The following is a 137,043-nucleotide window of genomic DNA, read 5'->3' as shown; positions in this document are numbered from 1 at the left end:
CAGGTCCAGAGGTATCATTAAGTTTGTATTTGTATTACTCATTTTACAGATCCAGATAGATGATGAAACTCTGGGAAGTTAAGTGACATACCGAAGGAAGGACAATTAGTAAGTGATAGAATGAACACTAGAACACAGCATTTTTGGCTCCTAACTCAGCATTTTCCACAACACCATACTGTGCCCCTATTTAAAACAAAACAAATTTCTTGTTGGTCTATGCTGATAATTTCTATTTGTATAAACATTTCTGTTAAGTATGCCTAAAGTATACAAATTTTGAATATACACCTTGATGAATTTTTTCAAATAAATATACAGCCACCCAGTTGAAATTTACAACATTGCCACCTCCCAGAAGCCCCCCTCATGCCTTCTCAGTCATTACCCTCCCAAAGTTAAATGACTCCTCCAGTTTTCTCTCACTGTACATTACTTATTTTGTGATTTTGAACTTTATTCAAATGGAGTGACTCATTATGTACACAACTCAGTCTTGCTTCTCTCAACATTATATTGGTAAACTTTGTCCATTGTAATGCATTAGAAGGATAGAATTCTATTGGGCAAATTGACCATAATTTAATTATCCATTATTTTATTGATGAGTATTTAGGTTGTTGTCCGACAATCTTTTTCTTATTCTGTACTTATACCATTTGCATGTAATGAAACTGCAGATACATTTTTGTTTAAATCTATCAAACTACTATTTGTTTGCTATTTTTCATCTTTTATTTTTTCCTGATTTTTGTATTTTTTATTGCTTTCTTTTGAGTTAATCTTTTTTTGTTTTAGTTTGTTGGGTTTTTTTGTTTTGCTTGTTCTTTTCCAAAATTTCCCTTCTCTATGAGTTTGGGGTCATACATACTTTTTCTATTCCTTTAATGTTTGTCTTAGAGATTACAGCATTCCTTAATAGGCTTTAGACTAGGATTTTATCACTTTTTTGGTCCTCATGATATTTTTACTCTTCTTTCTCATTCCTACCTTTTTTGCTATTGTTGTCAGGTGCCTGCCGTATGTACTCAAAATACATCTAACAATTAGAAATATGTCAACTGTTTTTAAGTAACCCCTCCTATTTTGACTTATAGCAAATTCTTCCATACTGTTTCTTCTTTGGGAGAGCCAGATATTATACCTTTTTTCCCATACAAAGGTTTTCATAATGGTATGAGTTGGGATTTCAATGGAAATTCACCCTACTACCTTTATTATTTTATTTTGATATTATGTTATGGTAATACTAGTAACTGATAATATCAAATAATATTAGATAATATTACATAATATTGGAGTACAAAAAGTCATTGACTCCATTATTACCTGCATACACTATAAAACTAAGATGTTCCAATACCACATCTCAAAGCTAAATCTTCTACATTTCTGGTGCTCATGACTTGTAAATAACTCTGTCATAATTCAACTGAAACTATCTCCCAGTTTGAGAATTAATTAAATATTTTATGCTCCTATGATGCTTCCTAAATATAAAAGATGTTCAGTAAACATTAATTTGTTCTCACTTCTGCGTGTATCTCTACTTGATTGAACATAAAAATATTATCCACTTTACTTAGAACCTAGTAAGCTACAATATTTGTCTTAGAGAGATGCCAGTGCTATTTATGTGAAGACTGAAAAGCAGATATGTGGTCGACAGCAAACACTGAAGACAGATTTAGTTTTTGTAAAACTTTTAGGTACTTGGAAAATAAGGACAAACTACCTTTCCTTTAATTTTCCCTGACTGTATGAATACCGAACAGTAAGGAGGAACAACTAATGAGTACTATTGTTGTTTGTTTTTGTTTGTTTCTGTTTTAACTGCACTGTATATTAGCTATGTTTTCTTTGCCTAGATTAAAGGAGTTGAGGGCAGGAGGGTCTTCCTTCAATAGGTATCTAATTTACAGTAGCAAAAGGGATTGTAACAGAATCAGTTACTGATTATCATCTTTATTTATTTAATTTTTTATTTTTATTAAATACTTTTGAATTTTATTGTTGTTCAGGTACAGTTTTCTGCCTTTTCCCCCCACCCCTTCCCACCAACCCAGCCATCCCCACCTCCCTCCCCTGTTTCCACCCCCTCCTTGTTTTTGTCCATGTGTCCTTTATACTTGTTCCTGTAAACCCTTCACCCTTTCCCCCCCCATTATCCCCTCCCCTCTCCCCTCTGGTTACTGTCAGTTTGTTCTTAATTTCAATGTCTCTGGTTATATTTTGCTTGCTTGTTTGCTTTGTTGATTAGGTTCCAGTTAAAGGTGAGATCATGTGGTATTTGTCTTTCACCACTTGGCTTATTTCACTTAGCATAATGTTCTCCAGATACATCCATGCTGTTGCAAAGGGTAGAAGCTCCTTCTTTCTTTCTGCTGAGTAGAATTCCATTGTATAAATGTACTGTAGTTTTTTGGTCCATTCATTTACTGATGGGCACTTAGATTATCCTTTTTGCTAATTACAATTTCCTTGCTGTTAGGCTGACTGGCAGGATCTAGCAGAAGTTTCTTAGAGACTGTTAAAGGGACTCTAAGGATCAGCATGTCAGCAAAAAACATGATTTCAGGGAGGAGGCAACAACTGCCAGCATGAAAACAACTAAAACCACTGGAAGCAAAGTGATGTTGTAAAGGCAGGAGGAGCCAGGTGAGGTGGCCTTGGATCAGGGCCAATCATCACATCCAGATACAAAGATGCCCAGCCACACTCCTCCTGTCATCTGAGTCAGAGCTTCTCACCTCCACACCAGGGGGCGTCCCTGCCCCTTACTCGCCAGCCCCCTGGGTCTCCGACCTTGCACTTGGCCACAGGCATCTGCAGCGCCAGCGCCTTGGCTCCTGCAGTCACACTACAGCAGCGGGCAGGAGTCCAGGCGTCTCAGAGGTCAGGCAGCTGGGGACAGGGAGAATCAGGCTATCCCCGCACTTCTCTGTACCCTTTCGGCTGGCTGCGCGTCCTCGCTCTGGCTCAGCCAGCCCTTTTCGTGGACAGCGATGTAGGCTAATACGCTGCTCCGTCTTGACTCCTCCCTGAGACCTGGGAGTCCTGCCAGCGCCCCCTTGCCGCCGGCCCCTTTCCCAGCACGGGCGTGAGCTTGCCGGCGCACCGAGGATTCCCGTAGCTCCGCGTAGTCAGCATTCTCATAGGTCCCGTCTCTACCCACTACTGCATGAAGTTCCCATTCCCCATCCGTCTACCCCACCAAACTGCGAGGTCCTTGAAAAGGGAAGACTTGTCTGGACCAACATGTTATCCACGGAGTGTGACTGAGACACTGATGACACTCAAAAAGTGCTTGCCAGATTAAATCGAATATAGTAAAAGTTCGAATTATGCTGATAAGCAAAGGTAGGTCAAGGGTCACAGTGCGCAGTTATTCAGTAGGTTCCTGAGAGAGTTAGGAATACGGCCCATTATTGGTCTCAAAAGACAGAGTTGCTTCCACAACCCCAGCAGAGAACTGGCTTCAGTACAGGAGAACACCAAATAACCTACTTCCAAACAACTGCTCTGTCCTCTGATTCCCCCTCACTATTGAAAACACAAAATACAGAACTAAAGTTCATGTGCAGTCACTACCAATTGGCTCCGATTGCCTCTCAGATCAACAAAACACTCAGTTTATTACCCATATGCTCAAGAATCTGTCTAGCATCGTTCATCAGGTCACAGTACAGTCCATTCGCTCCAGTCACACTTGCACAGCAGGACGCAGCTCGGTGGCACTGTACAGCATCTTGTATTTGGATTAGGAAATTGATGGATTCACACCCCTTTCTGTAACTGCATGGCATTCCACCGTAACATCAAAATGTACCAGATGTGGCACACTACCATATCCTTGTTCACACTGTTTCCTTTGCCTGCACTGCCTGTCCCAATACTCCTGACTGGAATGCTCCGTGTCATGATTCAGCTGCAATACATCCCATGGTAAAGGAGTTATAAATCCCGTGCCAAGAAAAGTCAGTCACCTCCAGAGGGTCACGTTCATTGCTCTCTGCGCCCCCTCATTTCTGCACCCATTAATCTTCATTTACACCTGCAGAGTAATTGTCAAGCTATTTAACAAACTTTATACGTCTCTCCCCAGTGTTAAATATGCCTTATTTCTTGTAAATAAGTGACATTGGCAGGCTGTATCTGGAAAACAAAATGTTGCTGAACAGGCAGTACTAGAGCTGTCAAGCAAATAGGGCATTTTTATAAGAATCACTCTCGGTTGCACTCTGATACATGAAAGTAACAAACTTACGCGGCTACTAACTGTATCATTCCACTTATATGTCATTGTTGCTAGGCAATACTCTGGTCAGAGAGCAGAGAAGTAGTTGCCAGGGACTGCGGGTAGAGACAGTCGTTGACTTCAAATGGACAAGGAGGGATATTTGGGGGGAGATTTCTGTTCTATATCTTGCTTATAGAGGTAGGTGCACACTAATTATATTTATGAAAACTCTCAGAACTGTACACAAAGAGGGTACATTCAGTGTATGGAAATTATGTTATTTTAAAAGGAGAAAGCAAAAAGAATTAGGAAGCAGCCACGTGGGTGATTCATACCCATAAACCAAAATCTTAGCAGTGGCTAAGCTTCCAGCTCCGCCAGGGGTGAGGAGTTTGAGGAGGATTCCTGCCAGTCCTCTTTCTCTTGACCAGGGTGCTGGACAGATTACTTTGTACTCATGCGTCCCTGTATACTTCTGCTTTACTTACTATTATGTACTGCCATTAAAAATTCACAAACTTAAAAAAATCTAACCCACAAATAACCTCATTCCTGAATATCAACCTATGACAAGTACATCCCAAATTTAGTAAAATGTAGAGCAAATAAATGGCAAATTCCAAGATAATACACATAACTGTAAAATTTGAATAACTCACAGAATTCAGTAAAAGTAAAGAACAGCAAGTGGAGGGTCGATGTATTACTCTTCCCTGAAATAACAAAGTGAGAGATGTGGCACCATGCCTAGTTTCTAATAAGTCACCCAGTAATGGGGCTTGGGGGGCAGCAGGGCTAAATGAACACATGTCTGTCCCTATGGCAAAATGGCTATCGGTGTGTGCGTGTGGGGGGGTGACGTAGGGGTTCTTTAGAAGCCAGCAGAGTGCTCGTGTTTCTGTGGGTGGAATGCTTTGGTGTTGTCAGGTAGTGGGGTCCTACACTATGACGAGGCTTTGTCAGGGCGGGGGCTCTGCTCTCCTGCTTACCCCCTGCAGGAGACATGGCCTCGGTCACCATGGACTGAGGCTTTCTCAGCTTGCTGCTGCTCCACGGCCATTTGGGAACTGTCTTCAGGGGTGATCTTAGTCTTTCTTCAGGGACGTGCCCTGAGCCACGCTGTGAAAGACTCTCCCCCATCTGTCCCCCTTTCCCCTTTCCCAGATCTAGAGGGGCCTGGTTGGGGTACACCCATGTGTCTTTGTGTCTGTGTGGGGTGACAGGTGACGGGGAACATGCTGCCTTTGTCATTTTTCTCCCAAAGGTAGTTATTCACTCTCCAAATACTCTCTCTCACCTTAGACTTTGAGAGGCTTATTAAAGGAAAGAAAGGAGGGAAAAAGAAAGAAAACAAAGATTAACATCTCAAAAATGTATTTTCATAGTTAGTGACAAGGTAGATAGCTTAAAAACAAGTCTAAAAATAAATATGCAGCGTGAGGATGAAGGAAACTAGTGGCCATGTTAAAAAAGGCCTAATTAAGTATGCATGTATGCTTTTCTGTGGATATGGAAGAACATTAAAAAATCAACTCTCCTAACTGTCTGTAACATTATTACTAAATCAATACAAATCTTACTGAGGTCAGGGGGAATTCAACTGAATTATATTGGACTCATCTATAAAAGATTAAGCGTATTTTAAAAATGAGAAAAATTATTAAAGAAAATGAAGAATAAAACACTGATAACTTTTGTCGTTTTTTGTGTTTTTCTATTATTTTTAAGACCAATCATCAGTTATTAAAGTAAATATTAGGTTACTTTTATAGATTTTAGTACATTTGATAGCATGTAGAAATAGGCTGTAATTTTTCAAATATCTCTAGCTAGTCCTGTCAAACTTCTATTATGGCCAAAGTAATCATGTCACAATTTATTCATTTAAAATACAATACTTACACAACCTAATTCTAGGAGGGCCACTAAAATGGAAATAAGGTATTAATAAGATTTATGTTTCAACCATCTATATTCTGGCATCGCTGCTAGGAGTTATAATACATAAAATGTTGATAAGAGAAAATGCATCATCAGTTAAAGAGCAACAGTTAGCCTAGAAAGAGATCAATCGAAATTATATTAAAGAGAGAAACACACATCAGTTGTCTTGCTGTTCATGTGGATGTTTGGGAGGTGGCTTCTCTAAACCTAAATGAAGCCTGCACATCACCCTGGATCTCTGTACCTTCCCCCTGGATCTCTGTACCTTCACATGACCCTGGATCTCTGTACTCTGCACCATCATCCCGGATCTCTGTATCCTCCCCTGGGATCTGAGCATGCAGGGAATGCTCTGTGGGCTGCAGGTGGAACAACAAGTGTGAAAGGGCACCTTGGCAAAAGCCAGATTCAGAGCTCTGATTTAGCACCCCCCTTTCTTTGCCTGTTTCGATAATTTTCTTTCCTTAGTTCAGCAATTTTCAACCAGTGTGCCAAAATAATTTTTAAAACATGCAATACCTGACTGTTTAGTCAGGGGCACCGACCTCTTTTCCCTTAGGTTGTCAAATTTAAAAAATGACGACAAGTAACACAACAATAGACATCTAGTGTGAATGAATCAAAATTGTACCTATTTTTGTCAGAATGGCAAAAACTATATTTTTTTGGTGTGCCACAGAATTTTAGTAATTAGCTTATGTGTGCTGTAAGATTAAAAAGGTTGAAAATCACTGCCTTAGTTCATTGAGGTTTCTCAGTCAACAGAGCCAGCAAGTAACTTTTTTTCAGGTTTTTATCATAGGAGAAAATCCACCTGTGATAGAAGTGGTGCTTTACCATTCTTTCTTTAGGTTGTGGATGTCGAGTTTTCAAAGTGTAAGACTGATGTTTTTATAAACTTCATAGTATTTCTACTCTATTTTTCTTCTTCCTTTTTTAAACAAGTTTCTCCCACAGTTTTGGAAACCAGAAGTCAGAAATCAATTCTCTACTGAAGTTATGTTTCTACATCCATCTCACCTATTTGACTACAAGCTCCATGAAGATCAAAGCCTTGCTTATTTACCTCCAACTGCCCAGTGCCTAACTCAGTGTTTAGTATTGATAGTAAGTATTGTTTGAACTGAATCAAACTGATCTAAAATGTGTGAAACTGTAGCTACTGCTGACATTCTCTACTAAATAACTCACTGGTATAGATTGGTGTTGATGAAAACTGTAATGCTCTAGTCTTACCCATAGGTGGCAGCAAGGCCCTAAAATTAGCAGGAAAATGGTCTGTGCATTGATATAATTAATCACAAAGGTTAAAATGAAATATTCTAATTTATATTTGGCCTTTATATTAAAAATGACTACATAAGCTTTCACTTTCTAGAATGCTAAGGATAATACAACACAGCCTGCTAAACTGGGAGCTCCTTGATGTGACTGCTTTTCTGCCTTGAATACTCAAGACTTCCAGAGTCACCTGCAAAGCCTCATTGCTTCATTCTTTCCAGCCTGTTCTGTGCAAAGGCTGTCATTTGGGCCTCTACATTTTTTTCATGGTTGCTAAGTAAAACTATAGCTGGTTAAATTTGTTTGGGGTAACATTTCTTTTCCTTTGACAAAAGACCTTTCCCCAGCTATTCCACAAGTTTTTATCACTCATTTCGTATTGGTTTTCCTGAAGTGTTTTTCAATTAATTTCTAATAAAATATTAGTTAAATCTTCTGAAGGATTTGTACCATCATACAAGGTAAGCTTTAATTTAGTAACAGGAATTACCAAAGGCTTTCTACCTTCTCATTTTCTAGGTAAACAATTATTACCACAGGGGGTGTATCCTTTTTCATATTTATACTCATAGAAAGCATCACTAGCCATCAGAGAGATGCAAATTAAAACCACAATGAGATACCACTTCACACTGGTCAGAATGGCCATCATAAACAAATCAACAAACAACAAGTGCTGGCGAGGTTGTGGAGAAAAGGGAACCCTAGTGCACAGTTGGTGGGATTGCAGACTGGTGCAGCCACTGCAGAAAACAGCATGGAATTTCCTCAAAAAGCTAAAAAGGAACTGCCTTTTGGCCCAGCAATTTCCACTGCTAGGATTATATCCTAAGAACCCTGAAACACCTATCCAAAAGAACCTATGCACGCCAATGTTCATAACAGCACAATTTACAATAGCCAAGTATTGGAAGCAACCTAAGTGCCCATCAGTAAGTGAGTGGATAAAAAACTGTGGTGCATTTACACAATGGAATTCTATGCAGCAGAAAAAAAGAAGGAGCTCCTAGCCTTTGTGACAGCATGGATGGAACTGGAGAGCATTATGCTAAGTGAAATAAGCCAGGCGGTGAGGGACAAATACCGTGTGATCTCACCTGTAAGTGGAACCTAATCAACAAAACAAACAAGCAAGCAAAATATAACCAGAGACATTGAAATTAAGAACAAACTGACAGTAGCCAGAGGGGAAGTTGGAGGGGATAATGGGGGAAAAGGCAGAAAGAGTCATCAAGGAACAAGATAAAGGACACACAGACAAAGCCAAATCAGGTCAGGATAGAGAGCGGGAGGTGGGGATGGCTGGGGTAGGGTAGTAGTGGGGAATAATGGAGACAACCGTACTTGAACAACAGTAAAAAAATTATTATGAGCTTTAATAAGAAAAAACACACATACCCACAAAAAATTGGTGGTATGGTTTTGTTTTTATAAAAATGTTTATGTTGTATTAATGTACATGAAATATTTTTCTACTTCAAAATAGATGCTGTACACTCCTCTAGGTCAATATGTATAGATCTAACTTATTATTCTAAAATATACATTAAAAATACAAAATATTTCACAGTGTGGACAGATCAAAATCTAGTTAATATTCTACTCTTCATGGATAAACAAGTTGATATCAGCTTTTGAAAGTCCCTTCTCTCCAAGTATAGCCATATAGATATTTTACAATTTACCCTTAGCAATGGTCCTTCTGTCTCTCTGAGAATCATATACACAAATCCCCACTGTTAACTTTATTGATATAGCTGAAAAGCAATAATTAATATTTTCACTAACACAATAGAGGGCATTTTTGAAAAACCCACAACTAACATTATACTCAATGGTGAAAGATTTTTTTCTCTAAGATCAAGACAGGACAACATGTCTACTTTCACAGCTGCTGTTCACTATTTTACTGGTAGTTCTAGCCAGAACAACTAGACAAGAAAAAGAAATAAAAGATGTCCAAACTGGAAAGGAAGAAGTAAAGCTATCTCTATTTGGAGATGGCATAATCCTGTATATGGAAAATCCCAAAGACTTCTGTTAGAGAAAGCTACTCAAGCTAATAAATGAATTCAGCAACTTTGCAGGATACAAGCTTATCATATAAAAAACAACTGTGTTTCTAAAATATCTGCAGTGAACAATTCAAAAGGAAGTTAATAAAACAATTCTATTTACAATAACATCTAAAAGAATAAAATACCTAGGAATACATTTTACCAATGGAGTGAAAAACTTGTACAATGAAAATTTAAAAAACGCTGCTGAAAGAAATTAAAGAGGACCTAAATAATAGAAATGCATTCCATGCTCGTGGGGAAAGACTTAATATTGTTAAGATGTCGGAAATACCCAAAGTGACCTATAGATTCAATGCAATCCCTATCAAAACTTCAGCAGCCCTTTTGCAAAACTTCCTATCAGTAGCCAAAAAAATCTGAAAATGAAGGACAAAGTTGTAAGACTTACAACTAAATTACAAAACTTACTATGATGTTATGATGATCAAAACAGTATATTCTGGCACTAGGATAGACATATAGACAAATTTTTGACAAGGTTATGAAGCCCACTTAAAAGGGAAAGAGGGATCTTGTCAAGAATTGGTGCTGGGACTACTGGATTTCCACATACAGAGGAATGAACTTGGACCCCTGCCTTACACCATATATAAAAATCACCTCAAAATGGCTCAAAAACTAAATATAAAATCTAAAACTATAAAACTCTTGGAAGCAAATGTAAGGGTATCTTTATGAGCTTGAATTTGGCAATCAATTCCTAGGTATAAAACCAAAAGCGTGAGCAACAAAATTTTCAAAAATGGGCATATTGAATTTTACAAATATTAAGAACATTTCCCCTGACTGGTGTGGCTTTGTGGGTTGGGTGTCACCCACAAATGAGAGGGCCACTGGTTTGATTCCTGGTCGGGGCTCTGCTCAGGCCCCCAGTTGATCCAATGTCTCTCTCACCCGTTAATGTTTCCAATGGCCATTATCAAAAAAGTGAAAAAAAAAACCTAAAGAATGGGAGAAAATATTTGTATATATCTAATAAGGGTTTAACATCCAAACTATATAGAAAATTTTCTACAACTCAACAACATAAAGACCACTCAATGAGAAGGCAACTGATTTGAATAGATGTCATTCCAAAGAAGATATGCAAATGACCAATAAGCATATAAACAGATTTAAATATTATCAATCATTAGGAAAACACAAAACAAAAGCACTTCCTACCAGTTTGGTGGCTCCTCAAAAAGTTAAACATAGAATTACCATATGACCTAACAATTCTACTTTTAGGCATACATCCAAAAGAGTTGAAATCAAGAATTTGAAAACATACTTGGAAGCCACTGTTCATTGTAGCATTATTCACAATAGCCAGAAGAGGTAAACCATCCAAATGTCCATTGACAGATGAATGGATAAACAAAATGTACACTATATATACAGTGGAATATTATTTAGCAAAAAAGTAATAGTGTTTTGATACATACTACAACATGAATGAACCTTAAAAATATTATGTTAAGTGCAATAAGCCAGACACAAAAGGACAATTATATGATTCCACTCATAAGAAATATCCAGTATAGGCATATTCATAGAGAGAACGTAGGTTAGAAGTTACCAGGAGTAGATGAAGGGGTAAACAGGATTTCTTGCTTAACGACTGCAGTTTCTCTTTGGGGTGATAACAATTTTGGAAATAGTGGTGGTTTGCACAACATTTTGAATGTAATGAATTGTCCACTTAAAATTGGCATTAAAAATACACTACTGCCAACAACAACACGTTTCCCCTCTTCACATTCTGAAAAACTGAATAGGCAAACTCTTATTAACTCTTGCCAGTCTGATGGGTAAATAAATATATTGCTTCAATTTGCATTTCTCCAATCACTGGTGAAGTAAAATATTTTTTTTTATTTTTACTGACCATGTGGGTTTCCTTGTCTGTGAGTTTTAATATTTTTGTCCATTTTCACATTTATTTTCTTATCAGTTTATAAGAACTCTTGGAATATTACGAGTATCAAGATAATCTCCTATATGTATCACAATTTTTTCTTATTCACTCATTTGTCTTTGGAAACACAGAGCTTCAAATACCAAAGGATATTTACTCCATATAGCTATAGATAGAAGTTAAGAACATTTTTAATACTAGTTTCAAAAAAGAAAACATTAGATAGATAGATAGATAGACAGATGATAGACATCAATATAAACAGATGGTATCATATAGTTGATATATAAATGGGTGGGTATAGGCATATTTTTAGTGCAATGGAAAAAGAAGGAGCTTATAGTATCAACAGCCCATTTCCCTAATCTTACATTCCTTTCACTGCTGTTAATGCAATTTTGTGGTCCAGGCTGTCTTTTGGATTTGACTGGTGACAAAAACAGTATTATTTGTTGGGAACCGCCCTGCCTGGTTTCAGAGGCTGTAACCCCTCATGGTTAAGGCTGAGTCAGAGTTGGGACCATAAGCCATGAAGGAGATAAAGCTTGTCTCCCTGGCAGGGGTGCCACCTCTGCCCACTTCACCCTGCTTGGCACTGAGCTTGGCCAGTTAGCCAATGATGGGTAAGAATCCTCAAGGGAGGATCAACCTAAGACAGGCTCTGGTCACGGAAGAGGCCCGCAGGGAAGGACTCGGGGGCTGTGGAAAAAGGGGATGATGGACCCTTGCCCCTCAGCTTTGAAATAGCCTGAGTCCTCATTCTGTCTGCAAGAAGTCTCCTAATCTCTTGGCTGCCTTACTTCCCTTGCCTGACTTAAGCCTGAAGCAATAACAGAGGGCAGTGCAGTCCTGTGCTGGGAGGGGTGGATTCCCTGGGGAATCAGGCCTAACAAAAATACATACATTCCTGTGAAACCTACTTAATTTGTACCCTCAGTTTAAAAGATAAGGGTCCAGACCTGAGATGAGTCTGGCGCCTAAAGTTTTATGGCCCTCTAACTAATTGGCTGTAACTCAGAATAAGCCCTCAGAGTTCTCTGTAAATCTTGTATTGTTTAACCCTTACTGCCTGACAATGATTGATGAGCTTTATCCGTATTCCTGTGCGAATGAACCTAATAAAAGCCCCTGGAGAGAGAGGCTCTGGGCCCTTCTCCCCTTGAGAGAAACGGCCACCTTTCCTCCCCAAGCAGATCATGTCTTGGTAGTCTTTTTCTTCATCCGTGGCGGACGGGGGGAGGGGGGGGCTGCGTTAAAGCCCGCCCCCCCCCCCCGACATCTGGCACTCGGAACAGGGACCTGAGGATTATCAAGACCTGCACGGACCAGAGGCTTCGAGCTACCATCGCCACGGCTTCATCCATGGCGGACCCGGGGGACTGCGTTAAAGCCCCCCGACAATTATTGGCCTCTCCTTGATCAAATCTTTGAGTACTTCAAGGCATCTTGCTTTACTTCATAGTTAATAGTGGAAAGCCAAAATTTTAAGTTAGGTCTTTATGTATAAACCAAATAAATGTCATGTTCAGGGCAACTGTCTCACTCAGTTCCTGAGGATTATTCTTTTCTCCCTCGTCCCAAGATCTGTCCCCACCACCAGAAGCAGGAGGCTACTCCCATTGGGACATATTCCACAGAATTATTATTCCAAAAGTCAGATAATTAATTCAATAGCATTGTTGTTGGCCAAGGTCCTTGTTAGTAATTTGTGGAATTAAATTTTTGTTTAATCAGGTTACACAAGCAGCCCTATCGTTTGTCACTTTTGCTATATTTCCATGATGTGTACAGTCCAGAAAGAAACTTGATGCTTATCCTTTTTCTTAAGACCCAAAAGAAATCACAAATACAAAAAAGTTCCCATAATAAACAATCTACACAAACTAGAGAGTGAAAAACCTATGGAGAAAAATAAATAGTTTACTAAAGACAAAGGTCAGAGGTAATGATGAAGGTTGAGGACACCCGCAATCAGATGGCGATAAGCATCCTTTTCTTCTAATGGAAGACAGGGGCAAAAGTTTTAGGCAGTTAAAATCCCATGTATAGTGTTTGTTTGGTTTCAATAGAAATGGTTTATATCTGCTACAGTGTCTATATTCATAGTGAGCACATCCTGTATACTTATATTTGTCAAATTATTGATTTTAATCATTTCTTCAGTAAATGAACTGAATTTGGCCAGCTTTCTTACTCCTAAGGCTTTTTCCCCCAATATCAACATACTCCATGAATTTAGGAAATTTTATCACCCATAAAATTATTTTACAAGTTTCTTTCAACTCCTTTTACACGGGAAGCAGCAAGGAAACTCTGTAATAACTCAGTACTGACATTATCAGCAATAGCAACACTGCAGCAAATACACAAAATAATTCTCACCGGGGACTTTTTCCTTTTTTAGTGCTGTTTGTAAGAACAAAGTAGTGACATTATTTGATTTGGTTAAATCAGCATTAGACTCTTGTCTCTGATATGAGTTAATGCTACCAATCATTTTATTAAGAAATACCTAATGCAGTAATATAATCTTACACTGGTTTGCATATACAATTTGAATAGTCATCATTTTATTTCATTATTTAATAGCATGATTGCATTATTATTGTTTAAATCACAAAATAAAGTAGATTATTTAAAGTAGATTATAAGTAAATTATTCCTGAAGAAGATATACAATGAAGGCTGAGAACATTTCAGTTAGACGGAACAGAGTCAGAAGAAAATAGGTTCATGTTTGTGTGTGCAGCTGTCCATTTACACCTGTAAATACTTTGTAAGAAGGTGAGACACGTTAACCCATAGACCTGGTAGCTGACCCCTCTAGGACCTCTTCTGATTTACTTTATACCAGAAGCTCATTTTACCATACTTTCAATCCTGACCTGCTGTGAGTCACCTTTGTTTATTCTATTACTTGTAGATAAGCAACCCCTCTTTCATTTTAAAAAATTCCAGATACTATTATTTACTTATCTTTATGCCCAAATGCTTTTATTTTATGCTTGTATTCTATTTACACCCAAGTACTATTACTTATTTTCTCCTTGTTCCATTGGTTTATTACACATAGCATTACTTTTCTCATATTCTATTGGTGGAGTCAATCGTCCACTTGCCCAGATTCAAGAGAGGGCCACAGACCCCCAGATCGCAGTGGGAAGAGAGTCAAAGAATTTTGGTCTAAGTGTTGAGACCACCACTATACAGTTAAGGTAAAACTAAAGTTCAAAGTGATATCTGGCATTACTTCAATACAAGAACCTATGAACATTTGTACACTGGAAATGTCTGAGCTGCTTCTCATCACATTCCACTAAAGGAATCATACGACACCTTTTTTACGTTTAATACATGAGGAACTTTAGAAATTTTTATGATCTTTATGTGATATCTGTACTAGGTCAGAAGAGGCCATATGGCTTCTACCTGGTTCTCTTGGAATACTCGCTAGCCACTGCGTAAGAAGTCTACCTACTTCTCCAAATTAAATTGAGTGTCATAGTAGGAATGCTGAAGTGGAGACAGATTCTGAGACACGTTAGAGGTAAAATTTTGAAATGTTGTTCCTTATGCTATTCTGACTAACAGCTGAAATTACTGAGATAATTGTTCTAGATAATTTGTTCTAGATAATTAATTGCAACTATAGCTATATATCTTATCTCACGTAAGTTTCATAGGATATTTGAGAATGTTATTGGGAAGCCATGCTATGGAATATTCTCTAATGGAATGGCTTAGATCTAATATGTTGACATTAGAGATGACCTTCACAGTTAAATATATAGTTATATATAGTTATATATATGGATATAGATATATCTCAGTTGTTGCAAATGAAAATGTTTTTGTCTGCATTAGCTTAAAAATATCTGCCAGGATACTTATCAAAATGTTATAATTGATACCTTAAGGTGTTAGAATTGGATTAGGGAAGGACATTTTAATTTTTTCAGAGACCTCAAACTAGTAGAGCACACATATATTGTTTGTGTATTAATAAAACAAATTAATGTCATAATATTTTTGAGGGAAAGAATTGGGTCAAAGGAAAATTGAGAATTAGAAATGTAAACAAAGCCAGGAGTCTAATTAGGAAGACGTGCAAGACTTGCGAGCCAGAGTAATACATACTGTGGGAGCCTGAAGGGAGGAATGCCAGATCCTGCCTGTGGAGTTGGGGAAAGTTACTCTGTGCTTTCAGAAGGAGTCTTCTGGACAGAAGCAAGATGAAGGAGCCCACAGGCAGAGGACACTACTCATGCAAAGACATGGAGGAGGAAGAAGCCTGGGGACTAATAAAACTGGCCAAGCTCATTGTTTAGCAGAGAAGTGTTGCTGGGCAAGAGAATGGCAAGGGAAGACACTGAATAGGCTGGAATGAACCCAGTTGTAAAAGGTTTTGCACTTGGGCAGATAATATTTTGAAATAATATTCTTTTTTTCTCTTTCTTCACTATTTTGCCTTTGACCTGCTCTGATTTTTAGTATAGTCTTCTCTCTTTATTGCCTTAAGAAGAGACAGAAAGCTGGACTATATTGAGAATCTTCCAGCTTTTGCTTGAATTATGCAAGTTCATAGGAGAATTCAGTAGATTATTGAACAGAAGAAAATATCTGCACTCTGTGGACAGAATGGCACCCTTGCACTTCTGTACTCCACACACACACACACACACACACACACGTTCCCTGACCAGTTAGTGGAAAAGGAGGGTGTTGATGCAGGCCCACGGGTGAGAGAGCGGGAGGGCCTGCTCTCTGCTCGTGCCAACAGTAAGGCTGGAGCAGAGAAGCAAATATTTCACAACTGATTATTATTTTGCATTAACACCTCTTTTTATCTTACCAAACCACAAATTTATTTCAATTAGAGTGACATCCTCTTTTGCCCACGATGGCTCTCTTGTTCTGATGTGATTATTATAGATTCTCCATTTTACTCTCAAAAAGTGCTAAGGTTTGGGTGATAAATACAGTCACTCACATTACAGTCAATGTATATCAAAGGGATTCTCCTCCTCTTTGTGTTCTTCTGCTCTTCCTTCTTCACCTTTCTCATTTTCAAAGAAAGTTCAAAATTTCTTTTACATTTATAGCTCACTATTAGGGCTATTTTGTAAAGTTTTAGGGTTGTTGTTTTCTTCATTTGTAAGCTATAAGGTTAGGATAAATTTCCATGGCTTTAGAACATATATATTTCAAGGCCAATTTTTTCTCCATTTCTCCATTTCTAGTGTCAGATGGTTGTTGGACTTGTTCATAGAGTAATACGCCTTTCACCTGGGTGCTTAACATCCTTGGGACATGACACCAGCTGGATTGGCACAATGGATGGATAGAAAGCCATTCCTACAGGGAGACAGCTAGCAACGATGTAACTATTTATACAAGAGACTATGGACCACATAACTACATTATGTTAAACTCAGTCTCAATGTATCCCCGACTCAACCTCCTTCAGACAGACCTCAGAAACCTTCGCAAGCCCTTCAATCCCATTTACCACGAGGAAAGAATAAAGAAGGCAAAGTGAAGAGAGGAAAATCTTAGCTGATTTCCAATAAAATATTTAACTTTTACAGATGTCACAAACATGTGTGCTCACAGGCATTGCTGGGGCCCCTTCCAAGGCCTTAGAAGTGAATGTCCATGGGTAGTAAGCATCTCTGAAACTTGTGCTTGATTAGCTTCCTGGGAAATTCTCCTCAGTTTCAGTTTTATTTTGTTTTTGGCAAAAGCTAGTTTCCTGGAATTTCTCCCTCACCCAAAGTGGGTAAGTCTTCACAGACACGGAGAGAGCTGTGTGGTGCGAGCGTCCATACCACTTCCTGCACATCTGCTCAGCTGCGTAGGTCTCTTTCCAAACCAGAGATGATTTCAGTGTTCCAGTGTCTTGGACTAGTAAGTTTAATAATGCATTTGAATTATGATCATATGAGGAAAGGAATAAATAATTAACTCACCTATAATAGTGAGTCCCTCTTTTTATATGGTGGTTTTAACTTTTCAATGTACATTTCCATAGAGTGTTCTAGCTATTAACTGGATTCACTGCCACCAGTTAAAATGCAGGTAATACATGTAAATGTGGATTAGTAAAAAGACCAATAATCTCACTTATTTACATAGAAGAAAACCCGCATTTACCTACAGTAGGATGATTTAAAGTGTAAGTAGACACAGCAGGAACTTCAACGTTCCTCATGTAAATATGTGTCATCTTGTACACACAACGTGCCTCTCTAGCAAAATGAAGTCTAGAAAAACAAAATTAAAAACCATAGTGCATAATTTTATCTTTATAAATATGCCATTTCAGCAATTTCAAGTATTATTTTGAGATGTAAAATTTACTAATCTCTTGTATTATATCACAGATTCATGATCTAGTTACTAATAAAATTAGGGCTTACATTCTTAGAACTAGGACTAACCTTGACTAAAAAACTGAGTTTTCATTCGGGATACTGTCAGTTAGAAAAAGAGAAAACATTCTCTTAACCCAAATACGAAGATTTATTTATAAATCATTTGTCAATGTCAGTGATCATTGAGGAGACACAGCAGCATAGAAGGGAATGTGATTTGGACTCAGAAAGCAGTAGAACATCTCATACCAGTTCACATGCTGATACCTGCTGACCTCCATAAAGGATATAACCAGGTTTAGATGCTTATTTTCCAAGTTAATGTGGTGCTAACCTTAATTCAAAATGTGATGATTAGATGCAGACCTTTGCAAAACTACAACGTGACCACAGGGATGAAATTTAAAATACTGATAGCCATAATACTAATAGAAATGACAGAAAGAGACACTAGCTATAAACGTTGCTTTCACTTTTGTGGAAGAATCTATATAATAGAGTCCATGGTTATACCGAGTTGCCTTTTTAACACATTCTTTTTATTTTTTCAATATAAAGTACAGACTTTGGTTAATGATAATGTATAATATTGGTTCATTTATTATGATGAATGTACCATAGTAATAGAAGATGAGAGACAGACTCATAGATAGAGAGCAGGCTGACAGCTGTGGGGAGGGGAGGGGTGCTTGTTAGGCTATGGGGGAGAGGGATTAAGCGAAAAAGAAAGAAAAGGTCAAAAATAAAAAACATTTTAAGCTTATGATAATTTTAATTAAAAATATATAATATATATTCTTAAACTTAGAAAAAGTAGGGCCACTTCTTAAATTTAGTCATGTTTGTTTGCCCGACGACTATTGAGTGATTTGATACAACAGTTTTAGGTATGGAAGAGGAAACACTTTAGTCACTAGATTTTAGATGTCACAGTCATAAATATTCTAGCTTGACACTTCAGGTTCAGAAGAAATATGTCTCCCAGAAGTGCTGGCATTTTTATATGTGGGTACCTTTTGAGAAAGCTTAATTTACAGACCCTTCTGTGAACATAATCTTTTTTCCTCCAGGTTAACACAGAAGGCCCGCCTGACCACATCCATATGTAAATCAAGGGAGGGTTGTCCTGCTGTGCTTCCACTTGTAGATGAATTGCGTCAGGCGACCTTCTGAAAGGCTCACGTGTTGCTGCTCAGTTCAACAGGGTTTCTTCTGAAATGTCAGTATCACTGAAACTGGGCAGAGAGCTTTTTACTTTCTACAAATGTTGTCTCAAGGTAACCGCAGCTAAATCTCAGACAAGGGAAAAATACCATTTAATTAAGCTTTTGAAATATCTCAGAAACAGAGAACATGGGGGGGAAACCAAAGGATGAAAATCGATCTTGAATTACAGGCAGCCCAAACTACCATACTAAAGCTAAAGAAGATAAACGATGATGCTGGAGTTTGAAATGCTTGCTGATTGGTTTCTAGCTGCTACAAATCTTTTGTTTTAAAAATTTTGTCTTTGAGCAGATCAGGAAAATAGTATGCATGTATCATTCTCTATCAAATTGCTCTTTTTTCATTTTGAGCTCAGAGCACTGATAGAAATATAAAGGGTCTTACACTGGAATTTGGTCACTTCATATATGAAATGCATATTGCAAAAATGAATATAAAAAAACACACTGAAGAAGGGACAGATCACTGGCAAAATATCTAAACATTGTATGTTTATTCAAATTCATTGAAACACTTTGGTCTTCCAAATGGGCCAAAAATAGTAGCAACTTTTCCTGATTTTTTCATTATGTGTGTTTTGAACCATGATTTGGAGTCGAATTTGTTTTCTATTTCAGCATAGTAAATAGATCAACTATGGAGAAACTGTGACTTAGTGTACATAAAAATGATCAATTTATATATATGGATTTCTAAGCTTATTTCTACTTTCGTCATGGATTCTCTGGTTAAATTCAGGTAAGTTATCCAACATCTCAAGACTACAGTTTTCTACCTCGACAGTGGAGATAACTCATACACATACTAGAAAAATTTCTAGTAAAAGTTAAATGAGATTTTTGCACTCCGTATTTTGGTAAAGAATGTATCATGTAGTCATACCCCATTCACTTGTCATCTTAGAAGTTACTTTATAAAGTCCTAGTTGGGGGAGTACATCTCTGCTACCAACTTGTCTTGTGGTGTCAGCTGCTCTTCCTGCTCGAGCACGCTCCAAGGGAGTGCTGGACGTCTGGAGGCAGCTGCAGTCCATTTCAATGTAGCAGTATAACACGTACAATGTATATTGTACTTTTGTTACTGCACCATTCTAAATACTTCTCTCTGACTTTTGGACAAAGCCTTTATTCTTTTGTCTGCTTCTCTTATGCTATTTAATACTTAGTCAATTTTATGAAAGAAAATATTCTTCCTCCAAATTTTCCTCTCTTGTATTACCTTAGATACCCAGCTGTCAGATTTTAGCCAGTTCATAGCAACAATTTACATTTTGCATCTCTGCAACTTTCAAAAGTATTGCATCCTTAATTTCCTATGTGTTTAAATTGTCCCATGGAATAATGAAAGTTGAATTTTAGTGATGTGGTAAGGAGATAATGAAGACCCTAATTAAAGTCTCTGAGACTTTAAATTGAGCTCTTTTCCACTCCCTCACTCACTAATTGTCTGAAAAACAAATTAAAATTTGCACATAGGAAGGCCATCTAAGTAGAATTACAATAGCCATTAGGATATCAGCTTGGGAGAAGGGAGTTGAGGAAAGTAGGCCATAAGCAGGACAGGAAGCCAGTACATGAATTAATGGGTCATGAAGTGATGGGGCATAGCTCATGCAAAGGCAGCTCAGCTGCTTGAAGGTTTTGGCAGAAAATTAGTCTGAAAATGTTGACGAAATCAAAATTGTAAACATATTTTCCCCTGTATACTTGTTTTGCCTAGGAAGACGTGTAAGCCCAGAAAAGTGAAATGACCTGCACAAGTTCTACCCATTTTTACTCATTTGTACCTTGAATCAGCCACTTAATCTTTAGAATTCTAAAATATCTTTAAAAAATTGGGATGATTGAAGTAGAATCTAATACATTTCCTCCACCAATAAGGTTTTCATGAATCCTATGAACTGAGTTATGTCTCATTTTCCACAGAAAATTCAATAACTGAATACTTACTATTAGGTTTACTTGCTGCATTGGTTCCCTGGCATCCCGATGCAGACAGACATGCTAATAACACAGGGTCTCCACGGCTTCACCACTGCACTGACGTGCTCCTCAACACATGGGCTACATTTAATTTTTTCCTATTGATGTCCATAGAGAAGGAAAGTATTATGGTCATTAAAATGTGATTCTCCAGTTGATATTACAGGGGCTTTCTAACAGTTTTGATGAAGCAAAGTATTATAATCTGAATATACTGTAGTGTTTTGGTCAAAAATGTGTGCTCCAGACAGAGTCAGACTGGATTCAAATCCTTATTGACACTATTCTGAAGCTTTAGTCTCTGAACTTCATTATGTTCATCAAATGAGATAATTTCATAGTTTTTCATTAAGTATTAAATGATTATATGTAGCACATGCTTAAAATGTATTTTAAAACAAAAAATTGCTAATATTATAGCCAGTTAACTGATATATTATTGTCAAATCTGAATATGATTAGCAAATTTCCTTAATTTCTGTTATTTGAATTTGATGTCTACTTCATTTTCAGAAAATAACTCATGAATGCAATATAACACATGTGGGAATAGTTTTGACCTCCAGGATTCTGAACCTGCTGCTCACTCTATTGGGATTCTCCATCACTTACCTCTTAATATTCTAGAAACTTGGGGAGGAAACTCAGAAACTAAATTGAAAAGTTTGTCTTCAAGCTCAAAATCCACACAGACAACCTATTCAAACACTAAAATCGAAATCCAACACAGAAGAAGAACGGTGCTGGATGTGGAAAGACATGAAGACAGATTGCATACACCGTTTTAAAGTCTATGCAATGGACTCCAGTGACTGGAGCCTGGTCGTGGACAGAATGGCCCTCATGCTGCCGATGTGTGAAAATAGATTTTTAAAAGCCACATAGACTCCTCTTTATGCCTCCAATGACCATGTAATGACAAGACAGATCCTAAGTGAAATTTTGAGTCAGATCTTTACAGAAAACCAAAAAATGAAAAACCATTTTGAGTGTTTTTCATAGAAATAAACTAACTCAATGGATTAATTTGGCCCCAAAATGGATCCACTCTTTAGAGCCAATTCTCTCTTCAAAACTTCAATAGCAAAGCCAGGGTAGTGGAAAAATTGAAAAAATATATATTTTCAACTAAAGAATGAAAAGAAGCTTCAATCTGCATGATTCACAAAGCACCAAAGCACTGGAAAGTAGTAACAATTCAATGTGCTTGTTTTAAAAATTCAGATATTTGTGTAGTTATATATAACCAATGAGAACTAAATAAGTTAATCGCTGTGCACAGGAAACACCTGGACATAATATCAATATTTAAAACTCATCCTAATTTTTGGAGCAATTTATGAACATCATCTTCGAATTAGGTGGCTCTTACCATGTTATTCAAAACAAACAAGCACAAACCTCCACTGGAAGGATGCCTGTTTTCAAAGTTCACGTGAGCATTTAGAAGAACCTATGTTGACGTCTAAACTGAAATTTGCTTACTGGGTTATAAATATCCATTGTCTCTTGGTAGATATTATTATTTCTTTTTTAAAAGTATTTATTTTTTGTAAAGCTTTTAGAGATTGTTTAATTTGGAAAAAAATCTCTCTGTTTGGCTGGCGCCTTTCCAGATCTAAAAAGAAGCTTATGAATTATTAACTTCAAGACTGTCTTACTCTCAATTAACTTTTCCCAGATCTGAGAAAGAACTCTTCCCTAAAATGCTTTTTCCAAAATGAGATTCGAGAAGGGCAAATGCAAAACAGTCCACATATGACAGGAAAATCACAAATGCAAATACAAACCAGCTAAATTGTGGCTGAACATCAATTACATGTTTAGAATAGCTCTTGGAAAGCTCAAGCTTTCTCTTCAATGAACTGATGTGTTTAGGGAGGCAACTGAAAGCTGAAATGCAGGATTTCAGAATAAAGTCAGTTCTGGATAAATTCAAATCCCAGCAGAATTGTATGCTCCTGGCCCACGCTGGCAGCTGCAGCTGTGACTGTGACAAATGCAAGGTTGCTTTAAACTGACTCAGTGACAAATTTCAAAGCACTTGGACAATCAGTGAGTATAGTTTCCCCAGTACAAATTAATTTTTAATCTAAGAAATGAGATTCAAACTGTTTATAAAAAGTTTTGTATGATTTCATATTTTTCAGGATTTGTGTATCATAGCATATGTGCATTCTGAGGTAGCTGTTAAAATACTCAATTTTTTAAACTTGCTTTTTATGAAATATAATTTTCATAGAAATTCATATTGATTACAATCAATTTGTTAACTTCCTTCTTTTTTTTGGCTATCAAGAGTATCCATATATTGGTCTATCTTTTATTGCCCTAGTTTACTATGGAAAATTGAGAGAAAGGACCATAGAAAGGAATTAATGGGAAATGAAGAAATAATATGATTATTGTCTCCCCAAATACTGGTTATCATGGGCAAGATTTGAAATTTTTAAAAATCCATATTGCTATCCTAGAAAAAGATATATATATATTTTGGACATATTCATATATTCTTTGCAACAGCATAGGCCTAAGCAGTGAACATCTATCATAATAAAAACAATTACCCTGATGGTCAGCATACATTCTCAGATTTTAGTCTAACATCACACAATAATAAGGTGTCATGCAAATATGAACTGGCTGGTTATGTGTATGCCAATTATTGTTCATCATTTATTCAAGCATCTTTAATTCAACAAGCTCATTCAGAGAAACATATTCATAACAAAGTATTAATTACAACAGAATTTTTGAAAAATAAAACACTGTGATTAATTGAAATTTTGTTTTAAGAACCAGCTTCTGGTCTACAGTATCTGAAAATTCAGTTATCATTTCCTTTTACATGCCATCATTCATTTTAAATATAACCCAGTCCCAGAGAGGTGACTGGAAATACTAAGCTATAAACTGCCCAAATCCCCTTTTCTTCCCCTTCACCTCAGGAACATGACATTGGCCTGCAGAGTTTGCAGCTGGGCCGAAGCTTCTTCACCTACACACAGAATGGGAACAGCTTCCTGCAGACCCGTGGGGCAAGGTCCGCTCAGTGGGCAAAGTCACATGTTCTGGACTAGGAAGGTTCAAAGTCCAAAAACCAAAGGCAAAATAGATGTGCAGCTCTGAAAACCAGCATTTTAGAAGAGCTGGAGAGGAGACAAACCTAGCTGCATTTTGGATAGGTGTGATGTTTAGAAGATGAGTGGGAGAGTGATAAAACTGGCCGGGAACGTCACACAGGTAGCCCTGACATTGGCTTTCATGGGCTAGTGAATACACATTCCATGGATGACTCTGGAAGGCGTTAAATACCGTGAGTGATGTTGGCAGTGGGTGGCAAGTCTAGTTCTTGGCTTTTTTTCTATTTTCAATGCTTTTACAATCTTAATTCTAGTGGAAAATGTTTAAACTATTGAAAATATTTCTAAATAGTCATTATTTTCTTGCTGGGGTAAACACAGTATGAAGGCAGACATATAGCAATAATAATAGTTAACATTGTTGAGTATTTAGCATGACCCAACCACTGAGCTAAGCGCTTTGAGCACTATACCTTCTTCATGAAGTAGTAATGATTTATTGACATTTTCCCTGTGATGTGACTAAAGTTCAGCAAGGTTAGGGGAACATTTCTTAGAAATGAAGAGCCTAAGCTGGTTTTAACACATAGGTAATTATGCCCTCTGCTGGTGGTTGGAAGTTTCTCTACCATCTACCTTTGGCATGATGCTCTTCAGCATGAAGATAGGATGATGTCAGATGTGGAATAATTATGCACTAGTTTTATCACTGGTTTGCTGACCCTCAGAATAGAATTGGACCAAGAAGGCTTTAAAAATATAAAAGGTTACTTAGGGGAATGCAGGATTCGTATACAGAATTAGTTCCCAGGAAATGATTATCACGTGTGGAGAAGAAATTGTCTTTGGTGGGGCTTGGGGTGGAGGGTGGAAAATGTATTAAAGTATCTTGGAATTATTATCAGGAAAAAAAGTATACTGAGCTTGGATAGTTGGGGAAATAATAGGAAATAGTTGGCTGGCCCAAGGATGTTGCATTTGCTCTTAGAAAAAAGAAGACAAAAAAGAAATGATTAACCTAAGTAAAACTTCTATAATCATATTTTTGGCAAAACTGAGTAAGAGTGAGAACTGAATGATGCCACTATGGCAATTTTTCCTAGGATATACTTGGAAGACCAGACCATCATTCAAATCTTTGAATTTGCATACCCACAGTTTCATTAAGGGCATCAGATTCAAAAAGTAGTCTCTCTGCTTTTCTTCTTCAGGGGAAAAGTCTAGTGTAAGACTCTACTTATGATCCAGGAGTGGGCAGAGAATCCGAGTGTTCAGAGTATGTTCCCATCTGCAAGGTCAACCGGAGGAGGTATTTAACACCATCCGCAAGGAAGAGCTAAGATTTGTGGTAGGAGACATGACCTCCTTGTTATCAGCTATTCCTCATGTTATTATCATGTCAGCAGAATTTTTTATCGGGATTACAGTAAATGGATTCCTTATAATCATCAGCTGCAATGAACTGATCAAAAGCAGAAAGCTAACACCAATTGAACTCCTTTTAATGTGTATAGGGGGGTCTAGATTTGGTCTGCAGATGGTGTTAATGGTACAGAGTTTTTTCTCTGTGTTCTTTCCGCTCTTTTATCAGGAAAAAATTTTTGGTGCAACGCTGATGTTCTTTTGGATGTTCTTTAGCTCTGTCAGTCTCTGGTTTGCCACCTGCCTCTCTATATTTTACTGCTTCAAGTTAATAGGCTTCACACAGTCCTATTTGCTTTGGCTGAAATTCAGGATCCCTACGTTAATGCCTTGGCTGCTTCTGGGAAGCCTGCTGGCCTCCGTGGGCACTGCAGTTCTGTGTATTGAGGTGGATTACCCTCGAAGCATACCGGATGGTGCCCTCGGGAATGTCACGCTCACTGGGTTCAAGTTCACGCTGACGAATCAAGTGCTTCTTGTCAACTTGGCACTCATATTTCCTCTAGCTGTATTTGTGATGTGCACTTGCATGTTAGTCATTTCCCTCTGGAAGCACACTCATCGGATGCAAAACGGATCTCGCAGGTTCAGAGGTGTGAGCACAGAAGTCCACATAAATGCCTTAAGGACAGTGCTAACATTCTTTCTCTTCTTTATTTCTTATTTTGGCGCCTTCATGGCAAACATGACCTTCACCATTCCTTACAGAACGCAGCACTTCTTTGTGCTAAAAGACATAATGGCGGCATATCCCTCTGGCCATTCAGTTATAATCATCTTGAGTAATTCCAAGTTCCAGCAACAATTCAGGAGACTTCTCTGCCTCAGAAGGAATTAGCGAAAAGGAGGACCAGTGCACACATTTCATTATTTTCTTGGCATGGAGCCAGTGGACGTGTGTTCTGCTTTGTTTACTTTAGATGGGTTCTGTGTGCTGTCTCTGGCGGTTCCCTGTCAGTCTCCCTCCCCCAGGGCATGATGATGGATGGGATATCTCTTTTTCTAGGGCTTGCATACTTAAAAATATTATGATAGTAGCACATTTTCAAACAACTAGTGCTTGTGTTGGAGTGCCAGAAATCAGAATAAAATACTTAGGCTTTGTTTGGCTGCCCAGTATAGTTCTGTTATGTCTTCCCAGGTTATTGAGAATCTTTTGTATCTTTTGTTTTAGATGAGGAAAATCACATTGTTTTAATCCAAGACTGGGAACAATATAATGATTTGGCTATTTGGTTACACGTAACAATTTTTCAAAGATAGTCATGACTGTGATTATTATTAAAATGAAAATTATATGTTGAAAGGGTATGTCAAGGCGATGTACCCCAATATACAGCTTAATGTATTTTGCTTTTGATTTGCCAATAGTTTAGGTTGGTAAATGCTAAAGTGCAAATGCAACTGTGTCCATGCTTGTATGTGTAACGGGGTAGGTCAGACTAGAGATTACCGGAGAACACGAGAGATCCCAGGCCCAGGGAAACCCCCCAGCCTAAATCCAGCAAAAAGGCAGGGGGCCTGGCAGGGTGCCACCAGAGCTGGAGCTTAATAGCACACAGCCTTGAGACTACTAGCTCGTGACACAGACCTGTGACCGTGCCTGTGATCTGTGAGGCCTAGACGCCCCACCCAGGGTGACTGGAGACTCCTGCCCTTGACTGGAAAAAGAGCAAAGACAAACACAACAAACACGGCCATAGGTTAAAAAGCTGGACACTCCCACTGGCTTCCTGTGCATGTGGTGTTTTGGGAAGGCCCTATTTAAAGCAAAGTTGTGGAGACGCTGCTCTACTGGTTCGGGGCTTTCTCACTTTTCAGCTTTGTGCAGGCTCCCTCTTGTCTGTTGGTACGTGGATCTTGCGCTTGGAACTTTTGGTCACAGGTGCACATGGATGCGCTGGGTCTCTGGCCCTTGCTCCCTGTGTGGAAGGGAGTGCTCCTCGGACCATGCCAGGTGCACCTGGGGCTTAGGCCCCGCACTGTTGGAAGCCCACTCCTGGGTGCAGGGTCCCATGTTGAGACACGTGCCTTCCTGGGCTCCAGCCCCCATAGTACTATGATCCAGTGCAGCGAGGCACACGGGTCCTGGACCGCTACGTGGGGACAGAGAACAGTGCACCCCAGATCCTGAAAGAGAGAGCTGCTTGCTTCAAGAAGATGGGGACTCTGACAGCCACGAGTGCACGTCCCAGAGAGGATGGAGATCTGCTTGCATCACTGGCTTAAGGACAGATAAGGAAATGGGGACTTCAGAGTGTAGTGACTTTTGGCTTATAGCTTTTGGAGGAGCAAGAGGAACTCTGGGTCTTGTGGGAGAGGAGGGCTCCGAGCAGGAGCGCCCTCAGCCCCCCCCAGAATTGGAGCCCTGTTAATAAAAACCTGTTTCCTTCAACACACATCTTTGGGTCATGTGAATTGAGGGTGACAGGCATCCGAACCCCATGCTGCACAGTTACACTTACACACATAACTCAGCGTCTCCCTTTTTTACAAGATGCAGAAATATTTTTCAACCCTCCACAGTGATGAGCTCATGCCCAGAGAGAACTGACGGAAGTTGCTGATGATGACGTCTCAGCCCGAAAACCTTCAACTGGTGTCTGAATTCCCTCCAGCGAAGAATGTCTCCACGGTATGGCAGCAGCAAATGACTTAAATTTTGAAATCTGTTGCTAAATTTGAATGTATTCTTCTCTTTAAGGATCTTGAATAGTCTTGCTTTGGGGAAGAAAAAATTTTTACAACACCTTACCTCTCAGGATATCTATTTGAATCTGTGACATCTCATTGGCTCTTAAGAAAACAAAAGATGTGTAGTTATTTTAATTGTAAATAAATTGTAATTAAAGTAGATAAGATGTTGCCAGGATGAATAAAACAAACTAGGTGTATGTATGTGTGTATGTACATGTATGTGTGATTTTCTTTTTAATTTACAAAATATTTTCACATACAATTGTTTACTTCATTCTCAGAACACTCTGTAAAGTAGGCAGTGGAATTATCTCAATTCTACACTTGAGAAAAATCTGGTTTGCAGAAGGTCACTCAACTACGCCTAGTGGTATAATTAGAACTCAAACCTGACCCTTCTGTCTCTAGTGCCAGTACCCTCTCTGTTCGGGTTTCTTTTTTATTATTTTTATAGTAACTTTGGACTCCCAGAGCCATAGCAAGAAACGACATTTCTCATGACCTGTGACATCCTGTAACATTTTCCCTACATATCCCTAGGAAGTAAATTGAGAAATATTTCACAAATCTTTGAACTATTTATTATTTGGTCAAAGTATTTATATTCTATTTTATTTCATTTAATATTTGGTTTACTAATAGTCTGAAGAGACTTAAACATAGGTGCCCCAGCTTACAACTTGACTGGTATGGCAGGAAATTGCTATGCCAACCTCCCTTGTTATAGATAGGGGGAGGGGGGCAGGACAAAACTCTCTGCTGGGGAGAACTGGTATTCACTCTTTTCCACCCTGAGATGTGGGTAATTGTGCAACTGGCACTTACTCCTTCAATTATAGAGCAAACCTGTAAGCTTTTACATCACCCTGGGAGAGCGCATGACTGCTGGGGCCCCAGGTCCAAGCTGAGGGTCCTTTCCGTGCTAGTTCCTGAATCACACAGGCAGTCATGGGAGACATTTCATACTGAGGTCTGTGTCATTGGGCCACTTACATCCTCTAATATATTAATTTATTTTTAATTTTAAAAATAATTTTAATGGGTATTGTTAAATTGTAAAATGATACATAGTTGATGCAGAAAATTTGGAAAATACAGAAATACAAGAAGTAAGCGTAATATAATCACTGGTAAAATTTTCATATGCATTCTTTCAGGATCCGAAATACTGTGTCTGTACATGTCAGTACATGTGTGTGGGGGTGTGATTTATTACATATGGGCATCACGCTGTGTACATATTCCTTATGCTGCCTTTTCATTGAAATTGCATGAGAGAAATTTTGCATTTTTAATGGCTTTGTAATATTTCCTTTTATAGATGTAAGTTGGTCCTTAATTATTTCTGTTATTAACTTCTGTATCTCCAATAATAAAAAGAACTGTAGAGTTAAAAAGTGTTTGTTTTATTGGAGAAAAAAAGAAATGCACCCAAAGAAAACAAAGTAAATCCCCGAAAATAAAACAGGAGTCTCAAATAAAGAAAAAAGAGAATCTTTCATTATTATTACTATTTGTACACAACTAACCAAACTAGTCCTAATTCCTTGAAAGACTTGGGTGTGGGGACCCTTAGAACGGTCCTGTCGGCATGGGGACCTTTTGTGATGATGCTGTGGCCTGGGAGTTCCTGGACGGGGATTGTGGCCTAGCAGGCAATCTACGATTTCGTCGAGTCTGCATAAAGAAACACCAACGCCTTAAGGAACTTCAATAATCAGATAATTCATTTTCTATTCCACCGTTGCTTTACTTTTCATGTATGTTATCTCACTGATCTTCAAAACCCCTGGTAGAGGATATTGTTATCTATATTAAAGATGAAAAAATCTAAACTTGGAAAGACAAAATAATGAGTAACTTATCTAGGCCTGAATCTTACCTTCACAACTAAATTCCTTATTTTTTTCTAAATGCAACTGTGCATCAAAGTCACCTGGGAAATATTTTTAAATTGTAGTTTCCCAGGCTTATCCTAGGCATGGTGCGTATAGGCCCTGTGGATGGAACCCAAGAATCTGTGTCATAAAGCTCCGTGGGCAATTCTGATGCAGCAAGTTTATGGAGCAGGGTGTGTGGCCTACCACAGTACAGCGTGAAAGGAGCCTGAAAAATATATTCACGTCAGTATGAAGTCTTTGTTAGGAGAAACTTCCAAAAGCATTTAAAAGATTAAAGTTACAACTCACTCTTTTATTTATACTCTTTTCGTCGAAAGGCACTGATTCACATCCTAGTCACCTCATATAACAGGGGACACATGAAATGGATAAGAAGAAACCCTGTCGTGGAAATCCAGGAATAGAAGCTGAGACTGGCTGAGTCAAAAGCAACTCTTTAGAGCTCAACAGGCACAATTTTTAGAACCTTCTCTAGAGCTCATCCCATGCTGTGAGTGAAGCTCTCTCTGCACATCTACTTCCCTCCCCTCACTACAGACGTGGGTTCTGTGCCTCCTGTGTATATCTTTTCTCTATCATATTTTTGTCCTTAGTGCTTCTGCTTATACACAATTGCTACTTCATTATATATGCAGTGTGCTCCGGGCCTTGACATTAGCTCACGACTTCTCTCGAGCTATCCATTATGCTTTAATTCCTATTAGTGCCTGTGATTTGCTATGTTTGTCTCAATTCAGGTTATTCTAGAGTAAATCTGATTACATTTTGTTGTTGTTATCAGGTTATCTGCTAGAATCAGTGCTAAGCATTGGTACCACTATCCTCGGCTCAGGGTCCAAGTCTGAACCAGCCAAGTTGAATCTGGAAGGTGGTGCTGCTGGTCTAGCCAGGACTGTCCCTGCCCTTTCCACTGGGCTGTGAGCAGAAAAGTTTCTCTGAAAGCATCTTGGAGTGGCAGGCACATGATTATCATGGATCTGTATGCTTCTGCGATGCCTTGTTTTTTCAGGGCTCAGAAGAGGCAAAGGATACACACAAATTTCACGAAGACTTTCCACGTCATTAAAAGTTTAAAATCAACAAATAGGAGTTTGACTCATCATCCCCTTATTTTCTAGATAATATTTTTACTAAAGAAGACTTGTAATTAATGAAAGTGAGGTCTTCTACTGTGGAAGACCATATATAACTATTTCAAAAATAAGTAAATGCTGAGAGTCAACATCTGGTCACACTGAGAGGTGTACATGTTTATAGGTTTAATTGGGCACATCGCTGCGGATCTAAACCTAAGAATGAGCTTGAGGACGTCTATAGGTACTCTGTGTCTTCTGGCTCTCTCCTCAGTAGGCACAGCACTCTCTCACTCATCTCAACACTAGAAAATTTATATTTAATTAATCAGTAAAGGGCTTTTGTTTTAGTTACTGGAGTTAAGTTATTCCAGAGAAGGCCTTTCCAATTGAAGCCTGAAATCGTATCCTCTTCTGGGTGAAACTTCTTAAATAGTAGATCTTTAAAAAGATTTACAAGTCTTCTCTCCACATACACACCTATCTAGCCTAACTTCTAAAAAATTAAGAATTACAAGATCTTACTGCTTAAGAAATTCTTCCCCTTTTTTAAAGCAAGCTTCCTGGATTTTACCGAAGGGATGGATAGGAAAATGACCAATAAGTTTCACATAAGTAATTTCAGGATGAGAAGAGATTGTATAAATTTCTCAAGACTGAGGTTCTGAGTGGGCCAGGCACTCTACCGTGTCACCAAACGTTGGTGTGCTGTTGGCAGAAGGAGGAGCTCCCATTACAGCATGGATTAGCTTTGCATTGGTTACCGGACCCCCGATTCCACTGAGTAAAGAGACAAGGTCGACCTCAACGAGAGTGTGCTGGCTGGAAAACTGTAAAAGCTCTCTGAGTGCTGGATGTGGATGGGGCAACTCTCAGTGTGAGAACCAGCAGGGGGCGGGATAAGAAAAAGGATGGTGGGAAATAAAGGAATACGGTATTAGCTTTGTAATTTTTGTCTGTGGTTCTGCTCTGTATCACAGACGGCATGGGGCAGAGGCCCCCTGACACGTGGAAATAATCCCGAGATCCCATGCTTCGAGCCGATGGGAATGAGTCCTAAATGGGTTTCTCTTATGACGCTGCACCCCAAGCCCATGCTCTATATAAAAAAGACAAGTGAAAGAATATATTTAAATGTCATAACACAGAGGTGCTGAAGACAGGCACTCCCTGGAAAATCGTGAGAATTAGAGACGAGAGCGCTTTATGAACCCAGTTTTCTATGTTACAATTTTTAACTTTCAAATTTAGGTTTTCATTTTTGGAGACCCTTCATTGTTGGGGTATGTCTCAGCAATTGACTTAAAATTGCTGTCTATGCTCATGTCCCTTTTTAAAAACTTTGCTTCCCTGTTATGGTCTACTGCAGGTTTTCCAATACCTAGTTTCACAAAAGTATAATAACATGGGCATTTTTCCTTTAAATTATCTTAAAATCATTCATAGATTTTTATTTTTGTTTTTCAAATATATATTAAGTTTTCTAAGGAATTTCTGTAGCTCTACCGTATTCCCAAGTTTCTAACATGCAGTGTGTGTTATAGCTTCTGTAAAAAAAAAAAGTTACATAAAGAAAAAGCAACGATTTGTTACCAGATCAAACAACCTTGCCCTCTCAACAAGTTTCCAGAAGGCAACACCTCATTTCCCACTGCCTGTTCTCTCATTGTTCTATGAGGTATTATGAGCCTGAATGCATATAAGTTACTGTTATTTTATTATCTTCACATTTATCACAAGCTTCAAATCATTCCTATTTATATTTGTTATTTTCACCTTGGCAATTGTTCCTTTTCATTAAGGAGATAAAATGGAAGGTAAACTGTTTAGCTACATTACAGTATCTGCTAATATTACTCCTTCTATCTAAGCAAGGAAACTTCTTATTTTTATATTTTTATTTTGGCATAATGTAAAACCAACTTTACTTCACTATTAATATGTAGAGCATTTCAAACTGCAGGTACTGGTTATATGATGGAAGTATTAATACAATGAATTTTAAGTTAACTCATTTGTATACACATATCTTACTCAGGTAACTTTTTCAAAAGTCTGAAATTCGTTAGTACCTGGAACCATAAAAGTCAATGTTGAGGTTTTAATTTCCCACAACATGTTACCTTCCCAAATTTGGGGAAACTGAGCAACAGATCTCTGTACATCCCCCAGATACTCATGTGCAGTGAAATTTTATTATATGCTCAAAATTATCTACCTGAGAGTAGATTTTTTGGATGATTGTATACATAACTTGAGTCCCTTAACCATGAAATAATATTTTCCTATCAGAAAATTCTGGAAGGACATTCATGAAAGCATTAAAGGGAATTCCAATAGTTTTTATACTCCTTACCCATCCAAAACCAACACCTTCCTCTCTTTTTATTAAGAACTCTGCTGTCATCAGGGATGAGAACGGCTCTTAGTTGCTCTGAGAAATCTGCAGAGGTATTCTCCAACTTCTAGGGATCTTTAATTTCCCATAAGAGGAACCATTATGACTGATCACTTGGTGTTTAGTACCATATTCTTACAGGTCTGTATCTTTTCTAGCCAATTATTTGTGATTTTCTTGAAATCTGGGGCTATGTTGTATGTACTTTGGCATCCCAAACAACTAATGTTAATGAACTCAACATATGTAGACACTTGAACATAGGCTTTTGAGAAAGAATCATATGCATCTCTATGGAGAGAGAGAGAGAGAGGTAGGTATCAGCATAAAGATACGTTAACTTCATTTCTAAAACTGTAAGAAGTTGAGTAAGCACAATTCTGCTGTGACTTCCATGAGAAAAAAACATGATCAAACTGACCGCTGGTGGAACCACTACCCCAAAATGTATCTTTGTGTCTCAGTTCATAAACTGGGATAAAATCACAAGTAATGCACTGCCACCCAGTGGCAAACTTTCACTTTAAATAAAATAATGGTTAAAGTAGTCAAGACTGCAGATACTAGGGATCTTCAGAAACTTTTATATCCCATTAGAAAAAATGTGAGGGGGGAAAAAAAGAAGTCAACACTCAGGTCGTGGGAAATTTGGGGCCAAATGAGAATAAGCCCAAATCAAATAAACAAATTGTAAAGAAAAACCCAAATTATTTGTGACTTTAGGAGGTAACTGGAAAATTTGAATTTTGCTTGGATACTCAATATCAACGAATTTGTGTTCATTTTTTAGATGTCATAGTGGTGCTGTGCTTATGCTTTAAAAATAAAAGCACTTTTACCTTTTAGGGGAACCGAACATAATTACTGATTAAAAGATGTGCAACATCAAAGTACTAGGAATGAAGGGAGATACGCTGAAGGTACATGTAAAGAATTTGAGCTAGAAATTGATCCTTTTTTAAGCTGGGTGATAGTTACATGGAGACTCACTACCTGATTCTGAATGAATATAACCTATACTTAGTCTTGCAATTCAACATGTAACTATGACTCTTATTTAAATAAAGAGAAAGGCAATAGGACTGACAATACAAAAATAGCTAGAAAAAAGAATAAATATATTCCAGTAGGAAAATACAGAAAACCAGGTAAGAGCGTGGCCTCTGGGATCGGATTATCCCTGTTCTCTTACTCTTTAATAATTCTGGGCAAGTTATTGAGCCTTTTTCCTTCTTTATAACATGCGATAGCAATGCTATATTTTGTGGTTATTTTAACTAATGAAGGAGCCAATTACATACAAAGTGCTTACAACAGGGTCTGGAATAACAAGGTATTCAATAAATGTTAACTCATGAGCTATTAGGATAAAAATTGCAGTCCTAAAAATTGAAAGCCTTAGTCCATAATCCTCTTTACTTACTCAGGGCATCTAATCACTTCTATTCATAGTAAAGGAGACTTGCCTTTGGAGATGTCATCAGCTGTCATTTGTTTAGTTAAATGTATCTCTAGTTACAGTTAGAATTACAGGCTTGAGTTGAATTCTCTTGGAGGGAGCATAATATAAATTGTACTACCACCAGGTGTCAGTATTGTTACATTTTGTACTTCAGCTGAAGACTTTTTAAAACTTGGCCTCACATTTTACTTAATTAGAGTGAAAAACCTTATTTAGAGAGTTTCCTTCTTTGTAACTTCTAACATTTTTCTGGCTTGTGACAGGACCTAGAGTCTCTTCCTAACAAGAGAACCCCATTTAGCTTTGGCTTGACGCCCCAAGGAACTCTTTCAAGCAGACATTTGTGTTTTATTTGATTCATTTCTGAAAGAGCACAGATTCTCTTTCAGTTCAAACTGGTGCATTTAAACCATTTTAAAAACCGACTTTCTTTTATAGCTTACTGAAAACTATCAACAGTTACTCAGTTCGAGGCTCAGAAAATTAGTTTAGCTTTGTTTAATATTTTGTAGTGTCCCTGAAATAAGTTCAGCTCCAGAAATATAATATGTAACTCTATGTGTGTTTAAGTTGCCAACTTTTGAATAGATTCCCTTATTTTCACCCTGTTTAAAATACCATTCTGATTTATTTACACAAGAATAAAAGAAGTATTGTTTTTCACCAAAAAGTGAATTGTTTGTACAGTATCTTGAATCTTAGATTACCTGTTTTTAAATTTTCATGTGTAAGTTTTAAGTAGTACAACAAAATCCTCAAAGTTACATTTTGCCAATGAAATATTTGTTACTTGGAAAAATCATATTCCATATACAGTGAGAAACAGTATTTATTAGTAATAGTACAATCTTCTCCTTACATGTCTAGTGTCGATGTAATTTACCAAATTTTGTGACAACTATAGAGAGAACTTTTGGGTTAAAATTTAAGTCATGACCCTAAGTGCGGGTAAGTCATTATCATCAAATTATTAAGAAGGCAGAAAATAAACTTTTGCATTATATATTAATAGTAATACTTACAATGGCATATAGCTAAAAATGTGGGTTTTTATTTACCACTTTTAATGATATGGTAACCTTTTAAATGCTCAGTTAGTTAACGGCAACAATCCCTTTACTTTGTCACCCACACTTGTAATTTATTATTGAAAGTTAAGTATGTAATTCGATGCAGAGAGCAGTGATAGAGTTTGCCTGTAAGGGCAGAGACTCTGGAAGCAAGCTGGGGAGCTTTGCAGTTTGGCTTCACTGCCCCACATTGTCTGTCTATCCCTTGCTTTCCCCATCGGTAAGTGGGGGTGATAATAATTGAATCTATATCATAGAGTTACTGTAAGCATTAAATCTGTTCTACCATATGTAGTTAATTATGTATGTAAAGCACATGTCATCTGGCACATGGTAAATACTGACACACCATTGTTGTTATTATGGTGCCATTTGCACAGTATTTACCTGGAGTTAATTTGTTTTATCCAGCATTCTTTGTTTGGATGAGGGTGAATAATACATGCATGATATATTTACATATTTTAATTATTTGCATATAATTTATAAACAAAACAATAAGATGTCAACAATGGTTGTCCCTGGATATTGGGATAAGGTTGAATTTTATTCTCTCCTTTCCAAAATGAGAAGCAAATAATTTTGTGATTTTAAAATTAAGATAATATATTTTCAAATGAGGTACACATTTCAGCATGGTTTATATTTATGAAAGTCTTGTCTTAAGTGTGTAATAAAATGGATCACATCAACTTCCCTTAAACACAGTATGTGCAAGTCAGTATGGAAGATAATGCCAAGGATATTTTATAAGACCCAGCCTCTCATCTCAAGGAATATCCAAGTAAATATATAAAATATGCTATTCAAGTCTCAAGGCACTAATGAGAAATTTTAAAAAGGTTTACAGGGAAATAAAAGAAGGTGGGATTTGACACGGAGTTTGAAGAAGGAGAACATTTATTCCAGCAGCAATAGCACAAAGAATAGGCCAACTTTATCTAGATTTGCATTCATAACTTGTCCACCAATTTACTACTCCTGGGTCCTGATCTTCAAAACGATGCCATATTCTGGGACACATCAGGAGCAAAGACTCGTGTAATTGCTAAGTTTCTCATTTGTCTTTACGCCTCCACTACATGGGTGTTAGTTGCCGAAAGACAATGAACAGAAGAACATGACAGAAAGATTTATCACTTACAAGCCTCGTGAATGCACTTGGGATTCAAAAGTAATGTTACCGAAAGCCTGGCGGCCCATTAACTCTGCTCATACACAGTGAGTTTGATTCTTTTCCTACAGCTGTTGGGAAAGGTCCCTAGCAAGACATTTAACAAATGTCTTCCTATTGGCTTGTGGCAGGGTGCTTGTCAATGACTGCTTTAAGGCAGGAGTTTTTAATTTGTTGATAGTGTATACAAGGAAAGATACCCCTGCCATTAAAAGTAAAGCGTGCAGTTCTCTGCTTTTTCTTAAAATGCACATGTGGTAGATTATCTAGAATTTTGGCTTTCCTTTGTTTATTAAGATAGTTGCAATGATGGATTGAGGCCTGCGTGTTGTGAGGAGCCGTCCCCAAATTGACTCCCACTGCATTTGGGGCAACCCACTCTGAGTGAATTGCACTCCAGTAAGAAGGCCTGAGAGGAAGACTCTGCCGTACGCTCATAGAAATATATTGAAAACAGGCTTTGACCACGGCTCCAATGCTACCATGGACAAATAAGGCTGCATGGTAGCCCTGTGTGTCCAACCAGAACAAAATGTGCATTTGGCATCCAGGGCAACCTTCTAAAGCAAAGATTATTAAATAGCAATTTTAAGAAGATAAATAAAAATGAAAGCCAATGCAGGTTTGCTGTCACTGACTTCCCTGTGCTGTCTTCCTCAGGAGACACAGAAGGCCCGGAGGTGTCTATAGAGAAGGGGGAACGTCTACCCAACATGCCAGAACAGGTGGGCAAAATTTTGAGGTTTGCCGTTGAACACTTATGTTAACTCTTTATAATTATTACTGAAACGAGTGTTCTCAATAACATGTACTTTACCCTAGAAGCTCTGCTACCATAGGAACTGTAAACAGTATTTGCATGGTGCGTAAGCCATTTTTAGTGGCGCCAGGAAGAATCCAGACCCTTGATTAGATAATTCTTTTTTTTTCCCCCTGGTTTTCAGTGGAATTCTGGGAAATTACAGTGACACGCAGCAATTCCAGCTTTGGCAGACACTGTTGTTGCTGCCTGTGCCCCCTCAGTGTTCATCTTGCCAGAGCATTTCTGCCTAACTTCCTCTCCACGCTGGGAGCGTTCTCTGGCTGCTGGAGCGGCCCACAGGTCAGCAGTGCTGAGGTTTAATATCACCAGCGACAGTCCCGAAGCAATAATTGAGGTGATTGTTTTACAGCTCCCCCAGGGCTTCCCCAGAGGGTTAAGCTCCAGTTGCCGAGATTCATTGGCTTCTCTCCTTTTCCTGTCTCTCTTACTCAAATTCTTACCTCCGTTTTGGGGATCACCTTTGGTTTTGCCAGAACCCCTCAGTGTCTCCTTCTGGAGAAACCGAATTAAGGCACCAGGAGGCAGTATTACCATCTTAGAAGGCAGAAAGCCTGGCTTTGCGTGTCAGCCTCGCCTCGTGATCGTGGGTAGATTACTTAACCACTCTTGTCTGTAAAATAGGAATAATGGGTACTATCCTAGACACAGATGGGGCTGGGCGGAGTCTGAGTCCCAACATGCCTTATAACTTCTCTTACCTGTCTTCAGTCACTTGTCAATGTCACCTACGGGAAGGGGGTGTCAGGGCAGATTATTATTTTGGATGGAGTTTGCCCTTTGGGTTGGGTGGAAATGGATTCAAATTCCTACCAAACTGTCCCTAACTGTATAATCTTGGATGGTCTGCTTAAGTTTTCTAAGTCAATCTTTCTCAGGTTTTAAAAGAATTAAATGCATTGGCATGTATAAATTGCTGCAAAGTCCCTTATATCTTCTGGATTCACTTATTATTATTATTATTATTATTACTAATAATGATAATATTAATAATATAGAGATATGGCTTTGCGTGATAATGAAGTTACTTAATTTTCTATGGCTCAGTTCTCACATCTGTCAAATGACAATAATTATAGTACCAACTTCATAGAATTGTTAAGAAAAGTCAAAAGTTTATATTTGTAAGACACTTGGAACATAGCACATCACATTTAGTTATTGTTATATTTTATGACAAAATATTCAGAATATAGCACATGGAACTTAGTATTTGCTATATTTTATGAATAAAAATTCAAAAGCTATGCATTTTCTGTGTTCAGAATAAAATTCATACAATGTCCAGGGACTAGCCAAGTTAAGAGTTGACTGAAAGGGGTGTGTGTGTGTGTGTGTGAGAGAGAGAGAGAGAGAGAGAGAGAGAGAGAGAATCATGTTAGTGTGGTAGGATTCATCTGGATTTGTATAAATGAGGTGAATCCAGAAAGTGAACCTTCAGCAGACCGCTCTCTAAGAGGACCAGATTACACATAACTACATGAAGAGATAGATGGGCAGAAATTTGTTGTATATTTATAAGTAGTAGGTAGAAATCAGTCCACCAATGATTGAGGGTGTAGGCTTGGCCTTACAAAGTTTACAGCGTGGTTATTTTAAATTGCAGGATCCTGTCGTACATAGGAGAAAATGGTGATTGCTACCATAAGAGCAGGGGCTTCTCCTCTACAGAAGACATTGCACTTGAGCTCAGTAATTATGGACGCGATGCTAACCACTATCTTGTGGCCGAATACAAGCTCTGACCACAAAGGAAATGACATGGTAGTCCATCACCGAGTTTCTCAAAGGCAGTTTCAGAAAATCATAGACTAGTGCTGATGATAGCACAGTGAATTCATGGCCTCCAGCCTCTGCCTGAACCTCGCCCTTCCCAGATGTCACGGGGAAGCATCTTCTTCTGCTACCTTCAAGAGCAATCTACCTTTATGTCCCATGGGCTTTTTAATCTAAAGTCACAGTTTCCCCTTATTTTTCTCCTTTTTAAAAATATTTGATATACAACTTAGCAAACTGAACCCTGTGAGGTTCAAACAAAATGACTTTATTTTTTTGTCAAATGCACTGCGTTGAAGCTCTCTTCCCTCAACTTGATCTCCCTTCCCTCCATTCCCTTATTTTTTTTGGATAATGACTTTCAAATACACTGTGTTGTATCTCACTCCCCTCCACTCTCCTCCCTCCCTGAGAGATCCCATAGCTTCTCTGCCACTGTGCTTCTGATACTAACAGTGTCATTTCGGCCATTTAAATCCATGTTCTGCCGTGAAATAGCTCAGGAGAGAGTAAAAACTATGTATGAGTCCTACCTTAACACCGTGTGTAAAGAAAATCAATTTACATGGATCATAGATCTAAATATGAAAAAAATAAAACTTCCAGAATAAATCTGAGATATTAAATGAGATCTTAAGACCCATAAAAGGCAGTATCCATAAAATGTGCCAATTAAGCATTAGAATTCCAATCGTCTGTTTATCAAAATACACTATTAAAAAAACCCCACCATGAACAGAATGAAAAGGCTGTCACAGAGATCAGAAAAGATATTTGCTACTCATGTAACCAAAAAAAGTTTGTATTAATAATAAAGGGTGGGGGCAAAAGTAGGTTTACAGCTTGTATGTGAAACAGAGTTTATTCTTATATTATTAATTATTGTATTGTTTTCAGTACAAACACCTGTAAACCTATTTTTACCCTACCTTGAATGGATTACTGTACAGAAAAAATAAAGAACAAAGTGTTGCTACATGCAACAATGTGGATGAAAGAGAAAGAGAGAGATGGAAGGATGGAGGGAGAAATAAAAATAGAAAGGAAGTCTCACCTACTGTAATTAGAACGTGCATCTCACAACTCCTTTGCTCTCCTCAACAAAAGCCTGCCCTGCCACTCAGGATGTTACAGCAGGGACAAGAACACCCTCTCCCGTTCTTCCCTTTCTGCACAATTGGACACAAAGCGGTGCATTGAGATACTTCGAAGCACTCTTCAACCCTCCGGTTGCTGGTGAGGGAGATGTGTAACTGTGTGAAACACAATGTATCTAGGAGTTCTTGACTTTTGTATCCTCTAGTTGTCTTTTACCAATCAAACTCAGCACTGTGCAATCATTTCACAGGCACCACTTCGCTCAGTTCTGGCCAGAGCACACGGTGTTTGAGTTGGGCATTATTATTATTGTCATCACGATTGCTATTTTTACAGTTTTATGATCTGGGAAACTCAAGTTCTCATCAGGAATTTAATGTTCACAGCAGAGCACTTATTCAAGATAACAATCCCAAGCTCAATACGCTGCATATCACAGTGGCACATGCATATTTTCTGATGAATAACCCCCCAATAAAACCAATTTGTTTGGCTAACATTTGGTTAGTCCTCTTTCCATTCCATAGTTGTCATCCTGTTCCACTATTCCTCTTTGTTTTCATGCAGTTATGCGCTTGGTTTGGGATGGACATCACTATGATGAGACAAGAGGACTGAGCAGATGCCACCCAGCCTTTGCAGTCAAGTTTCCGGTTCCGGGAGTGACATATCAAGTAAGCCTCACCCACTGCAGAAGTTGATTCAGGAAATTCTGGTCTCATATTTCTCTCTCTTGTTCATTAATATAGCTGACGGGCCAAAACAGCATAGGGCTTCCTGAAATCTGCCTTGGATATTTATCTTCTTTGCATTTCCTTATGAAAACAGATGGATTTTGGCACCATCCTGGATTCAGCAGAAATATGCACTCTCCCAGAGGCACAAAAGTGTTCTGAAATAACAAACTTTTCAAACTAAAGTTGCCTAAATTGAAATTACTTTGTTGTAACAGTGATAAAAATACTCTCTGCCGGGTTATGATTTAGTTTGTGAGAGTTAGCTCTTTCAACTGCGGTGGAAATGCTGATGATACTTGTACTTTCTGTGAATGCTGAGTTAAAGCGGCTCTAGCCTCAGGTCAAACTCAGCAGATAAGAATAATACTCATTTTGACCACCAAGCTTGTCTACAGCAGGCATTGCAAATCGCACTTGTTTGCATCCTTCCCAGTAGCAAGAGAATTCCTTATATATAGCCATATATTCCCTTAGGGGATAAATATCCTATTGGGGGGGGGGGGTATAGCTGGTGAAAAGTAAAAAAAAAATTGACCTCAAAAAGATGAAGAACAATGTAGCAATCAGAGTTGAAGGATACAAATAAGACACTTTTCCAGGAGGATATTCCAAAGACAAAAAGGAGCAGTTTAATCTGTGGTACAGCACCGTTTCTTAAGGATTAAATTGTTCCCACAAGTAGATTCTTTTTCAGAAATATTATGATATATATTTCTATTTACTTCTCAAAAATATTCAAGGTATATGTATGAACTTTATGTTCATATTTAAAAGGTGATGTGGGCTAAAACAATCACAATGTATTTTGTATGTGTTATGGCATATTGAATCAAAATCTGAATCTTTATTTTTCATTTTTTAATATGTGTTTTGAAGTTTATTTGAGACCCTCAAACATGTTAAAACAGAGACCTCCAAGTGAGACAAAGCATGTCCTTGAAGTTTAGGCTTGGAGAATTTATAGTCCCAGAGAAGGAAAGAGTCCTTTCCTTTAATATGTTAATTAAAATCATTTTCTAAAATTTTGTTCAAAAATCTTGTGGGAAAGCAAACAAGTGACTTGAAATTTCTTTGTTTTTAATCAATATTTGATCATTGTTTTAAGTAATAAACAAATGGGGAGTACATACTCATATCACTGACATTTTTATCACATGAATTATCTTGTCTTTTTTCCAATTTCACTATGAAAACTAATTGGAATAAAGTCAAATGAGGATTTAATATCTCTGTTTACGTAGCAACATTAAGTGGAAAGATGAGGCAATGAATTGTATCATTTCCCAAAGGATGTTCTACATGATTAAAATTCCTTGGAATTTTAACAGTTGAGCCATGTAAGGGAACTGTATTCTAAAACAATAAATTTAAAAAAAGAAAAAGAAGTGTAGCAAATACTGATTAAACACTTCAGACAGGTGAGCTTACTCAGGAAGTGTGAGTAGCAGGTTGAAATGCCCTGGGGCTCCCGTCTAGCTCTTGTCTGTTTCTGTCCATTTACAGACCTTCATCATTGCATTCGTTCTTGTCACTTCAGCTTTCATCTGCATGACGAAGCCTTCCTAACGTGAATTCCTAGTCCTGGCGTTTCTCCTGAACTCTAGACCCTTACACTCTTACATAGGACAACCTACTTGGTGTCTCCCATGATATCTACCAGTCCTCGAAAACTTGACCAATCCAAAACTTAGCCCGGATCTTCTCCTCCAACCCTCTCACAGCCTTGCCTCTCTCGTTGAAGAGCAACTCCATTCTTTCATTTCCTCAGGCAAAAAAACTGGAGCCATCCTTGTTTCTATTCTTTATTCTACACACCTATGTCGGCAAGTTTGGTGCTTTGTACTTTACATTATACCATAAACTCAACTACTTTTTTCTTCTAGTAAATATGCTGGACCAAATTCCCATCATCTCTTGCCTGAATTATTGCAATAGCTTCTGATCTGGAGGTCCCCTGGAGGCCCATCCCCTACTCTGCCTGTTTTCAACAAACAGCAGAGTGGTTTGTCTCTTGTAGAATGCAGTTCCAATCATGACATTCTTCTGCTCAAAACCCTCCAGTGTCTTTACATCTTAAGCCTAAATTCCTTCAATATCCTACATGGTCTCCTTTGCTATCTGGTCCTGATTACTTTTCTGTGCTCATCTCCTCCTACCATTCTCCTTATTTACTCTTCTACAGCCTCTGGGGTTCTCCTACTAACAGGGAAGCTCCATGGAGGCAGGGATTTGTCTGTTCACTGCTGTGTTCCAGTGCCAGGTAGAAGAGTTGATGGGTAGTAAGTGCGCCTTTAATACTTGCTACATAAATGATTTCATTGGAATAACCTGAGAGCTGCATAAGGCATAGATAACTTAGTTATTGATTCCCACTCTTAGGAACCAGTGAAGCTGTCATCCAGCAGCAGGGGAAGAATACTGGGTTATGTATATAATCTATCTATCCCTTCTCTTCTAGTTTACAATAGGTGAAAACTAACTTTGATTTCAAACTTAATACCTTCGTGTCCTTACACTGCTTTGTATGTGTCAAGAATGTTAACATTTTAAGATTCTTGTTTTTTGCACTTGAAAGGGAATCACCATCCGAAGGGGGAAGAAATGAAGCTCTTATAATAAATGCTTGCACTTACATGGTTGGTGTGTCTTTTCATCAGTAATGCTGCTCATCAGGTTTTCTAGGAACGTTAATGATTAACTGCTCAAAGCTGTATAAGGGAAATGGCCTAATTAACATAAACCTGTCGGATAATTAGTAGTCACACCCTTGTAAACAGTGGATAAAGGCTATGCTATAAATTTATGGTTACATTTCTTTGTGGGTTGTTTGTGAATTGAGAATTGTAAAGTGATTTTCAGAAAAACATTATTTTACATCACACCTGAATTTTAAGAAAAATATTATATAATCACTTTACTGAAAAAGGATAGTAAAAGCCAAGCATAGCAGGAAATTTTCATGTCGAAGTATGATTTTCAGAAAGTTAAAAAAATACTTTCAGGTATATTATTAGTTGGAAATAAACTATTCTTAATCATATATATTAAGTCCACTAGAGTGAATGCTTGGCAAAGTTTTGCAGACTCATTATTAAGGAAATTAAAAAGATGGCCAAGCTGGTTAAAAGACCATTTTGAGATCATAGGTATACATACACATTTTTAAAAATGTAGTAATAAGATTCCTAGGGTTTTTTTCAAAAAATAAAACTGCTTGCTGTCCTTTACAACAATAAAATTATAACCAGTGAGGTTATCTTTTCTACCAGAGAGAAATCATTTTTGTCCTTCCTAGAACTAAATGTACCAGTTAATAAATAACTTCACAGAGTTTGGGACTTACTTAGTGGTGCAGGACTCCCTAGTCTACAAGGCTATATATGCTTTGGATTGGCATCAACCAATAGTAATGAAATACCAGCCACATAACAAAATTCAAAATTTTCCTGTAGGCACATTTAAAAAAAAAAGAAAAAGTAAAATAATTTTAATAATAAACTTTATTTAACCAAGTATATCAAGAATGTTTCAGTTTAACATGTAATATAAGAAATTAATGAGGCATTTACATTTTCTTCGTGCTAAGTCTTCCAGATCTGGTGCCCATTGCTCACTTCCAGCCTGTCTGAATTCCGACTGGTCCAATTTCGAGTGCTTAACAGTCACAAATGGCGAGTGGCCACCGTATTAGACAGTGAAGTTTTAGATGATTAAATAATTATTGAACAAGCTTGTTAATGCCCCAGGAGGATGTTGAATGGCGATGTTGTATTTCTTTGGCCTTATTTCCAAGTTTTGGGTCATTTTACCTTCCATTTCCAAGCAGAAATTTTAAGGTTGTTTTTTTTTCATTGGATCTCAGGACATTAAAGAATAGCAAGTACAAGTTTTCTACAGTACAATAAAAGTGGGTTTTGGGGGGACTTCTAGTGCAATAAGAGTATTTTTGTTAAAGTTATTTTAAAGACATTTCTGTCTATCATATATATTATGATGCTTAAACTTTAACAAAAGATTCTTTAAATTATAATTGAACTGCTCTAGCAAAATCTATCACACCACAGAGAATAACAAAAATGCAGAGAGGATTGCCACAAGCCAGCAACTCTAAATTTCTGTATAGTTATCATCTACATTAATTCTTACAAAAATCATTTAAGATATCATTGTTTTAGAGATGAGGACACTAAGATAGTTCATATAATGTGACAAAGGAAATAGGGCCTGGAAAGAGGGCCTGGAAATAAAATCCAGGCGTCTGAACTGCAAAACCTGACCTGTTAACCACTATGCTACGCGCAGGGATGACTTCAAAATTAACTCTCCCAGCCCATGTCAATAAAACAGCTAAACATTTGCGAGGCAAATTAAAATTAAGGATTCATCATTCTTTCTTTACACTGAAAGAATAATTTGTTTTCCATAAAAAGCAGGGAGAAGTTCTACCCCCCCAAAAATTTTTATGAGTACCTGTAGGAACATACTATTTTTTCATTATATAAAAAATTTTGTAAGAGAGAGAAGTTACAGCAAATTTTTTGTAGTGGAATAACATACAACACTTTTGTTTCATCTCTGTCCTACTTTATAGGTTTGGCTTGTAAACTCTTATTTATAGATAGAAATCAGAAGAGACTAATTTTGATTCTCACTATCACAAAACATTATTTTGAAGGTTTTTGAAATTGAAATAGAAATGAAACTAGGAAAACCTTGTTCCTTAATAATTTTGAAAGGCAGAAAACTCCTTGAGGAAATGCAGCCAAGGGAAATAAAATATGAACTCATAATAAAAGTTTGGCATTTTTCCTCTTTCCACTTTTTTGAATTTAATTTATATAACCTAGGGATCAGCACTGTTCCCTGAATATATGGTAGGAATTACCTATAAATTTTTTAAAAATTTTAATTATATTTTGATGTGGACACTGGCCCGCAGTGTCCGAGGTGTTACGGGTGAGACAGGGCAAATTCACAGGGACTACTGAAATCCTGTGGAGGAAAAGGGATGACACAGCCACTCTCTCAGGGAAAGAGGGGGCTGGCCCTGTCCCTTGTCTGGACAGGCTTTTATTGAGTTTAATTTGCATAGGAATACAGGGCATATACGTAAAGCTCACCAATCATTGTCAGGCAAAAATGATCAAACAATAGATAACATCCAAAGAACTCTGAAGGCTTATTTAGAGTCAGGGTCAAACAGTTAAAAGGCCATAAAACTTTGGGGAACAAACTCATTTCATGCTTGGACCCTAATCATTTAAATTGAGGGTATTAGCAAAGTAGGTTTCACAGGATTTTATGTATTCTTTCTTAGGCCTGATCACCCTAGGGAACCCACCCTTATCAGCACAGGGCTGTACCCACCTCTGGCATTGTTTCAGGTTTAAATCAGGGAGGGGAAGTAAGGCAGCCAAGAGATTAGGAGACTTCTTGAAGACAGAATGAGGACTCAGGCTATGTCAAACCTGAGGGGCAAGGGTCCATCACCCCCTTTTTCTATAGCTCCCCCAAGTCCTTCCCTGTGGGCCTCTTCATGACCATGCCTATCTTAGGTCATCCCTCCCTTGAGGAATCTTACCCATCATTGGCTAACCAGTCATTCACCCGGGGCCAAGCAGGGTGAAGTGAAAGGGGGCAGAGGCTGTGCCCCTACCAGGAAGATAAACTTTGTCTCCTAAGTGGTTTATGTTCCCAAGGTCTTTTTACTCATCCTTAGCCATGGGGGGTTACAGCTTCTGAAACCAGGCAGGGAGGTTCCCAACAACATTTGATGTACAATATTACAGTACTTTCAGGTGTACAACATAGTGATAAGACATTTACATAACTTATAAGGTGATCACCAATAAGTTTGTATCCATTTGATATCATACATAGTTATTACAATATTATTGACTATATTCCCAAGCTGTACTTTATAATATTTTTCATGTACTTTCTAGGAGAGAGACCTTTCTATCAGTAATACAATATATTTAGTGGCTATTAGTCTCCTCAAGTTGTTTTTTTCATCTTTTACTAATTTTGTCACTCACACTTTTATGCTCTTTGTTCACTTGGTTTTCTAATGTACCATTAAATTGTTATTTACAACACAATTTGGTGTTTACACATATCTTTTATATCTTTAGTTACTTCACCTTCTTTAATCTGTGTTTTCTTTATTCATGCACACACTTTTGCAAATCATACCTCTTTTCTTCCATTTCAGTTTCATGATGTTATCGTTACTATTTCCCTTTCTCATGTTGCTCTTTGTTTAGCCTGTTGATCTTCTATTTTCCTTATTTGAAGACATAGATAATTAATATTCTTTTTTTACTTCCTAAATGACTTTTAAAGATTTTATTTATTTTTAGAGAGGGGAAGGGATGGAGAAAGAAGAAGAGGAACACTGATGTGTGAGAAAACATCTATCTGCTGTCTCTCGCATGCCCCCAACCATGGACCTGGACCACAGGCCGTCATGTGCCCTGACTGGAATCAAACCGGTGACCCTTCTGTTTGTGGGATGACAGCCAACCCACTGAGCCACACCAGTAAGGGCTCCTCTCTAAACAATATTTTCAAAGTCATACGTTTACTTCTCTTCACTGCGGCACTCACTTTGAATTACCTCCTAGAATAAGAAGTACACATTCTGCAACAATTCATTATGTTTTCTTAGCTCTAGTTGCTGCACGGGTCTGCTATTCCTTATTTCTTTCAAATACTCCCCTTCTCCCATGGAAAATATGCTCAAAAACAAATGTGTTATACATTTCTTCACCCCAGTCCCCTGCTGAAGCAGAACACTATGCTGCCTTTCTAGAGTGGTGACTTTCTTTGACGACTTGGCTTTTGTAATTACATGGCTTTCTCCAAGAGTAGAAGTAAAATATAAAGGCTAAGAGTCGAGAGTTTTAAAAATTAAAATCACATGAAAGGTATATATTCTCTCCAAAGACAACAGAAGATTATAAATGCACCTGCCACCAGTCTTCCCAGATTTTAACATGATATCTCATGATTTTCAACTACTGTTTTACATAATAAAAGTAAATTTCAATAAGAGAAGTCATGTTCAACATGATGTTGATTTTGTTCAAAAAAATCACATATGTATACATATAAAGATCAGAAAATATATGAAAATGTTTAAGTGATTCTGTCAGCCCTGGCTGGCATGGTTCAGTTGGTTGGGTATTATCTTGCAGAGCAAAAGGTTGCCAGTTCAAGTCCCCATCAGGGCACATGCCTAGGTTTCAGGCTTGGTCCTTGGTGAGGACTGTGCAAGATGCCACTAATCAATGCTTCTCTCTCATATCAATGTTTTTCTTCCTCCCTTTCTTCTTGCCTTCCCCTCCTAATAAATAAAAAAAAAATTTTTTTAAATTTAAATTATGTCAGAATAGATTTTTTCTTTAATTTATATATTTTCTCAATTTAAATTATATTCATTAATTTAGCAAGTAGAAAAGAAATAATAAATGCTAACAAACAATGCTAACAAAAATTAAAACCAACTTAAAAACCATCCCTCCCCGAAACAAACTTGTACCACAGATTATCCCTTCAAAATTTTTGTCAAGTGGACCAACATATTTTAAGATTCAAATTTCATGTTTTCCTATCTGAGCCTAGCCTATAAAACTGACATTTATAAATGGAATATTAAACTTCATTACTTTCAGAAGAAGGGTTGTGCCAATCAGAAATTGAAGAAACTCAGTTAGGGCTTTGGGGGGAAAAAAATCTTAAAAGAACAAGATTTTGAAATTCACTCCTATCTATCTGAAATGATATTGTAAAGGCTCATGATTTCAAGGAAAGGCCAAAATATCCAGAAGGGGAAGTCGAACTTGAAAGTAGCACCGGGCAAATTGCTCAATACAAATCTCTGTGGCAGGGTATGTCATCACAAGAGACGACCTCTCCAAATTTCAGAACAGACATCCAGCATTAATACTCAAATCAATTACCCTGAATACGTGGGTTAATTACTCGGTTTTCTGTGGTGGGCCCTAAGCAACTGAATAGCAACATATGACTATGGACCGAACTATCTTTGAAGTTCCATCACCTCTCAATTTCTATCGCTGATTTCACTTCTGTGTAACTATGAGAAAATTGGCTACTCAATTGACAGAAAGATTAGTATTAAAATCACTTTGTACAAAAGTATTTTATATGTAGATTAAATATTTAAAGAGAAAAATCATAAGTATAAAATTGCCTTACAGTCTGGTTAGTGTTTTCAACTTCTGAGGATCCCAAGAAACCTAGAATCTCTTCAAGGATTCATCCATAAGCATTCTGAGAGTTCTCATGCATTTTTTAAAGGCTTGGTCTCCTTTTCTTCTCCAACAAATAGGTGGCTTAATTCTACCTTTGATCTCTCAATTAGTACCTCTATGGAATAAAATGCAGGGTCAGTGAGTTTAAAATGTTAAGGTCCTATTAGATAAGAAATAGCTTTTGGAGAAAATGCTGGCACTTGTGTGACAAGAAGCTTTTTATTACAGCCATAGTAAAGTGTTACTATTAAACTCTGAGCTTGATGAGGTATCAAGGATGGGAAGCAGTTGGGAGAAATGTTCTATATTTGCACACAGTCGTAAAACAATGGTGAGCTGGAGATGGGCCTGTTCACACTCTAAAGTTCATGTAATTGCATAAACAACTGGTAAAGATCCAGGTATAACCTGCTGCTTATTTTTCTCTTTGTGACAGTTTTGAACAATCAAGTGATTATCCAAAAGCAATGACATCATCATTGGGTCATGTGGATATTATTAAGCACTTATTTTAGAAAAAGAGAGTAGTGATTGCTAAAGCTAATTCAAACCAGGTGCAGTTTAAAACTCACAGAAAGTTTCTCAGTTAGAAAACTTTGTCTCTTTCAGGGCACTTAGGGACAACATCCGGAATTATTCAACTGTGCAAAAAACATGTTGCATTTTTACCTCATTCTGTATCCCAAAAATGTGTTTCTAAAACTTTTCAAAACAATTATTTTTCCAATCATACATATTTACTAATATATATATTTTAAAGTAAATGTAAATGCTATCCCTGAGCATGTAATAACTAAGACTTCATTTATAGAGCACCTCCTATACATGTTTAGTTACTTGAATGTTGTACTTTTTATACGCAGTCTAATTTAATCTGTATAACAATGTGCATATATTTTCGTGTGTGTGTGTATGTGTGTGTTTAGTATATATACATCAGCACTATTTTACAGATGGGGAGGTTGAGGAGGTTACTAATTTGCCAAAGGCCTCACTACTAAAGAATGGAGAATTTGGAAATCTGGGTATTTATCTAAGGAAATCTGAAACACTAATTTGAAAAAAAAAATATGCATCCCTATGTTCACTGCAGCAATATTTACAATAGTTGAGATATGGAAGCAACTGAGTCCATCATTAGATGATTGAATAAAGAAGAGGTTGTACATATATACAATGGAATACTACTCCACCATAGAAATTAATGAAATCCTACCATTTGCAACCACATGGATGGGCCTAGAAGGTATTATGCTAAGTGAAATAAGCCAGTCAGAGACACGAGTGCCAGAGGACGTCTCTTACATGTGGAATCTAATGAAGAAAATAAACTAAGGAACAAAATAGAAACAGACTCATAGAGCAAAGCAGAGACTGACAGCTGTTGGAGGGGAGGGGTAGAAGAGCTGGGTGAAAAGGGTGAGGGGATTAAGAAACACAATCACAGACACAGACGACAGCATGGTGACTACCAGAGGGAAAGAGTGTGGGGAGGTAGAAGAGGGTAAAGAGGGGGTGAGTGGCGGCACAGAGACTTGACTTGGGTGCCGAATCACGGGATGATGTGTTGATGATGTCGTAGACCTGTGCACCTGAAACCTGCACAATTTATTAATAACGTCACCAAAAACATTCAGTGAAGAACTTTTAAAAGGCTCTCATAGTGAAATGATCTTTAAAACCACTCAAAGTTGCAGATTATTGCTTTTTAAAAAAATTAATATTAAAAATAATTTTATTCTTAAGAAAAGTTGGCCTAAGAAAATAGTGAACCCCATCACTCAATATCAATAATTGTTATCACTTTATCAATTTCATTTCATTTCTTACTCCTCAAGTTTCTTCCTGGAGTATTTCAAAGTAAATCCCAGACATTGTGTCTTTTTATTCATAAATATTTTACTATATCTCTAAATGAGAATGAGATGCTTTTATCTTTTTTACTTCTTATTTTAAAGTCATACGCACATTGCATTTTGTCATTATTTAAGTAATTAAATATTGCAATCATATAATAAAGGCTGTAAAAGCTAGGGGGTAGTAATTAAGACCATTGGGAAGAATATAGCTTCCCAAGAATATAGTAAAAATAGAAGAAGAAAGTGCTGAATTAACCTTTTGTGATAAGCTGATTTACGAAGTACGGATTACTCATCAAAACAGCAGACATTGAAGATGAATAAAACCTTCACCTTAGTGCTGAGCCATGACTAGGTCTTTATAGCAATAGCATGTGTAATTTTAAAATGACTCGTTAGTGAAAGAAAAAGTCCTAGATTCCGATTGATGTTTTTTTTAAGCAGGTGAATTAAAAAAATACGTTTTAGTTTGTCTAGTATAGAGAGGAAGGAAGAAAATACACTTCCTTAGAGTACATTTTCACTTTTAATCATCATATTTCTTTGATAAGTAATGGAGCTGAGCATCCCTGCTGATTAATAATTAACCGTGTTTCTTGACTGTGTTCCCAGGGCTTTGACATACATTATTTCTTTTAATCCTCCAAACACTCAAGCTTTCTCACTTCAGTTTCTATGCTTAAACCCTCAATAATTTCACATCAAACATAAATTATTAGAATTTAGCAGGATGTGTGGGCAAAAAAATAATACTTTTCCTCCTATCTTCTAAGTTGTAGCTGGGCCAATAATCAAATTAACAGAGACAGAGTAACAGGAGAAAATTAGAGGAAATTTCACATAATCATGGAAATTCCAAAAAAAGTGAGGCAAAATTGGGTATATGTGACATTTTGGGCAAAGGAGAAAAGGAGAGATATGGACTTAAATTTTTGAGGTGAAAACAGGCAATTTGCAGGTAATTGAAAAGACTCTGAAAGTACATTTTTGCTGGGCAACCCCAAAACAATGAGATGGGTGGGGGAGGTAATCTAGTAAACATGCCCTTCTAGGTGCCCTCCCATCCACCAAGCTCAATTCAAATGAGGCCAAGGTGAATATCTTCAGAATTCTTTCCTGGAGCCAGTTTTCCAGTCTGAATCTCTTGGGCAGAAAATGGGGAGAGGGTCAAACATTCTTTCTGACATTTTTTCTTAATAACCAGCTCAAAATCAGTACCATAAAAGGCACAATTTTGGGGGTGGCAAAACTTTGGTTCCTTTTAAGGACTACCTGTAAAGTAAATGTATTTTTAATTATATTTGTTCATGATTTATAATCAAAGAAAACCAAACAAATAGCACATGTGAAGCATTTTTTTCTCCTAGGAAAAAAGTGCACTTTCTGTCTGTCCAGTCTTTTGCATACATTTAATCTGGACAACTCCCAGCTCACAACGCAGTGATGGAAAGAAAATAAGAGCTTCTCAACTCTAAGAGTCTACAACTTCAGGATGAAGATTACTTGAAGCCAACTGGTTTTGTGTGTGTGTGTGTGTGTGTGTGTGTGTTTACCAGCTCACCCCAATAAATTGCATGCACAATGAATCAATTATATTATTTAACACTGTTATTTACTGCCAGGACTAAACTATGCAACATTGCCCTTGGGCATTAACACTCTAGAACACCTACCTTGAATTCAACCACAGGCCCCACACCTCAACTGTTCTGAGTCTTAGTATTAATAAGACTTATTCATCACCTTTGCGTTTTCTAGCTGGACTGTGAGAGGATTGGTAACTTGATTTTTTAAAAATGTAATTTAATCCAAAATTAACTATTCAACCACATCTTTTCAGCATGTATTCCCATAAAGCCAGGGAATAAAAGAATGAGACAGAAGTCTCTCAGTGAACCTGTAATCTGTGGGAGAAAACACACTTCAGAGTGTGGTAACTGCTGTAATTCAAGAGAGTATCAAAAGCATTTGGGGCAGAGAGGATGCTGAAATTTAGTGAAACCAGGAGAGTAATGATGATAAAGACAAGTATCTTCAGTTAAACCTTAAAGAATTGGTGGAACTTCAACAGACAGGTAACGGGAAGAAGGGCAATAATATGAAGGGGAGAAAATAATCTACTTTTAAGAACCTAGGAAATGAGAGAGAGAAAATAAAGGCATAGAAAGGAAATTGGCACCTGGTTTTGGAGACCTTTTTTGTATAGGAAACTGACAGTCCTTATCTGGACTAGACTTGGAAATATATTCTTATAGGATTAGGTTTGAAGAAGTGAATTAAGCACTCGTCAACCATAGTTGAGTTTACTGTCACTTACTATATGGAGGCACCGTTCCAGGTTTATAATTGTACTGGAATAAAATAATCTGTCTTCATGACTTTATCTCGCTGAGCCTGACATGTTGGTTAGTGACTTCTGCTTAGTCTGGCATGTAGATATGCTAATCACTAAAGAAATCTAGCCTGTAGCTTAGAAGTTACTGAAACAACCTCCCCGCCTGAAACTACCTCCCCAAGGAGATAAGGAAGGTGATGCTGGAGGGGCGAGTCCTTAGTGGGGACTCAAGCCCGAGCAAAGAGAGCTATTGGCTTCGAGCAGGAAAAAATTCAAGACTCCAGCTAGACAAGAGGTTGAAGTGGAAAAACACGTTTTATTGAGCACAGGGGACAGGCAAGAAAATCCAAGCCCACTGATTGAGTAGCAGACTATCCTCACAAGAGAAGGAAGAGAGACCCCAACCCTCTCTAGAGGTTGAGTTTATACAAATCTGTTTGTAATTGCTGGCATGGGGAAATAGACAATGGGGAAAGGTTGATATTAACTTTAACCTCTACAAGGTACATTTTGCAGCCTTGCGTTTTCCCTCTATCGTATGGGTAAAGGATAAGGTGTGGGTGGGTAGCCACTAATCGATCTTTGCAGGAATTTTCTTTGTTCGGAGGCTTCTCATGGTCTGCGTGCAACTCCAGTCAGGGAGTTCCATGTCAGGCAGCAAGTAGCAGGCCCCTGACTTAACTTTGCCTTTAGTTGATCTGTGTATTTTTCATGCCCCTCTCCTAAATTAAAGTTAGGTACAAAAATAAAATGATTGTCTATCAGAAGATTTATAGTAACGTTGTGACCGAGACCATCACGACAGGAGTTTGAAGTTGCACCATTCCCCTGGGACCTTGCTGATAATCAGGTGTCTGCAGTCATCTGTTACCTCCTGACCTCACGTTCCTTTGGGCCCCACTTGGCCGTAAAAGAAGCCTAAACTCTGTACTTTCTCAAGGCGGTTCTTTCAGACACCAGCCCGCCATCCCGTCGGCTTTCTAAATAAAGTTGTTTTTCTTGCCCCAACTCCTTGTTGCCACCCAATTTATTGGCTGTTGTGTGGTGAAAAGAATGAGCTTTCACTCAGTTACGTATTTATTTACCTAGTTCCTACTCATGACAGTCCTATGAGGTAAATCCTATCAGTCAAAATGAGACAACAATGCGAGGTAACTTGTCCCTGCTCAATCAGTTGGAAAGTACTGGGGGTAGGAAGGATTCAACCTACAGCCAGGCCATACTGTAATCTAGGCCCTTTACTCCACTGCATGTCTCTCCTGAAGATGGGAATCAAAGGAATAACAAGAGAGTGGGCAGCTGAGATGTATTTGAGAAATATTCTGGATACCCTAGTTGGATGAATGTGAAGCTAAAATGAGAATGCTGAGTCAAAATGAAATCATGCTGTTAATGAAATCAGGAAGATTAGGAGAAACATATTTGGAAGGAAGGATGAGCTTGTTTGATCATGCTGAACTTGACCTTGGCAGGATCAATTAGGTAGCTATGTCTAGCAAAAAGTTACAAGTTGAGTCCAGGGTGGCTTAGCCAGGTCAGACCTAGCATGATGCGGGTGAGCTCTTAACTCAGGCACACACAAAAAAAATCAGTAATCAAGATCGATTCTATTTTAATATAACATGTTTTGAAATATCAAAATTAATGCCAAAAATGATAAACCAAATTTTTTTTTAAACTCAAAAGTTTAAGTAAAGAAAGATTGCTATTTCCTTCAAGGCCTCGGCCTCCAACATGGTCCCGTGCGGCACTGCTAGCAACTCTGCCTTTATCATAACTGTTCACATTATCTTTGATTTTTTAAGCTATTGCCTCAAAAATAGTATTGATCTTGATTACTAGGCTTTTCTGTGTGCATCCCAGGCATGCGCCTCAGACCTGGTCTAAGTGAGAGGGAATTTCACTTACTTGTTCCAAAGATTTTTATTTCTTCATCAGAAGGAAATTATTTCCTTTTATTTTTATTTCTTCACTGAAAGGAATCCCCTCTCTAAAAGGAATTATCACTAAAACTGAAACTGAATTTAGTAAGTCTGAGTATATGTCCAGAGCACATGTTCTTGTATTTTTTTCCCTAGAGGAAGCAAAAGAAAACGTGATTTCCACTTTACAGATAAGGAAACCATGACATACGATGACTCAGTGACAAAGTTACAACCAAACTTCTTGGTGCTGCATTTAACTCACTGCATCAGAAGCCTCTCTAGGAACAAGCTGGAAGAAAATGAAAATATTATGTACACTTAAGTAGAAAAAAGATCTTGGCCAAATAATTTGGATTGAAAAAATAAGGTTTTGCAAACAGCATGTGCTTTTGCATTAGACACAGTGGGCTTGAATTCCTCTGTGGGTGACTGCTGACAAGTTCCAAAGCCTCAGTTTCCTCATCTGTACAGGAGCCTTACACACCTGCCTTTCATTGTCTGGCAGGAGGTGGGGAGAGAATGCAGCTAATGATATTTATCAACCAGGATCTCAACCTATAACGGATCTCACACACACACACACACACACACACAACAGGAAAATTTCAGATCTAAGTGGCAGGTGAAATGGAGATAAACTTCATTGCACATCTTGTACTTTTGATATTTTTTTCACTGTGGTCATGTAATACCTATTAAAAACTAATTAAGGAAATAAGTGAATTATACAGTATTAATAACTTGCTGGAACTCTAGTAATTTGGGAATCAATGACAGGAAATGTACATGCATAAAAGTCATCTTTCTTAGTCTTTACATGGTGAACTATTTGCTTTTTTAACAATGGCAAGTAAAAGTAAACTTTTTTGCCATTTCAGCTTCAGTTAAATAAATGCAAAATACAGAGTAAACCGTCCATCTGTATTTTACAGCGCTTTGCCCGTGCTGGAAAAGCAAAATCTGTTGGGAAAGTGATGAGAAAATTAGCACTTTGAAGCCAGGTGACAGGTAACTCACAAGGCGGTGCAGGCAGAATACCCCAGCCACAAACGGCCTAGCCTGAGAACACCCGGAGGAGGGCTGCTGATTTTTTTCCGCAACTTTCTTGGCCAGAGGAGGCAGGTGGTAGCTAAGAGTTTAACCACAGGCCCTGAACCCCCGGGGATTACAGAGCTCTGTCCCCAGGGCAAGACCTCCAACCTTCCGGGTTTTCATCCTTTCCGAGAAACAGGACGAGCTGTTTTTCAAGGCTTATTCGAACTGGGAAGATCAAGGCAGAGAAAACTTTCAGCCATCAAGAATGGAGAGAGTGACCAATGAAATGACATTGATGATTTGGGTGATTTTTTACCCGGATAGCCAATTTTTTTTTCAAAACGATGCCCCATCCAGGTATAATTGTTCATTTCCTCCGTCTGTTGCCGGGGAAAACGTTCTAAGTTGGAGGAGGCATTTCCAAGAGTTTCTATACATTCCCTCCGGATCTCCAGACTTTAAGATTCCGATTTCCTCCTCCCCCGGGGAAGGGCGTAGGAGTTAGGTAGTAGGCGCTGCCCAGGAGGGAATCCGCTCCCTGCCTGCAACTCCAGCCTCGGCACTTAGCCACTCCCTTTTCGGGGCCCCGCCTCCCCGCCGGGCTAACCCCATAAAGTCGCGCGGAGAGGGTCCTCCTGGCAGCTCTGGGTTCTGCCCGACGCCAAGGACGACACGGTGCTGTGCCTCCTCTCCAGAGCATCGTGTGCCTGAGTCATGGCCCAGGAGCTGTACCACCGGGAGTTCGCCCGGGCGGGCAAGAAGGCGGGTCTGCAGGTTTGGAGGATCGAGAAGATGGAGCTGGTGCCTGTGCCCCGGAGCGCTTACGGCGACTTCTACGTCGGGGATGCCTACCTGGTGCTGCACACTACCAAGGCATGTCGAGGCTTCACCTACCGTCTGCACTTCTGGCTAGGTAGGGGCTGCGGGCACGGGGCCCGGACGCGCCCAGGTTCGGGAGGGGCGAGTCCACAGGGAGCTGAGATTTCCTAGGGCGGGGGAAAGAGGGAGCAAACGGGGCTGTCCCGGAGACCTGGCGCCACTTGCGCCCCCGCGGGGCCGCGCCTTTGGGGCTGGCCACTTTCTCCCCACCGGACGCCAGGCGCTGCGAAGTCGGGAGCAATTTTATACCACTGGCTTTGAACTTTGACGTGTTCCTCTCCTGGGTTTTGGGGCTGGTTCCTCTAGCTGGTTCCTCCCTCTTTCACCTTCCAGCTCGAAACCCCACTCCTTGCCAGGGTCGCTGTTCGGCGCACGGAGGCGCTGGCCAAGTCCTGCTCACCTGCGGACAAGTTCAGTCCTGGCTTCCCTGTGAGGCAGGAGATAAGTCAAGTTTGTGGCCATCTGCTGCAGCTGGCGAGAAGTTTTGTTGTTTGATAACTAATCCTTTTTCTTTTCTTCCCTGTTGTGTACCAGCTTGCATTTGTCCACTAGTTGCCTCGATTAATGTCTGGCTGCTTTAAGTCAGGATCCCACCTGTACCACGTGGCTCGCAGGTGTGGCTAGCATTCCTGTTTATTAAGATGCTGGCCACCCTGCATACAAGCAGGAAACAAATAATATAGATATTGTCAATATAAATAAATAGATTTATATGGCCTATTTATGTATTTAAATGAGCTGGTTTTATAATCATTTTTAAATTTAGTATTTATCTGTTTGAACAAGGACACTCTGGAACAAAACTGCCCCTTCAGCTGTAATTATTTTGGGCTGCACTCATGCCAGACTCTCAGGACACTGGGCCTTGTGTGTTCCACTTTTTCCACCTTCTACTTTTACTTGTAAACACCCTGAATGTCCAGCCTCTCCCTGTGAGGTCCCGGGCCAGTGGGCACACCCCGTCCAACAACGTGCTGATTATCTGAGCCTCACTGACTTTTAAAATTAGCTTGCCTCCCTTGGACTTGTGTTTCTTACTTTTCATTTTATTCCTGAGTTTATGGGGAAACCACACAAAACCACACACACACACACACATACATTTTGAAGACCCTGAAAGCCATTAAAAGCCATTATTTTTACTTCTAACACTTGAAGATTTTAAGAAAAAAAAACGGTAGAAACATTAAGAAACGATGTTTTCAATGTTAGTCAACACTGGGAGCAGATACCCAAATGACAAAGACAGAGGGAGAAAGGACTGTTTTCATTGTAGCGTTTGACATTAAAGTTTTGTGGTTGTTTAAGGATACTGAAGCTCATTTTGGTTTCCCATTGTAATCTCACTATTTTATATGAAATCCCCACCCCCCACCCTGAAATCCTTATATATAACCATCTTCATGACTCAGTGATGTCAGATAGAATAGTAATGTCCTCACCTTGGTCTTCCAATCTAGAACTTGGATTTGGAATGGATACAAGTGTCTGAAATGCTGCGTTTGCCATTTTGGTGAATTGAAATGTGAAAGAACTTCGTATCTTGCTGTAGACAACAGTTGAGTTTGACTTTGTCAGAAGATTGCAAGAGGCCTTTGAACACACTTTTTTAATTCTATAGGTTCTTTTTTATCCAAATAAGGTCTTTGAGCACTAAGTTTTCTAAGGTTTACACAGAACCATTATTAATTATTGACTCTTAATTATTCACTTAGTGCTCACCAAGTTCAAACACTGTAATAGAAAATGTTTTGGGCAGAAATATCTTATGATCTTTAAGGTCTGCTAAAACTGAAATAATTACTAAGTTAATTTCTTCAGTAATTATTCAGCGTGCCAGCATTGTATAAGGCATTTTTGCACATGAATTTATGAAACTTCCCTGAAGATTTATAATCACAAAAGTACGATAAATCAAAACATGATATAAGACAGGTAAAATATGATAGGCACTGTGAAAGAGACACCCCGTGTCTGTGGATGGGGGAAGTAGAGAAGCCTTGAGAGGAGGGAGGAAAATGAGGGTAATTGGGAGGGATCTTGTGTCAAGAGAAGATCATGGGGAACATGGAGAGGTTTAGAGTAAAATAGCCAACAGGCCTTTAGATGAAATTGTTCAGCAGCTGCTCCTACTCTGTTCCCTGAAGCAGGCAGGATCTCCTCCAGAATATTTCACTCTAAAACCTGAATTCGGAGGAATTCATGAGGATTAATAAGACAGATTGAGTGAGAGTTCCAGACAGAAGAGGTGAGAGTTCAAGGAAAACGAAAGTTTGACATAGGAGATCCGCTGGGAAGAAGGTGGAAGAGAGTGAAGTTAAAATCAGACCAGGATGAAAACGGTACACAGGGTAGAAACAAAGAACAGGCCAAATGAGAGGGACGAAGGAGAAAAGGAAGAAGAGGGATGTAAAATAGGAGCACAGAGAGTCATCTTTCCAGTGTCTTTCTAGAATACCCTTGCATATATTGGATTATTTCATTTTATCATTTTTATTTACAAAGTAAGAGTTTGTTGCATGAGACTGAGAGTGTTGCATTGGTCCTTCCTAAACATTTCAGCTTTGTACCTCGTGGTGTAAATGCATCCACCTCCTGCTTCTGGATATTTATGACACCATTATGTGTGTGAGCAGGGCTAGACGATAAAGCTACTGTCTGTCCCAATTTACACGATACCCTCCCACCCTCAGCACTTCTCCTTGCCAGTTTTAAACTTCACATAAGTATATTTGAGAGCAATAAACACTTACGGTATAAGTAGTCTGTGCTGTGCTCTGTGCGAGGCACTGGGAATCCAAAGAATTGGGTTGCGGTATACAACATACAATACAAAGAACTTACACAAGGGCTGGCGAGGATGCTGAGAAACTGGGTTTTTCTCTATTTCTTGGGGCAGGGGGATATAAAATAAGGGGTATGAGTATTAAGGAAAAGAATTTGGCAGTTTCTTACAAAACTAAACATGCAATTACCATATGACCCAGCAACTGCATTTGTGGACATTGAGTTCAAAGAAATGAAAATCTATTCATGTAAAAACCTGTACATGAGTATCTGTAGCAGCTTTATTTGAATAGATCAAAACTTGAATCAACTCCAAGATCCTTCAACAGGTGACTGGTTAAACAAATTGTGGCACATCAATAACAAGGAATACTACTCAGCAATAAAAAGGAACAAACTTTTTATACAGCAACTCAGATAAAGGCTCGGACAATTATGCTGAGTAAGAAAAAAAAAACTAATGCCAAAGTGTTCCATACTGTATGATTTTATTTGTGTGCCATTTTTGAAATGACAAAATTTTAGATTTGTTGTTACCAGAGGGTAGGGATGGGGTGGGGTCAGGGTGATGCAGGAGGGAGGTGGGTGTAGTATAAAAGGGCAAATCAGAGATTTTTTGGTGATGGAATTATACAGTGTTTTGACTGTGATGGTGGGTATACACATATGATAAAATTATATACAGTAAAATTAAATGTACAAACACCCAGATGAGTACAGGTAAAACTGGAGAAATATGGAAAGGATAAGTGCCTTGTATCACTGTCAAATCCTGACTGGGGTTCGGTGCTGTACTGTACTTGTATACTTTCCTTGCACATTAGTGTAATGTGGTACACGAAGCTATACTATAGGCCTTTTTTCTGGCTACTTGTCATTTATTCTGCACTTTGTGCAAGACACATGGTCATGGGAGGTCAGGAAGATTTGCGTGTGTCTTGGGTAGTAAAGAGCGGGGTTTTTCCAACTTCTCTTTCTGTGTTTTGCAGTTTTGATATAAAAGAACCCAACTGCTTCTGCTTGCTGCAGCCTGCCTAGTCTACGGTGTGGGCAAGAAGGGGAAGAGGGGTGAGGGGAGGGGCTCAAAAGAGCCTACTGCCTCTGGAAGTTGGGTGGCTGGAGGTGGTCACTCAGGATAGGGGAAGAGCATTGGCTTTGCTGGGCTGGCTGCCAGCCCGCTTCCTCCAGGCTGCCTGCCGGAGCCAGGTCACAGGTGACCATGCTGCTGGAGGCCTAGGGAGATTCCGAGTGCTCTGGGACTCCAATGCTGGGGCCTTGAACAGGAGAGTGGACTTCCTGGACAAGAAGCTCATCCACCAGGGACCAGGGGCGGCCTTGGGGATACCGGAGTGGTGGAGGATGGCTTCTTCCCGGGACTCTGCATTTCTGCTGGAGCTGTCACTGGAAGTGGAATCCAGGCGACGCCAGTGGTTATCAAGGGTGGCACAAACGAGCCGCAGGAGGGATGGCTACCATGGTCTTGCTTGTGGGTTGCTGGAAACCTGGGCAGCAACCCCTCGGGGGCCTCGGCATGATCACAGGTGGCAGGAACTGGGTGCTGGGCCACGGGGCCCATTTGCAGAGGAGACTGCAGGAGGCCACTCCAAGATGGAAAGGTGTAGGGGGTCCGTCCCTATACCGTAGTTTTACAATGTGTTACCACTGGGGGAAACGCAATCTACTGATCTGTGTGTCTGTCTTTCCACCAGTACTGCACTGTCTTAATTACTGTAGTGGTACAGTGGACATTAATATCAGATAGAGTTATTTTTCCTAGCTTAGTTTTCTTTTCAAGATTGTTTTAGCTATTCCAGGGCTTATGCCTTTTCATGTAAGTTTTATAATAAACTCATACGATCTATAATAAACCTTGCTGTGATTTTTGCCAGGAATAGCATTACGCCTACAGATCAATTTGGGGAAAACTGACATCTCTATTATATTGAGTCTTATAGTCCATGACACTATGTCTTTTTATTTATTATGGTCCTTGATTCTTTTATTGCCATTTTGTAATTTTTAGCACATAGGTCATATACTGGCTTTGTTAAATATATACTTTAGTTTTTTGGAGTGATCATAAATGGTGTGGTGCTTTTCATTTCGATTTTTTCATGTCTGTTGTTTCTATATAAGAAAGAGACCACCTTTTGTTATCAATTTTTATTTTGCCATCTTGCTGAACGCACTTATTCAGGAGGGGTTTTTTTTTAGTTTATTTATTTTGTAGATTTCTTAAAAATTTTCTATGTAGATGACCCTCTCATTTGTAAATAGAAACATTTATTTCTTCTTTTCCAGTCTGTATGCTTTTCTCTTTCTACCTTAGTGCAGTGGGTATAATTTCTTATGTAATGTTGAGTAAGATTAATGGGAGTAGGCAAACTTGCCTTGTTCCCAGTCTTAGGGGAAAGCATTCAGTCTTTCACTGTGAAGAATTATGTTAGCTTAAAAAAAAATTTATCAAGGTGAGAGTGTTCCCTTGTATTCCTAATATGGCAACAGTTTTGTACTTTTATACATATATAATAATACAACATAATGTAAAATAACAAAACAAAACAACATAACATCAGTAAAATTAGTATAGGGAAAATAAATGAAGTGAAGTTCACAAGTTACTGTTTGCTAGGATTTTATCATGATACAATTGAATCTGATTTTGGTTTTTGTATTCAAAGACTGCTGTTATTTCACTAGTAACTCTCAATCTCTTTAGAGCAAGGACTCCAGCTTATTCATACTGGTATTTCGTGGCCTAGCACAGTATCAACAACTGGTAATATAATTTAATTAACTTACTTCTAGTCCATTCATTAATTGTATATCCCTTTACACCTTCCTATAGAGACTTGGGGTTCAACTTGTACTCAAGTAAGAATATTTATGTCAAACACATTATCGTTAATGACTGTATTAATTTTGACTTAAGTTTTCTTTTTAAAGCATCACCGTACAAATCTACATCTATGCCCCTATCAGTATCCTCATTTATGGATGGGAATGAAGGGTAAGAATGACACCGGAGTCCTTTTGGACTGCAAAATTGCACGTGTGTTACACAATTTCCTTTGACCACAACAAGTTCACGAAATATATCAAGTCAAATGTTCTTCTAGCTACTAAATTTTTGACTAAGAAGATATTTGCTATACAGGTCCCCTTTGAGAGTAATAAGAATTGTAAAGAAATCAAATTCTTTCTTCAATTTGGCTGCCTGGTTTCCTTTCTTTAGCTTTGGTGAATATTCTCAACCTGGGTTTCAGGTGAACTAAAAGGCCTGTCCAGAAAATATCCGGCCACACACTATGAAAAACAGAGACATTTATTTTATAAGAAGAAGAAAATGCAAAATACAAGAAACATTGCACATGGGACAATGATGCCTCAGTCCCCTTCAAAGTAGGCACCTTGGGACCTCACACAGTTCTCCCAATTGCCATCAGCCCCATCATATTTTCCCAAATCTCATCTGGGGTCTAAAATCTGTTCCTTTCAAAGGTGATTTTAGTTTTGGGAAAAGCCATAAGTTGCAAGGTGCCAAATCTGGGCTGTATGGGGGCTGAGTCACCTGGGCGATTTGATGTTTTGCCAAAAAATTCTTCACGAGACATGATGCATGATCGGGCATGTTGTAGTGATAAAGTTGCCAGTTACCAGTTGCCCGTAGCTGCGGCCTTCTGAGTCATCTGAATAGTTCCCTTGGAGGAATGTTCAAGCTTAACACAAAATTTGATGCAGGTTCATTGATCTACTCACTCAGTCATTTTGAATGAGATGGCCATTCAGTATACATGCTCACTCAACTGTGTCTACCACCCCCCTGACTAGTACCGTGAAGTCATTGTTCACATATGTGCATTCCAGTCCACTCTCCTTGGCAGTCAGGTTACATCGATGTCATGCAAATCATTCTAATTGTACTAACAATGGCTTTTTCTGGACAGACCTTGTGTAGTATTGCTATAGCTTCTAACTTTTAGGCATCAATTATTCATGAAGGAAAATAGCATACCCCTGTTACCACAAAATTTTACTGCTAATGGGAGTCTGAATATACATAAAAATAACCTAGTATTGTAATTTCTAAGAGCCTGTGCCTCAGAGTCACAGATAACGAGTTCTGGGTGGTGTTCTACCGCAGGTCAACTGTGTGGTCTCAAGAGAGGTACTTGGCAGCTGTAAGCCTCCGATTCCACTGTTGTAACGTGGTAGAGCGTAGTTTCTGCTGCATGGGGCTGCTTAAAGTTTAAATGAGATCATCCATGCAAACACTAGCACAGTGCCTGGCCCATAGCCAAGATATTATAAATGTATAAATGTTAGCTATTACCATCTTTACAATCATGACTCTCACACAGCTGAGATATAGTAAGGGTTTTGAAATGTCTTTTATAAAGTCTGAGTTCCCTTCAGGACTATCCTGGCTCTGATTTTCTTGTTCACTGAAGATGCTGGTTTTTAAGAATTGGTGTTTCTACCTCAGCGAGGTTGCCTGGATGGAATCTGTATTACAATTTTGAAACTTAAATGTGTTGTATATTAAATTCCTGGGATAGTAATACATGCATTAATATCCAGTAGGTGTGAGCATGCTAGTTCCTCTCCTCTCCCTTTTCCTTCAGAGAATATTACACGATTAAGATAGTGAAACTGGGACAATGGGGCTCAATAAGGGTAAGGTTGACTTATGTTCATTGCCCATTCTAACAACCATTTTCTTTCCTTAAGAGGTTTATCTATGGCTTATCATGTGCACATTCCTTACAATACTAACATATTGACATTGGATGCCTAAAGATTGATGCTAATGAAGGCTAAACAGTTTTATAGAGCTAAGTGAAATAAGCCTAACAATGAAAGACAAATACCCTATGATCTCACTTATAACTGGAATCTAAGGAACAAGATAAACTAGTGAAAAAAATAGAATCAGAGGCACAGTAACAAGGGACAGACTGACAGCTGTAAGAAGGGGGGGTTGGGACTGGTTGAAAGAAGGTGAAGGGACTAGACAGAGAGCGTGTGCATTATGCATGACCATGGACATGAACAACGGTGTGTGGATTGACTGTGGAGGGGGGTGCTGGAGGGAGGGGGGCAAAGGGGGGAAAATTGAGACAACTGTAATAGCATAAAAAATTTAAAAAATTTAAAGGCTGAAACAATTGCAAAATGTTTTTGTAGCTTGATGTTATTGACTGAATGAATCTGAATCCTACTCAAATATATTGTTATTTCTACCTGAGCATATTCAGACAGTGGTGTTTTGTTTTTTAATTTTAAAAAGAATTGGAAAGCAGGAACACAACAATTATTTTAGTTGTTAGCAACACAATTTATATTACACCATTTCTACTAAAAGATTGTTCTGTTGAAGATGATTTGTTTTATGGATATATAATTCAAAACATGTTTCTGAGTGTTTTATATCAGAATTTCTGCCATAATCCTTTTCCTTGCTTGACAAGTGAGGCACTTTCCTTTGTTGTTTCAGGAAGGGAGTGTTCTCAGGATGAAAGCACTGCAGCTGCCATCTTCACAGTGCAGATGGACGACTACTTGGGGGGCAAACCAGTGCAGAATAGAGAACTGCAAGGATATGAGTCTACCGATTTTGTTGGCTATTTCAAAGGAGGTTTGAAATACAAGGTAAGCAGCTCTCTCAAACAGCTTCTGTTATAAGCCCCTTTCTCTCTCTATCCATCCACACCTCATGTCTTCATTACAATAAAAGTACGTGTTTTTTTAAACAATTTTATTATTTCTTATTTTATCCTCACCCAAGGATGTGCTTATTGATTTATTTATTTATCTATTTTAGAGAGAGGAGGAGGGAGGGAAAAAGAGAGGGAGAGAAACATCATTGTGAGAGAGAAATATAGATCGGTTGCCTCTTGTATGCATCCCAGCCAGGGACTGAACCTGAAACATAGACATGTGCCCTGACAGGGAATTGAACCTGTGATCTTTCAGTTTGCAGGATGACTCCCAACCAGGTGAGCCCCACTGGCCAAGGCGAGGGCAGAGTTTTCTGTTTTGTTTTTGTTTTAATCTGTTTTGTTCACTGATATGTGGCTAGTACCTGCTGGACACATAGTAAGTGCTCAAAAATAAATGTTTGTGGAATGTATAGGGCAACATGTGAACTATTCTGTTTTGATTACATTTAATAAGTTGACTTTTAATAAAGTTAAGAGCTTTCAGTTATGTTGTCACAAGGAATTATTGAGGTGAAGTTACTTCAATAATTAGCTATTGGTAAATAGGGTATTAACAGTTTTTGTTTTTGATATTCTGAAGAATCTCTGAATTTGCTGCAAATAACCCATGATGTGGTAATCTCAATTGTTCTAGAATATCTTAATAAAGTAATTATAACAATTATAACTTCCGTTAATACAAAGACCTATACATACTTTTCCCATCTAGTGTGGTTCGATCTTGGAAATGATACAAATGAAACCATGGAGTTGACCACATGTGGTCCGGCTTCATAAATTCAAATGCACGTACACCGGCATGTGTACACAGTTTACGTGTATTGGCTTTATTTTTGAAAATTAAAGAAAAACACAAATAAAGTGTTAAGTAGTTCTGTCCTTGTAAGGCAATTTTCAGTACAAGATAGCTTTTGAAAGGAATCTCCCAGTGACCTTTGTGGCAGATGGCCCTCCTTCACCATCTCCCCTGCTCCTGCGGAGTTCAGATAAAGTCTGAGGAGTACCCCCCTGGACTAACATTTTAGAAACAGTCCTTTTCAAAATCAAACATGCTCCAGTAGGTACTCTGCAGAGCCTGCTACTCCCCTCTAGCGAATTGGCCTAGTGCAGACCTAAGACCTTAGAGCTAAACTAGAATTCGGATATATACTAAATCCGCCTACTACAATGCCAGGGGTTATTTTTCCCCTCACCTGATTAGAGACTTAGTTGAATATTTTGCAATGCCATTGAGATGAGGACAAACACAAGTTCTTGTATCTCTTGGAATCATGTTTCCACTCTAGGATATCAGCCAACCTAAATATGGAACTATTACCTCTCCTTTCATTTAATTCACATGAATTCCTACAGTTTATGTCACATGATCCTGAAACCCCCTTTATGTCAGTGAACCCAACACTTTGAAAAACCTGGGTCTTAGAGTTCCTCGAAGCAGGTGCTATGTCATCAGAATGGTTATGAACCCGTTTCTTTCACGTATTACTGGTTGTCTCAGGGCAAGTATGGCAGCTTTCTGTGCTCAGTTTTCTCCAGTGTGCAATGGGTATAACAACAGCTTCCTCATATAAGCGTTGGAAGGATTAAGGATGAATTAAATAATAGAATACCTATATAGTACATACACAATCTATAGGAAATTATGTTATTAGTAATCCTTCTGGCTATTTGCAAGACATGATAAAAGTAATTTTATAGTTATTGGATAGTTATTTTCTAATTATCAACATTAAAACCATTACAAATCAGCCTTTTTTAGAAAGAGGATATTTGCAAGTGGAGGTCAAATTTATCAGCAGAAACAAAATTAGTTCACTATCTTATCATCAGTGACATGAGCAGATGGGATGTTGAAGTTGCCACAACACTTGATAGGAAATGTAGAAGCAAAGATAGTTTATCCCCCAGAATAGCAAAGATTATTATGTTATACCTAATTCCATGCTCTAGGAATGTGCTAAGCACTTCCTGAACATTTTCTCATTTAATCTAAACGATAGTCCTGTGGTGCAGTTTCTATCATCATCACCCTATTAAAATAAGTAAAGGGAAGCTTAGAGAGACTGTGTAACTTTGCCAAGGCCTAAGAGCTGGTATGTGAGTGGGTGATCGTCTGACTCCAGTACCTGAACTGGTAATCATTATACTGGGATGCTCTCAACATAAATAAATGGTTAAAATGTCAGGATAATTGTTTGTCTCTATTTGAAATAGAGAAAAACTTGGCAAAGCCTACAGTTACCCAGTCAGCAACAACCATATGTAGTTGTTACATACAGTGCAAAGATTCAGGCAGGAAACATTAAGACCATCTTCTCCTATCATTTCAGTGGCTTGAGGTTTGTCCTCTGTGAGGCATTTTGGGGAGTTGAGAGGGGTACAGTGGACTATTACCTACCACTGCCCCATCATATTAAATCTCCAGTTAATCACAGCTTTCTCAGACTCGAGAAGGCCCAGCCTTCAGCAGCCATCTGACATCTGTCAACCAGGAAAAGTGTATTTTTGGTGCCACAGATTTAGAGGAACTTGTTGAATGTAAACACCCACCTCGTTTTCATTCTCTGGAGCAGGTAGAAAGAGGCAGGGAGTTTCTAGGGTTGATTCAAACAACGTCCCCAGAACTACTTACTGTCTGATACGGACATGCATATAACAGTTTTTCTCTTGTGCATTTTTGGCATCAAATATTAGAGACAAAATTAGTTTTTAAGATGCTGTTAAATGTTCTGATGATTTACCATATGAAATTAGCCTAAATGTTGTATATGCACCCTCAGTCTAGTCTAGAGTTAAAACTTTTGTTCAGATCACAGTGTTCTTGTACTGTTTTCATTAGATCACACTGTATTTACTCAAAAAAAAATGGAAATGGCTAAGAACAGTGTATATATGATAACAACTTCTATGTATTTTTATTATATAACATTTTGTTCAGTCAAAAATATGGCAATCTTTATAGAATTATAAAGTAGGAAATTATTGTATATTTCTTATAATTTTTGGTTATAATTGCCCTGAAGTTATTTAGCCCATTGCTAACAAAACCCTTCTGTTCATGAGGGCCTTTTCCTGGAGAATGGGAAAAATTTAGTCAATGGAAATATGAAGAATGGGTTAAAGATTACATATGCAACTAAACCTCTGTTTTTGGATTCCCTGTATTTGTTTATATAATAAATTTAAAGTTTGACTATTTTATAGGTTTCTTATACTGCTAATTTTTGTACCATGTGATCATAGGAGATCTTTGATCAATAAATGACACATATTCGTTTGTACTGAATCTTTATTATGTACATTACCTCATAATTAATTGTGAAAATAAAGTTTACTATTTCTAACAGTTAGGAAAAAATGAAAAGATGAAAGCTGACTTCAGATAATACAGATGTACTTGATGTAGTTAATTTTTTTTTCAGTACTTCTTGATTCACTGTGGTTATATTTTATTTTGTTTTGTTTTGGGTTGGGAATGTGCAACCAAGATTCTTCATCTCTTCCCATCCAGACTATAAATACTTTGTATCTGGCATATTTAGTAAACTCTTTTTACCAAAAAATAGATGACTAAGACAGGTGATTCTTTAAAATGTAAAAACAAGGACCGTAAATACGAGTAGCCTGTACCTGGCCAGCACTTAACTCCCCTTCTCTGTCCTAACGCTGTGGCAGGGACACTCTGGGGCGCCTCCTTCTCTGGGTGCTCCTCATCTGTACCTGTTACCTCTGACTCTCCTCCGGCCTCCTGTTGCCTTTGTCCTTGAAATCCTTGACTTGAGAATAATTAGTTCCCAAAGGGCAAGAGCTATAGCTCCTTTTTGTCTGGGTAGCAGGTTTTAGATACTGAAAGTTCTCAGTAAATATTTGCAATTATTACATTGAATGTTGGAATAGGAAGGATAAAGAACCTAATTTTTTTTTTAAACCTGTTGATTCGCCAAGGAATTCTCTTCTTCCTATTTAATTTTTCATGCGCCCTGAAGTGTCTATTGTTTGTTGGCTTGACAGGCCATTTGAGTAAAAACACCTGTGGTTTTATACATGCCTGTTTCTGGTTAGAAGCCTCATTGGTTTGGTTTGGTTTTCTGTCCCCTCCTGTGATCAGGTTGGAGGGGTGGCATCTGGACTCAATCACGTCATCACCAACGACCTGACCGCCCGGAGGCTGCTGCACGTGAAGGGTCGGAGAGTGGTCAGGGCCACGGAAGTTCCTCTGAGCTGGCACAGTTTCAACAAGGGGGACTGCTTCATCATTGACCTTGGCACCGTAAGTTTTATTTTCCCATGTAGACATCGAAAGAAAAGTAATTTGTCTTCAGATCAAATTTGAAGTTTGTGTCAAGGAAGATAATCAGCTTTTCTACACACCGAAAAGAGGTCATGTTTACCAGAGATGCAATCATATCCTATGAGTAATTGGCTAGTAGTTAAATGACACAAAGTGGGACTTCAAAGTTTTTATTTTCTTTGATGGGTTGAGAATGGCATAGTGATTTAGTTCTTCCTACCATAGAACAGAAATTGAATAATTTTTTCATGTATTTCCCCTTCTCTTTGAACAGAGCTTCCTCTAATTATTTTAGTCTCTAATGTGTATGGGAAAACATTGCTTGGGGGGGAAATTGATTTGCCCAGAGAGCAAAGGTTCTAGAATTTTTAATGGACACATTGTTAGTCTAAGCAGTCTGCCTGAAGAATTTGGGGCAATTTCCCTTACAGACTCACACACATGCACCATACCACTTCGTACTTTTTAATGATCTTGGGTTAAATATCAGTTATCATCCTAATGGGATAGGCAAGGGTGTATCTTCTTCCAAGAAAAGAGGTATACTTATAAATTATTATTATTTTGACCAAGAAGTATTATTCTGAGGTCTTGTGCTAGACTCTGATAGGTAGAATATAAGTTGTGTCTTTATACCTTTGTAAGCGTTTAAAAGTAGAAAGAAAGGGCATTTGTTATCACTGAAAACCCATGTGCAAAGGCAGAGGAGGCAGGAAAGCACAGAGCTGGTTTACGGTGGCCTTCTCCTCTTCCTCACGATTGGCGTTCTCATCGCACCTCCTATGTCTGCGTTCAGAGCATCACCCCTAACATTTCCAGGCTGAGCATCATGCAGAGGATGGATCTGCCCGTGTTGTTCAGTTAGCAGGAGCTTGACGGGCGGTGGAATTGCTCAAGGGTGTGCTGTCAGTAAGCACTGACGCCAGGATTAGACCCTAGGTTCAGTGCTGATTCCCATCAGAACATTTTGTTTTATGGCCTCTTCTTGGGCTGTATTTTGGGGGAAAGCATCAGACAGAGGCGAAAAGAGTTTATTCCATATGCATAGAGGACACTAAGGATTTTGAAAATGAAGTTACACAAAATTCTGTTTAAGCATTATTAATTTAGCAACAGCACAGAGATTAAATGTGCTTAGGTTATAAATGGTTTGGAAAATGACCCCAAGCTATAAACTTCTGCGTTCTCTAAATTAGGGTACACCTATTCTTTTCTTACCACTGATCTATAATTCAGCTGTCTTGGATCACACCAGCTTGTGGGTATAGCTGAGATCATTGAGTATATACTCAAGGTGTAGTTCTCAGTGTCACACTTAGACATCTGTACCCAAAATGGCAGCACTCTTGCCCTACATCTCAAGTTCATGAAAATGTCCTTTTCCATTTTAAATGCTAACTCATTCCCTTAACCAGGTTAACTGCTGACCCCTCAGATCAAGGCAGAAAACAAATGTTTTCTGTTTCATGCTTCTGTTCCCCTGCAACCAAAACCACAATTTAAACAGATAGATGACCACATGTGTCATCAGGCCACAAAGTTCCCAAAACAGTGACGCATTGTCTCCCTCAGCCTGTGCACAATCATTAATTGTCTGTCTTCACTTGCATCTCAGCCACTTATATGTTAGAGCCTTTTATCCCATTTTTAAAGTACTTTCACATGTAAGATGGTATGTCTCATAGAAGAAGGGGACCTCATTTTTCATTATACTTTACTAGTTTCAGGTTCTCACCTATAAAATTTGGGCATTTGATTAAATGCTCTCTAGGGCCCCTGAATGAGAGACACTTCCCACTGACAATGTAATTGATCACTGCCACCACTTAAAAATATTTTTTTTCTAAAAAAAACGCATATCATAGGTAATGTACTTACTCTATAAATGCAACAATCCCTTTATCATGAATAGTGTTGAATTCAACTCTTCTGCTGTCTACTCTTTGGTCTTAAGCAAGGCTTTAACCTCTTCGAGCTTCCGTGTTTTTTTCCATCTTGACTCTGGTTTCTAATGGCATTTTAAATCTTAGCCAGCTATGATTCAGTCCCATCTGACACACAGTCACATCTGGAAATGGCAGTTACCATCCCAGTTTCACAAGAGGGACAAAGCCTTAGAATGTGTGAGCAAGTCCCTTGCATTGATACAGGTTGAGTGGTGACCTGGAATAGGATCTGGGTTTTTCTACTTCTAGTTCACATCCTTTTTACTACAAGTGAACTTGGTAGTGTATCAGATGGTATGGCTCTCTAAACTATCTTGTAACATTTTCAGAATGTGCTGAATTAGAATTGAGTATGTCTAATCTGGCTTAGAATTCACTGGAAGTAGTACTATTAATTAAATCATTTTTTTTTGTTGAACAAGTATTAATAGAGTTTCCACAATAGGCTTATGTTTGGGTGGGGTGGTAGGTTGTCATTCTAGTAATGTATGTTCTCTTCCCATAGGTAAGGCTGGGCAATGGGTGTACAACCCACAAATCCAGGCTCATAAAAAAGGGACAAAGTCTCTATTATAAGGTTCAAGGACCTTCATCTGTTTAATAATGAATTATCTTAATGGAGACAACTGTACTTGAATAACAATTAAAAAAATTAAGAAAGTAAATTATCCTTATTTTATATAGTTAATTATACTTAATAACTTTCAAGTTGTCACCTGCTCTCATGCCTGGTTACAGGCATTTGGAATGACTTTGTTGCAGAGAAACCAGAGTTTGATGAACTCTTCTGTTGTGGAAATTTCCTACACCTCAAAGGGATACCCCAGTAGGAAAAAAGCACTGGATCACTAAGTACATTGCAACAAATACCACATGATCTGTCTTTATGTTAACTAATCTTTAACCAGTTGGTATATTGCCAAAAGTTACTAACTGATGATAAGATCTTGGTGTTACCTTAGTGACTTTAGTTTTTGGGTGTGTCAGAGTAAGCAAAGAAGGTATGGAACCAACATTTTCTTTAATATAACATTTTAATCTGAGTTAATTATTTTGTAACCATTTCTGCATTAGGCAGCACAAAAGGAAATCAGTGCAGTTTTCTTCATGTTTGGTGATTACCCAGGTGTGAAAGAGGCGGTTGGACATCTAAAGCTGTCTCCCACCTAAAGCCAACTGGCCAACACTAAGGTTACTGATTTGACATAAATCCTGTATCTTGATTGTGTTTGAGAGAAGTCAGCTTTTTTGATAAATAATCACTATTATTCATTTGATATGCCATATACCTTAAAAACATTTACTATGAGAGGATTTGAGACTACAGTAAACGCCCCCAGTGCCTGCCAATGTAACCTCCTCAACCTGAAGCATGAGGTTGTAAAATTATCTGTTTAGTCACTTTGAAAATTGCCAACATTTTACAGGATAATTTGAATAGATTGTCTTATACTTAGTATGTTTTCAGAACATAATATGAAACATGCTTAGATGTCAGCAATGTGGAATTTACTAAATCTTGGGAAATGCTTTCAAACCATATATTTTGGTGTTGATGAATTTATACATCATTATTTCCCCACTATTTTTAAATATATGGGGTATTTGTAGACATTAACTAATAAAGTCATATGTAAATATGTTACCACAAAACGTAACTACAGAATGTAACTGAAGGATAATGGAAAAAAGGCCATATTCTCAAAGTCTGGCATGTGGAGTTAGCTCCTTTAGAAATCGATGCCCAAGTCAGCCACTGGTGGAGAATTAGATTTCACAGAGTGGCGAATTCTGTGTGTTCTGTTTCCTTGTTAACTTGTTTGGTCAGTTACATGGCTTTGCCCTACTCCACTTGCTATTTATAATCCATCAGCCCCTGTCTCATTGTTCAGTCCTGCTGCTTTGGGAAAGCAGTCTGCACTTCCTCATTTCCCCCTCGGTCTTCGGCCCACGTCGTGTGACTTTCACTCCCACTGTTTCTTTGAGACGGTTCTTCCTGCAGGCATATTGCCTTCTGATAAATCCAGTAGACATTTTGATCATTAACCACTTGCCCTATGCTGCCATTGACACACTTGATTACTCCCTTCTCTGTCAGCCTCACTCTTCCCCTAGCTCCCAGACTCCCAGTAGCTTTTCAAGCCACTCTTTCTCATATTTCTGAACATGGTCTGTGCATCCTCTCAAGTTTTTTGTCTGTTTATGTTTTTTTTTTTTTCAGGATTCCACTTGGACATTGTCTGTTATTTACACATTCTTTCTGAGCAAACTCATCTTTCCCCAAAGTTTCAACTACTCACCCACTGGTAAATCTCAAATGATATAGTCTGGTGAGGACCTCTCCCCTAAGCTCTACGCCATTATTTCTGACTACCTCCCAGATACTTTAGCTTGCGTGCATCATGGGAACCTCAAACATGACAAGTCTAAAAATGGAACTCATCAACTTCACCCTCTCATTCCAAAACGACTTCTCCTTATTGTCCCTGTCTTGTGAATAGTGCCACCGCTCATGCAGGCTCTCAAACTGCAAATCCAGGAGTCATCCTGACAACTTCTCCCAAATGCTACATGTGCAGGAAATCACCCTGCCCAGCCTATGGCTGCACGTGCAGTCAGTCACTCTGCCCGGCCTATGGCTGCACGTGCAGTCAGTCTCTCTGCCTGGTCTATGTGTGCAGTCAGTCACTCTGCCCGGCCTATGGCTGCACATGCAGTCTGTCACAGTGCTCGGTCTATCGCTGCACGTGCAGTCTGTCTCTCTGCCTGATCTATCGCTGCTGCACATGCAGTCTGTCTCTCTGCCCGGCCTATCGCTGCACGTGCAGTCAGTCTCTCTGTCCAGCCTATCGCTGCACATGCAGTCAGTCACTGTGCCCGGTCTATCGCTGCACGTGCAGTCAGTCACTGTGCTCGGTCTATCGCTGCACGTGCAGTCTGTCTCTCTGCCTGGTCTATCGCTGCTGCACATGCAGTCTGTCTCTCTGCCCGGCCTATCGCTGCACGTGCAGTCAGTCACTGTGCCCAGCTTATTCTATTTCTTAAGTGTCCCTTGAGTCCATCCTGTCCCTTTCACCACCATGATAGCTCGTGCGTGGCATTTCCCCTCAAGTTGTCATGCTTTTGCTTTTGTGCACATTGCTTATTTGCTTAGAATACTCTCCCCATCCGCATCTCCTTTCTCCAGCAAGCATCCTATATCATCTCATCCTTAAATTTTTGACTCAGATATTGCCTTCTTTACAGAGTGTTCCCTGGCCTCCTCCTCTTCTGCCTCCTCTGTCCCATGTCACACACTGTAGAGTTAGGCACACCACATCTGCCTTTCCTATCTCCATGCAGAGACTTGCCTCTAGCACTTTTTACATTGCCTGTCCATTCACTTACCTCACTTACTCACTTCGGTCCTAGTATATGGCCCAGAACTTAATATCACCCAACAAATGTTTGAACAGATACATAGCTGTCCAACATAAAGCATATAGTCTCATGCAGTCCTGGTGGCATAAAGGTTTATTTATTTATTTTTTTTCATCTATAACTTAACCTGACTTTATTGTCAATCTTCTAATTCCGCAGAAGGGTTTACAATATAATAATCCTTCCTCATCAAGGTGAAGTTTGTTTACCATTAGAGCAATTTAAACTTACCCCACCCATTGCCTTTTCGATCCCTCAGGTTGGCATGCATGTGTAACATTATGACCTGGGCATGGGGGTCAGTTGAGAATGGAAGAGTGAGTCTGGTTTGCAGTCTTCAGTCCTAACTCCTCTCTAACTTTTATTGAAGCATAGCCATTTTATTATTTCTGAGCTTTGGGCTTTGGCCTCTGTCCCAACACATTGGTTGGGAAATATCCATAGCCTTACTTTGGTCTTCTAATCCACCTACATATCCACTGCAAGACCCTTTCTGGTTCGGTCAGCTGCCCTCCTTCCCCCACCCCTCCCCACCCCCGCTAAGGAACTCTGCTTTGATTTTCCCATGCCACACTGGAGTTGTAGGGACGCAGTAGCCACATTACTCCCACTGCCTAGACACTGCTCACAGTCGTTTCTGCTCTAATGATCAGGATCATGGATGAATGTATGACAAATATGTGGAAGGGAAAGTGTACTGAGCTCTTTTCAAAGAGTCATTGCGCCTGATCAAATTTCCTGGTTCTCCTCTAATCTCTTGCCATTCTTTTCTTGGGCCTGACAAACTAGTCTTACACCGTATCACGTTATCACCTACTCCACGGTTCCTGCCATACACTCTGGCCCCTAAGGCCAAGACTGGTTCTTGATATGCACAACCAACTTTCTAGACTGAATTCTTATTCTGCCCCCAAAAACTTTAACAAAATCAAGATTTTTGTAAATTAAAACAATATTGGATTTCAGACTTTTATCTCTGTTATGACTTAAAATGCTTATTTTAAAACTAAAAACTGAGCAAATTATTTGTTTCTAGATAAATTTGTCCTTACCCCAAAGTAGTACATTCCACTAGATTTATGAGGGGAGAGCCATGAGGTAACAAGGAAAGATAATGGGGAAGATAAACCTAATCTTAAATCTCTAAAAACTTACCTTCAGTGAAAGTAGGAATGAATGGCATTTATTGCGTGCTTAGTATGTGTTGGGTACATGAGTCTAAGGGTGAAAACCAGATAGCCTTTGACCTCTGGGTGCTGTCAATGGTGAGAGCCACGGTCTCCTGCACAAATCAGTATTTCACATCAGAATCATCTGGAAGTTTTTAAAATACTGATGTTTGCGATTTGATCTTTAGGATTCTGATTTTAAAACTTTGGGATGGGACTTCGGTATAAGTACTTTTAAAGCCCCACCCCAGGGTCTCATAATGTACAGTGAATGTGCGAACCACTTCAATATGGGGAAGGTCCTGGAACCTTCAGAGATTGTATGCTTGAAGAACCAATGAGTCAGCTAAAAATAGTTACACCAACAACTTATGTGCCTGGCAGAATTGGTTTTTGATAAACTGTGATGATAGATCTTCTTTGGTGTGCCAAACTTTTGACTTGTAGAGAGAACATCCTTTCATCTACTCTCACTGTCACTACAAAAAGAAGCCTCCAAAGTTGTCTCCTGGACCCAGTAAGTGGCATGACCCCCAGCAGCTAAACCGAAATCATCCAAGTCATTCCTCTTTTCCTGTCCTCCAGTACACGTCCAAAGGGCATTGTTGGTCAGTCCTGTAGGCTTTAGCCTACGAAATAGCCCTTGATTCTTCCTCGCCATCGCCACTGCTCTGCCCTAGTTCACATACAACTGCTTCCTTTCTGATCGCCAAGCTGACAGTGGCCCTGCATACTCACTCCATTCATCTTCCATCCTTCAGTCAGAGATAGTTAAAAAAAAAACCAAACACATATGTGCCATTAGGGGATATTGAATGGGCTTGGCTTCGAACAACAGTAGAATAGAATATAAATTACTGTTTGTTTACTCAAAAACCCCCCAAAATCATGTTTTATAGTTTTGAAATTTAAAAAATGTAATTAGTAAAGATATGGCACAGTTCATTATTATTTTTTAAGCTAGGTTTAGAAAACTTCCAGCCTAGAGGGATATCTGAATGAATTTTGATAGTTGGTTAACTAGCTCTAAAGGAAAAGTGAATACAGCAAAAAAAAAAAAAAATAAAGTCAATAGAAGCAAGGAAGAGGACAAGGTATGCCCCCCACCCTTCTCCTTTTATAAAATTTTAGATGTATTTAGAATAAGTAACTTAGAAAGAACAAAAGCATGGCTAGTCTATGATGAATTCTTTGCACAGGGTATGAGTCAACATCACATGGCAGTTTGGGGTGTTCCTTTAAACTCAGCTTCTGAAATCTCGCTTCCCTTCAAGGGCATCACTGACCCTTGTTTTATTTCTGCTCTTATTTCCTGACCCCAAACGAGGTTTGGCTGCACTTTGCTGTTTTACTAGTTAAACCTGACTACATAGTTTATGGGAAATTTTAGAAAACTCTAGTTTGCCCCCAGTATGGCTGTTCTATAAATATTACTTACTTGCTTTTATGTCTTGTTCTAGTGGACCAAGTGAATTGCCAGCAACAGATTTTCTTTACTCCCGATTTCTCCCTTGTCTAATTTTCCAGAGCACTTTGTTTTCTCTAAGAGCTTGTGTATCACGAGTTAACTATAGTTCAACCAACTTCTACTAGGCAGTGTTCATGGGGCATATGTACATCATCAAGTATTTGCCAAAATTTAAGTGGATTTCATTCTGAATTGCACGGATACTTCCATGTTTACAGGGAGTTTTCATGGCCCTTCTCCAGAGAAATATAACATTTAGCGTTGAGCTGTTGAAGTCTTCAGGATCATAGAGGGTAAATAGTTGTGTCTGATGTCTTGATTACAGTTTTCCATGTCTAGTACTCTTACATTAGGTTAATGAAAGGTATTTCTTCTGAATCCCCATAAAGTATTATAGATAAAACAATTTAAATTACAACTTTTTTTGTAATAATACAGCTCCACCTCTCTCATCAATTCAGATATGTCTTAGCTCTGTGAAGAATATCGTTTTTTGCAATCCACTCCCTCTACAAAACATATTAAGTGAGTTATAGCAGAGAATTTTTCACGCGCAGCGCCAGTTAAATACAAAGTCTCCTTGTGCGCAGAGTGGGAAGCAGTCTTAACCACCTCCCACCACCTAGAGTAAGAACTGAGCAGTACAGTCTATTAATAGTGCTACGCACATGTATTTCAGCCCAGCAGAGCTGCTGAAATGAAATGCCCTAACACATTGTCCACACATGGTGGAATATAAATTGCTCAGATTTAATAAGTTGCTAAAATTCTGTTTAAGATTTTAAAACACATTTAAAGGTGCTGGTGCCATAATTGAATGAACTATATTTGCATAAAAATTCATTAGTATTGAATGAAAGGGTGTTTTAACTAATGTGACTTTAAACAGTTCTGACTTTTAGCAGTTTAGAATTAGAATCCATATTTTATTGAATTTCCTGTCTGAATTAACCATTGAAAATTGTCTAGTAAATAAGATGTCACTTTTATAGAAATAGTAGCACAGAATTAGGTTAAAATAGTAAGAGTAAGTGTAATACAAAGCATTCATTTTTGTGCTCAGTAGGGAATATTTTGTGATACTTCGGTGATTTGGTTATCTTTGTGTAAAAAGGAAAACTTCACTCTGAAAAGTTTTACCATTTCTTAGATACGTTTTTGCTATTTTAAAAATAAGAACTATGGTCTGTAAGCAATGGTGAGGAACATTCACTATAATGAAATGAATCTGTGAGTTGATATTGTACATAACAATTCCTATCCCCAAGAAATATTGTAGAAAATATTTTGGGATCCATACAATCTTATAAACTCTACAGTAAATAATAATTATGTTTGTAAAATTATCATTATCTACAATTCATTTTTAAACACACTTATCAAGCTTCCATAATGCTTTACAGATGCTAACACAATTTTGTAAACTTTTATGTAATCCCTTTGAAGTAGATGAGGGGTCGTTACACACCTACGGTCGGAAGAACAACACCTGTTAGATGACTACATAAATACAGAGCAAGTCAGTAATGAAAGTTGCTAACAAGTCTGAGCAATCTAGAGAGCTAACTTCTGATCTACCTACTGAATTTCACTATAATATAAATTTAGAAGTTTTTTTCCTCAGGACTGCTGAGAAAAGAATCATTTGCAAAATCACATGGAATGAGCTAGGAAAGGAATCAGAGCTCAGAGCCTAGAGGTACCCAGGAGAGTAGCTTGCTCAGCTGCATTAATAATTAGATGTTACAGGTGCCCTGTAATTTGTACCAGGTGCAGAGTGCTCAGTGCTACCAGCAGTGGATCTCAGCCCTGGGTGAATGCTGGAAACACCTGAGGATCGTTTAAGAAACATAGTAGAGATTACCTAAGGGTAGGGCTCAGGTGTCTGGATTTTCAAAAATCACCTTCCTTCCTAGTCAAAGCAATCATACAAAAAGAAAGAAAGAAAGGGCACCCAATTTGGAAAGAAAGGAGTAAAACTGCCATTATTTGTAGATGACATGATACTATGTAGAGAGAATCCTAAAGACATCACCAAAACACTCTTATAACTGATAGATAAATTCAGTAAACTAGCAAGATACAAAATAAATATTCAGAAATTGGTTCCATTTTTATACAAAAATAATAAATTGACAGAAGGAGAAATTAAGAAAACAATTCCCATTTACAATTGCCTTAAAAAATACCTACAAATAAATTTAACCAAGAAGTTAAAAGACCTTTACATGAAAAATTATGACATTAAAGAAGATACAAATAAGTGGAAGCAAATACCATGCTCATGGATAGGAAGAATTAACATTGTTAAAATGACAGTACTCTCTAAAGCAATCCATACGGATTCAGTGCAATTCCTATCAGAATACCAATGGCAGTTTTCATAGAACTAGAACAAATAATTCAAAAATAAACATGGAACCATTAAGATTTCAAATAGTCACAGAAATCTTGACAAGGAAGAACAAAGTCAGAAGTATCATACTACCTGATATCCAACTATACTACAAGGCTATAGTAGTAGTATAGTATAGTATAGTAGTATAGTACCAGTAGTATAGTAGTATAGTTTATCAAAACAGCGTGGTACTTGCATAAAAACAGACTCATAGATCAATGGAACAGAATAGAGAGCCCAGAAATAAACCAATGACTATATAGTCAATTAATCCATGACAATGGGGGCAAGACTACAAGATGGGGAAAAGACAGTCTATTCAATAAATGGTGTTGGGAAACTGGACAGATACACACAAAAAGATGAAACTAGACCATTTCATCATACACAAAAATAAACTCAAAATGGATTAATGACTTAAATGTAAGATCCAAAACGGAACTCCTAGAAGAAAACATAGATAGTAAATTCTTTGACATTGCTCTTACTGATATTTTTGGATATATCTCATTGGGCAAGGGAAACTAATGAAAAATAAACAAATTGAATTACATCAAACTATAATAAAAAGGTTTTGCACAGAAAAGGAAATCATCAACAAAACAAGAAGACACTCTACTGAATGAGAGCAGATGCCTACCAATGACTCATCCCATAAGGGGTTAACATCCAAAGTTTATTAAAAAAACTCTTACAACTTAACACTAAAAAAGCCCAACAATCTAATTAAAAAATGGGCAGAGGACATGAATAGACATTTCTGTAAAGAGGACATACAGATGGCCAATAGACATATGAAAAGATGCCCAACATCACTAATCATCAGAGAAATGCAAATTAAAGCCACAGTGAGCTATTAACTCACCCCTGTCAGGATGTCTCTCATCAATAAATCAACAAGTAACAAGTGATGGTGAGGCTGTGGAGAAAAGGGAACCTTTGTGCACTGTTGGTGAGATTGCAAATCAGTTCAGCCACTATGGAAAACAGTATGAAGGGTCCTTGAAAAATTAAAAATGGAACTGCTTCATGACCCAGCAATCTCACTTTTGGGTATTTATGTGAAGAAATCCAAAACACTAATTGAAAAAGATTTGTGCATCCTTATGTTCATTGCAGCATTATTTACAATAGCCGAGATATGGAAGCAACTAATTACCCACCAATAGATGATTCGATAAAGAAGAGGTGGTACATCTATACAATGGAATACTACTCAGCCATAAAAATAATGAAATCCTACCATGTGCAACAGCATGGATAGACCTAGAGGCTATTGTGCTAAGTGAAATAAGTCAGACAGAGAAAGACAAATACTATAATATGATTTCATTTGTATGTGGAGTCTAAAAATCAAAATAAATGAACAAATAAAACAGAAACAAACTCATAGATATAGGGAACAAATTGAAGGTTGACAGATGGGAGGGAAGTTAGGGGGCTGGGTGAAAAAGGCGAAGGAATTAAGAAGTACAAATTGGTAGTCACAAAACAGTCACAGGGATGTAAAAGACAGCATAGCGAATATAGTCAATAATATTGTAATAACTATGATGGTGCCACAGGTGTACTGTACTTACAGGGGTGTAGGGATCACTACGTAAGTTACATAAATATCTAACCACTGCATTGCACACCTAAAACTAATAAAATATTGAAAGTCAACTGTAATTGAGAAATATTTTTTTTATCACCTTCCCACCACCTGATTTCAACGCTCAGTGATTAGGAGTTGACTGGTCACTGGGAATCGTTTGTCCTTACTCTTTGTAACTGCTCACGTGGTCATGGTATTCAAATTGCTTCCAAATGTGAGCCCAGCCGCCCAGATGTAGAAACAGTTTAGAGAGGAAACATTACAAGTACATAATTCTCTTAAAAACAGAAAAGAAATGCCCCTTGGCAATGTTGAAGAATGCAATCAAATACAAGAGTAGAAGGGATTGCAAAGCATGGCCCTCTACTTTACTTCGTATAAAGGCTTGAATTTTTAAAACATGTACTTTATTCTTGAAGGGGAGTGTGGAATAGTTTGATTAGGAGCAGGGTGCAGTGAGGGTGTCAGAGAGGCTAGCGGTCCACGTCTACGGGGTCCAAAGTTGCAGCCCCAGGGTCTGGAAGCAAGCCTGCCTCGCTTTAGGCAAGCAGGGAATTATTTTTAAATATATTTTATTGATTATGCTATTATAGTTGTCCCATTTTTTTCTCCCCTTTATGCCCCTCTGTCCTGTACCCCCACACTCCAGCATCCCCCACCCCTGCTTAGTTCATGCCCATGGGTCGTACATGTAAGTTCTTTGGCTTCTCCCTTTCACATAATAAACCTCCCCCTACCTATTTTGTACCATTTGTGCTTCTTATTCCCTCTACCTTCTACCCCTGTTCTCCCCCCACCCCCTTCCTGCTGATAACCCTCCATGTGATCTCCATTTCTGTGATTCCATTCCTGTTTAGTTGTTTGCTTAGTTGTTTTTTGTTTTGTTGGGGTTTTGTTTTTTTTAGGTCCAGTTGTTGATAGTTGTGAGTTTGTTGTCATTTTACTGTTTATAGTTTTGATCATCTTCCATTTCTTAGATAAGTCCCTTTAACATTTCATATAATAAGAGCTTGGTGATGATGAGCACCTTTAACTTGACCTTATCTGGGAAGCACTTTATCTGCCCTTCCATTCTAAATGATAAGTTTCCTGGATAGAGTAATCTTGGATGTAGGTCCTTGCCACTCTGGACTGGAAATGCCTTGTAATCAGAGAAAAGAGCCAGTCTTTGAACCTTTGGTGCTCCTTTATGTTGCTCTTATTAATTTACTTGCTGTTTTAAAAACTGCAAACATAAGTCACATAACCAGTTAGTGGCCACCAAGGTCTGTCTCCTCCCCACTTAACCACTATGCTTCAAGACAAACTAGATAAAATATGTGTGGAAACTTTTTTAAAAACCAAATGTAGTACAAATATATTATTAGCATTAATTATCTACATGTCAGTTTCTCCTGTTCATTTTCTCTTATTCATCTCTCTATCCCCAACATCTAGCTCATACTAGGCACCTAATAATGTAACATTTCTTGAGAAAAGTGATTAAATACTGTGAAAATTGAAATTTTTCTTTCCACATGTATATGACCCTCTCTGTGGGTTAAAACTGTGCAGTTCTTAAAACCGTGCACTTTATTCTTGATGATATACCCTGGGTAGTTTTCTACAGCAGTAATGAAGCATTTTTCTCAATTTTTAACAACTGAAATGTAGTCTGCAATATCCTTCTGGTGACGTGTACATAGCCATATTTCTCTTGATGGCAAGTTTTGGTTTTGTGTCTTTGTTTTGTATCCTATGTTTGACTACTATAGAATAGACTCCTAGGAATGGAATTTCCTGATTCTAAAAGCACATACAGTTTTTCAATATGATGCTAAATTGTGCTAAAAAAAAAAAAGCCTGTGTCCAGTTTATATAACTCACATCATATGTTGTGCACGCACCCCATCAGGCCTAGGTACTATTAAATTTCTTTTTCTTATTTTTGTTAAACCACATTTAATGGAGAAAATGGTATTTTATTGTTATTTTACATTGTTATTTGTATAGATTCCAAACTCTGTACCTAATTCTAAAATACATATATTTTAATATAAATGTCAGTTAATATAATCTGTTTACTTTATAATATATCAAAATGTTCTGTTTCTATTTCTCTAAACTGCTGTTGAAGTATAACTTTGATATTTAAATATCTTTTCTGTGTCGTAATTTATGTAACTGTTATTCTATATAGGATAACAGTTATTCTGTATCATAATCTATATAACTGTTATGTAACCGTTACTGACCATTTAGTGTCTTTCTTATGCCTCACATAGTAATGAAAACCCTTGTACAATATATGTAGGTTTTTTTCCTCTTTATGAATAGTTTATTAACATAAATTTTGGATACTGGAAAAAATGCTTACTTTATAGTGCTGAGAGTAACAAAATACAGAATGAGGTAAAAATTAAGTACTATATAAAATCCTATATACCTGAAAATAGATAATTTTAAAATATTTTAGTATTAAATTTATTGGGATAACATTGGTTAATAAAATTATATAAATTTCAGGTCCACAACTTTATTATAAACCATCTGTATGTGCTCACCACCTGAATGACCTTGTAATTGTTTTACGTTTTATTTTTTATACCTTTTCTTTTATTTGGAGTTAATCACAATGTGTATTACAACAGGATGGAATGTCCACCACATAGTTCTGGGGTCAAAAGATCTGCCCTCTTTCTTTTAGGAAATTTACCAATGGTGTGGTTCCTCATGCAACAAATATGAGCGTCTGAAGGCCAGCCAGGTTGCCATCGGCATTCGGGACAATGAAAGGAACGGAAGATCTCAACTAACTGTGGTGGAAGAAGGAAATGAACCAGGAGAACTTATAAAGGTAATGTGACTTAGGTTGTGTTTGAAAGGTTACCACCCTTAAGTCAGGTGTGTGGAGTGAGATGTGTATGTGTATTAGTTTTACCAAGTTCTCTACTCCTGAGGCTGAGATTAGGTAAGAGGAAATAGAGTTCTCTAAGTTGCAGTATCGGGAAAGAAGAATGTCAAGACTGTGTTCTCTCGCCATTGGTGTAACTGTCAGAGAAAGCCTTGAACCTGTCTTCTGTGATATTCAATGACAAATAGGTAACACTTTGGAGGTTGACTATAAAAATATATATTGGAAGAAAAAATAGTTTATTCATCCAGGTTTCTCAACATTTTTTTAAAATGCTATGATGTTTTTAGATTTTAAAATCAACAATTATTTCATTAAAAAATAAATAAAATCTTATACCAAGAGATTAAATAAAGCAGTATTTTTTAAATATTTCATTAATTTTAAACTAAGAATTTTAGGCAAGAAGCTTATAGTTTTAGTATAGTTGTTAAATTAATTTAAAAATGGTCTTCCTGGCTCTTTGTTAATAACTACATCATTTACTTACCTATTACACCGGACTGGGACGTGACCGATTTTTCCCCTTTAAGAAAACTGTAGTGAGTCTCTGCGTTTCTATATTGTATATATTCCCTTAAGTAAGATTATCAGTCAAAGGGTATGATCATATTCAGGTGTCTAGATACATGTTGATAAGTTGATTCCCATTTATTCATTCAGCAAATGTTTATTAAACTCCTACAGTGAGCCAGGCACTAAAAGTTTGCAACAAACGCTGCTTCCTTCCTTAAGCACTGAGATCCCTCACGACTTTACCGAGCCCCGTCAGGATGTAATATGGTAAACCTTTTTGAATATTTCTGCATCTAATAGTAGCATATGGTATCACTGAATTTTAATTTCTGTAATTTTCTGCAATAGTATGCAGTTTTCCCCAATGATTTTAACCATTTGCATTTAAATTTTCTTAAAGACTATCTTATAAATATATTTTCTAAATATGTTGATTTCAAGCAATATAATGCATTACAGTCACCTGATGCAATGACAGTCTTCATAATTCAGTGATGAGAAATTATATGAGATACAGATATCGATATATATATATATAGTACAATTTATTTTTATCCTGCCAGATAATTAGGTTTCTTTCCTTTTTTATGGGAGCTGATGTTTTATTTTCTTAATTTAATCCTTATTGTATTTTTTCCATTACCATTTAATCCTCTTATACCCTCCTCCCCGCCAGCAGTCACCACACTGTTGTCCACGTCCATGAGTCCTTTTTCCTTTTTGCTCAATCCCTTCACCCCCTACCTCTTCCCAGCCTTAGCTGTCATCCTGCACTCCATCTACAAGTCTCTCCCCATTTTTCTTTAGGTTACTTTCAATGTTTTGCTATTTTAAAACTCTACAATAAATGTTCTTGTTCATAAAAAATTATATGAGATAATTGTATTGATTATAATGTTTTAAAATTTATTACTTTAATAACAACCAAACAGATTTTCACAATTATGATGTTTTAAAAATAATTTTAACTCAGTGGGAAGACACTCATGGCCTAATGCTAAGAGAAAAGGCAGAATATAAAAATATATATAATATTATCTTAATACATAGGCTTATATTATAGTTGTATATTCATATACATATATATAGGATCCAGCAGAAGTAATGCCTGCTTGAGTGTGGTTGGTAGGGTAATAACATGGGTGTAATAATTTCTAGATTTAATTTGAACATTTCACCTAAAATGTCATATGGTGTGCTTGAGTATGTTGTTGTTATGTTATAGAATTTTACATACTTATGATTTTGTAATAAAAGATTTTGAAATAAAAAAGGGGTGTTATTTGTGCCAAACCCTGTATATCTAAAAAAAATATGCTGAAATATTACCAATATTATCTTTGATTTTTGGGATATGGCTGCTTGATATTTTCTTCATTTGTCCTTATATTTTCAAATTTATTGTGATAGATATATATTCCTTTTATAATCAGAAAACAAAAGGCCATCTAAAAAAATAAAATTAGGAAAGGTTTAATTGGGTTTTCAATAGAATAACATTGCTAATAAATTAGACCTTGAAAACTATTCAAAAGAAGTTATTGATCTTTAATATTCTTTTATGACCTTTTTTCTAGACATGTAATCACCATTTAAGTCTTCTAATTCTTATATTTGGAAACAAAAGTCTATAAATAAGATGTGTTTTTAGTTGATTGTAACTTTTGTTTCAAAAGTTTCAAAGCTCTTTGGTAGAAATGGACCCAGGATCAGGCTCCATCCTTGTATGGTGGGTGGGGGGTAGAGAGTTCATTAACTTTCAGACTAAGCTTTTGCATTATCATCTCGGGTCTGAGTAAGTCCCTTAACCTCTTAGTGTCTCTGGTTCCTCTTTAGTAAAATGAGGTGCCAGACAAAGTGGCTTCTATGGTCACTTTCAGTTCCAATGATGTGTGATTCTATCTTGTCTCTTGGGCAGTATCTGTTAATTCTAATAATTTGTAGCATGTTCCAGGAAATGAAGCCACTGAAGTTGAGGCCTTAACTTTGTACGTGTATATGTTCTTTGTCACAACTTGGATTAGAAAAGTTTAAGCTGCCACTTAATATATGACGCTGTTAAAATAAGAAAATGCAAACCTGAAGAAAAATATGTATAAAATATAACTTTGACTATACAATATTAATGATAGGTATAAAGGACCTACTGCTTGATATAAAATGCGTGTCTATATATTAGGGGATTTTCATTTTGGGTTTTTAAAAAAAATCCTAGAAAACACCTACTTTGTTTCCACTAAACACATTCATTGTATCCTGCATTACATTTGACATTTCTCACGCATATAATGAACTGAATTTTCAATGAGACTTTTCACTTTTTTCCTTAAAAAGTGTTCAGTAGGCTTTTGTTGGTATACATGTTGTTTCATAGCCCGGTCACAACATTTAGTAGTTGTTTGATAAATTAATTATGTACCTGTCATAAAGTAGTTTGTTTAGGCTTTCTTAATGTTGTACCTACCTATAACAATAGAATTCAAGAAGTCATGGACTTGGTTGCGAAAAAGAATCACAACTTTATTTTCACTAACCTTGTAATGAAAATTTTCTCCGCCTGTGAATTCGGTCAACACACTCAAGTGGCAGGAGCAGTGCCTGGGCCTCTTCAGGCTGCGTTATCATTATTGCAGATAACCTCACAATATCCCTTATTGATCACTACTGGGTAATTGGGACAGCAATTAGACCTGCTGTCAATAATATTATTTACTGGGTTAATGAAGAAGCTCATATATTACTTTATCATGTTTGTTTTAAAATATATTTTGATTTTTGATAGTTGTTGTCCAATAAAATTGGATTTTATTGTGGTACTTTGTATTTTATTTTACATACGCATTTAAAAAGTATTTTCTTCGAAGGGGTTCACAGATTTCAAAAGTGGTTCAAACGGGTCCATGGCACACCCATGCCAGACACCTTGTTTGAGATAATGGACTGCCCTTTCTTTTTCTGAAACTAATTGCTACAGAAAGATTCTGAATATCTAAAAATCTTTCAAAATATATTTTTAAATTGACCTTTTTTTCCCTGGACAGTGTGACTCAGTTGGTGGGAGCACCATCCCATGAACTGAAAGGCTGCAGGTTCAATTCCCAGTCAGGCGCATGCCTGGATTGTGGGTTCAGTCCTAATCAGGGTGTGTGCAAGAGGCGACCAGGCCATGTTTCTCTCTCATGCCAATGTTTCTCTCCCTCTCTCTCTCTCCATTCTCCTCTCTCTAAAATCCGAACAATACCTCTGGGGTGAGGATTAAAAAAAAATTAAAGTTGACCTTTTAAGTAACTTATGTTTAATGAGAATCTTTTAAAATTACTTGCCAAATTTTTGAAAGTTTAAATATTATTGTTAGTAATAGCTTGAAATCAAGAACTTTCAACCAGTTATTTTTTGTTGTTTGTTTTATTGTTTATTCCATTTCAGTCATCCCAATTTTTCCCCATTTTGCCCCCTTCCACCCAGCCCATGCCTCTCTCCCACAGTTAATCCCCTCTCCACTGTCTGTGTCCATGAGTCATTCATACATGTTCTTTGACTAATCCCTTCCCCTTCCTTCAATCATTCCCCCACCCCTCCTGTTTTCACTCCATTGTATGCTTGTGCCCTGTTTGTCAAATATTAATTGCCCATAGAGACTTGGGTTTATTTCTGGGCTCTCTATTCTGTTCCATTGATCTATGTGTCTGTTCTTATGCCAGTACCAGGCTGTCTGGATTCCGGTGGCCTTGTAATACAGTTTGATGTCAGGTATTGTGATCCCTCCTATTTTGTTCTTCTTTCCCAGGATTGCTGAGGCTATTGGGGGTCTTTTTTGGTTCCATATAAATTTTTGGAGTATTTATTCTAGATCTATGAATTATGCCATTGGTATTTTAATAGAAGTTGCATTCAATCTATAGATTGCTGTGGGTAGGATGGACAATTATGTTAATTCTTCCAATCCATAAACATAGTATATACTTCCACTTATTTGTATCTTCCTCAGTTTCTCTCTTCAGTGTTCTATAGTTTTCTGAGTACAGGTATTTTATATCCTTGGTTAAATTTATTCCAAGTACTTTATTTTCCTTGCTGCTACAGAAAATAGGATTTTTTTCCTTAGTTCAACCAGTTAAGTGACCCTAGTATCATTATTCCATATATGATGCTGAATTTTAGAACATATCTTTCAAATATTAGTATGCTTAAAACTAAAAATATTGAAAAATAATTTCTGAGAATTTGTTGAAAAATTCATCTTTGAGGTATTTCAGCCATTTATGGATCATAATATTATTTCCACACAATTTTAATATGGTTTTTCTTTAGAATGATCATAATTGCTTTTCAAACCACAGCACTTTGGAGAGTAATAGGGGCACCAACCAGACAGACATGGGGATGTGTATCAGTGAGACCATCTGGGGAAACAGGATGTGTGGCCAGCCTCTTGTCTGCATCTTTAGTAACCTTTAAAAGCTCATATGAAAGTAATCTGATAAATAGAACTACTAAAGCCTGTAAAAAAAACTCACACCTTGTTCTTCTTTTCTCTTCACTGTAAACATATTTAACATGAAAGGCTTCCTATAAATTATGTAAAGCTTTTTTCTTGTTCATTCTTTTTATATTTAAAATGAATAATCCATAAATGTGAAGGAAAATTAAATATCTCACTAGCCCTAAAGTCCCAAACTATTTTTGGTGGCCCTGTGTGTTCTCTGAACATTAGAAGGGGGACTAAAACATCCCCAGGGGAAATATTGCTAAGGTCAATAATTAATCAATGTTTTATTAATTTTTATGATTCATTTTCATTTATTTTATTTTTTATTGAATTTGTTGGGGTGACGTTAGTTAATAAAATTATATAGGTTTCAAGTGTATAATTCTATAATACATCATCTGTATATTGTGTGTTCACCACCCAAAGTCAAGTCTCCTTCCATCACCATTTATCCCCCTTTACCCTCTTCTACCTCCACTTTTTTGAGCTCTGTATCTGATAAATGACTTGCCTCCATTTCATTCAGCTCCTTTCTGGGTGATTTCTCTTGTTCTTTTGGGGCGTGTTTCTTTCTTTCCCCATTTTGGCTGCCTCTTTGTGTGTTTTGTTTGTTTGTTTAATGTATTAGGTAGATCTGCTATGATTTTCAGTCTCGGTAGGGTGACTTTATGTAGTAGGTGTCTTGTGAAACCCAGTGGCACAGTTTCCTTGGTCACCTGCGATGGGTGCTCCAGGAGTCTCTTGTGTGGGTTATGTGGTCCCTCCTGTTGTAATTGAGTCTTGATTGCTATTGACTGTTCATGCATGGGGTTGACCCTCAGGCTGGCTGACAGTGAGGATCAACCCAGACCACAGTGTACAGGCTGCTGTGCAGATGCTGACCACACAAAACAGAATTTGCTTCAGCAGGGTTTAGTGCCTGCTGAGATCTCCCTTTAGATATGCCACTTGTGAAGGTAATTAGATACCATTCTAATGTTGTCTGAAGCTCACCCCTGGGTGTGTTGGTTCTGGGTCTCTTGGAAAGTACTCTGGTGCAGACCAATGTCAGATGCTACCTGTGACTGGCCCTGGACAACTGGTTTGGAGCTACAAAGTGACCCACACTTTGTGGCTGCCTCTGCTGGGCCTGGATGTTTACAGGAAGGCCCACTCTTACAAGCACCAGACCTGGGGACAGGTCAGCTAAAATACCAAGGCACTTTGAGATCCACCTCCACCTGCCTGCTGTCTGTTAGGATGAGTCACTGAAAGAACCTCTGGTAGCATTCGAGTTGCATAAGGTAGGTTCTCAGTGAGTCACCAGGTAGGGGCTAGGAGTGTTCACTAGATCAATACACGTTCAAACTTGGTGCAAATGCTGGATCTGAGGCTACCCAACAAATATTCCAGGGTGTACTACGTCTGGATACCATCCACTGGGTGCTCACACACTTTTGTGATGGGGTGGGGTCTAATAGAGTCATTGGGATGAGACCATCATATTTTATCAGGCCCAAACAGACCAAGTTTTGGCCGTGTGAAGGAAGAGTTTTTCAACAATTGGGTGTACAAGGGAAAAAATGGCCCCTGTTTAGAGCCACACGATTCAGTCTGTCCAGAATTCTTCCCAGACCCTGGCAGGGCATAGCCACCAGAGGTCGGGAGGGTGAGGCCACCGGGATCCCAGAGAGGGGCTAGCAGATCTCCTGTGATGGGGAGATGCCAGTCAGGTTTTCTGGGAAGTGGAAGAAATGGCCCCTACCCCAAAGCTAGGGAATCCAGAGGGTGGGAATGTTGCATTCCCCCAGGTTGATGCCATATGGAGGGAAGTGTGCCACCCAAGAAAGATGGCATCTGCAGTGCAGGTGAGTGACTCAGTACCGAGCTCCAGCCAGTGTCCCTTAAGCTCTCTCCCAGGGCCTCTAACCCAAGTCTCTCCTCAAGCAACTCTATTCTGTTCCACCCTCCCTGTGCTGGAGCCCAGGGTGAGTGTCTGCAAACAAGATTTTTGTGCGTTGGCCCTTTAAGAGGGTGCTTGTGTCTCTCATAGGCTCTAGTCTCTTTCTGGCTCACAGAATCTCCACTGATTTTCACAGCTAGATGTTATGTGGATGCCTCTTTCCAGTTCTGGTGCTCTGGGCTGGGAGCCTGGCTTGAGGTTGAGATCCCACTCTTCTCAGGGGGAACCTTTGCAGCTGAAATATCCCTCTGGAATCTCAGGGGCTGCCGATGGGAATGGGGCCAGAGCTTTTCACATCTCCACCCTTCCTACCAGTCTTGATGTGGCTTCTTTTGTAATCCTGGGTTACAAGATTTCTGTTAAGTTAGTCTTTATTTGGTTATTCAGGTTGACTGTTCTATATTTTTGTTGTAATTCCAGTTGGGTCCTGGGAGGCAGCAAGGGTAACATCCACCTGCTCTGCCCCCAGCTTGGATCAGGTCCTTTAGTTGTTCCTGTTTAAAAAGACAGCAAATGTAGATATCAAAAAGAGAATAAGAAGGGGCAAGTTGTTTGAAATTAGCATAAGAAGCAGCTAATTCTTCTAACCCAGAAAGACTTTTTTCAATATAATTTAATGAACTTCTTAAGTCTCTAACTATTATAAATGCTAGTGGTGAAATTCTGGCAGTAAAAATACTACAGGGAGGTTGGAAGCAGATGCTGTGTTGCTGAATGGCTAGATTCTCACTTTTATAAAAACACCAAGCCTTCCATGCAATCATTGTTTCTGAATCTGGATTAAAGGAAAAGAAAATTGGAAGAAAGGTTAGATTGTTGTATTATGTATCACTTAGTAAATGTTTATTTAACACTGTGTTGGTTCCTAGTAAAGTTCAAAGATTCCTTATTTTATTGTCCATTTGAGGATATAAGCATGCATTAGATCTAAGACAGTAGGAGAGTGAGAATAGACCGTGAGGTCCTCAAACACCAGAAAGCATGGGCAGAATGATACCACCATTAGTTGGAAGTCTTGTCATGATAAATTTATGTACTTTAGACTATATGATAATAGCATACAGGCTAGATTAACTTCCAGAGAATCAGTTATAGGTGTTGTGCTCATCTTGTCCTGTCAATTGACAACTTGAAAATAAAATCATTCATGTAGTCATCCTGTTGGCACGTTGATCAGATAGTTATGATGTGCCTTCTGGATATCTTATAAGTGAAGTCTAGAGCTGAATAGTGCAAGTAGTCCTTCAGTTATCCTTTACAGATACCTATTTAGAAAAAGAGTAAAATTTTAGTCACAGTTCCCCACAGTGCATTGTCAAATAGAATTTGTATCGTATTAATACTGCTTAAGTGCCTCGAGGGTAGGCACTGCCTTCGGAGCTGTGTGACCATCACAGCTCTAACTGACTGCTCATGGTATTTGGATAATTAATGCAACTAACTGGGAGCTACGTGGTACCGGAAAACTGCTCCATTTGCTTTCCTGCTTCCCAGAGGATGGTATTGCTTTGAAGATGTAGTTGCCCTCGCTGTTTGTATCTCCCATTTATTGATGGCGACTATGTGCCAGGCACTGTGCAAGGGCACTGTTCATTTGTTGTTTATTTAATGAATCGTCTGTTTGGATTTCTAGTATTTAATTCAGATACCCGTTTTTTTCCTCACCAGTTCATCTAGGGGGGGAAGTTGGAATATCCTGAAGAAATCTAAGAAATATATTAACCATGTAGTTAACCATATGGTCCAATAAACTAATGATAGTTCAAATAGTCTTTCACTTTGTCACACCAAATTCCAACATGAAGGTTATAACCTTACTGATAAGGTATCGCTTTTATAGGATCAGTCCAAATTAATGCCACATGACAATCATTTCTGAGCGAGGTAGTTTTTCCTGCAGTTTGTAGCTGGGGTGAAGAAAGAGTGACAGGGTATAAATAGGACAGTGCAGTCCTAAGACAGATGGACTGTATGGAAGGGTGGAGCTTTGCTCCCACAAAGTCTATATCTGAGACGATAAACTAATATAATATTAAACTAGAATGGCAGGTTTCTAAGCTCTCTATCTATAATGCCCTTCATGTTTGTTATATATTAATGATAATAATTTTAAATGCTAACATTAAGACTCTCTTTTCTTTCAGAAATTTAGGTCAATTTCTTCTTAGCCCTTTTCCTAAGAATTAGCCAAACTCAGATATCAAAGGACCAGATCTCTACAATTCAGCGATTCACTATTCTTTGGCATTCGTTTTGTAAATTAGCTTTTAAAATACATAATAATAGTCAATAGTAATGTTCATTTTATATCAGTTTACTTATACAGTGATAACTGTGGTAACCGCCCAGCCCACCTATTAAAAGGTGGACTCTTCAAGAGTCAACAACTCACAATTCCTTAGAATTTATTTTATAACTAATATTTATTATCAGGAAGAAATGTGTTCACATACTGGAAAGAACTCTCTGAAGTTGAGGTCATGTGAATGGTGCCTGTAAGTCCTGTTTCTTTCAGAGCCCAAAGTCACACTCTTGTAAAACTGGGTTATATTGACGGTAGTTGGCCAAATAAAACCAGTGCTATAGCTGTTGTGTTTGTAAAGGCATCTGATGCTTTACAGCTTTACAGTCACGCTGCCTTGGAGATGTGTGTGAGTGTGTGTACACACACACTCATGTATGTTTATTATTTACAAAAAGGATTTAAAGTGACTGCCAGGAAAGCAGTTTCTTCATATAAAGATAGTGTCCTCTCTGTGCGAACCGATAGGAAGTCCTCAGTTCTGGATATTCCCTAACAGTCTACTAGTCAGGAAAAAGGCATTGACATACTGTTAAAAGGAAATATATTAGCATCTATATGCAAGCAAAATAAGCCGTACAAATATAGTGGGAAATGAAGTCTGCATGACGGACAAACCAAGTATCGGCGCTCTATTTCAGTGAATGCCGGCAAATAATAAGGCAAACCAGAAGTGAAAACACAGCTTAATGAAGTCTGATAGAGTGCATGCAGAAAAGACAACTATGTTGATCAAAATCTCTTTTGAAGCAAGTGGCAAATGCATTGCAACTGAATATCGGTTGCTGTGCAAGTCACTGTCCCGGAGCAACCTTGCGTGGCGAGGGCGTGATTCCACTTTGTTGTGCTCCACAGGCGTGAGGGCAGATGGCTCACTGGAAGGCTGTGCTTTCTGTTCACTTCTCACACTTTCTAGTTGCGTTTTTATTTGTGTGATACAAATGCTTCTTACCATTAACTCGGAAACCCCATACTCTAAGAAACCATTTTCACAGATTTAATTACTGCATAGGACAACAGCCAGCACCATTGTAGCCCCAGACCTTCCTCCTGCTGCTGATAAATCAGACACTGTGTGAAAAATCTTACATAACTGATATATCCTGCCTCACCAAAAGAGGGTCATATGTACAACATGCAATGGGGAGATTGGATTGAAGCACGTGGGAAGATCAGAGAACTGGTTGTATAAGCAAGGACTAATGGCATTATACACACATAATTGTGAAGAAACTAAAGAAGGGAGGAGGTTACAGTATCTTATTCTTCTAAGCATCATGAGCTACTTCCTTGCTGCTTGCACAGGAGGCCATTCTCTAGGCTTTGCTTGGGAGGATATATAGATCTGTCTTCAGGTTGTACTTTTCAGTCTAAAATACAAGGCTTTGAAGAGGGTACACTATCAAGATGTATAGATAACTTCATGACATTAGATTAAGACGTGAACAAGTAGTGAGTGTGGGTCAGTGGGGTGGTTGGTATGTGACAAGAAGCTTAATGGTACAGTCGTCATGCAAAGAACCAGAGCAGTGATACACAGGAGCACCTCAAGGAAACAGAAGGACCTTTTAACCAAAGCAGGATTTGACTCAAGATGCAAGATCTAAGTTTTCACATTGAGTTTCACATTGAGTTTTCTCCATGTTCCAGGTATAGTGACAATCACTTCCCATACATTATTTCACTTAATGTATTCCCATACATTATTTCATGACTGTGAGTGGGTGCTCGCTTCAGCAGCACATATCCTAAAGTAATTGTGATGGAAATGAACTGTTATGCCATTTTAAATGTGGGAACAAGGTCAGTGAGTCACTTAGTAGTGGGTCCATCCAGCTCAGTTGGCCTAAGCCTACCAAATGAAGGGATTGTCAGAAGTTGGGGGCGGGGGATGCTCATTGTGAAGCATGGAAATTAGAGATCCCAAAGGCAAATGGTGGGAGTGTCTATTCCAACACTGATCATATAGAAATGTTCAAATGGGTATGAGGTCTTAACAGAAAAAGGTTTAAGGATCATGAGAATCTGTCCAGGGGAGAAGTTCCCTGAGAAGCTAGGTGGACATCAAAAATGCTTGGCAGCCCTCTCCTAATGGTGAAGATGAGCCAGGTTAAAACAAAGCTGACGCCAGTGAACACTTACATTTATCACTGAACCAATGCCGGGCTTCAATCAGAATCTTGGATCGAATACAATCAGATGCAGACTTTTATATTCTTTACTCCCTAGATGGCTCTGATATTCAGCCAGTGAGAACAACTGTTCTAGTTGAATAAGTTGGCATTCTGGTTTATGTATTTTAATGACTTGTGAGTTCGCTCTCCATGTTGTAGTAACTTGTACGTTAGCTTTCCATATGCTAGTAACTTGTGAGTTAGCTTCCCAAGTAACGATAATCTATGAGTCAACTGTCTTGTGAGTTGTACCCTCTAAACCTAATCTCTAATGTGCCAATGTTACAATAACACTGAGGATCAGACCTGCATCAGGGTGAGTTCCCCAAGGCCACCGCATTTCCCGAGTCCTCTAGAGATACACTGGCAAGTACAGCATCTCTGAGACATGTATGGCTAAATTCTGGTTTACATTAATTAAATTTAGATAAAAGTTAAAATTTCATTATTCACACTAACCACATTTCAGGCACTCACTAGCTACCTGTAGTAGAAGCATGGAAGACCCTCTATGTGAAATGCTTTTAGGACGTGACACCAGCTTAGATAGGGACACTCATACCGAGCAGCACAGACATGGAGTATTTCAATGAGAGAAAATTCCATTAGACAGCCCTGGCCCTGATGATTAAATAGCCACATCTCTCCTGCAGACATCCAATTCACTCTCTCCTTTTATCTAGACATGTATGGCACGTGGTTTCTCTCAGTCTAAATTAACTTTACCCACTATCTGGTATATTAAATTACCTTTTACTTGAGGTGGGAATAAAGGGATGAAGGTGTTTTAGAGTCAGAAAAGCACATCTCTGAGAGAGAGTGGGAGAGCAGATGTCGGGATCTCACATCCAGATTGGGTGGAGCTGGATAAATGAGGTCACAGCTTTTCTCAAGAATTGCCTGTGCTTATTTCTCTTTGTTAGCAAATATTTACTTGCCTTGAATCAAGTAAATACACCATAACAAGGCTATTCTTCCCTTTTACAATTTATTTCTATTTACCATATGCTTGCAAAATACAATTTTTTTTTTTAGGTACAGGCAATAAGACACCAGCATGACTGAGTAATTAAAATGTTAGCTCACAGAACTGAGAGCTTAGTTTGTTTCTCATGAAACCTGAAGCAGAGTTCACACTAAAATGATGAAGCTGCGAGGAAGGGGATGTCTCATTTTCCACAGACAGCAGGAGAAGCTGGAGGACCTGGGGTCTACACCCTTGCTTCTGTACTGATGAGGCTTGTGTGGAAGCCAAAACTCTTCGCTTCTCTCTGCCTCCTTTTCCCAATCTGTCAGCTGAAATCAGAGTTAAGCAGCACAGAGGATCCTCAGTGTCAAATGCTTCTAGGACTTGGCACCAACTTAGAACATACTTATCCAAAGTGACCTCCCATTTTGGGTTATGTATTGTCCTTCCTCCAGGCCACATATCATCCTTTCTTTCCTTACTTTTTACTTTAAATACTTACTGTAAGGTTTCCAAATGTCTTGACTCTTCCATAGAGAGTTAAAGGAAGGAAAACTCATCCTGAGCAAGCAAGATTGTAAATGCTGGGATTTTATATCCAAAATAGGTGGAGCTGGCTTAAAGGTTCAAAATAAGTAAGTAAAGCCAGATGCCAATGTGAACATTAGACAATAATTATAAGAGTTTAGCAAAGTTTCTTAACTGCCTGGTCCCTCTTTCTAAGAAAAATTTACACATAGATCAACTTATGTTTTAAAAAAAATAGCACAGTGGGTCATGTAGGAAATCATAAAACACTGAGGATGGTACTTATTAAAGAAAAATATATGTTGTTGAAATTTTACCAAATATATAGTCATATAGAGAAAAAATATTATAACAAATCTCACCTTTGAGAAAAAAATAACCAAATTTTTTTCTGATTTTTGTTTTCATGTACATACCTCTGTGCTTTTACAAAAAAGTTTATAATGTTGATAAGGCTTTGCAATCTAAATATTTACTTTAATTATTATGAACATTTTCCTATCACATGTTTTAAATATTTTAATGTCTATACAGTTCTCCATTATATGGGTATAGCCCAATTTATTCAATCAATTCCTTCGATGTTAGGCATTTGGACAGTTTGCATTTTTAAATCCTATAAGATGTTGTGATATACATTAATTCTTTGTATATATTTTAATTATTTCCTTAGAATAAACTGCTATAATAGAATTATTGGATTAAATAATTAGCATGCTCTTAAGGTTTCTGCTACCTACTGCTAATCCCTTTCAAGTATTGTCCTTCTTACTAGGAGGTAGAATACCAAATCTTCGCCAGCACTGGATGTTATCAGTTTTCTCTTAACCTGTGAAAACTTTATGGCTAAAGAAGTACTATTGTTTCATTTGACGTTCTTTGGTAGCTCCTTCATGTTTGTTGAATGCCGTTATTTCCTTTTTAAGGGCTCTTCACTCATACAACACTCTGATATAGTGAAAGAGCTTCCCTCTTTCAGCTGTTAGGACCCACAAGATAGGCAGAGCCGGGAAGAAAGGGGGCTAGAAAGAGAGGACTTGGAGAAAGACGAAAGCAGCTAGTGCAGAGGATGGCGAACACTGGAACTGCAGCGAACAGAGCGTGTGCTGCTCGGTATCTTTGTTTGCTGGTGGTGTTCTAGCCAGAACGGGAGGAGGCAGAGTGGCCCCTGTACAAACTCTGCTACCAAGCAGCCACGGCATGACCTCAGAGACAAGGCCTAACAGTTCAGCGAAGGCCTCCTGAAGTGCCTCCAAGAGCCAGCAGAGCATATTAGTTGAGAACACTCACTCCGGAGCCAGAGTTCAAGTCCTGACTTTGTCACTTATTAGCTGCATGACCTTGGGCAAGTGGCTTAGCCTGTTTCTTTAGGCATAAAATGGGATAATGAACAGGCCAACTCATAGGGCTGTTATGAAGATGGAATGGCTTAATAAATGTAAAGTGCTTAGAATGGTGTCTGGAACTAGTGATATGTTAAATAATATTGTAAGAGTTCCTGGCATGGCACAGAATGGCTCCTGAAAAGTGTTAGCTGAATATATGTAATGCTAATAAAGGCAACAAATATATAAGCAGGCTCCAATACATGTGGTTTAGACAAGAGGGGTACTATATTTTAATGGTAGTTTTCTTTCTTCTTTTTTTGGGGGGAGGGGGGGTCGTTACTTCTGAAGCCAAAGGTAGTTTCCAAAAAAGTAAAATAATGAATCTTAAACAAATATAAAGTAATCATGGACAAAGCCAAAGAGGGGTGGGATCAAGGGTGGGAAGTGGGGATGGGTAGGGTGGGGGTGAGTAGTGGGGGGAAATGGAGACAACTGTACTTGAACAACAATAAAAAATGTGGAAAAAAATCAGGAAAAAAATAACCCATGTGAAAGGTTTTAAGTCAGTCAATCATAAGAGAACTAGTAAGATTTTATAACTAATTCAAAGAAGAATTGAAAGAACTAACAGATCTATGGGCAATCAGTGTTGAGATGAATTTTCTAATAAGTGCAAAGCTGGCCTCGATCACAGGGTGATCTTACTTTCATCTCTACCATACAGAAATGTCTGTGAATCTGTGGACAAAGTCATTTGCTTCTATTTATCTTTTACTGAATTTGAAAAGAACTCAAAGTAAAGGAAAGGTGTAGGCTTTATAGCATCAGATCGCCAGAAGGGTCAAAGCTACCGAGCAATCACAGGGATGTCAACTGCAGTGTAGGCAGCAGAGTCAATAACATTTTCACAACTGTGCATGGGGCCAGGTGGGCACTGGAAATGCCAGTGAAGAATATGATTGCCTAACCACTGTGCTGTACCCTTGAAATCAATACAGAATAACATTAAACATAAACTGTCATTGAAAAATTTAAAACAAAAATCTTTCTGTCCCACTCAAGTACTAACCAGGCCCGGCCTGCTTAGCTTCCGAGATCAGACGAGGTCAGGCATGTTCAGGGTGGTATGGCTATAGACAGCATGGATGGACCTGGAAAACGTTATACTAAGTGAAGTAATCTGGTCAGAGAAAGGCAAATACCATATGATTTCCCTCGTATGTGGAATCTACTGAACAAACTGAACTGACAAGCAAAATAGAGACAGACTCATAGATGGAGAGCAGGCTGACAGCTCTGGTGAGGGGGTTTTGGGGGTGGCAGGGTCCAGCAAAGAAAGAGAAAGAACTCATGGACATGGACAGCGGGGTGGTGATCGCTGGGAGGGGGGTGAGTGAAGGTGGAAGAGGGTATAAGGGGAATAAGGCGTAATGGAAAAATACAATAAAAAAATAAACTATTCAAAAAAGCATCTTTCTGTCCACTTCAAAGACTGGCTCAGTTTCTCTTGACTTAGGGAAGTAGCAAGCAACTATTCTAAAAGTGACTGAAAGGCGTTAAAGGGACGTGTGGCAGTCTCAGCCTCGGCACTTAGCAGTTCTGTGAGGCAATTGCTGCACCTGGTTAGCACCAGTGACCTCTCTGTAGAATGGTGACAGCCGTATCCAGTTCACGGGGCTCTTGCGGGACGAAATGGCATGCTTCTGAAGCTCCTGATACAATGTGTGACTCAGCAGACATTCAGCAAAGTGGTATTTTCTACTGCACTACTTCTAATTAGCAGAACCAGTCAAAGAATAATTGCTCAGTTGTGCTTCAGGCGGTGTTAGGTAAGGCCCTGGGGAGGAAAGTGCAAGGGGCCCCAAGGAGCAATGAAAACATCAGCCTGGTTGGAGGCGGTGCTCAGTGGAGAGGCTGAGGAAGTACCAGCCAGCCTCTGGGGGCTTTGGAATCCAGACAGAGGGGTTTTGCTCTGCCACTGGCATTCACTGTCGAATGATGTGGAGTGCAGATCCCCAACCTATTACTTCATAGCTGGCAGATAGGAATCTGTACTGTATCGACTTACCCAAATATTGTTTGAACACTGAACTGTAAGAACCACTGCTCCAGATAAGAATCTTTATTTAGAGTCATATCCTTGAAATATAGGATTAAAGTGAAATAAGGGGCCTTCTGGCCAGAGTCCAGAATGACTTTCTGGATGGAAAGATGAAGGGAGACTTGAGGCAGGAAGTTGACAACAGTAGGCATGACCCACGCCCAGGACGATGGGGGTCTGCACTAGGGTAGGAAGGAAGGAATACAAAGGAATCGGCGACTTCAAACATTATCGTAAAGAAGTATTGGATTGGCCCGAAAGTTTCTTGTTTTCCGAAAGGTGGCTCTAGTAGCACTTAGTTGGCTTTAGCTTCATTCAAAATAATTCTGTTAGATTGCATTGTGACAGCTGTCATATCAGTGTGCATTTCAAAAGGAACTGAAAAAGTTCATTCAAAATTGGTGAATTTTTGTGTAGCCATTTTAATATTGAAGATGGGAGAAAATTCACATCTTCCTCATTATGCTTTATTATTTGAAGGAAGGTAAAAATGCAACTGAAATGCAAAAAAAAAAAAGTGTAATATGGAGAAGGCTCTGTGACTGATTGAATGTGTCAAAAGTGGTTTGTGAAGTTTCGTGCTAGAGATTTCTTGCTGGACGATGCTCCAAGGTCGGGCGGACCAGCTGACGTTGACAGCGATCAAATCGAGACGTTGAGAACAGTCAGCGTCACAACACCCATGAGACAGCCGACACACTCAAAATAGCCAAATCAGTAAAGTTCTTGTGAAAATGAAAAATGTAGTTTTCGTTAAACAGACTTTTTGGCCAACCCAGTAGAATTTAATGATTACATGGGTAGGAGATTCAAAGTGGAGGACAGCAGGTATTCAAAACTGAGCACCTGGTTTTCAGCCCCAGTGGTGAGGAGACGGGAGATTCACTGACACGAATGGTGAACGGGAAACGATCAGTCCGGTGGAAAGATCAGTTCCGTTTGGAGCATGTTAGAGGCTGCTGATACTTTTAAGTGGAAACTTAGAGAAAATCATTAATGGCAAGGGGAACTCCAAGCTTGAATGAGAGGTCTTAGGTGGAACAATAGATGAAATTTTTATGGAACATCCTCAGATAAGGCTTCTCTGTTTCCCTTTCTTTTTAAATTGTCAAAATATGCTATTTCCTGCAAAAAAAGGATTACATGAGCCAAAATACTGATTGCTTGAGAAACCTTAAATGAGTGTTTCAAATTGAGTCATTATCCCACCTGTAGGGGATGGGGAGGAAAGCTGTATTTACAATTTTAAAAAATTATTATTATTATTATTATTTAGAGAGAGGAGAAGGGAGGGAAAAAGAGAGAGAAAAACCGGTCTGTTGCCTCATATGTGCCCTGACCTGGGACTGAACCTGCAACCCAGGCATGTGCCCTGACTGGGAATCAAAGCAGTGACCTTTTCCTTTGCAGGACAACACCCAACCAACTGAGCCACACCAGTCAGGGCTGTATTTGCCATTTATTTCCAAGATTAAAACGTGTGGCATAGTTGATGAAATGAGCATATTTAATTTTCCTCTTTCTAGGTAGGATGAGAAGTCCTCAAGAGCCAGGCAAGGTGGCGAGAACTCATTTGTACACCCCACTGAGGGTTTTGGCAAATGCTTAGTTGTTGAACTGAATCTTAAAATGATCCTTAGGGATGCCTGACAGTAACCCCCTACCCCTGGAGTTAAGCCTATCTCTGCTAAGTCCCTTGGGTTCAGTTCCCAACTATGCTATAGTCCTTTGAGAGGCTAATTAAGATCCCTGGCTAATATGGGTAATTGCTCTCTGAAAATTAAAAGTTAGAGGTTGCCCCAAGTCTCAGACTCAGTTGGCTCCCTGGGGAGACTTCCTGGTATTAACTATGTCCTTAACACAGAGTGTTGATTCCAACCTCCGCTGTTTTGGTTGGAGAGCAGTTAGTTATAAAAGGGTGTATGAGGAGGCCCCTCACTTCTCTTCAAAGATATACACACTTCCACCAAATAAAACTGTTAAAACAAACACTTGGTTGCAAGTGCTTTACTTTCTGTCTTGCTCCTACTTTTAGCAAAAAAGAAAAACTATATCACAATAATTTAGTATATATAATAACTAAAGCATTTTACTGATTATTGTACAAATGAAAGGATGGGCTGGTTCCCAGAGGAAATAAGTTCTTTAAGGTATAGCTAAACTCCACGCTGCACCTCTATTCCTGCAAGGATTAGATTTTATATACATTGTTATCATTGTCTAACATTCAGCAATCTGTGCTTTACACAATATATTGTAAGGAATATTGAGTATAAAACACATTATGCAAGGAATTTCATTGTATATTAAATATTTGTTAAATCCAAACGAGTACCATTTTTTGCATGTTCTAAACTTAAATTTATAATACTATGTTATAAAAATCACATTGTTTAGAATAAATTTGCATTTTATACTTGTCCTTAACATTCTATAATATTTGTATCAATTAAGGTGCTTTTTCGACTTTTCTTGTGATTTGAGTGTACAGAAATTCAAAGAAGATTCAAGTGTACTTTTTTCTAAATGATTTGCTTAAAATTTTGGGTTGCATCATATATGCAACAATAAATAATTTTGTTCATCTGACGACTACTTACTGAGCATCTACTACGCCCCAGGCACTGTTCCGTGTGCCAAGGATACAGTCCGAAAGGAAGCATAATGTGCTCATGAAGAACTTGCACTTCATCTAGCCTGTTACATGCCAATAACGATAACAGCACCTAACCCTCAGATACTAATGTAGACCCACGTCTTTGTAATAGTAAATTAATTAAACAATTAAACCTATAGATTGCTTCTTCAAGAAACAGAAGTCCCAGAAGAAATTCTGTTGCAGAACTTAACTTAGAGCTCACATTTTATTTAATTTCTGCTAGTTTTCAATAATATGGACACCTAAGCTCATAAATTTGGGCTTTTACTGTCTTGGAAGTTCCCATCACCAGTAAACTCAGTGTTTGTTTACTTAATGCCATTGGTTGATTTGGCCCATGGGAAGAGGCCAATGTAGTATGATTGCTGAGAAATATGTGAGCCTGGTCATTTTAATAGCAAGTATTTTATAATCTGTGTCTTTAGAAATGCAACATGTTTTACTTTACTTTTTTTTAACTCTGCATTCTTTAATGAGAGGTCTTTATTTTTTATCTCTTCACTTTTTCCAGGTTTTAGGAGAAAAGCCGGAGCTGAGGGATGGAGATGACGATGACGACACTGTAGCAGACTTGACTAACAGGAAAATGGCTAGACTCTACATGGTGAGTTCATTGCGAGAGAGCCCTGCTATTTCCCGGGACTGGACGTGGTGGGGAGGCCGTGCCGGGAGGGGCGCTTTGCTACAGTTCATATCCCCCTCATTGCCCTCAGAGAGAAATGTGTAGTGTAAAATCCTGCTGTCGTGTATTCATTAAAATTCCTCTTTTCAATAGTTGTTGTTATTTTTATTAAAAACAACAAATAAGTGAACTTATTGCTGTAAAAATAAAATCACACATTGTCACCGCACTAGTTTGCAACAATGTGTGTGATATATTACGTTCAATAAAATGTTTCCTGCATGGAGTGAAAATACTTTGTAAACTTTTCCTAGTAAACTCTTGATAAGCTACAAAATCTTCACCTTATTTTAAATATCCCGGTTAGCCATAGTGAAGGCTTTCTTTGTCACAGGCAAAGCTATCAAATCAAACAGCTGGAAGGAAGCAGGATAAAAACAGCCCAGTCCTGGGGACTGGCAGGCCCAGTTCCATGTCACCTCCGTGGTGAATGACTGTCTGGGTGACCTTGGGCAAGACATGACCATTCTGAGTGTAAGTTTCTGGAAAATAAAAAGGAGAGAGAGAATGAGATTTCCTTGTAAGATTACTCAGTTCCTTCCAACTCTATAACAACTCTATAACTTCACGATTTTATTGCTGGTGAGCATAACAAAAGCCACAACATATACCACTGAGGAGACTGCTCAGATGGGATCATCCCAGTGTCCCCTCCCCTTGTAACTCCCTAAGCATGTTATTTGGAGCAGACCATCACCTCCCTACAGAGAGGAATCGTTTTCTCGTCTCTTATAGGAAGGAGGTGCAGTTGCTGATCTTTAAGAGACCTTCTAGCTCAGCACCACTGATTTTAGACGCAGATCAGATCACTAACTGGTGCAGCATAACCTTCTTTTTTTAAAGGGGAAGTGGGTTGTTTTCTTCCTAGATGACAAAGGCAATGTGTTTACCTCTTCTGTTAAATCTACTGATAATTTCAATAGAAGCCATACAGAAATATCTAAAGAGTTTGTGGCTGCTTATTTTTTTCATAACTGTTTCTAAAACTAACTTTCAACACCTGAGCAAATATCTTTTATGCCGTACCCTCAAATAAAACTACCCTCCCTCTTGGACAGCATTATGGATTAAAGAAATATGTTACAATATGAACATGGTAGTGTTTCCCTAGTGTGGTGGTTATCACGTTAGCCTCACAATGTGAACACGTTAATCCTGAATCATCGCTCCCTCTAGTGGACCTATTATGTATTGCAAAGAAGTACAAAGTCCACTTGAAAATACTGTAATTTGGGATTGTTGAACAAAGTGGGGAAGCAGAGTCAACTAAGGGCAGTTTTTAAACATAGAATTTAAGCCCCACCAAGATGCTGCAAAACACCACTGAGCTAGGGAGGACCCTGGAATCTGCACATGTACCAAGTACCCAGGTGGTTACATTGTAGCCTACAGGCTGACCATTGAAAACCAGTGAATTCTAACCTGAGCATTTAATATCACTTTCAATTTCGTAAGTCCACTTTCAACTTTAAAAAAAAGGTTTATAGTCATTTCCAAACTTTGAGAATCTAGATAAATAACAATTAATTTGTGGCAGAAGAAATTTGATAATTTATACAAAGCATACACAAACTATAGGACCTATTTTGAAAAAAATTGATAAACTGTAACTTAGCAATGCCTGATGTATGGCAGGCACTCAGCAAATGTTGGCTGAATACTCAAACTTCAGCTTTTTGTGTGTGCATAATGACTGCGAGATTATTATCTATATGAAAAGGTTGCTGTAAAAATTAGGAAATAATCATGTAAAATTCATAGCATGGTGCCTAGTATATGAGAATCTCAACAAACCTGAGCCATTATTATCATCACTATTATTTTCTGATGTTTTAGAGGCAGTGTCAAAACTTAACTTTTTATTAATATTCCTTTTATCCCAAATAATTTTTTAAAAAGCCTTTTAATTTTTTAAAAAGGCTTTTAAAGCCTTTAAGCATATAATTGGGCTCGTGGATTTTGTTATTTGCTTCTTTTCTTTGAAACGGCTTTGTTGAGCTATAATTCACATACCGTACAGTTCACCCATTTGTACATTTCAGTGGTTTTTGTTACATTTAGAGAGTTGTACACTTATCACTATAATCTCATTTCAGAACGTTGCTATCACCCCCCAGTGAGCTGTTTGTTCTCACACTAGGTTTCAGATGCCAGTGGGTCCATGCGGGTGACAGTGGTGGCCGAGGAGAACCCCTTCTCAGTGGCGATGCTGCAGTCTGAGGAATGCTTCATCCTGGACCACGGTGCTGCAAAACAAATTTTCGTCTGGAAAGGTAAAAGAGGCCATTGACTTAGTTGCTGCACTCCAGAGTTGTAGGTGTTGCTTCTGCAAGGGGAAAAAAAATCTTTTCTGGTTAAAAATGAAAAAACCTACCTTTCTGAGACTTGATCCGTAAATAGCTCATATAAAACGCAGACAGCAAAGACACATTTTTTTCGTACTGGCATCAGTAGTCAGGGATGATAGGGCTAAGAAAGCATTTGGACAACACACACACACACACACAAAATCTTTTTAGGTGTAGTGTTCATGACTGATTTTAAATATATTTAATGTACTAGACATTTCTGCCATTTTCTCAGTGTTGTATTTAAATTAAATAATTGCGTTTCTTTTTGTACACATTTTTCACTTGATCCTGTAATATCTTCCCTTGCTAAAATTCTGCCTCTCTTTAATTTATCTTGTCATTTAGGTAAAGATGCTAATCCCCGGGAGAGAAAGGCTGCAATGAAGACAGCGGAACAATTCCTACAGCAAATGCACTATCCCGCCAACACCCAAGTATGTGTGGAAATGAACTGGCTGGAAAAAATTTCACACGTGGGAGCTCATGGCATCGCCACCAAACTCATACAAGCATTTGTTTTAAAGTGATGCATAGGCGTGAAGTCATTCGTCACTTGAGTGTGGGCAATGGCGTGTCACATGTCCCCAGAGACCTGTCTCTATGGAGTGGCGATTTTCAACCGCTGTGCCACAGACTTTTAAAAACATGCAATAGCTGCCTATTTAGTCAGTGGCACTGACCTCTTTCCCTAGATTGTGAGATAAAAACACAACAACGTCTGTCTAGTGTGAATGAATCAAAATTGTACCTATTTTTTTGTCAGATTGGCCAAAAATATATTTTTTCATGTGCCACAGAATTTTAGTAATTAGCTTATGTGTGCCATGACAAGAAAAGGGTTAGAAGTCGCTGGTATGGAGGGTGGAGTTTTTCAGAAACTGGAGAAGAGACCTTCTGTGGGGCTGCGTAATGAAAATAAGAGTTTGTCTCTTAACGTCTCCTCCACAGTCTTCAAAATAACCAACCGTGGCTGAATTAACTGGGAGCGCTTATCAGTTACCCCTTTGAACAATCTGTGCAGACACGGACTGATACCCAGACACTATTTGGCTTCATCGTGATCAGCGTAGACACTAGCACTTACTCCTGTCCTCCCCATCTCTCAGCCTCACCTTTCCTCTTCATGTTCAAGTCCTGGCACAAGTAACACCGTGAGATCATTTCTTCCAGGGCCAGACTTCTTACGGGCCGAACGTAGAACAACAAGCTTACTTGACTGCCAGGATAACACATGAAATAACTTTATTCTTACTGCAAACTCACAAATCCAGTGGCAGTTACTTCAGTTACGAGAAAGAGCGGGGTCGGGTGGTTTCCTTTCCTTTTGCAGTCATTCAAGGACCCCAGCTTCCAAGTTTCCATCGGTCATCAGAGAAACCAGGAGAGTCTTCTCCTGCCCTTCACTACTAGATTAATGCTTTCTCTCAGTCTCTCAGTTTTCTGTTTCTAGTTATTATTATTATTTTTTTGAATCTCAGATTCAAGTCCTACCAGAAGGAGGTGAGACACCAATCTTCAAACAGTTCTTTAGGGACTGGAGAGATAAAGATCAGAGTGACGGCTTTGGGAAAGTGTATGTCACAGAGAAAGTGGCGCAAATACGACAAATCCCGTTTGATGCCTCAAAATTGCATGGTTCTCCCCAAATGGCAGCCCAGCACAATATGGTGGATGACGGTTCTGGCAAAGTGGAGGTATTTGCCTTCTGTTTGTTTGTTTGTTTGTTTGAATCAAGCCCATTTATGCTAGTATATGTGCAAATATAACTTCAGGGAAAGACAAACTTGCCAAATGGGAATTGAACTTGTTAAAAAAGATGGCCAAGGCTGTAGACTAAATCTGGGAATTTAAAGCTAGAACAGATATTGTCTGGTCTTCAGCTCTAACTTACAAAGCATATGCTGAGATTCTCAGAAATGAGGTGATTGAGCAAGATCACCTGATCACCACCTTCGGGCCCGGCATGGAACGCCCCTCCTTGTTTCTTGGATCAGAACGGCTCCTGCTCTCAGAACCAGGATGTCCAGGGAGGGTGTGTTGTCCGAATCTCTCAGCCACCATCACTTTGTGCTTCCCTTGCCCCTTAGAGGCATTCACGAAAGCAAATTGGGCATGTGTTATGTGCTGAAATCACAGATATTTTAGAGTATTCAAATTGAGTTCATTGATGATTCCTTGATTTTTTTTTACAAAAACACTATTAAAAAAAAAACCCTAATAATTTTCCCTAACTCAAATCTCGTCACACTCAATCCACTAGTGAGTCATCTAACTGCATGAGAATGGGTGATGCCACTTCTGAACTATTCTCATGGTTCCCTGCAGTGTTCCTGCGGACAGATGGCCACCTTCGCTGAGCCTGCAAGGCCTTCCTTGGTTTAACCCTTGCTGCGCTCTCCAGCCCACCCTTCCACGGCCAGGACGGCTCTTTCCCCCACAGGCCCGCACCTCCCACCACCCAAGTAACACTCCCACTCCCCCTTTGTAGTTCAATCAAGTCCTATCTCTTCCGAAAAGACTTCCCCCAACACTGAAGTGGCTTTGTGCTCAAACCATAAGTAATGTTCTTCACAACGCTGATCATATAAGTACCACAGAATTGCTCATTTATTTACAAAGTCCTCCTCCTACACATCTTGTTACCTCCTTGGGGGCATAAATTGAATATTGTATCTCTATATTCCCAGGGCTAGCCACAGTGTTTGGACCAAAATATATAGTAAAGAGATTGAGGAAGTTGTTCTTCCTCCTTTCAAAGACGTGAAGTGGGAATCCAAGCTGTACAGGGGTGGGAATCCAAGCTGAACTGCAAAGGGAGAAATACCCCCTGTGGCTGTTTTCAGGGGGGTAACAACTTCTGGGTTTGGGTCTGTCTCCTGCTCAGATGTCCTTTTCTGGAACTCAGCTCAGCCGGAGGTCCTGGTGGCAGATTTGGTTCCCTAGTACCAGCCATGTCCCAGCTGCAACCCCATGTCAGGTCACAGCATCTCTGAGAAGTCCTCCCGTGCCACCCAGGGCTACTGAGACCCAGGGGCTATCTCTAGGTTTTGGGTTTAGCCAGGCCTTGTTGCCATTTGTCCTCTGTTCACTGGGATGGCACGGGAAGACTTCCTCTGAAAGCACTGTACCTGTTCTCGCCACCTAAAAGCACTGTACCTGTCCTCTCCACCTGCAGGTCTCCAAATTCCCATCCTGCCCCTCCCCAGGACCCAGCGGGGTGTGTGTGTGTGTGTGTGTGTGTGTGTGTGTGTGTGTGTGTGAGAACGCACAAACAGTGCCTGGGAGTCTCTCTCTCACGTGTTACTTTCCCTTTTCACCTGCAACTCTCAAACTTGGAGTATCTTTAATCTGCCACAGAATGAGGAATTAGAAAAAAAGTGTTTCTGCAAACAAGACAAACAAGAACTTACAGACACACTTGAAACCTATATAATTTTGTTAGCTAATGTTATCCCAATAAATTTAATTAAAAAAAAAAACCTGGACCTGTCAGCTTTCATCACAATCTGTCACTCTTGCCTGAGAAAATAACAGCCTCATGCCTTCAAGTGCAGGGAAAAGAAATTTTAAAAAATGTTCTCCCAACTGATGAAACATTTTATATAAATGAAGAGATAATGTTTCTGAGCTGAGTATATTCTACCAAAGTGTCATGTTATTTTCATTACCTGATCAAAAACAGGTATTTATTAATCATCTTGTTCAGAACTGCACGAAGTACTCTGAAGGATGCAAAAGGACTACAAGCACTTAAAAAAGTCAATACATGACTTGCCAAATTAATCAAATTTCTTCTCGTTGCTTGAATTCTAACCTCATTAGAAAAGTAATTTAAAAGTTACTTAATAATAGATCTAGACCAAATTTCTTTAAACTTCTGAGTAGTATCATTAGATCAAGGCATTTTTAATTTTGGTGTGTGCGTGCTCCATCCCCTCCAGATTTGGCGCGTGGAGAACGGCGGTAGGATGGAAATCGACCCAGGCTCCTATGGCGAATTCTATGGTGGTGACTGCTACATTATACTTTACACTTACCCCAGAGGACAGATTATCTACACATGGTGAGCTTCCCTCTTTCATAAAACCTCGGTTTCACAGAGGCCCGACTTTGCTCCAAAGTTAAATTTTATTAAGTTCTATGCAATGTGGGATAGAATTGTCAGGTAGTACCCCAGTGAGATCTGTATAGCTTGTGGTTATTTCTTTTGATTTGATTTTGGCTGTATTTTGTAGCTGCTGTCCACAAGCAGAAATTAGATGCAAATCATTCTCTCAAGTCTAGGATTAAGGTTCTGAGATCCAAAGGGTAGTGGATACATAGCTGGGTATCTGATCTCCTGTGCACACGAGCACTCCAGCTGGCCGGCACTGGGCACCATGCCCTCTCATTGTTAAAATCCAAAGACCCATCCTGACTGGAGCTGCAGAGTTGCAATGAGGCAAAGCCTGTAAAGGCCAGATATAATTAACAGTTCTGTTCCATACTCCAGAGACCTCATGTCAATGCATCCTTATTCTTTGTCCCCAGGAGATGCATGTAATAGAGAAATATGCCATTGCATCCACATCTTATATGGTTTTGCATGAGGATTTAAGATAGTCGAAGGTTCGTTTATTAAGAGCCAGTGACAAGGCCCTGCTCCCCGGGGAACGTCCAACCAAAGGAATGAAGTCCACATTCCGTGCTGGGCTATTCAAAAAGGTTACCGGTTCTTCAGTGAATCATGTAATGTGGGATTCCCTAATGCTCTATTAAATGAAATCAGGTAAAATGGAATATTGCTCAGAAGACTGGAAAAAAGAAAAGAATTCTCAAAAAAGTTCTTAGGGGTGAGAGGTGTAGGCGCAGATACCAGGGCAGAGCAGCATCTGCCTTTGCCCCCACGGTGATAGCAGCCTGCGGTGGCTTTATCGAAAGGACGTCGACTCAGGTCTCTGCTGATATGCTCACAGTCCTCTTTGGTGACTGTCCCATGAGATGACAGAGTCATATCTGTCCCCACAGTGTCACCTTAATACCTACCCCGTACCACTTACACTGAACAGTGCCTGAGTCCATCCATGTTCAGAAGATGGGATAATTATTTCTATCCCGTGGGCTCTTGTTACTTGCAGTGTGGTCTAGGAACCAGAGACATCAGTGAGACCTGGGAGCCGGTTAGAAATACAGGAGCTCAGGGCCCACCTTTGACCCCCCACACCAGAACCTGCATTTTAACAAGATCCCCAGGTGCTTCCCATACACTTTCATAATTGACAGGCAGGGCCTTAGGCAGTGGTTCCAAATGCTAGCTACACTTAATCACCCGGGCATTTTTCACAAATTCGAATGCCTGCCCCGCCCCAACCCCAATACCAAATAGCTCTGACTCTCAGTGCGGCAGGACTGCCGAGATTCTCATGCACACACACCACGGCATTAAGGAGAACCGCTGGGCCCGGGGCAGTTCCAACCCCCAGTCATAGCAGCTGTCAAAGAGGCACATATTTAGCTTTGTGTATCAGAGGCCATCTTCGTAGCGACCATTTTTGAGGCAACACGGTTGCAGCAAAGTGCTAGATGCTTTCAAATATTATCTCTCTTGCTCATCACAAATTTATTTGCAAAAGAAAAATAGTCAGGGGAAGAATCAGGCAAATTAAGTTACTGAACGCAAAGATGCCACAGGAATTATAACTTATGAGGCAACATTTCACTCCTTGGTCTGTAGGTCTGTGTTGACCTGAGGCTGAGTGCAGCTGTACCTTGTAGGTGTGTCCTTATTTTGAAATTTCCTTTTCTGAAATTTTAATTCAGAAAAGTGTTTGTGTAAAGCATGGCATCTATAGTGATCAATTAATTGTTCTTAGCTTTTCTTTTGCATTCTGTTCTTGGTCTCCCTCTTAATTCTCTTTCATATGTAAAAAAATGTAACTTTGGCACTTAGATCTAACAAGAAAGTCTCATCAAGCAATTCAAGAGGATGTTTTGAGGAATTAACAATTCAAAATCCACATAAATAGCTATGTGGATCTAACTAAAGCAGACTAAATCAGGTTGTAAGTTTTAAATGCAGAAGCTACTCCTTAAACCATTTGAAAGTACTTACTGAGCTCTTTCCACGTTCCAAGGACTGCACTAGGTACCAAAGGTGCGGTGGTAAAAAAACAAAACAAAACAAAACAAAACACCCTATGACCACAAGAACCTATACTTCAAAGACAGGCAGATGATTGGCAAGCATTTCAATGAAGTCTCAGTGATTTCAAGAGAAGACCAAGCTGAGGGATCTTTGGAGAATAGATAATCATCCCAGTCCACTCCTAGGCTGGCAGTGACGAGCTCCTAGAAGAAGGGAGAGCTAAATGGGAGCAGAGGTGGGAGCTAGCCAGCAAGCAAATAGGTATGTTGTTCCAAGCAAAATAGGTATGTTGTTCCAAGCAATGCTGGGAAGTTCGCGCTAATCTCCTAGCGATGTACGGTGGGAGCAACGTGACTGAGCAGAAGATTTAACCACAGAAATTAGAAGGAGCCACATTGTGAATGGTCTTGTAATCAGGCTATGGAGCGTGAACTTTAATTTTCAGGTTGTTGGGAGCCACTCAAAGAATTTGCATGGGGCTTGATTGGTTTTGTCTTAGAGAAATTACTCTCCTTGAAATCTAAAGAATAGACTGGCGGGAGAAGGTTGGTGGCAGGGAGGTGACTGAGAATTTGTTGGAATATCCAGCTGAAGGATTATGTGTCCGGAATTCAGTGCAAGGGTAGCAGGGAGGGAAAGGACGAGATAGTTTGCAAGGTACTAAGGAGCTGGCATCTGAAAGACTGGCTCCAGGGAACAGAGGAGATGGCCAACTCAAGGACGGCCCCTAGATTTCTGGTCTGTTCACAAGTGGACAGTGTTTTTTATTCACTGAGATAGGGAATTTAGGAGGACAAGTTTGCCACGTCTCCCTTGTAAAAAATCAAGGAGAAAAGAAAGATAATAAGAATACACCCCATTGTTAACAGTTACTCTCTTTGGGACAGGGCTAGGGAGGAGAGGGGAAGTCATTTAATTTTTTTTTTTTCAATTCGATGTGTTCAACATTTCTATGGTGAGAATACATGCCTTTTTGGGATATCGAGAATATAAGTTAGCTATTTGAGTCCTTCTGTGAGTCTTTATCAGTTAATACCATGGTCTTGAATATGTATCTGTGTTAATGCTGTTTGGTTTGCAGAGCTTCCAAAGCTTCCACAAAGGCAGTAGAGGCATTTAGAAAATAAGCAGATCTCACGAAGACAGCCTTTCACATCAGACAACTTTCCAGTATACTTGATAATTCTGATACAGGGATGCAAATAGGTTAAGTCCAGGAGGCAGAGTTAAAGGTGAAAGATTAGAATTCAATCACCTACGGAATACACAAATTTGTCTTCATATTTATATGAAGACAAAAAATAAGAGGAGACAAGTAATTTCTGCAATGGTCTTTTCTCCGAAATGTCAGGTAATTGAAATTGAACAAGCATTGTACAATGGCAATGATGAATTTCTTGAAGTAGTAAATTCCATTTTCATGAGGAATTTGTGTTTAGTGGGCAATGAGCACCGTATGTTTATAAAGAAATCACATCAAACTAGATTGCTTTTTTTTTCCTCCCGTAAGTGTGAGATTTCAAAATTAGAGGCAAAGAGACAGTAACAGGACAATTCATGGCTCAACATTAGTACTTGCAAAAAACGATGGCTTCTACAACCATGTCATGTGAATTCATAGTAACTTAAGCCTCTGCCTGAAATGCCTGTATTAGAAGGTCTTAAAACTTTCTAATGCAAGCTAATGTATTTCCCTTTGGCCCCCCAGGCAAGGAGCCAATGCCACGAGAGATGAGCTGACGACCTCTGCGTTCCTGACAGTTCAGTTGGACAGATCCCTTGGAGGACAGGCTGTGCAGGTTGGAATCTTTTTACCCCCAAACTCTTAGAAGTTTGAGTTTTACTAGCCCAATGTCTAGTTTAAGCCCCACACTTGAGTTGGGATGGGAACTTGACTGTTTCTAGATACTACCTTTTTTCCATTTTGGAATTCAAATACTCCTACTCCTGTGCCATAGTAGTTCTCTCAGACTCTGGAAGGGAGAAAGCAAACAAAGTAAAAAAACAACAAAATCCAAAATAAACTATTAATAGATTTAAGGGCCCCAAAGAATCTTTCCTTTAGAATCACGTCCTATGTCAGTATCAGTCACCTGACATGAAAACTATTCTGAGTTTCCTCTTCCTGCTGTTAGACAGATGTGAAGAGGTAGATTATGCCCCTACCCCATCCTGCAAAGATGTCAACATCCCAATCTTCTGGACCTGTGGATATGTGATGTTATAAGGCAAAGGAGAATTAAGACTGGAGATAGAATCAAGGTTGCAACATAGCATATGGTAAAATAGGAAGATTGTCCAAGATGATGGGGTAGATCCAGTGTAACCACAAGATCCTGACAAGTGACACAGGGAGACAGGTAGAGTTCGAAGGGGAGAGACTCAGCCAGCAATTGCTAACTTTAAAGATGGAAGGGGCCCCCCTGGAGTAATGTATGCAGCCCCTAAACGCTGAAAAAGCCGAAGAAATGGATTCACTCCTAGAGCCTCCTAAAAGGAACGTAGCCCTGCGGCACCTTGATTTTATCCCAGTGAGGCTCATTGAGGACTTCTGGCCTCCAGAACTATAGGATAAATTTGTACTGATTTAAGTCACTGAAATCATGACAATTTGTTATTAAAGCAATAGGAATTTGATACAGCAGTATAAAACAAGTACAGATTAATAATTCTAATTAATAGTTAAGACATGGAACAATGTTTCACACTCTCCCAAATCATAAAAGTAGGTAAGATGTTTGCACAGATGACCTGCAATAAACCTGCTGAGAGCATAGATCCTTCCGGGTTCCAGAATTTTAGCTGACACAAAGCCTAGTGACCAAACTGAGGGGGCTGGGGAGTGGAGGAGGGGAAAGAGGAAGAGCAAGAGGAGGGGAGGGGAGAGAACACTAGAGGGAACGGGAAAAGAAAGGGGAGAAGAGAGAGGGAAGACAAAGGAGAGAAAGGGAGGAAAGGGATGGGTGGGAAAAGAGGGAGGGAAACCGTGGAGGAGATGAGAGGGAAAGAGAAGCAAAAGATAGAAGGAGAGGACAGTGTGAGGGAGAGAGAGACTCATTATGTGGGCATTTCTCAAAATAAATAATTTGTTGAGAATGATCGATCCCACATTCTAAATGACAATTCTATATAAATGAGTCAACCCGGGCATTGGGGAAAAACACAATTTCTTTCTTTATGTCATCTATCTATCTATCTATCTGGAGAAAAGTAGACTGAATAGAGAAAGAGGGAGAGAGAAATAAAGTGCTGACTAATTATAAAAGTTTGAACATCATACAATGGGACTCTAACATCAGTGTCTGCTCCCAGCTGTCCTCATCGTGTTGAAGGGCCCCTCTCCAGCCTGGTTCGACCTTCCTTCCTCTTCCCTCCAGCTCCTCTTCATATGCTTATGGTGGGATATCTGCTTCTGGTTTCAGGACCCTTATTAGGAAGTTCTTGGCCTTTGCTTATTTAATTCCTCAAAGTGTAACTTAAGTACAGGCTTCAAGAAGGCTTTGTTACTCTTCAATGTGCTCCAACCTGTCTGTCTACTTTTCTTAGTCCCTGGAGTGGCCCTGGCTTGTTCCTTGGCCTTACTGCAAGCTCTCCTTAGTGTGTGTTTCTCCCTCTCCCTCCACCCTCCCTCCCACTCCCTCCCTCGCCTTCCGGCCAAGCAGCTCACACTGCCTGGGTGTTTTCTCAGGCTGGCTTTGGGGAAGGAGTCTGCTCCCAACTGTTGGGGAAAGTATCTTCCCGACTGGGGGTTCAGGCTGAAAGCAGGTGCTGGTTTGGCCAGCAAGGTGACATTCAGCATTCCCTTCACAGGAATGTGTCTAACTTCCTCATGCCTGATGTCAAGTGAATAAAGAATCTGTGTAGTACACAAGTTTTTTATTTTGTTTGCAAAGCTTGTAAATGTGTAATAGATTCTTCAAAGGTAATAATTAAATAGGTAAGTCAGATACTTTAGTACATATAATCTAAGATGTGTAGGCAAAATTTGGTGTTCCAGCTAGTTTTCTTTCTGTCTTGGTACTTGTTAATAGTTCATAGATATACTGAAAAGCAAATTAGATCTGTATTTAAAGGTGCGCATTAACTTTTTAAAAATCAAACTTGTTAATCGTTAATTAACAAATTAGTAAGGTGATTGAATTTTTTAATGTACTGAACCTTATTTCACGGAAGTATTATATTCATTTCTCGAATGAAATATTTCTAATAACTGGCATCATCTGTGCCATTTAAGTGATATTTAATATATTGCAGGTTATGCTAAAACTTGGAAGATACTTATCATGCCTTATAAGTTTCACATTTCGCAGTAAAATGTTTGAGATACCCAATGAATTTCCCTTGTTAGCCAGTTGAATCCTTAATTGACAATGAAGAGGTAATATGTAGTTTAATCACTAGGTGGCAGTAATTTACAAAAATGCACAGGCAACTCAAGTCTTTATTGCTGTTTTAAACATTCTGTAGAGTATTGTAACAGTACTGAAAAACTTTCGGCTTACCTTTTCCCTCTCTTATTCTCATTTCACAGGTAGAAAGTGTCTTAATCAGTGGCCTTTTTTTTTTCTTTTAAGTCTCAGTGTCGTGGGGAGTGATAAGCAACGAGTAACTCCTAGGTAACCTCATGCTGAGCTCTGGGGCTGAGACTCAGAAGACACTTTTATAATTTGCTACTCCCTTGTTTGAATGTTTGCTCACTGAGGGATAACTGCGAAGTTAATTATGGGCAATGCTCCCTAGGCCTCCCTACAATAGTATGTGCATCAGCATTCCCATTCATTTGGCTTCTAGAAAAAGACACACTAGAGTAGGTGAGAGACCATCCAGTTTTAGCATAGGGCAGAATAATTGACAAAAATATGGGACCAGCACAAAATCTGAACATTTTATATTTAAAAAAAATGCATCAGGCCCTGATGTGTGTGGCTTAGTGGGCTGGGCATCAAGAAGCAAACTGAAAAGTTGTTGGTTCGATTCCCTGTCAGGGCACATACCTGGGTTTCGGGCCAGGTCCCTGGTAGGGGGTGCATGAGAGGCAACTCATCAATGTTTCTGTGTCTCTCTTTCTTTCTCCCTTCCCCTCTCTCTAAAAATAAATAAATAAAATCTTTTAAAAAATGCATCAATAGTTTATGCAAGAAATAGGAAATATACTTCTAATGCAATATCTGGTGTTAAGATAATAGGTGAAATTAAATAATTTCCCATTTGTTTTCTTAAATTTCCTTATGCCGCAGTCTTTATAATGTATTGTTTAACCTGACTTGGGAGAGAGAGAGACACTGATTTGTCTTTTCACTTTTTGCACATTCATTGGTGATTCTTGCACGTGCCCTGACCAGGGATTGAACCTGCAACCTTGGCATATCAGGAAGATGCTCTAACAACTGAGCCACCCGGTCAGGACTATAATGTATTTTTTTTTCAAGAGCTTATAGTAAGCAAATCTATTATTACCATTTCCAAAGTTAAGCTTAAAAATAGAAAGTGTATTCTGTTTATTTTTGTCACTTTTTGATGTTTGGATAGAACATTTCTCTATCCCCAGATGGCTATTAAATTATTTTTTCACCTTAGTTGCAGGGATGTGAAAACAATTAGTATGCTTCGTGTTGTCATGTTTGTGGAGGCATTTAAATGCACATCTCTTTACCTGAACAAGATCCAAACTATGTGAAAAACAAGCATATCCCTAAATATCTGTCAGGTGTTGGTACCCTTGAAAAAAGAGTAGTTTTCATGAAAGATGGCATATGTCAGCACTGACTTTCTCTTTTGGAGGAATAGATGAGCTTCTCACTCCCCCCCACCCCCACTTTCTGGAAGCAGAAAGTGGCTGGTAAGATGATGGTCCCCCTGAGAAAAAACTGGTTGGGAGTATGGGGTCTGGAATAACAATTGATTCTTAAGTCAGTCAGACGCTTGACTGTTAATCTGCATCTTCTGTTCATCATTATGCCCCCTTCTCTTGACCTGCGGTTTATTTTATATTCAAAAAGAAAAATGGAAACACGTTTGGAAATGCTACCTTCTCTCATGGCACTCTTCATTTCCTTTCTTCTCTCTCCCCTCCCCCAGATTCGAGTCTCCCAGGGCAAAGAACCTGCTCACCTGCTAAGTCTGTTCAAAGACAAGCCACTCATTATTTACAAGAACGGAACATCAAAGAAAGGAGGGCAGGTACCTGCTGCTCCTACCCGCCTCTTTCAAGTTCGAAGAAACCTGGCATCCATCACCAGAATCGTGGAGGTAATGTCATGCATTCCTCAAAACAGCCTGAGCCCTCAGCAAACATTAGTCTTTACACAGTTGGCAATTAAACTCCCTGAATGTTTATAGCAACTCTAGTGTTCTCAATAAAAATAATAAAGGCAGGAGAATTGAGTAAAAAGTTAACTGCAGATACCAGGCCTCTCACATTTTTCAACTGCATTATACCAAAGCAAATGAAATTGAAGGATAACGTGACAAAGCAAGCTGTCACGGACATGAGGCAGCTTACGTGCTATTTTGGAAGGCCTGGGGGAAGATGGATGTGGGTGCTGATCAGATGACCACGCGGGGGAATTCGAGAGGGAAGCCCCTTGTCTGTCTACGTGTAATGAATGTGGGAAACAGGTTTTACCGCGTTGGGCCAGACCGTAACTCCACCAGCCCAAGATGCTGTCTGGCAGCAGCCATGAAAGAAACATACCCCATATCACAATGTCACTGGAAGAGGAGCCCCTCGGGTATGGACGAGGGCAGCTGGCACAGGTTTTTAAGTGGCTAGTGCTTTGACCTCTAGGATGATCCATCACCTTGCAGGCTGGTCACCTCAGTCACTCTTGAAATTCGAGCCTCCCAAAGCAACCTAAAACTGCCCTTCCCACCCTCTATATCCACAAACAGGAGCCCACCTGCCAACCTTTCTTCTGCACAAGCCATTCAGCTGAGCCCTTAAAGCCAGGTGAAGTCATAGCATCTCTCTACCTGCAGCCATCCCCCTTCATGCTGTCCTGTTCTCTCAGGGTACAGATTCCTGTACAGCCCCCTCAAGCAGAAATTGTGTTCCCCCAGTGCCCCTTGTGCTGCTGTCTACTGAGCAGGCGGTCCTTCCTCTCTTAGCCTTCGATGGCTTCAGCCAGGCCCCGCTGACCCCATCACTCTGGCTTCGCTCATCCACTCTTGCCCTTGCCCCATTTTCTCTCAGGCTCACAGGCTGGATACCAAGCCTGCCACGGTGATCACTACAGCGCCTCGGGCAGCTGTTTCAGACATCTCATCTCAGACAAGCATGGCCTGTCCTTCAGCACCTTCACTTCAGGAGGCATTTTTCAGCAGTTCTCAGTCTCAGACCTGAATCCTCAAACCCTCTGCATGCACCACACCCTGCAGGTCCCCCTCTCTCTCCAAGTGCCGATGTCCCTGCTCTCTACGGGTAACAGAATCAGAGATCACATGGAATCACCTCTGTTCCCTTCCAATTTCACCAGCTTGTCTGCACCTGTGTATTCTCCCCACCTGCTTTATGAAATAAATTTAAACAGTTAATACCTTTATATTTAATAATATTCCATAGTGGTCATTTATACACATTCTAAATTATTTTAGAAATTAATATTGATCTATTCTTACCGATAAATTAAAAATAAATAATACTGTTTGTATAAAGTATATATTGGTAAATAATTTAATGTATATTTATTACAAAAAGAAATAAAATGTGACTTCTATTTGAGGCCAAATATCCCACCTCCACCTCACTGCCAGCTTCTGTCCAGGATCCCTGAACTTGAGCTTCCTAGGAACTTCTCTGATTTTTCTCTGTCCCATGTTACTCCTCCTCCAGTTCACCATCATTGCAGGCAATACACTGCTCTCTCTTTTGTGTTGTTAATTTATTCTTCTGTCCTGGGTCACTTATTTTGTAATAAAAACACGCCTTTAAGAGGCTCCCATCCTTCATTTACAAACCATCTCTTGATCCTGGCTCTCTCAGTGACGTACTTCCTCTGTCCACCTTCCAACCACGAGTCCTCCAGACAGTTGTCTTCACTCACCTGCCGTCTCTGCTTTCCAAAGCCCCTCCTAAAGCCACTCCACTCAGACACGCCATTCCGCCTGCCTTCTGCCTTCTCCGGTCTCCCTTGTCTTACCTCCCACTGGCATTTTGACAGTCTCCCTTCCCTGTGTTCTTGAAACACTGTTTTGTTTTGCTTGTTTGTTCTTTTACCACTGGCCTTCTGAAATACCACAATTACAGGATTTCTTCTAAAGTTCAAGGCCACTCTTCTAAGGGCAGTTTTGCTGGACTCGCCTCCTCTGCTAGCCCTCTAGGCACCGGAGTGCTCTGAGGCCTGGACTTGGCTCTCCTCACTCAGTTACACGGTTTAAATGCCATCGTGTGTATTGATCTCAACCCGAGTATTCTGTGCATGGACTCTCATGTTCAATTATGACTCTCTATTTTTTAATCCATCAAATTAAAAGACAGTTAAGTTCTCATCTACGGGCACCCTCCCTTACTCTCTGATGGAAGAGTCCGAGGGAATCGCTGCTTCCTTGCCTCTTTCCCGTGGACACTTACTTATGAGACATGGTAGCCTGCTTGTGATAGAGCTCCTTTATTTCCCTGTGCCTCTCAAAGTGGCCTGCACATCCTTAGGCTCTCTGAGATATACTCATGAAAATCAATGTTTATAGGGCTTTCTGTTTTCATACACTTTAGAACTACTTCCCTGACCCCACACCAACCAGGGCATGGGCCTCTCGTCACCCCTCTGTCCATCAACCAAGCTCTTCCCTCTGTGCCAGTGAGACATTTAGATTAGAATTGGAAGTCATGATGTCTGGAATTCTCTGTCATCACATCCCATAGATGCCTTTGGGCTTGGTCCAAGAGGTCTCGTTCCCACTGAAAGAGGGGAATAACCACATCCCTAGATGTTACCACCCCCTTCAATGTTTCCAACAGCCATCCCTTCCTCCTATACTGCTCTCTCTGGGGACAGGGGCCTGACGACCCGGTGGAATCCAACTCTACACGTAGTCGATGCTTTCATCCGGCACCTCAGTGTGGTTGGCCAAACAGCATCATTTGGCAGCGCTGATAACCAGCGCCTTGAAACACTTTCTTCACTTGGCCTCGAGAATAGCATGTTCTTGTTTTCTTCCTCCCTCATGCTGCCTCCTCTCCCTGTTATCACTCCTGACACTGAGTCCCACAGTCATGCACAAAATAGGGTACACGTGCTGTCAGTGACACAATCACACAGCCAGACAGAGGTTCTCACAGACCCTGAGGACACAGAGAGGCACAAAATCACAAGGTCCTGGACACGAAGATACAAGCCCATCCTAGACCCTCAGGCCCACTGCCAAGCCTGAGCCTCTGAACAGGCCTGTCCCTGCCCAGAGGTTCCACCTTCAGCCTCACTCTCCAGCCAGATCCAGTCCCTCAGGGTCCCTTTCAGTTCTCTGTGGCCACATGGGGCAGCAGTGTGTTCACCTGCATGGTCCTAGACAGTGTCCATGGCTTCTTCATTGAAAGGAAGGGGTATGTCAGCGCTGTGTTTAATTCACTACAAACAGTCTTTTATCATTTGAGCAATGATTTATCGGAGCCTGGAGCACTTTCAGTGAAACCGTATTATTGTTTCTTTGCTTACATTGGCCCCCAGTCCCTGTTTTGTGATTTGTAGGTGTCCCTTTGGTTACCTGATAAACCTTCTCTCTTGCTTAGCAGGGGAAAGAAAACTGAGTACCTGTGTTACATGTATGTCCTTTGTAAATACTATTCCCTCTTTTTTTTTTTTTTTTTTTTGGTAATAGCCCATCCTAGTTTTTATGATCTCTTTAAATATTATCTTTGCTACTTATCCCTTCGGTTTGGTTCATTTTATTCTTCGAGCCTTGCGCTCCTGTCTGTGGGTGGTGGGGAGTGAACCCGACACAGGCCCAAGTGCCCCTGCTCCAGTGTGGTCAACACCACGGGGGCGCCCGCGCGCTGCCCTGAGTTAGCTCCCTGGGATCGGGGCAGGAGGCCATGGGTGAGTTGTCACAGTTTCTCTGATGTGTTTATTGAAGGGACAGCAATGTGTTTGGATCATTGTGTTAATTTTCTTCATCCTGTAGGTAGATGTCGAGGCAGATTCGTTGAATTCCAATGACGTTTTTGTCCTGAAACTGCCACACAATAACGGCTACACCTGGGTAGGAAAAGGCGCGAGCCAGGAGGAGGAGAGGGGAGCGGAGCACGTGGCCAGTGTGCTCAAGTGCAAAACCACAAGGATTCAGGAAGGAAAGGAGCCAGGTGTGTACTGTGCGGCCTGGGCCACTCACCAGAACTTACCTTTGGTATGATTGCACATCATGTAATTTATTTTGTCCAAAAATAGTCACTTTGTAAAGGTTGTGGGGAGCAGGGATAAGAATCCATTAGCTGCCAAAGCGGGTGATGGTACCTGCTGTACTTAAATAATTTCTTAACATTAAAGTCAACGTAAGATACTGTTTGTTAATAGTATCTGAAAATGCATTGGGTAATGCAGTGTGTCTCCCACAGAGGAGTTTTGGAATTCCCTTGGAGGGAAAGCCCACTACCAGACCTCTCCACTGCTAGAGACCCAGGCTGAAGACCACCCGCCTCGGCTTTACGGCTGCTCTAACAAAAGTGGAAGATTCGTGGTAAGGGCCTGGGGAGACTTTCCAGCCACGTTATCCTCTGATCCTGTTTCCACTCCCCTGCGAACCATAGGTGGTGCTCTTCCCTCGTCACCGTGTAGTTTTAAGAATCAATGATGTTATGGATGTGAAAGCACAGGACTACTGTAACGAACCATATAAATCAAGCCGCTCTTAAGAATACCAGCTACCTTGCACCAGGGTCAGCATGCCTGTGGTTGGTTGGGTTGCTAATTGAATAACTTGACACTTCCTATAGCAACAAGAGTGGTTTCTGATCAAATGACATAAATGTTACCCTTCAACTTCCAAGGGGAATAAAAGTTTCACCATGCTGACTGAATGAAATATATTACAGAAATACTATAATCATTGGTCAAAATCACAGAAAGCTACATATGCACCTGCAAATTAACTGCCATCGGGAGGAATGTTTTATTTCAGAGTCATTCTCAGGCTTTGAATTCCAGGTATGTGGAAGTAAAAGTATCTGTGTCGAAGAGTGATGTTACACTGGGCTCTGGAATATTCTGGGCTGCGGCCCATCATCTGAGGTTAACCAGAAAATTTCTTTCTCTGTTCGCCAGACTAGGCTCTTGTATTAATATTTTGTTTAAAGAACAAATTCTTTTACTATGTAAAACTTGATCTAAAGGTTTTGTCACCACTTCCTGGTGAATAGACACTTTATTTCTCAACACACACACACACACACACACTTGAAAATTTCTTAAGTATTTTCCCAGGTACTTGCTTGCTAGAAATAAAATGCTTTGAAGAAGAAACTGCTCAGGGACCAACCACACTTGATGTTTATAAGTGATTTGACCTAAAAAGTAAAGATTTAAATACTGGATTGTGCTAAATGTTTCATTCTCAGCCACCGCAATTGCTCACCTGCTTTTCTAGAAACCTCTGCATTTTATAAACTTGTCATCAGGACAATTTGTTATTTTACTCTTTTGATTGTTATTTGATGTTGCATCCAAACAACTTCTTTCTCAGCATATGCTCCTATAAGTTCTTATTAGTATTATTTGCTAATATTGCTATGAAAAGTGCAGCTTTTAGAGCCAGTCTGCTTGTGTGATATTACTTACTTGGTGATGTATTATTTGCTGGCTGTGTGACCGTAAGCTGGTTACTTACTGTCTCTGTGCTGTAGTTTTCTCATCTGTTAAATGGAGCTAATGCTAGTACTTTCTTCATAGGGTTGTTGTGAATGTTAAGTTAGTTGTATATAAAGGATTAGAACAGTGCATGGCACAAAGTAAGTAATATCTAAGGTTTGTGCTTTTTAAAATGTGTATCTGATTAGTAAATGTTCTGTAGAAAGATAATGTAAACAAATTTGTTGCCCTCGGTAAATGGTTAGCGTTTCATTTGTTGGCTTGTTGTTAAGGACCTCAGTACCCCATCCGTGCAGCAGATGTGTTTATTGTCATGCTCAGAGAGCGGCAGATTGCCCAGGGCCTGTTTATGGAGGCTGGGCACAGCTGGGAGGCTCTCCTGTGGCTGCAGGTTCATGCCTGCTTTTCCGTGGCAGACCCCAAGAGCACAAGAGGGTCCCCGCTGAGTCACATTGGCTTATATGACATGGCCAAGGCCACCGTCAGCTCTACCAACTCCACTGCACTGCAAAGTCACATGGCAAAGGGAAGGACTGAAGAACTGGAAATTGTAATCCAATCTACCACACCTTCCTAAGGATCAGGAAGGTTTTATCCAGACTTCTTTAGAAATATTGAACTTTCATACCTACTCACTAGTACTGGGTGTGTTAAACCAACCTTCTGTATTATCCTTTAATGTTAACTATAGAGAACACAATTCAACCCACTTGAAATAAAAATGAGAAAACTTTGCATAGGGAATATGTTATAATTTTATCTTATTAAAAGTTGTTATTTCTAAAATGACCATATATATTGATTTTCTGAAAATAACCTCAACCCACAAAATGAAAGACAATTTAATACCCAGACCATAAACTCAAATGTGTTGACATAAGAAATGTCCAAACCTGTAGAGAATTTTTATGAGTTTATTTGAGCCAAAACTGACAACATACACCATTTGAAACAGATCTCAAATGCTCCAGAGAATCACAGTTTTGCGGCTTCTTTCATGCATTTGAAATTAAGGAGGGAGCATAAGGAAGGCTACAGGGAGGTGGGGGGAAGCAGGGTGGGGATTGCATTACAGGGTAGGTAACAAGATTCTGTGCTCTCTTCCTCAATGCCTCCTTCCAGGAGTATTACTTCGGGCATTTCAAAGGTGTCTTAACCTGGATGCACAAGAACAATGGACAGGGCTGGCTGAAAACCTCTCACTAAAGAAGTTGTAGGCCTGGGATGTGACCACCCACCATGACCTGCCCAGTTAGGGACGGAGGACCAGATCACCCTGTGTGGTTACTGTCCACAGAATAGATCCACTCCCTTTCCCCCCACGAATGCCTTCAGAGACCTTTGGAAGGCATCATAAATCTGTGAAGCGGCTTGTTTATAGATTAGAAAAATTACTACTTTACCATTTGATCATAAAGTTTTTTATGCATTTCAGATTGAAGAGGTTCCAGGAGAGTTCACCCAGGATGATTTAGCAGAAGATGATGTCATGTTACTAGATGCCTGGGAACAGGTAACATTATATTTTGTTCATAACAAGAGCGTGTACTTGCAGCTGGGAGCTGACAAAATCGGCTTTGAGAGGCAGCAAGTCTAATAATAAGTGGATCTGTGGATTTAGGCAATATTTAAAAAAGATATTTTGGCAAAAAATAAGACTGATACATGTAGCAAGTTGATGTTTTAATGTAAAAATAATTCCACGGTTACCATCTTTGGCTGCATAAATTTAGGCAAAAAAAAAAAGACCCTTCTACTTTTCATTTATTTGTAAAAAATTCACCCCATCTCCTAACTTGTTCATACATTTATATATTCACTTAACTAATAAATACATTAGTGAATAAAATAAATGGGTATATCGGGGTACAATGCCATGGGGGAGACTGAAATATGCAGAATTTCTCTTGAAATTTGACAAGAGGTCATAGGAGACTCTTCCCCTAGGAAAGAAACAGACACAGAATAGTTTTGAATCTGCAGAATAAAGTATGTTGCTGTTATGTTTATTTTGGAGAAAATAGTGATTTAACGTGGCACATCTGACCATTGTGTTTTAACCTCGATTTACTATTATAAATTAACAATCATAAAAGGGGAAAATAAATCTGTTAGAAACTAAATCACATTGAACTATTATGAAATATTTGTATATATGAATTTGGACTAATCCCGGAGTCAACCAAAGCTATTGTTATTTGTAGGTCTGCTGTTAGTTGCTAAGTCATTCAGTTCTGTTACCCCTTAGCTTCTTGTTAACTACACTCACTGTGGGGGCGATCACTTCACAGTAGATACCAGAGCGAATCCTTGTGTTACACACCTGAAACTAATACAATGTCATGTGCCAGTTACACCATGTACGTTTTATGTACATGATCTTGCTGTCCTGGTTTGTGCTACACCCTGCAAGCCAATATTCCAGCCCTTTCAGTGTGAATTAGAACACAATCAAAAGCAATTTGACCAAAATCTCTCTGCCAACAAGTGACTTTAAAGTGACTTACATATCAGGTCATTCAGGAGAATTTTTCAGCATTGAAGTACCCAACTTACATATTTAAGAAGGAGAAGGATACATACAGAATATATAATGATAGCAGTTTACGTAAAACCGCAATCTTTAAATACTAAAGGTTACAGCACTCTTACCAAATTGTTGTAGGATACAGTAGTACAGGAGAACACGAAGCTTCAGTCAGAGGTTCACCACTCTCTGATTTGATTCGTGGGGTGCCTGCAAACAAGCTGAGAGTGTACCCCTCCCTGTAAAATATAGAGATAATGATGGACTTACACACCCCAGCGGAGGGTGCAAAAAATAACCACACGCAGTCAATAAGTTTTTGAGAAAGTTCCCGTTATGAACTAGACAGTGTTACATAAACACAAACTCTCAGAATGTGAAACCTGAGGTGAAACTTGTCTGCATGTAAGTTTTGGTGTCTCCTAGGAAGTGTGGGCTGTGGGAAAGTGGTTGAACTTCTCCACACGGCTGTGTCCCTATTTCTAACCCCTGGGTTGTTGTACAGTTTAAATGGGCAACCTGTAGGAAGAATTTTGCACATGACCCAGCTCTCAGTTCGTACTCCCCAAACAGTAGATATCATCATTGTTTCATTTTTCAGATTTTTATTTGGATTGGCAAAGATGCCAATGAAGTTGAAAAGACAGAATCTCTGAAGTCTGGTAAGCTAGTTATCAATTATCCTAAAAAATTTTAATTCACTTACATTTTTTGTTATAGAAATAGTAAAACCTCCATCACTGGTGTAATCTAGATTATTTTTTAATTCCTTTCAAATAATGCTGTTTTTGGCACTTTTTTTAGTTATTGAAAATATAGAATAATTATGCCATAAATATAATTCTATAAAGTTTGGATTTTTTTTCAGGCAATAATGAAACTCTCATGGTACCTTCCATAGTGAATGAGAGAAATAATCTATAAGTAATTGGTCCTATGAAACAGTATTTGACTACTTTGGGGCAAGGAGGATTTAATTTATTACCTTTATTGGAAACTTTTCATTCTATAGTTACTTTAATCAAAACTAATTAAATTTATGTCTTTGTACTTCTTTTTAGCCAAAATGTACCTTGAGACAGACCCTTCTGGAAGAGATAGGAGGACGCCAATTATCATCATAAAACAGGGCTATGAGCCACCCACATTCACAGGCTGGTTTCTGGGCTGGGATTCCAGCAAGTACTAAACTGACTTTTGTAGGGAAAAAAACCCCCACCCTGTTTGGAGGGTAAAAAGGGGGGAGGTTGTTTGTGGGACTTTAGGGAATTAACCTCAGCTATCTGGCTATTTTTTAAATGCCTAGTTTTGGTTTGAAATTCTTTTTTAAACTGGATTTTCTTATGTTAATATTTTAAAATAACCTAAACTACACTTTTGTGATGGACCATTATTAGGTCTGCTTGCAACTGATCTATGTCTTTTTATATTACCTTTTATAGGTGAAAAGCTATGCCAAGCTAGGGGAGTTTGCAAGGAAATTTTATTATTCAGAAGCCACTAGCCAAACTTGTTCCTTAACACGCCAGAGAATACAGCCATAATGTTTCGGAGGTTCTCCTCCTCTCTATGTGTTGTGTTCAAAAGAATAATATATTTGCAGTAAAGTTTTGTTAAGGTAGCTTTAAAAGCTTGTTTTCCTTCTTTAGCCAATGTGACCTTGGTGCCATTGACCCTTTGGTGTCATTTTCTAAGAGAAACTTCACCTTTTCTGCCTCTTTAAAAGCCATTAAGAGCATGGCTCTTTCACGACAAAATGATTTGTATTCTTACCCACTTAGAGATATTAATATTTGACAGTACATGTTTAACATCACAAAAAAAATGTACAAAAAATTCACCAATGCTTTCATCATTAAAATATATCTTTTTGAAAAGTTTTTTTGTTGTGACATTTTGTTCAAATGTGATATGTGAGTTAATCAGATGATTAATTTTAAGGTTAAATCCTTTTATGCATAAATAAACTTAAATGTCCAAATTAGACAACCTGCTCTGTCTGCTGTGGCTCAGTGGATTGAATGCCAGCCTGCGAATCAAAGGGTCCCTGGTTCGATTCCCAGTCAGGGCACATGCTTGGGTTGTAGGCCAGGTCCCCAGTAGGAGGCACACGAGGGGCAACCACACATTGATGTTGCTCTTCCTCTCTTTCTCCTCCCCTTCCCGTCTCTAAAAATAAATAAATAAAATCTTAAAAATAATTGACAACCTTTCCATGGTTATATAATTATGAAAGATATGTACTATACCATATAGTACATATGAAATCTGAGTCCTGTTAAAAGATAAACTGAGGTATATTAAAAGTTTTATAAATTTATTTGACCAAAAATCAATTGAAATTAGACAACACCAAACCAGGAGTTCAAAGTGAGACATTTATAGATAAAATGGGAAACCAAGCAAAGAAAGTACCAATTGGCTATAGCCTATAGCCTAGTTGGTTGTTCACGATTGGTTGTCCTTAGGTTTCGATTTTTGTGACCTTGAGGCATTTACAAGCTTGGGTTTTGGTTTGCTAATGCAGGCCTCCACAGCATCACAACATCTCACTCCAGTGGCCTCCTTATTTAAGTAATTTAACAGCCCCAGAGAACAGGAGTTGGGGCAGAAGATGGGGCTCCAGTGAAGCAGAAACCAACTTTGGCAGTAGGTCAGGAGACAGCTGAGTGTGGCAGGGAAGCTACCTGTCCATGGAATGGGGAACCTGAGCCGGGGATGATCGAGGCAATTTTCAACTTTCTCCGGGAAAATGAAAGGCCTATGTGTTTCAGACTAGGTCCTGGCATGGGGAAGTGGGCCCAGTTCCACTGTGGCCTAAATATGAATGGTCTTGTTGAGACTGGGGGCTTGGGTGGGTGGTAAGGGCAGCAGTGAGAAGCTGCACTTCCAAGGAGTACTCATTCACTCAATAAGTATTTATTAGGCATCTACTTGGTGATAGGTGCTGTTTTAGGAACTTTGGGTTTGATGTGAATGAAACAGACAAAATCCCAATTGTCATAAACTTTATGTTCTGGAAAGGAGACTAACAAAAAGTCAATAATTGCACATACTATAAAACATTGGAAGTTCTATGGAGGAAAAAAAATGCAGGGAATGGGAACAGAAATTGCTAGGTGAAGAAGGAGGCAGAGTGCAATATTAACAGGGTGCTTAGGGAAGGCCTTGTTAGGCAGGTAATCAGATAATTGTCAGGGGGAGGGAGGGACCCTTGTGACCCCACCCAGGCAGAAGGAATACCCAGCACAAGGACTCGGAAGTGGGAGTATGCCTGATGTAATGGGGCTGACGTCCAAAGGATCAGGGAGATTCTTCAGGGCTCTCTCCTACTGTCCTCATCACACTAGATTAAAGCAGAACCGCTGTTTCAAGCCCGGGCTGTGAAAATACCGGGTTCCTGGATCCCAAATATAAATACTCAGCGATGTGGACACTGGAGGAGACAGCCACGGCATTAGCACAATCATTATGGGAAGGACATAGCTCCTGGACAGCATTGCTGTGCTGAAACAGTGGGTCACCACCAAAATTACCAGCAAGTGTGGCTGCTTTATCAAGAAGACTCAGGAACCCTCCTGAAGGGCAGTGGGTGGAGAGAAGGGTGAAAGAAGATTTGTAAAAGTTTCCTGGAAAGGGGAAGTTAGGGAGTTGCTGTTTTAATTTCACACCCAAAGCTGGTATGTCTTGAAGGAATACCCATAACACATCTAAAATCAGGACAGTGGGGAGGGGAACCAGTCTTCTTTTTTTAATTATATATATATTTTCATGCTATTTTGGTTGTCCCCACTTTTCCCCCTTTGCCTACCTCTACTTAGCCTACCCTCACCCCCACTCAGGCCATCCCCACACAGTTGTCCCTGTCCTTGGCTAATCATTTGACCTTCTTCCAACCAGTCCCCACTCCCCCCTCTGACAGCGGTCGGTCTCTTCCATGTATCCATGCCTCTGGTTCTACTTTGTTTGTTAGTTTATTTTGTTCATTAGATTCCACATATAAGTGAGATCATATGGTATTTGAAAGACAAATACCATATAACTGACTGGCTTATTTCACTTAGCATAATAGTCTCCAGGTCCGTCCATGCTGTCCCGAAATGTTAGAGCTCCTTCTTCTTTGCTGTGATGCAGTATTCCGTTGTGTAAATGTACCACAGCATTTTTATCCACTGATCTACTGATGGGCATTTGGTGGATTATAGATGCGCCATTGTCCTATAGCATGTGTAGTCTTAAAACGCAAGTTATATGTAAACCTGCATAGAAATTAGTCTTTTGAATTTCTGAAATGTGGTTGCATGCAGCCAATTAACAAATATAAACGTTTCATAATAAAATTTCTACCTTTTGTGGATGGAGCTAATGCTTATTCATTTTTAATATGAAACATGACATTTCTTGCCGTGACCGGTGTGGCTCAGTTGGCTGGGCGTTTTCCCACACGGCGAAAGGTCGCCGGTTCCATCCCTGGTCAGAACACATGCTCGTGTGGCAGGTTCAGTCCCGGCCCAGGTGCATGATGACAGAGGCATCTGTCTGATCAGTGTTTCTCTCTCACATGGACATTTCTCACCTGCTCTTACTCCCACTCTTCCCCTCTCTCTGAAAATAACTAAATAAGATATTCAAATAAAATCAGATTTCTCTCTTTGATTTTCCTCAAAGATTTCTGGGATGAAAAAAACAAAAATATTGATATATCGAGTCCTCAGCTAGGAGTGTTTACAGACCTTTCCTTGCTTCAAGTAAGATCACACACTCATTTTTGCATGAAATTTGTGGCTAGAAGACAACAAAATTTAGTGAATCCAGGAAAACCAAGTGTTCATTGGAAATAAATATTTAGTCGGAAGTAGCACATCTCAGGAATTTCAAATAAGCTATCAGATTGTGGTATGAAGTTTGGGCAAAGAACCAGGAAACAAGGAACCTAAGTACAGTGAACTATTTTATTGTCTTAGCTATTGTTTGTTTGCTTTGTTTTGCAAGACCACTAAAGAATTGACTTCAAAATAACATATATTAGGCAGGGTATTCAGAGGGCTAAAATAAACATAAAATTTTTTTAAGGTACTTAAAATATTCACTGAGAGAAAATATTCTGGGCCATAAAACTGACTTCAGTAAATTTAAAGTACTGAAATTATACAAACTATGTTTTCCAACCACAATGGGTTAAACAAGAAACCAATGGTAGAGGTATCTGGCTACTTCCCAAATATTTGGATAAAAGGAGAAACCACAAGGGAAATTAGAAAATATTTTTTATCTCAATGAAAATTTAAAACAGCCCACCAAAATGTGTGGGAAACAGCAAACTCAGTGCTTAACAAGATATTTATAGCCTTAAATCCTAACACAGATAAATAGAAAGAACTCAAGTCAGTGATTTGAGTTTTTACCTTAAGAAACTGTAAGAAGAGCAAATTAAACCCAAAGGAAACAGAGACAAGGCAATGATTGACTAATACAGAAAAATACAAAAAAGGAGGAAAAACATAAATTGCTAATATCGGGAATAAAATAGGGGTATCGCCACAGAACCTATGGGCACCAAAAATAAAATAAAAACCATAATTTTATGCTTATACATTTGACATTGATGAAATAGGAAATTTTGTTGGGAGACAAACTACTAAAGACAATTCAGGGAGAAACGGGTAACCTAAGTTGCAATGTACGTACATATTCAAGAAATTGAATTCACAGTTAAACACCTGAAAGAAAAGTCTGGGCCTAACTGAGCTTTAGTGGTGTCTTCTATCAAACATTTAAGCAATAAAACCAATTCTATAGAAACTCTTCCAGATAATAGAAAATTTCTCGACTCATGTATGAGGCCAGTATTACTCTGACCAAAATGAAACAAAAAGATTGTAGGAAGAGAAAACTACTGTACATACCAGTATTCCTCAAAACACCAATGTAAAAATCTTAAAATTTTATCAATTTGAATCCAACAATACATAAAAATTAAAAGGGTTTTACCCCAGAAATTCATTTTAACATTTAAAAATTTATCAAGAAATCTCCATATTAACAGCCTAAAAGGGGAAACAATATGAACATCAATAACAGCCATAATAAAACTCACAGAAAACTAGGACTAGAATGAAATTCCTTGATCTTAAAAGAGATCCCCACAATAAAAAACAGCTGACATTGTATTTAAAAGAAGACCAAATTTTTGCTACTAAAATCTGGAGCAGGATAAGATGTTTGTTCTCATCTCTTCCATATTTCACTGGAGATCTTAGCAAGTCTATTGAGGCAAAGTTTCTCAGCCTTGGCACTGTTGACATTTTGACAAGTCCTCGTTTGACAAGTCCTGTGCAATACGGGGTGCTTGGCAGCATTTCTGGCCTCTGCTCACAAGATACTAGTAACACCCTTCTCTCCCTACCCCCACGTCCAGTTGTAACAATCAAAAATGTCTCCAGACGTTTCCAAATGTGCCTGAGGAGAGAGGGAAGCAAACTTGTCCCCTGTGGAAAACCACTTCAGTAAGGTGAGAGAAAGAACTAAAAGGCCTGAAAATTGGAAAGGAAGAAGTAAGTACTCTTGGTGGAAGTGATCTGGTCATTAATAGCCTTTACATGCTCCCAGGTGATTATAATTGCAGCAAGGCTAGAGGCCTACCAGAGCCTGTTGCAAATCAGATACAGCTCTCTCCAGCTCACGATGCCCGCTTCCTTCACCGGCCAGGGAGCATTCTTATCTAGGTGTCCCTTGTTTTATTGAGCTTCACTTTATTGTGCTTCACAGGCATTTCATTTATTTTTTGCAAACTAAAAGCAAGGCCCTTCACCAGCAAAAAGATTATGACTCGTTTTGTCATGATATTTGCTTCATTGCGGAGATCTGGAACCAAACCTGCAATGTCTCTGAGGTATGTCTGTACTAGAGCTGACCCTTGAATAACGTGAGGATTAGGGGTGACAAACCCACCACCACACTCACCTTCCCCCCAAGTATTTTTGATACAAAGTTGGGAATCCACGGTTGGGAAAGCGAAAATATTGTTTTTGGTATGCAGTTGGTTGAATCAGCTAATGGGAAACCCATGGATGCTAAGGCCTGAATATACTGAAATATTTGTAGGGGAAAAAAATCCATGTATAATGGACCCACACATTTCAAACCCGTGTTGTTCAAGGGTCAACTATATTTTCATATGAAAAACTCTCAGACACAGTAGTTGATACTTGGCAAAACATCCCTTTTATTTAAAAGCCAGGTATATGTCTTACCCTGCCCTCAAATAAAATTTGAGGCAGTGAATAGTCTGAAAAAAAAATATCTACACATCAACAGCAAAAGATTTATTTTGTTTACTCTAGAAATAGATTTTTATGTTAAAGCATTAATGATGGAAGTTGCCTATTTGTATATCTCTTCCAGTTCTTTAAAAAAGTGCTTTGCCCAATTAAAACAAAAATTGAGAAATTAAAAAAAAACCCTTCAGAGATGTACACATTCAAACAGCATAATAGAAGGAATTCCTTGTCTGTGTTAATGAAGAAAGACTTTACTAGTTCCTGAAAACACTGAGAAATAGTCATATTTACTTTTATTTTAGATTGAAGAAGCGTAGTGTTTCTAGGCAGGTTAGGTGTAGCTGTGTTCCTAGTCTAGAAGTGTTTTATACCGTTTTCCAGTTTTGAGGTTCAACAGAGTGCAGTCATGTTCACTTTATCATATACTTGCTGCATGCGAGGCTATGTGACATCATGTATATCCTGACATACATGTTTGTGTGCACACCCTGGTGTGTGTGCCAGTGCCGGTGAAACAGCAGAGGGCACGTAGTTAAGGGTGCCCTGCCCTCATGGAGCTCTAGTCTAATGGGTGGAGACAGAAAGGAAGAAAATGCTCAGATACATAGTCTGCCATATAGCAATAAGTGTTGTGAAGAAAAACAAGGCCAGAGAGGAATAGGAATTATAAAATGAGGGATTCTATTTTAGATAGGGAAGTCCCCTCCTGGGTGACATTTGGACACAGACCTGAAAACAATGAGGGGATGAGTCTGTAACCTTGACTAGACCATAGGATGCCCAGATACCTGGGTCAACAGTGTATCTGGGCCTGTCTGTGGAGGTGTTTCTGAAAGAGATTAGCATCCGAATGGGTGGGCTTTGCCCAATCTATGACGGGCCTGAATAGAACAGAAAGGTGCGGAAAGGTTGAACTAGTTCTCTCTGCCTCACTGCTCCAGCTGAGATGTCAGTCTCATTCTCTAGGACTGTGACTCACCATCGGCTCCCCTGGGTCTCTGGCCTTTGGACTCAGACCAGAATTCACACCACCAGCTGTCCTGAGCCCCCAGCTTGCAGGCAGCATACTGGGGGACTTCACGGCCTCCATAATCATGTGAGCCAGTTTCTTATAAGAAGTCTCATTTTGTATATACACACAGCCTATTAATTTTCTTTCTCTGGAGAACCATGAGTAATGATGAATACAGAGCTCTGGGCTTATCTCTGGATGGGGACCAGCAGAGCCTTTCACAAAAATTGATAAGAAGCCTCTTGGCTTATTCAAGGAATTGTGAGGAAGCAGCGTGGCTAGAGTACTTGAGAGAGATGGAGAAAGGTGAGAAATGAGCTCAGAAAGGCTGTGGAAGCGTAGATCAGTGGAATTTTCGTACCCCCGCCCCGGGTGAAGTATGGTAGAGTGACATGGTTTGTCTCGCATTTGGAAAGGCTCGTCCTTGCTGCTGAGTTGCGGAGAGACTGCAGGGTCGCAAGCCTGGAAGGAGCGGCCCGATAGGAGGCTTTGATTACATCCAGGCAGAGCTGACGGTGGTGG

General features: G+C 39.1%; 2 protein-coding genes across 7 annotated transcripts; both read left to right on the top strand.

The window, feature by feature from the left end:
* The first annotated feature begins 24,155 nt into the window (after window positions 1–24,155).
* On the top strand, window positions 24,156–54,236 carry LOC123478366 (taste receptor type 2 member 2-like). 6 transcript variants are annotated; one of them, XR_008427209.1, is made up of 6 exons: window positions 24,156–24,345; window positions 30,450–30,622; window positions 37,970–38,034; window positions 39,736–39,893; window positions 41,571–41,677; window positions 53,246–54,236. XR_008427209.1 is itself a non-coding variant. In XM_071221666.1 (5 exons), the coding sequence occupies exons 2-5, from the start codon at window positions 30,618–30,620 to the stop codon at window positions 43,304–43,306; spliced, it is 240 nt and encodes a 79-aa protein (XP_071077767.1). In that variant the 5' UTR covers window positions 24,156–24,345; window positions 30,450–30,617; the 3' UTR covers window positions 43,307–43,826. The 6 variants fall into 6 exon arrangements, 2 of the variants coding, with proteins under 2 accessions (XP_071077767.1, XP_045041197.2); XR_006653549.2 differs by lacking the exon at window positions 30,450–30,622; XR_008427208.1 differs by lacking the exons at window positions 30,450–30,622; window positions 53,246–54,236 and adding an exon at window positions 48,103–49,080.
* A 3,531-nt stretch (window positions 54,237–57,767) lies between these two features.
* SCIN (scinderin) lies at window positions 57,768–130,109 on the top strand. Its single transcript, XM_024577213.4, has 16 exons — window positions 57,768–58,086; window positions 66,337–66,491; window positions 70,671–70,832; window positions 85,538–85,687; window positions 105,262–105,354; window positions 107,573–107,705; window positions 108,129–108,217; window positions 109,262–109,477; window positions 111,725–111,846; window positions 115,616–115,706; window positions 119,986–120,156; window positions 124,024–124,201; window positions 124,454–124,575; window positions 127,138–127,215; window positions 128,831–128,891; window positions 129,291–130,109. Exons 1-16 carry the CDS (start codon window positions 57,888–57,890, stop codon window positions 129,416–129,418), a joined length of 2,148 nt encoding a protein of 715 aa, XP_024432981.2. The 5' UTR covers window positions 57,768–57,887; the 3' UTR covers window positions 129,419–130,109.
* Window positions 130,110–137,043: the final 6,934 nt, after the last annotated feature.

The sequence above is a fragment of the Desmodus rotundus genome, chromosome 6 (assembly GCF_022682495.2).
Source record: "Desmodus rotundus isolate HL8 chromosome 6, HLdesRot8A.1, whole genome shotgun sequence".
Classification (NCBI taxonomy): Eukaryota; Metazoa; Chordata; class Mammalia; order Chiroptera; family Phyllostomidae; genus Desmodus; species Desmodus rotundus.
The sequence above is the reverse complement of the archived record's forward strand: the minus strand, read 5'-3'. Positions and strand labels throughout refer to the sequence as shown.

Coding starts and splice junctions, on each gene's coding strand:
- LOC123478366 (XM_045185262.2), top strand. CDS start 25,470: ATGACCTCCTTGTTATCAGCTATTCCTCATGTTATTATCATGTCAGCA.
- SCIN (XM_024577213.4), top strand. CDS start 57,888: ATGGCCCAGGAGCTGTACCACCGGGAGTTCGCCCGGGCGGGCAAGAAG. Junction 105,355..107,572: donor AAATGGCTAGACTCTACATG/GTGAGTTCATTG, acceptor TTCTCACACTAG/GTTTCAGATGCCAGTGGGTC. Junction 111,847..115,615: donor GGACAGATTATCTACACATG/GTGAGCTTCCCT, acceptor TTGGCCCCCCAG/GCAAGGAGCCAATGCCACGA.